The 116354-nt window shown below is 43.1% G+C and overlaps 2 protein-coding genes and 1 long non-coding RNA gene across 4 annotated transcripts; 1 reads left to right on the top strand and 2 right to left on the bottom strand.

The window, feature by feature from the left end:
* Positions 1 to 8345: 8345 nt before the first annotated feature.
* On the bottom strand, positions 8346 to 89918 carry pou6f1 (POU class 6 homeobox 1). 2 transcript variants are annotated; one of them, XM_034173459.1, is made up of 12 exons: positions 89576 to 89918; positions 84225 to 84317; positions 79371 to 79450; positions 77964 to 78153; positions 77688 to 77821; positions 72360 to 72585; positions 71828 to 72087; positions 71609 to 71737; positions 69683 to 69916; positions 59627 to 59762; positions 59380 to 59548; positions 8346 to 8756 (listed from the first exon to the last, which is right to left on the bottom strand). In XM_034173459.1, exons 4-12 carry the CDS (start codon positions 78142 to 78144, stop codon positions 8408 to 8410), a joined length of 1818 nt encoding a protein of 605 aa, XP_034029350.1. In that variant the 5' UTR covers positions 78145 to 78153; positions 79371 to 79450; positions 84225 to 84317; positions 89576 to 89918; the 3' UTR covers positions 8346 to 8407. The 2 variants fall into 2 exon arrangements, with proteins under 2 accessions (XP_034029350.1, XP_034029349.1); XM_034173458.1 differs by lacking the exon at positions 79371 to 79450.
* LOC117513121 lies at positions 10406 to 25765 on the bottom strand. The gene is made up of 3 exons (XR_004561463.1): positions 25633 to 25765; positions 16334 to 16337; positions 10406 to 10416 (listed from the first exon to the last, which is right to left on the bottom strand). It is a non-coding gene; the product is annotated as an uncharacterized LOC117513121 (long non-coding RNA).
* A 4569-nt stretch (positions 89919 to 94487) lies between the features above and the next one.
* dazap2 (DAZ associated protein 2) lies at positions 94488 to 113434 on the top strand. Its single transcript, XM_034173456.1, has 4 exons — positions 94488 to 94645; positions 105260 to 105378; positions 105484 to 105732; positions 111013 to 113434. The coding sequence occupies exons 1-4, from the start codon at positions 94633 to 94635 to the stop codon at positions 111139 to 111141; spliced, it is 510 nt and encodes a 169-aa protein (XP_034029347.1). The 5' UTR covers positions 94488 to 94632; the 3' UTR covers positions 111142 to 113434.
* Positions 113435 to 116354: the final 2920 nt, after the last annotated feature.

Genomic DNA, 116354 nt, shown 5'->3' with positions numbered 1-116354 from the left:
CAGATCCTTTTGAAAGACCACAACACAACCTTCAGTACAGTGGTGAGACACGTGATCTGGAGAAAGGCATCAAAGAACCCAATGCAGACAAGAAAAGGATTTAAAAACATTTTATGTGGCATTGGCATCCAACAGATTAACAATTACAGGAGCCACAAGTACCCAACTACAGCACAATCAACAATACCTCAGTGGTTGAGGATCTAAACTGTTTCTTTGCCTGCTTTCACACAAACGCAATGAATGATGTGTTGGTGCACCACAAAGCTGTGTGTCAAGTCTCCTTTTGTGTTTCCTTTAAAAACAGATATGACTGCATCCCCACACCCCCCTAAAACACAATAATCAAATTAGCAGATGAGACAACAGTGATAGGCCACTAAATACACTGAAAAAGCTTGCAGAGATGATGTCCACAAATTGGCAGAGTGGTGCACAGAGCGCAGTCTATTTCATTTTATTTTATTTTTATTTATCCAGTACCAAATCACACCAAAAGCTGCAGAAAGGTTCTGTTTAGTCTAAACATCAAAGCAGAAGATGAGGAGAGGATTTCCAGCTTCACGTTCTTGGGAATTCACACAGGCAAATAACTCCACTGCTCTAGTCCAACACGTTCAATGGTGGCTACAGAAGAAAACCAACCCGTGCTCTATAGGAAATGAAAGACGTACTGTATCTCAGCATGCTACTCCAACTGCTCAGCAGCACACAGGAGAGTGCTCCAGAGAGCCATTAACCAAGCCCAGAAAATAACTGGTTGCCCCCCAGCCCACAGCAGAAGACGTCTACAGATCCTACCGCTTCCGCAGAGCCAGCAGCATTCTGAAAGACGCAAACCACCCCGGTCATCATCTTTTCACACCATTGCCTTCTGGAAGGTGCTACAGGGCCTTAATGACCACACTTTCAGGCTCATAAATAATTTCTATCCCAGAGTTGTCACAATACTGAACTCTACAAACCACTACTCCTCTATCCCATCATCATAACACTTCACACTGCGGACAATTAGAACAGCATTTCCAGACAACTGAGCTTTAACAATATACAATGTGCAATAGCATGTATATTTCTTTTGCCTATAGCATTCTCATGAGGTGCAATAGTAAATGGACTGCATTTATATCGCGCTTTTCCATCTGCATCAGACACTCAAAGCGCTTTACAATTATGCCTCACATTCACCCTGATGTCAGGGTGCTGCCATACAAGGCGCTCACTACACACTGGGAGCAATAGGGGATTAAAGGCCTTGCCCAAGGGCCCTTAGTGATTTTCCAGTCAGGCGGGGATTTGAACCCATGATCTTCTGGACTCCAGCCCAACACCTTAACCACTAGACCATCACCTCCCCTAATTTTGTGTCCCCTAATAGTATGGGACACAATGCATAAGTTTTTTTAAATGTGTTTCTACTTTCTTTTTATTATTACTATTATTACTATGACTATGACTAAGTGGCAAAAGTGAAGGAAAAGGCATATTGTGAGCTGTACAAGAAGTTGAATAGTAAGGAAGGAGAAAAGGACTTGTACCGACTGGCCAGACAAAGGGACAGTGCTGGAAAGGATGTGCAGCAGGTTAGGGTGGTAAAAGATGCACATGGTAATGTGCTGACGAATGAGGAATGTGTGCTGAGTAGGTGGAGGGAATATTTTGAAGCGCTGATGAATAAAGAAAATGAGCGAGAGAAAAGGCTGGATGATGTGGTGAGAGTAAATCAAGAAGTACAAGAGATTAGTAAGGAAGAAGTGAGGGCTGCTATGAAGAGGATGAAGAGTGGAAAGGCAGTTGGTCCAGATGACATTCCAGTGGAGGCATGGAAATGTCTAGGAGAGATGGCAGTAGAGTTTCTAACCAAGTTGTTTAATAAAATCTTGGAAAGTGAGAGGATGCCTGAGGAGTGGAGACGAAGTGTGCTGGTTCCTATTTTCAAGAACAAGGGTGATGTGCAGAGCTGCAGTAACTACAGAGGCATAAAGTTGATCAGCCACAGCATGAAGTTATGGGAAAGAGTAGTAGAAGCTAGGCTCAGAAAACAGGTGAAGATCTGTGAGCGGAAATATGGTTTCATGCCGAGAAAGAGCACTACAGATGCAATGTTTGCTCTGAGAATACTGTTGAAGTACAGAGAAGGCCAGAAAGAGTTACATTGTGTGTGTGTGTGGACTTAGAAAAGGCTTATGATAGGGTGCCAAGAGAAGAGCTGTGGTATTGTATGAGGAAGTCTGGAGTGGCAGAGAAGTACATTAGGGTAGTGCAGGACATGTACAAGAATAGTGTGACAGTGGTGAGATGTGCAGTCGGAATGACAGACTCATTCAAGGTGGAGGTGGGATTACACCAAGGATCAGCTATGAGCCCTTTCTTGTTTGCAGTGGTGATGGACAGGTTGACGGATAAGATCAGACAGGAGTCCCCATAGACTAGATGTTTGCAGATGACATTGTGATCTGTAGTGAGAGTAGAGAGCAAGTTGAGTCTAGTCTGGAGAGGTGGAGATATGCTTTGGAGAGAAGAGGAATGAAAGTCAGTAGAAGCAAGACTGGGTAGATGTGTGTGAATGAGACGGAGCCCGGTGGAATAGTGCAGTTACAAGGAGTAGAAGTGGTGAAAGTAGATGAGTTTAAATATTTGGGGTCAACTGTTCAAAGTAATGGAGACTGTGGTAGAGAGGTGAAGAAGAGAGTGCAGGCAGGGTAGAGTGGGTGGAGAAAGGTGGCAGGAGTGATTTGTGACCGAAAATTATCAGCAAGAGTGAAGGGGAAAGTTTACAAGACAGTAGTGAGACCAGCTATGTTGTACGGCTTAGAGACGGTGGCACTAACAAAAAGACAGGAGGCAGAGCTGGAGGTGGCAGAGCTGAAGATGTTGAGATTCTTTTTGGGAGTGACAAGAATGGACAAGATTAGGAATGAACATACCAGAGGGACAGCTCAGGTGGGACGGTTTGGAGACAAAGTCAGAGAGGCGAGATTGAGATGGTTGGACATGTGCAGAGGAGGGACCCAGGGTTTATAGGGAGAAGGATGCTGAGGATGGAGCCACCAGGCACGAGGAGAAGAGGGAGGCCAAACAGGAGGTTTATGGATGTGCTGAGGGAGGACATGCAGGTGGTTGGTGTGACAGAGGAAGATACAGAGAACAGGGTGAGATATTCCAATTGAAAATAATGGATTAGCAACCTGAGCTTTTTCTGGCATTTTACATAAAACCAACACAATAATAACATCTATAAACCCAGATATATATCACAAAAGCTTTAGGCACAATATACAAAGAGTTTAATGCTGTTGTCCGTGTGGACCCTGATCAGAGCATCACAAATGCATTTCTTCTGTCGTGAATGTACTGAGGTTACCCATAATGCACTGGGCAGAGCATGTCCACACTAAAACCTTTAAAATTAGAGCATTACTTTAAAACTAAAACATATATCTGATATTCACTCACACTCATTCAACTGCTTTTCCTGGTTCAGGTCACGGGGGCAACAGCTCCAGCAGGGGACCCCAGACTTGTCTTTCCTGGGCCACATTGACTACCTCTGACTGGGGGATCCCGAGACGTTCCCAGGCCAGTGTGGAGATATAATCTCTCCACCTAGTCCTGGGTCTTCTCCGGGGTCTCCTCCCAGATGGACGTGCCTGGAAACCTCCCTTGGGAGGCACCCAGGAGGCATCCTTACCAGATGCCCGAACCACCTCAGCTGGCTCCTTTCAACACAAGGACCAGCGACTCTACTCCGAGCGGACCAAACCTCTCACCCTATCTCTAAGGGAGACACCAGCCATCCTCCTGAGGAAGCCCATTTCGGCCGCTTATACCCACGATCTAGTTCTTTCGGTCATGACCAACACTCATGACCATAGGTGAGAGTAGGAATGAGAACTGACCAGTAGATTGAGAGCTTCGCCTTTTGAGTCAGCTCCCTTTTCATCACAACAGTGCGGTAGAGCGAATGCAATACCGCTCCTGCTGCGTCAATCTCATGCTCCATCATCCCCTCACTCATGAACAAGACCCAGAGGTACTTGAACTCCTTCACTTGGGGCAAGGCCATATTCCCTTCCCAGAGTAGGCAATCCATTGGTTTCCTGCTGAGAACCATGGCCTCAGATTTAGAGGTGCTGATCCTCATCCCAGCCGCTTCACACTCGGCTGCGAACTGATCCAGTGAGTGTTGGAGGTCACTGGCCGATGAAGCCAACAAGACCATCATCTGCAAAAAGCAGTGATGACACCCTGAGCCCACCAAACTGGAAGCCCTCCTCCCCTGACTATGCCTCGATATCCTGTCCATGAATATCACAAACAGGATTGGTGACAAGGCACAGCCCTGGCAGAGACCAACCTCCACCGGAAACAAGTCCAACTTACTGCCGAGCACCCGAACACAGCTCTCGCTTTGCGAGTACAGAGAATGGATGGCCCTGAGAAGGGACCCCCTCACCATACTCCGCAGCACCTCCCACAGTATCTCCAGGGTACCCGATCATACGCTTCTCCAAGTCCACAAAACACATGTAGACTGGGTGGGCATACTCCCAGACTCCTCCAGGATCCTTGTGAGAGTAAAGAGCTGGTTGGTTGTTCCACGGCCAGGATGGAACCCGCATTTTCCTCTTCAATCAGAGGTTCGACTATCGGCCGAACCCTCCTTTCCAGTACCCTGGAGTAGACTAACCAGGGAGGCTGAGTAGTGTAATGCCCCTGTAGTTGGCACACTTTATTTTAAATATAGGGACCACACCCCAGTTTGCCACTCCTTAGGCACTGTCCCAGACCTCAAAGCAATGTTGGAGAGACGTCTCATCCAAGACAGTCCCTCCAAACTCAGAGCCTTCAGCATTTCTGGACAGATCTCATCAACCCCCAGGGCCTTGCCACTGCGGAGTTGTTTGACTACCTCAGTGACTTCCACCAGGGAAATTGATGAAAAGCCTCCATCAGCTTCCAGCTCTGCCCCTAATATAGAGGGCGCTCTGGTCTGATGCAGGAGTCCCTCTAAGTGTTCCTTCCAGTGCCAGATTACATACTCAGTTGAGGTCAACAGAGTCCCATCCTTACTGTAGACAGCTTGAATGGTTCCCCGTTTTCCCCTCCTGAGGTGCCTCACGGTCCGCCAGAAGCACCTTGGTGCCGACCCAAAGTTCTTCTCCATGGTTGCTCCAAACTCGTCCCACACCCGCTGCTTTGTTCCTCCACAGCAGAGGCTGCTGCCCTTCGGGCTGTTGGTACCTTGCAACTGCCTCTGGAGTCCTCTGAGATAACATATCCGGAAGGACTCCTTCTTCAGTCAGACAGCTTCCCTGACCACCGGTGTCCACCACGGTGTTCGAGGGTTGCTGCCCCTTGAGGCACCTAAGACCTTCAGGCCACAGCTCCCTGTTGCAAGTTCAGCAATGGAAGCTTTGAACATTGCTCATTCTGGTTCAATGCCCCCAACCTCCACAGGGATGCTCGAGAAGCTCCGCCAGAGGTGTGAGTTGAAGATCTGTTGGACAGTGGGCTCCTCCAGACGGTCCCAGTTCACCGCACTATCCGTTTGGGCTTACCAGGTCTGTCCAAAGTCCTCCCCCACCCTCTGATCCAACTCACCACCAGATAGTGATCAGTTGACAGCTCTGCTTCTCTCTTCACCCAAGTGTCCAGAACATGCAGCCTCAAATCAGATGATACAATCACAAAATCGATCATCGATTTTCGGCCTAGGGTGCTGTGGTACCATGTACACTTATGAGCATCCATATGTTCGAACATGGTGTTCGTATGGACAGTCTGTGGCTAGCACAGAAGTCCAATAACAAACGGCCATTCGGGTTTAGATCAGGGAGGCTGTTCCTCCCAACCACACCTCTACAGGTGTCTCTGTCATTGCCCACGTGTGCGTTGAAGTCCCCCAGCAGAACAATGGAGTCCCCCACCAGAGCCCCATACAGGCCTCCATTCAGGGACTCCAAGAAGACCAAATACTCCAAAACGCTGTTTGGTGCATATGCACAAACAGTCAGACACCCCCCACCCCACTCCGCCACCCGAAGACGCAGGGAGGCGAAACTATCATCTACTGGAATAAACTCCAATGTATCTGATATTTTCACTTTATAAAACTTCAGACGTGACGTTAATTTAAATAACTTGTCTGAAATTAGTTTGGTTCAAATTTAAACCATAAGTTAAAACTGTATGTCTCTGGATGACTTGCGTGATATTGTCAGCACATCTGTATGGGGTCAAAAGAAATGAGCTTTTCTTTTCTGTGACCAGTTCTCCTCTTTTAGCAGAGGATAGAGCTGTGCATCTACTACAAAATATTTAGCAGGTAGGTGCTCAAATCTTTTATCTTGGACTTCATAAATGTTCATAACTGTTAAGCTCTGTTCACCATGCCTGCAAAAATAGGTTAGCAATCTAAAATTTATCAGACCAAAATTTATCGGAAGATAATTAGTCTGCTGATGGCTTTCAAAGTTATCTGAAAAGCTAATCGATAATGAAAACATTAGCTTCAATAATTATCGGTTAGCGGAATTATGCCCACCACTGGTTGTTTCTTAACTTTTCCTGCTGTCAGTAAAGTGCAAAAAGCTGAAGAAGCTGAGGTAAACGTAACTGTCTTCTCATTGTTTCTCCAGATTACAGGTCAATACTGCATTTGTAAACACAAACATATTATACTACCTAAGCCCCATTCCCTATCAATTATTTCAAAATGTTTAATTTTTATATCTAACCAGGCAATGTGAGATACTACCTTAGCATGAAAAATACAGTAGAAGTAAAGTTAGGCCAACATGAGAACAGTTACAAGAAAACACTGCATCAATCAAGAAGGGTACCATAAAGTCATAAACCAAAGCGTAGAACTCGGACAGAAAGACACACAAATGTCTAAAACGTACAGTTTCATGTTACCAAAAATAATAATAATGGGATGAAATGTAGAGAAATAATCAACTTAAAGCAGTTCTAGAAACAACCAACCAACGAACCGTCAAATAATTATTTAAAATTTTAAAATAGAAATCTTATAATCGGCCCGATGCCCATGCTAATCTCTGTAGCCTAAAGCAGATGAGAGTTTACAACGGCCCCTGGGCAAGACACCAGTCCACCTCACATTATTTCCCCAGTCATGGCCAGTAAACATTTATAGTTAGGTGGACTGAGACAATGCAGATGAAGCATCTTTTTACAGGTAGTGAGATCAAGAAAAAACCCAGGTCTACATACTGATAGCCAGCTCCTTGTCCCACTGAGCTACTCGCTATATAGTATGTCTAACTTAATTTCTGTTTTAGTCATTTAAAATAACATTAGTAAATTTGCAAGTGATGTATGTTTTTGTATTTTTCTTCTATATATTTAAAAATGGCAATATGGCAATAATTAATTTGCACTTCGCAAGTGTTGATGCTTCTAACATGAAGGTTAAAATGGCATTCTGGGACATATGGGGGAAATACGGTGAATAAAGTCTCACCAAATGAAGAGTGCAATTTGTAAACGCATACTGGCGGGGACAAGTGACATCTGGAACAGTTCCAGCTACATTAAGCTTGAAATTTCTATTATTGAATATTCTTCTCACACTGTACTTACACAACATAAAGAAACATAAATAATTTGCATTACTAAAATTTCCAGTAATATCTACAAAAAAAAAACATTGGACTGCTCGCTATAGTAGTAACAACCTATTTTGGTCTTTCAAGCTTGCTTTAATATTACATTCGTTTTTTTCTCCTTTTGGTGAACTTAATAGAATGAAGAGATGGGGGTTTTCAAATATAAAAGTTATACTCTTATTTATTTGCACATACTTCAGGAATTTGGTATTAAATATACAGTAATAGAAAAGGTGTGCTTATTGTACCCCGGTGATTGTCCCAAAACATCTTGTGCACAGTCAGAATAACACCAGATTTTTAACAATCTGTGGACAATTAAGACTCTTCAAAATCACGTTTTCTCCTCTTCAATTAACTATAATGGGAAAATTATATTATTGAGTAAGCAATTTAAAGTCATAAATGTTAAAAAAGGCATGCCTGCACATAATGAGGGGAAGCATATAAAACTACTGATATAAAATTACATCCAATATTTTTTAAATATTTATGCTATATGATAAGAGGACCATGCAGTTTTAGTACAGACTAGAGATCTACTGTACACATAATCCAGTATTAAAACACGGTAAGAGCCCATTTTGAGTCATTTTTCTAATGCATAACTCTAATCAGTCTTGTGGATGTTTTCATTTCCTTCATTATCTCAGAGAGTTTATGAACTTAATGAAGTTTACACTGCATCTAACACAGTGCACATAGTGTCACAGTATTATAGTTTCAGCTTTCAAAAAGCTAAATGATCATGACTAAACCCTCCCAGTAAGACATCACTGCTGAACCTGGAAGACATTGATCTTGCTTGTGTTTTTCAGTGTCTGTCGGCGGTTGCAGAACCATACTCGCACAACTTCCCGGTCATAGTTTAGCTCTCTTGCAATTTCTGTAATCTCTTGGCCTGTGGGCAGGGCATTCTTCTCAAAGTAGGAGTTCAGGACTTCGATTGCCTGCGGCGTGAAACTGGTGCGCCGCTTGCGCTTCTTGGATGGCTCTCCGCCAACAAACTCCATGAGATTCTGCTGGCCTTTCTGATTCCAGTGCTCAGCTTCAGCCAACCACTTTTCCAACACGGGCTTTAGCTTCTGTGCGCTCTTTGGTGTGATGTCCAGCTTTTCAAACCTGTAGAACAAAAATAAACAACCAGTACTTCTTGCAGTGGACTATCCACTACATCATGGGTCATACCCTACAAAAGGGTTATGGCTGATTACACGGACTTGATGTGTGAAGTGAGATTATTTGCATTCTGCATTAAATCTCAATGAACAGACAGATACTCATATGTGTGCAAATGCAATTCTTCACATTCTGTTAAACTCAACTCTTCCATGGAACAATTTTTTTATGACCCATTACAAAGAATGTTCTGATCAGCCACCAGCTGCCACTAGCACCAATTTAAATCAAATCAAATCAATTTTATTTATATAGCGCCAAATCACAACAAACGTTGCCCCAAGGCGCCTTATATTGTAAGGCAAGGCCATGCACTAATTACGGAAAAACCCCAACGGTCAAACGACCCCTGTGAGCAAGCACTTGGCAACAGTGGGAAGGAAAAACTCCCTTTTTAATAGGAAGAAAACCTCCAGCAGAACCAGTGCTCAGGGAGGGGCAGTCTTCTGCTGGGACTGGTTGGGGCTGAGGGAGAGAACCAGGAAAAAAGAATGCTGTGGAGGGGAGCAGAGATCAATCATAATCATTAAATGCAGAGTGGTGCATACAGAGCAAAAAGAGGAAGAAGAAACACTCAGTGCATCATGGGAACCCACCCAAGCACTCTAAGTCTATAGCAGCACTAACTAAGGGATGTTCAGGGGTCACCGATCCAGCCCTAACTATAAGCTTTAGCAAAAAGGAAAGTTTTAAGCCTAATCTTAAAAGTAGAGAGGGTGTCTGTCTCCCTGATCTGAATTGGGAACTGGTTCCACAGGAGAGGAGCCTGAAAGCTGAAGGCTCTGCCTCCCATTCTACTCTTACAAACCCTAGGAACTACAAGTAAGCCTGCAGTCTGAGAGCGAAGCGCTCTATGGGGTGATATGGTACTATGAGGTCCCTAAGATAAGATGGAACCTGATATTCAAAACCTTATAAGTAAGAAGAATTTAAATTCTATTCTAGAATTAACAGGAAGCCAATGAAGAGAGGCCAATATGGGTGAGATATGCTCTCTCCTTCTAGTCCCCGTCAGTACTCTAGCTGCAGCATTTTGAATTAACTGAAGGCTTTTTAGGGAACTTTTAGGACAACCTGATAATAATGAATTACAATAGTCCAGCCTAGAGGAAATAAATGCATGAATTAGTTTTTCAGCATCACTCTGAGACAAGACCTTCTGATTTTAGAGATATTGCGTAAATGCCAAAAAAATGGTGACAAAGGTCAGTTTCAGTTTGTAAATGGGTCAAAAGTTAAAGTTGCTCATCTGTATTTGTGCAGAATTTGATGCTTGTATCCCCATTTGAAGGATTGTTTCAGTTGTCTGCTGCTCTAATAAGCCAACAGAGCATGAACCAGCTGCTGTCTGTTAGCTTAAACGTGTATATAAGACAACCCGAATTAAAGGAGAAATGCTGCTTTTAACAACCTGGACCTCATTTCTGGCATAAAATACGGTTGTTTACTCACCAATATAAGTTAGATAAAGCTGGGTATCATCTGCGTAACAATGAAAATTTAAGCAATACCGTCTAATAATACTGCCTAAGGGAAGCATGTATAAAGTGAATAAAATTGGTCCTAGCACAGAACCTTGTGGAACTCCATAATTAACTTTAGTCTGTGAAGAAGATTCCCCATTTACATGAACAAACTGTAATCTATTAGACAAATATGATTCAAACCACCGCAGCGCAGTGCCTTTAATACCTATGGAATGCTCTAATCTCTGTAATAACATTTTATGGTCAACAGTATCAAAGCAGCACTGAGGTCTAACAGAACAAGCACAGAGATGAGTCCACTGTACCACAGGCTTTTAAGGTGGCAGTAATTAAACCATTACTTAAAAAGCCATCACTTGACCCAGCTATCTTAGCTAATTATAGGCCAATCTCCAACCTTCTTTTCTCTCAAAAATTCTTGAAAGGGTAATTGTAAAACAGCTAACTGATCATCTGCAGAGGATGGTCTATTTGAAGAGTTTCAGTCAGGGTTTAGATTCATCATAGTACAGAAAACAGCATTAGTGAAGGTTACAAATGATCTTCTTATGGCCTCGGACAGTGGACTCATCTCTGTGCTGTTCTGTTAGACCTCAGTGCCTGCTTTTGATACTGTTGACCATAAAATTTTATTACAGAGATTAGAGCATGCCATAGGTATTAAAGGCCACTGCGCTGCGGTGGTTTGAATCATATTTGTCTAATAGATTACAATTTGTTCATGTAAATGGGGAATCTTCTTCACAGACTAAAGTTAATTATGGAGTTCCACAAGGTTCTGTGCTAGGACCAATTTTATTTACTTATACATGCTTCCCTTAGGCAGTATTATTAGACGGTATTGCTTAAATTTTCATTGTTACGCAGATGCTACCCAGCTTTATCTATCCATGAAGCCAGAGGACACACACCAATTAGCTAAACTGCAGGATTGTCTTACAGACATAAAGACATGGATGACCTCTAATTTCCTGCTTTTAAACTCAGATAAAACTGAAGTTATTGTACTTGGCCCCACAAATCTTAGAAACATGGTGTCTAACCAGATCCTTACTCTGGATGGCATTACCCTGACCTCTAGTAATACTGTGAGAAATCTTGGAGTCATTTTTGATCAGGATATGTCATTCAAAGCGCATATTAAACAAATATGTAGGACTGCTTTTTTGCATTTACGCAATATCTCTAAAATCAGAAAGGTCTTGTCTCAGAGTGATGCTGAAAAACTAATTCATGCATTATTTCCTCTAGGCTGGACTATTGTAATTCATTTATCAGGTTGTCCTAAAAGTTCCCTAAAAAGCCTTCAGTTAATTCAAATGCTGCAGCTAGAGTACTGACGGGGACTAGAAGGATGAGAGCATATCTCACCCATATTGGCCTCTCTTCATTGGCTTCCTGTTAATTCTAGAATAGAATTTAAAATTCTTCTTCTTACTTATAAGGTTTTGAATAATCAGGTTCCATCTTATCTTAGGGACCTCGTAGTACCACTATCACCCCAATAGAGCGCTTCGCTCTCAGACTGCAGGCTTACTTGTAGTTCCTAGGGTTTGTAAGAGTAGAATGGGAGGCAGAGCCTTCAGCTTTCAGGCTCCTCTCCTGTGGAACCAGCTCCCAATTCAGATCAGGGAGACAGGACACCCTCTCTACTTTTAAGACTTAGGCTTAAAACTTTCCTTTTTGCTAAAGCTTATAGTTAGGGCTGGACCATCCCTTAGTTATGCTGCTATAGACGTAGACTGCTGGGGGGTTTCCCATGATGCACTGTTTCTTTCTCTTTTTGCTCTGTATGTACCCACTCTGCATTTAATCATTCGTGATCGATCTCTGCTCCCCTCCACAGCATGTCTTTTTCTTGGTTCTCTCCCCTCAGCCCCAACCAGTACCAGCAGACGACTGCCCCTCCCTGAGCCTGGTTCTGCTGGAGGTTTCTTCCTGTTAAAGGAGTTTTTTCCTTCCCACTGTAGCCAAGTGCTTGCTCACAGGGGGTCGTTTGACCGTTGGGGTTTTAATAATTATTGTATGGCCTTGCCTTACAATATAAAGCGCCTTGGGGCAACTGTTTGTTGTGATTTGGCGCTATATAAAAAATTAGAGAGAATTAGAGAGAGAATCTTGGAGGTGAACATGCTGGATGTGGAGGACCTGGGCTGGTGTGGTTACCGTGGTCTGCGGTTGTGAGGCTGGTTGGATGTACTGCCAAATTCTCTGAAACGCCTTTGGAGACGGCTTATGGTAGAGACATGAACATTCCAATACACGAGCAACAGCTCTGGTTGACATTCCTGCTGTCAGCATGCAATTGCACGCTCCCTCAAATCTTGCGACCATCTGTGGCATTGTGCTGTGTGATAAAACTGCACCTTTCAGAGTGGCCTTTTATGTGGACAGTCTAAGGCACACCTGTGCACTAATCATGGTGTCTAATCAGCATCTTGATATGGCACACCTGTGAGGTGGGATGGATTATCTCAGCAAAGGAGAAGTGCTGACTATCACAGATTAGACTGGTTGTTAACAATATTGAGGGAAATGGTGATATTGTGTATGTGGAAAAAGTTTTTAGATCTTTGAGTTCATCTCATACAAATGGGAGCAAAACCAAAAGTGTTGCGTTTATATTTTTGTTGAATGTAGATTGATCATATTTAAGATCGAAGCATTAAATAATGGTAGGGCTTCCTTGCGCAGCCTGGTAGGAATGGGGTCTAATAAACATGTTGATGGTTTGGATGGAGTAACTAATGAAAATAACTCAGACAGAACAATCGGAGAGAAAGAGTCTAACCAAATACCGGCATCACTGAAAGCAGCCAAAGATAACGATACGTCTTTGGGATGGTTATGAGTAATTTTTCTCTAATAGTTAAAATTTTGTTAGCAAAGAAAGTCATGAAGTCATTACTAGTTAAAGTTAATGGAATACTCAGCTCAATAGAGCTCTGACTCTTTGTCAGCCTGGCTACAGTGCTGAAAAGAAACCTGGGGGTTGTTCTTATTTTCTTCAATTAGTGATGAGTAGAAAGATGTCCTAGCTTTACGGAGGGCTTTTTATAGAGCAACAGACTCTTTTTCCAGGCTAAGTGAAGATCTTCTAAATTAGTGAGACGCCATTTCCTCTCCAACTTACGGGTTATCTGCTTTAAGCTACGAGTTTGTGAGTTATACCACGGAGTCAGGCACTTCTGATTTAAAGCTCTCTTTTTTAGAGGAGCTATAGCATTCAAGTTGTCTTCAATGAGGATGTAAAACTATTGACAAGCAAAGATGGGGTGAGGATCACCACTTTGTTAACAACTGTGTGAAAATAGTCCAACAGTTTAAGAACAATGTTTTTCAATGTTCAATGCAAGGAATTTAGGGATTCCATCATCTACAGTCCATAATATAATCAGAAGATTTAGAGAATCTGGAGAACTTTCTACATGTAAGCACCAAGGCCGAAAACCAACACTGAATGCCCGTGACCTTTGATCCCTCAGGCGGCACTGCATTAAAAACCAACATCATTGTGTAAAGGATCTTACCGTGTGGGCTCAGGGACACTTCAGAAAACCATTGTCAGTTAACACAGTTCGTTGCTACATCTACAAGTTTAAAAGTCTACCATGTAAAGTGAAAGCCAAACATCAACATCCAGAAATGCCGTCGCCTTCTCTGGGCCCGAGCTCATTTGAAATGGACAGACGCAAAGTGGAAAAGTGTGCTGTGGTCTGATGAGTCCACATTTCAAATTGTTTTTGGAAATCATGGACGTTGTGTCCTCTGGACAAAAGAGGAAAAAGACCATCCAGATTGTTACCAGCGCAAAGTTCAAAAGCCAGCATCTGTGATGGTATGGGGGTGTGTTAGTGCCCATGGCATGGACAACTTACACATCTGTGATGGCACCATCAACGCTGAAAGGTACATCCAGGTTTTGGAGCAACACATGCTGCCATCCAAGCAATGTCTTTTTGAGGGACATCCCTGCTTATTCCAGCAAGACAATGCCAAGCCACATTCTGCACGTGTTACAACAGCGTGACTTCGTAGTAAAAGAGTGCGGGTACTAGAGAGGCCTGCCTGCAGTCCAGACCTGTCACCCATTGAAAATGTGTGGCGCATTATGAAGCACAAAATACAACAACGGAGACCCCGGGAATGTTGAACAACTGAAGTCCTACATCAAGCAACGAATGGGGAAAGAATTCCACCTACAAAGCTTCAACAATTAGTGTCCTCAGTTCCCCAACGCTTATTGAGTGTTGTTAGAAGGAAAGGTGATGTACACAGTGGGAAACATACCACTGTCCCAGCTTTTTAGAAACATGTTGCAGGCATCCATTTCAAAATGAGCAAATATTGCACAAAAACAATAAAGTTTATCAGTTTGAACATTAAGTATCTTGAAGAGGATTTGAAAATCATTGTATTCTGTTTTTATTTACATTTTACACAACGTCCCCAACTTCATTGGAATTGGGGTTGTATTTTTAAATGGATGCTGCAGTTGTGTTAAATTATGCATATGAAACAAAGTGAGAAGGAACACATATTGATTCAGTGAATTGGGTTTAGTTCAACTGCTTCGACTGGATTGGGACATTTCTACCCATTACTGAAATACAAAGAGGGTGGTGAAAGTGTCGTGACACGGGACCCACAACAGGGGCGTAATGAATGGACAATGGATAAGCCAAAAGTAACAATTTAATGTTGTGAATCGCACAATGACGTACAGACAATAACAATATGGTGGACTGTCAATTATACACAAAGTGACGTGTGGGCAGGCTCGACGATAAAGACGCCTGGCGAGAGAAGAGCCGGATCACACACAACTTCCACCACCAACGGAGCTGAAGAACACGGAGCCGCCAAGCCCTGCGCCCAAGGTGGCCGCTGTCTTCAGCAGTCAGACCCGGTACTGCTGGCAGAGAACAGAGACAGTCCTGATGAGTGTGAGTCGCACACTCAGTAATCCTACAGTCTGTACACAGTTAGGAGGGAGAACCTCCACCTCCAGAAACAATTTCACCCGTGCAGCTCCCTGTTAGTCTCTTCCCTGGATGGAGTGAGAGGCGAAGACCGTCGCACTCCCACTATCCGCCAATCCAGCTTCAGACTGAGTCCACAGGAAAATGGCTGCACACAGACAATGTTTAGATACAACAAAATCACAGCAGAGAAGGTTACCTGAATGGTAGCTGATTTCTCGGCGAGGAGGTGGAGTTGCAGTCCGGCCTTTATGGTGATGGTGATGAGATGAATGAGTGACAGCTGGTGCTGAGGATGAGTGACAGCTGTCAACTCTCCATGGCTCCGGCGCCCGTCTCGTGCTTGAAGCCGCACTCCAAGCAGGGCGCCATCTGGTGGTGGTGGGCCAGCAGTACCTCCTCTTCAGCGGCCCACACAACAGGACCCCCCCCTCAAACGGGCGCCCGACCAGGCTTGTCTGGGTGGCCGGGCGTAGAAATCGGCCAGGAGGGCCAGGTCCAGGATGAAGCTCCTCTTCACCCAGGAGCGTTCTTCGGGTCCATATCCTTCCCAGTCCACCAAATACTGGAACCCCTGGCCCTTTCGACGAACATCCAGGAGTCGGCGCACCGTCCAAGCCGGCTCCCCCGTCGATGATCCGGGCAAGCGGCTGCGCCGGTCCAAGGGCACAGAGGGGAGAGGTGTGGCAGGGTTTGAGTCTGTATACATGGAATACTGGATGTATCCGCAGTGAAGCTGGCAGCTTCACCTTCACTGCGGCTGGACTGAGGACCTTCACGCTGGTGAAGGGTCCTATAAATCTGTCCTTAAGTTTCTGGGATTCCGTTTGTAGAGGTATGTCCTTTGTGGATAACCAAACCCCTGCCCGGGCTGTTATGCAGGGGCCGGGGAACGCCGGCGGTCTGCATGGGCCTTAGCCCTCGTCCGGGCTCTGAGCAGGGGCAGAGCGGTCGATACACACACCCAACGGCACTTCCTCAGATGGGCCTGGACCGAGGGCACCCGACCTCTCCCCCACTAGCGGAAACAATGGGGGCTGGTACCCCAAACACACCTCAAACGGGGAGAGGCCGGTGGCAGATGAAACTTGGCTATTATGAGCATACTCGATCCAGGCCAAATGGTTACTCCAGGCCGTCAGGTGCGCGGAGGTCATGCAGCGGAGGGCCTGCTCCAGTTCCTGGTTCGTCCGCTGCCTGCCGTTCGTGGGGGTGGTACCCAGACGAGAGACTGACGGTGGCCCCCAGTTCCCTGCAGAAACTTCTCCAGACCGGGGAGGAGAATGAGGACCACGTACGAGACAATGTCCGGGAATCCCATGCAGACGCACGACATGGTGGACCAGGAGGTCTGCAGTCTCCTGGGCCGTCGGAAGCTTCGGGAGGGCCACGAAGTGGGCCGCCTTGGAGAACCGGTCCACTATCATGAGGATGGTAATCATGCCCTGGGACGGGGAGGCCCGTGACAAAGTCCAGGACGATGTGAGACCAGGGGCGATGAGGCACAGGCAGAGGCTGGAGGAGGCCTTGGGCCTTGTGGTGGTCGGCTTTGCCCCTGGCACAGGTGGTGCAGGCCTGGACATACTCCCGGACGTCGGCTTCCATAGACGCCCACCAGAAGCGCTGCTGGACCACTGCCACGGTCTTTCGCACCCCTGGATGACAGGAGAGCTTGGAACCGTGACAGAAGTCAAGGACCACAGCCTTGGCCTCTGGTGGGACGTACAATTGTTCTTCGGACCTGTCCCCGGGTCCGGGGCTCCGTGTCAGGGCCTCCCGGACGGTCTTCTCCATGTCCCAGGTAAGGGTGGCCACGACAGTGGACTCGGGGATGATGGTTTCAGGGGGGTCTGACAGCTTGGTCTTGACCTCCTCTTCATGCGCCGGGACAGGGCGTCAGATCGTTGGTTTTTTGTCCCGGGGCGGTAGGTGATCCAGAAGTCAAAACCCGAAGAACAGCGACCAGCGGGCTTGCCTGGGGTTCAGACGCCTGGCGGTCCGAATGTACTCCAGGTTCCGATGGTCCGTGAAAACCGTAAATGGTACCGATGCTCCCTCCAACAGATGTCTCCACTCCTCAAGAGCCTCCTTCACCGCAAGAAGTTCCCGATTGCAGACGTCATAGTTCCTTTCAGCGGGTTCAACCTGTGGGAAAAGTAGGCACATGGATGGAGAACCTTGTCGGACCCCGCTCTGGGATAGCACGGCTCCTATCCCTGAGTCAGAGCGTCCACTTCAACTACGAACTGGCGATTAGGATCGGGCTGCACCAGAACTGGTGCAGTCGAGAACCGGCGTTTCAACTCCCTAAACGCGGCTTCGCACTGATCCGACCAGGTGAAGGGGACTTTTGTGGAGGTCAGGGCTGTCAGGGGGCTAACTACCTGACTGTAGCCCTTGATGAACCTAGTAGATAGAAATTGCAAAACCGAGGAACTGTTGTAGTTTCCTACAGTTTGTTGGTTGGGGCCAATCTCTCACCACCATCAGGGGCGACGGAGTTGGAGGAGATTATGAACCCCAGGAAGGACAAAGAAGTGCGGTGGAACTCGCACTTCTCGCCCTTCACAACAGCCGGTTCTCCAACAACTGCTGTAGGACCTGACGTACATGCTTGACATGGGTCTCCGGATCCGGAGAAAAGATGAGTATATCGTTAGATATACGAAGACAAACCGATGCAGGAAGTCCCGCAAGACATCATTAACCAACGCTTGGAACGTCGCAGGCGCATTGGTGAGGCCGAACGGCATGACCAGGTACTGAAAGTGACCTAACGGGTGTTAAATGCCGTCTTCCACTCGTTCCCTCCCGGATCCGAACCAGGTGATAGCATTCCTAAGATCCAATTTCGTGAATATTTGGGCTCCATGCAGGGGCGTGAACACTGAATCCAACAGGGGTAACGGGTATCGGTTACGAACCGTGATCTCGTTCAGCCCTCTGTAATCAATGCATGGACGGAGTCCGCCGTCCTTCTTGCCCACAAAAAAGAAACCAGCACCATCGGGGAGGTGGAGTTCCGGATCAACCCGGCAGCTAATGAGTCCTGGATGTAGGTCTCCATTGATTCGCGTTCGGACGTGAGAGGTTGTACAGCTGCTGGACGGGTACTCAGCGCCCGGTATCAAATCAATGGACAATCGTACGGATGGTGTGGGGGCAGCGTGAGTGCCAGATCCTTGCTGAAGACGTCAGCAAGGTCATGGTACTCGGCTGGCACCGCCGCCAGATTGGGGGGGACTAAAACCTCCTCCTTAGCTGTCACAACCGGGTGGAACCGAGGATCCTAAACACTCCCAGTGGCAGGTTTCGTTCCACTGAACCACAACCCCAGACAGCCAATCAATCCGGGGATTGTGTTTCAACACCCATGGAAAACCCAAAATCACTCTGGAGGTAAAAGGGTTACATAAAACACAATATCCTCTGTGATTTCCAGACACCACCAATGTCACTGGCTGTGTGGTGTGTGATTAGTGGAAGAAGGGTGCCATCTAGTGCCCGCACCGACATGGTGATGGTAAGGCGACTAGAGGGAGCCCAACCTCCTTTGCCCATCTGCTATCCAGCAGATTCCCTTGACCCCGTGTCCACCAGTGCTGGGGCGTGAAGGGTTAGATCCCCGCTCAGGATCGTGACTGGATTCGTGCAGAACTTCGGGGTTTCCCCGCGTGGGTGTTGTGACCCACCCTTAGCCCAGTCTCTAAGGACGAGTGCTGCTGTTTTGACCATTCGGGGCATTCTCTCTGTGTGTGCTCAGTTGAGCTGCAGAGAAAACACTCTCCACGGATCCTCCTTTGTCTCTGATCTGATCGCTTTTTGGCCCTGCTCGTTTCCAGCAGGGGGAGCTGTTGTCACGTGGAGAGCCCTGGCAGTGGAGCGTGGGGAAGTCGGCTCCCTTTCGGACCCGGGAGGAAGAGGGATGGCTTGTGCCTGACCACGCCCTTCATCTCGCTCCCGTCGGTGTTCTGTTAATCGGTTGTCTAACCGTATAACCAGGTCGATAAGCCCATCTAAATCCCGTGGCTCATCCTTCGTCACCAGGTGCTCCTTAAGGACCAGAGACAGTCCGTTTACAAAGGCGGTGCGGAGCGCAACAGCATTCCAGCCGGCTCGCGCTGCCACGATGCGGAAGTCGACTGCATACTTCGCTGCGCTCCGACGCCCCTGCCGTATCGACAGCAGCACGCTTGAAGGTCTCGCCTCTATAAGGGTGGTCGAACACCTGTCGGAACTCCCTCACAAACTCAGTGTAAACCGTTAGGAGCCGTGAATTCGCTCCCAGAGCGCCGTAGCCCAGGCGCGTGCCTCTCCTCGAAGCAAATTTATAACGTAAGCCACCGGCTAGCGTCTGACGCGTACATGACGGGACGCTGTGAAAAGACGAGCGAGCACTGCATCAAGAAGTCCACGCACGTCTCCACACAGCCTCCGTACGGCTCCGGAGGGCTTATGTATGCTTCAGGGGAAGGTGGGGGGGTTCGTTGAACGACCAGCGGAATGTCTGTCTCTGGCACACGGTCAGCAGGAGGAGGTGCTGCAGTAGCGCCCTGAGCATGCGCGTCCACCTGGGCGGTGAGAGCCTCCATCCTACGATTGAGAATAATGCTCTGCTCGGTAACTAAGTCCAACCGAGCGGTAAAGGCGGTTAAGATGTACTGCAGCTCACCCAACACGCCTCCTGCTGGTGCCTGTGCACCTCGCTCTTCCATTGGCTGTTCAAGCGATGGTTGACACCCCTCGGGATCCATGACGCTGGCCGAAAAATCCTGTTGTGAAAGTGTCGTGACACGGACCCACAACAGGGGGCGTTAATGAACGGACAATGGATAAGCCAAAAGTAACAATTTAATGTTGTGAATCGCACAACGACGTACAGACAATAACAATATGGTGGACTGTCAATTATACACAAAGTGACGTGTAGGCAGGCTCGATGATAGAAGACGCCTGGCGAGAGAAGACCCGGATCCCACACAGCTTCCACCACCAACGGAGCTGAAGAACACCGGAGCCGCCAAGCCCTGCGCCCCAGGTGGCCGCTGTCTTCAGCAGTCAGACCCGGTACTGCTGGCAGAGAACAGAGACAGTCCTGATGAGTGTGAGTTCGCACACTCAGTAATCCCACAGTCTGTACACAGTTAGGAGGGAGAACCTCCACCTCTAGAAACAATTTCACCCGTGCAGCTCCTGTTAGTCTCTTCCCTGGATGGAGTGAGAAGCGAAGACCGTCGCACTCCCACTATCCGCCAATCCAGCTTCAGACTGAGTCCACAGGAAAACGGCTGCACACAGAACAAGTTTAGATACAACAAAATCACAGCAGAGAAGGTTACCTGAATGGTAGCTGATTTCTCGGCGAGGAGGTGGAGTTGCAGTCCGGCCTTTATGGTGATGGTGATGAGATGAATGAGTGACAGCTGGTGCTGAGGATGAGTGACAGCTGTCACTCCCAGTGGCTCCGGCGCCCTCTCGGGCTTGAAGCCCGCACTCCAAGCAGGGCACCATCTGGTGGTGGTGGGCCAGCAGTACCTCCTCTTCAGCGGCCCACACAACAGAGGGTTCCTTTCATGTGCATGTTTAACTGGAGCAGACACAAATTTGGGTCTTTATATGCAATGCCTTGCAAAAGTATTCAGGTCCTTTGTATTTCACACATTTTAATTTATTTATGCCATTTCACATGCAAAAGTAAATCAGGCTTCTCAATAAAACATTTCTAAAAATTACCTTCCTTAAACTCAAAGCAAATTTTGAGATTTTCTTTCACCAAAACATCAAATCCAGGCTTGCAGCTCAGATGTACCTTCTGGCAAACTGTAGCTGAACTTTCAGGTCTTCTTATTAAGAAAATTCTCCTCAATACCACTTCTTCATGAAGCTGTATAATTGGGGATACAAAATGCAAAATATGCACTGTGCACAATTTCTCCAATCACAGCCACAGAAACCTGTAACTTCTTCTGGGATGTCTGGGTGTCTTGGTGGCTTTCCTCACTCTTCTCCTTCTTGCACAGTCACTCAGTTTTTGAGAACTGTCTACTCCACACAGATTTAACATAGAGTGTCATACTGTTTGTAAGTAGAGTCAAAGTGACTTGGAAATGTTCATGTATCCATCCCCTGACTTGTCTGAAGAAAACTGGCAATAAAACTGATAATTTACAGGTATTATACCAGCGAGTTCCATTACTAATCAACCCATCATCTTGGCTTTCATATTTTTAATTAATCGATATCAAGCTGTAGAGATTTGCTTTGAGTTTAAGGAAGATCATTTCAGAAGTTTTATATTGAGAAGTCTGGTTTACTTTTTGTATTTGAAATGGCAGAAATAAATTAAAATGTGTGAAATACTAAGGGGCTGAATGCTTTTGCAAGCCACTGTCATAAAAGCTGCTCTCTTGCCTCTGTGGTTCCTCGTTTTTCACTATTACTGTGGTAGCACATGGGCACAGTGGTTACCACTATTATCTCACAGCAAGAAGGTCTAACAGTCAAAGACCAACTATGCTTGGAGAGCTGTGGTAGTAAGGTTCCATTTTCAGAAAAGAAGCTCAAAGTGCCCAAGGCAATTTCTGGTAAAAGCAGACAACAGACTGATTCCTGCATTTTGAGTTCAAAAATTGCTGTTGGCAAGCTGCATCTTTACCCCTTCACGCTCTAATTTTCATAAAGCAAAATGGCCGGCAATTACATCAAAATATGCACAATTTTGGATGCATATCTTTATACACAAAGGGCTAATTCTGTCTGTCTGTCTGTCTGGGATAAACTCCCAAACTATAATACGTGACCTATAAACTATATATTTCTGAATCCTCATGACTTGGGGAATAAACTGGTACCATTTTTTTTTTAAAGTTGAACGTACCCAAAAAATTAATGATTTAATCAATTCTCTTATCTATTTATCTTTCATGGAATTACTGGGCAACTGGGTCAAGCTGCCCTGGTTGCCCAGGTCTATAGATCTATCGACCTTTAATCATGGAATTACTAGACAAGCAGGGCCATCTATATACATAAAGAGCTAATTCCGTCTGTCTGTCTGTCTGGGATAAACTCCCAAACTATAATATGTAGGTGTAAAAACTATATAGTGTATATTCTGAATCCTCATGACATGGGGAAAAAAACTGATACCATTTTTTTTAAAGATAGACCTATAGATCTATAGACCTTTAATCATGGAATTATTGGGCAACCAGTAATTCCATAACCCCAGTAATTTCATAGCCCTCACCCCCCATCCTGATGATGCCATCAAGAAAGCATGAGTAAATTGGTCAGAATTTTAATTACCCCCCCCCCCCACCCTAGACAAAAATAACTTTCACTTTAATTCTTTATGGTTACTGGACTAATGCTTTAATCTATTCTCTTTGATTCTATTCTCTATGATTCCTACCAGGCTGCTCAAGGAAGCCCTACCATTATTTAATGCTTCGATCTTAAATATGATCAATCTATCTTTGTTAGTTGGCTATGTACCACAGGCTTTTAAGGTGGCAGTAATTAAACCATTACTTAAAAAGCCATCACTTGACCCAGCTATCTTAGCTAATTATAGGCCAATCTCCAACTACCCTTTCTCTCAAAAATTCTTGAAAGGGTAGTTGTAAAACAGCTAACTGATCATCTGCAGAGGAATGGTCTATTTGAAGAGTTTCAGTCAGGTTTTAGAATTCATCATAGTACAGAAACAGCATTAGTGAAGGTTACAAATGATCTTCTTATGGCCTCGGACAGTGGATCATCTCTGTGCTTGTTCTGTTAGACCTCAGTGCTGCTTTTGATACTGTTGACCATAAAATTTTATTACAGAGATTAGAGCATGCCATAGGTATTAAAGGCACTGCGCTGCGGTGGTTTGAATCATATTTGTCTAATAGATTACAATTTGTTCATAAATGGGAATCTTCTTCACAGACTAAAGTAATTATGGAGTTCCACAAGGTTCTGTGCTAGGACCAATTTTATTTACTTTATACATGCTTCCCTTAGGCAGTATTATTAGACGGTATTGCTTAAATTTTCATTGTTACGCAGATGATACCCAGCTTTATCTATCCATGAAGCCAGAGGACACAACCAATTAGCTAAACTGCAGGATTGTCTTACAGACATAAAGACATGGATGACCTCTAATTTCCTGCTTTTAAACTCAGATAAAACTGAAGTTATTGTACTTGGCCCCACAAATCTTAGAAACATGGTGTCTAACCAGATCCTTACTCTGGATGGCATTACCCTGACCTCTAGTAATACTGTGAGAAATCTTGGAGTCATTTTGATCAGGATATGTCATTCAAAGCGCATATTAAACAAATATGTAGGACTGCTTTTTTGCATTTACGCAATATCTCTAAAATCAGAAAGGTCTTGTCTCAGAGTGATGCTGAAAAACTAATTCATGCATTTATTTCCTCTAGGCTGGACTATTGTAATTCATTATTATCAGGTTGTCCTAAAAGTTCCCTAAAAAGCCTTCAGTTAATTCAAAATGCTGCAGCTAGAGTACTGACGGGGACTAGAAGGAGAGAGCATATCTCACCCATATTGGCCTCTCTTCATTGGCTTCCTGTTAATTCTAGAATAGAATTTAAAATTCTTCTTCTTACTTATAAGGTTTTGAATAATCAGGTCCCATCTTATCTTAGGGACCTCGTAGTACCATATCACCCCAATAGAGCGCTTCGCTCTCAGACTGCAGGCTTACTTGTAGTTCCTAGGGTTTGTAAGAGTAGAATGGGAGGCAGAGCCTTCAGCTTTCAGGCTCCTCTCCTGTGGAACCAGCTCCCAATTCAGATCAGGGAGACAGACACCCTCTCTACTTTTAAGATTAGGCTTAAAACTTTCCTTTTTGCTAAAGCTTATAGTTAGGGCTGGATCAGGTGACCCTGAACCATCCCTTAGTTATGCTGCTATAGACGTAGACTGCGGGGGGTTCCCATGATGCACTGTTTCTTTCTCTTTTTGCTCTGTATGCACCACTCTGCATTTAATCATTAGTGATCGATCTCTGCTCCCCTCCACAGCATCTTTTTCTTGGTTCTCTCCCTCAGCCCCAACCAGTCCCAGCAGAAGACTGCCCCTCCCTGAGCCTGGTTCTGCTGGAGGTTTCTTCCTGTTAAAAGGGAGTTTTTCCTTCCCACTGTAGCCAAGTGCTTGCTCACAGGGGGTCGTTTTGACCGTTGGGGTTTTACATAATTATTGTATGGCCTTGCCTTACAATATAAAGCGCCTTGGGGCAGCTGTTTGTTGTGATTTGGCCGTATATAAAAAAAATTGATTGATTGATTGATTGATGATTCATTGATATTTACATTTACTGTTACCTATCTTTTGTGTGTAATTTTGTTATAAATTTGATTGCAAAACAAAGTCTGCACGAAGGACTTCAAGTGTGTTTGTCTTTTAACCAAGTATTTCCACTTAGTTTGGGGAGTCCATCTCTTGTAGTTCTGCTGGACAAACTTTAGCCCATTAAAATTACATTTATAAGACATCAGCAATGACAAAAACAAATGTTGGGCAATTGTTTTGATTAAAATGATTGGCATTTGGCCTATATCTAAAACAGGTTAACCTGGGCAGCGCCGGGTACCCAATGCTAGTGTACTATAAAGGCAAACTAAACATCCTTTTCTCTGTATTTTGACCTGCTGAATTCAAATTATTGTTGCCCAGCTGGATCTTTACCAATTTGCATAAAACAAAATGGCCGCTCATGAAGCTTTTCAAAAGTCTGCTTGTGCTTGCATTTGAAAGGAAAATAAAACTTCTATTTCTATGTATTTTGACCTGTTGAATTTAAATATTGTTGTTGGCAAGCTGTATCTTTAATCCTTCACCCCTAATTTAATATGCACTTGGAATGGCAATTTCAGCATCCTTGCACAGAGTAAAGTATCGTTGCCAAATTTCTTGCAACGCAAAGGTGTAGCCCTTTTTAGCAAAGTTTCAAGCTCTTTTTGAAGCCAGCTAGTGTAATGTCATGCTGTTGTGACGTTCTTTCAGAATTGCGCATGAACACAGAGAAACAAGCTAAGTGGTATTTTTCTTCTGCTGCTATGCGATCACCACAACCAGCAACAGCAATGTGCAGATCATGATCAAAGCCTGCAGTCTTCAGTATCTTTTCATTCATCTTGAAGGTCTCAACATTGGGCAGAGTCTTGTCAGCCTTTCCTCCTAGCAGAATATGCAAAGGGCCCATTTGAATGTACTGGGGGCAATTCTGACTCTTGCAGCTGGGCCAGTGGGGGACCTGCAATGGGTTCCTCGGTGTCTTGAGACATTGACCTTTTCTCTAGTTTCCTAATATTTGTCTTGTTGGTGAACCAACTGTAACAGGATCTATGCCACTTTAGAGATGTCTCATCAGAACTCAATATCCTCTCAGTTGTGAGTTTGTTCTCCATATCTTTGAGCTTGTGACGGACTCTTGCACGATCCTGCAATGTAGCTCTTCCTTTGTTACGACCCTGAACAAGATTTTCTTTAGTGCAGTCCTGACAAATAATGCAGGCATCACTATCCTGAAGTACGCAACAAGAGAAAGTAGTAACAAGAGGAAGTCACTCCACAGTTTAAATGATGAATGCAGCTAAATGTAAATGCTAGAGAACACAGACATTCAATTATATTATCTTACTACCTAACACTTTCAAGAATATATGCAAAGCAATCTAGTGACAAGGGACACTGGCAACCTAACACAGTGTGTATAAAGAGAATGAGCAGACAAGAGACAACACAAATCTAATCTAATGCTACTAAGTAGAATATATTATACTACAAAACCAATACCACAAGACTGGAACTTGTCCACACAAACCAACACACTAGAACATGAATATGCACAGATATAAATGAACAAAGTATCTCAGAGACTCCTTAACGTGAGTTTGAAAGGATGAACTCCACAAATATATCATGGAATAATGCAGTTTGATTGACCATGTCAATGCTGTGGCTGCTGCTGCTGCTGTTGAGTCACGGTGGCACCATGTGCCTGGCCACTGGCCAGTGAGGCCTGCCCTCTGGTATCAAAGCAGTGGCCCTCTGATATTGAAGCTGTATACATTATCTGTGCTGTACTAAGCCAATTATATAGGTTTTCACATAGTATTATCATGATGTTTTTCAGCATTTGTAATGAAAAATACAACGAGTCATTCACATGCCATCAAGGAATGAATATAACGATACTGTGATTATTAAATCCACAGGAGACGTTTTTCAGCAGGCTAGTATAAGTAAGATTGACCAATACATGCAATTGTAGGCCTGACTGTGCAGCAGAGGCATGGGAAAAAAATTGGTTTTATTATCAATTTCTTTTATAGAACAAACTTCTACAAAGTATGAAAACAGTAGGTGGCCATGTTGTTTCATGCATATTAGAGATGAAGGAGAGAAGATACAACTTGCAAATAAGAAACTACAGTATGAACCCAGCAGTTCAAAAAGCAATTCAAAGAGTTTTCATTGCATTTCTTGAGCAAAAACAAGCAAACTTTGGAAAAATATGAAAAACTGGGCGGCCATTTTGTTTTATACAAATTAGGCAGTGAAGGAGAAGAGATACAGCATGCTAACAACAATTTTTGAACTCAGCAGGTCAAAATTCATAAGAATCAGCCTGTTGTCTGCTTTTAACAGAAAATGCTTTGGGTAGTCTACTTTTATGAAAATAGAACCTAACTATGGTGACCTCTACCAAATGGAAGCATCCAAAACCTGTTTTTGACAAGGTGCTACAGTAAAGCTAAAAGAAGCTTGTATCTTGAGAATAATATGATAGGAACAAAAACTGGTACGAGCCACGGAGGTGGCCTTTTATGAAAATATAACTGGTGTACAGCTGTCATCATTAACAAGGTCTGTTCTCCTGATATGGACTTTCTGGCAGCATAGTGCAGATCCTTCTATCTGCCACGAGAATTTTATGTTGTTGTTACAGTGGTGAACATACTAACCTCAAGCTCATCTAAATGCTAACAGCAATAAAGAAATAACAGAATGCACACCGCACAGGGGTCCTTATTGTTACTGGATGTTTTAACCATGATAATTTAGTTCAAGTTTATTATTATAGCCATTTCAACAATAATAAAATACAGTTGATAGGAATGTGCTTTGGTATGCTCACATATCTCACACTACAATGACAACAAAACATATACAAGAGAAGAAGCCAAAAATGCACATAAATAACAGTAATACACATAGTAGAGAAGCTTGAATCTTCGACTGGACTGTGTTGCTTGACGCAAGGATGTTTTGCTTCAAATCGCAGAAGCTTCCTCAGCTAAAATTCTTGTTCTGGTAGTCTGACTTCTGTCTTGACCCTTGTAGAAGAACCAAAGCATCCTTATCCTGCCAGCGGATAGATGCAGATACACGGTGGTCCTGAACACATCGGACTACGAGGCCAAGATCAACAACTTGCTCAGTGACTCCAATACATACAAGCGTTTGAAGAGAGACTGTTGTGGGCTGGGGTGTTTGGCTGGCTTTGTTTTTGTTTTCTGTTTCTCCCTCCAGGTGGTATGCGTTCAGGACTGAGTGGCTGACGTGGGGCTGAGTTTGAGGACCTCACCCTGATCACCTGTGGCTTGTTATCAATGTTGTGAAAGTGTAGGAACACGGACCCACAACAGGGGGCGCAAATGAACGGACAATGGAGTAAGTCAAATAACAAAGCTTTACTGTTGTGAAACTCGCACAACAAACACAACAGATAATTTCGTGAATAAGCCGAATTCCAATGGTGTTGTGTGGGCAGGCTCGAAGGTAGGAGACGTCTGTCCAAGTCGAACCGGAACCACTCGATTTCCACCGCAACCGAACCCCGGGAATACTGGAGCCGCCAAGTCCCGAACTCCCAGGTGACCACTGCCTCCGCTTGTCGGATCTGGTACTGCTGGCGAGAAACAAAAACAGTCAGAGGTGGGTGCGCTGCACCCAGCAACACGGACGGTGGTACACCCCCCCCCTCTCGTCAAGTAAACACTGAAGTGCAGGAGTGTGAGTACTTATCCAATACTGTCTCCTGCTGCTCTTCTCTCTCTGTATAAAGGCAAAAAGTATTCAAAGGTGATACAGTCGGCTGGATACGTTACCTCCTCGGTAGAAACGATATCTCGGCAATGAGGTGGAGATGCCGTTGCTGATATACCCCTCTGATGATTGCTGTCAGCTGTCTCAGGTGATGGGTGACAGCTGTCACCCTGGCTGCTCATGTGAGGCGGCAGCGCCCTCTGGTGCCTGGAGCCCGCACTCCAGGCAGGGCGCCCTCTGGTGGTGGTGGGCCACGAGTACCTCCTCTCAGCGGCCCACACAACAATCAAGTGCAGTTAATCAGGAATCACAGCTGTGGTGCATCTGTCTGATCAGGGCATGTTGCATTTAAACTGGAATACACAGTATGTAGTTGCCAGAGACTCGACTTTGTGACCGACGTGTGAGATCGACGTTTGGGAGAACAATCTCACCACTATGGACGCAGAAGGACCGCTCCAGGTTTGACGCCACGGTCTGTGAAAGAGGATTGGGTGAGGTCTCACGCTCTTCAGCCATACTTCCTGAGGTATTTTGGTTTTTGTGACTTTCATGAGTAAAGTCAGTAAATTGGTGTCCCTCACACCTTGTTATATTGAGTTGTTATGCTATGCTATTGTCTAAATCAGCTTCCTACTGCAGTGGAGTTTTGAACTGAGTTGTTCCGTGCCGCGGGAAGAGAAGCTGATTTTTACATTTAGGCCAGGAAGTGTTTTGTGATTGTGTGCATCTTTGAGCTGTCTCTCTGTGTGGAGACTGTTGGACTCACCTTACGGTTTCTTCTTTTACAGACTCGGTTTGTCGCGGCCACTTGGGGCTGCCAGCGGGGTCCTTGGGTCCAGAATGCTGTGGCTCCGATCCTTTTGCGCTGCTGGGACTGCGCGCCGTTTTTCCACCTCGCCAGACCGTTGACTTTTTGGGTTATCACTTAATACACTCTGTTAATTAAAACTTGTTTTCCTTTGAACCGTGCTCTGCTCTTTTATGCTGGGGTCCTGTCAAACGCTGCATCGGTTCTCAGCCCCGCGTCGACACCTACAGAGACCCCACAAGTGGCTATAAGAAAGAAATCATTAACTACCTCCAAAAACCTGGAGAAAGAGGGACTCATCGACAGGCATGCATACTACAGACTGTACCCTGGGGACGCCACTCCATGCATCTATGGACTGCCCAAAATCCACAACACAGGACGTGCCACTCAGGCCTATTGTATGTAGCACAGATTCCATCACGTACAATTTGGCCAAGCACCTCAAGTGGATTTTGGCTCCTCTAGTGGGTAACTCAGACCAACCATGTGGAGAACACACAAGATTTTGTGAACAAGATCAAGGACCTTCAGCTGGAGGAAGATGAAACTATGGTGTCATCTGATGTGACATCGTTATTCACCTGCATCCCCACGCTGAGGCCGTCTCAGCTGTGAGGCAGAGACTGCTGGAGGATGTGTCTCTATCTGAAAGGACCCTAACTCACACCAGACCACATCTGCCAACTCTTAGATATCTGTCTTAACACCACGTATTTCCTGTTTAGGGGGAACTACTACAGGCAGATCCATGGTAGTGCGATGGGGCCTCCGGTATCCCCCATTGTGGCCAATCTGTACATGGAGCTAGTGGAGAAGACAATCTTGACGTCGTTCATGAGCATCTCTCCCAGTCACCCGTTCAGATATGTCAATGACACATGGGTTAAAATCAAGCAACAGGAAGTTGAGGACTTTACAGAGCACATCAACTCGGTGGACTCCAATATCAAGTTCACACGTGAGGATGCCAGAAACAACCATTTAGCCTTCTTGGACTGTGATGTTACGAATTTGGCTGAGAACAGGCAGCCTCCAGACAGGGGTTTACAGAAACCCACTCCCACTGACCAATATCTGCTCTTTGGCTCAAACCACCCCCTTGAACACAATCTCGGGGTGATCAGGACTCTTCAACACAGAGCCCTACAGGTTGCCCACAACTACAGAGGGAAGGGCTAAAGAACAACAATTTGTCCGGAAGCCCTCACAATATGTGAGTACCCACGATGGTCCCTGGATAAAGTGCAGAAGTCCCAGAGAACAAAGAAACCAGACAGACAGGAGACCGACACAAGAAGAAGAGGAGTGTCTCTCCCTTATTTAGGAGGAGTAGGGGAAAAAATACAGAGGATCTTCAGACAGCACAAAATCCTAGTTTACTTTAACCTGTTAACACCTTGAGACAGAAATTAGTTCACCCTAAGGACAGGATCCCAAGTTACAAACAGAGCAATGTAGTGTATTCTATCAGATGTCAGGAAAACTGTAACGAACACTACATAGGTGAGACTAAGCAGCCGTTACACAAAAGGCTATACCAGCACCACAGAGAGGGTGCCAGTGGACCTCAGTCTGCAGTTCATCTCCACCTTAAATACACTAACCACACGTTTTGAGGACAAGGAAGTTAAAATCTTAGCCAGAGAGAAGAAATAGTTTGAGAGAGGGTGAAGGAGGCATTGTATGTGAAAACAGTTGAAACCCAGCCTTAACTGGGGAGGGGTCTGAGACACGCTTGTCCCCTGTTACAATGGGGTACTCAGGTCAAAGCAGTTTCAGTCTTTTGTTCATGGTAATGAGGTCATTCACGTCATCAGGACACTCGTCAGGAGAGCCGCCAGGAGAGCCATCAGTCCCATCGTTAGAAGGGACAGCTACCCTGTCATTAGGAGGGTGATAAATAGAGCACAATAGGTGCTAATTAAAGCAATTGTTTAGTCACTAGCCAATAGCAGTCTGCCTCTCGGTAGGAGGGGTCTGGTTAGGTTTAAAACTCCAGCTTTTGTGGCTTCTGTTTGTTCTTCTCTACAAGAGTCAAGACAGAAGTCAGACTACCAGAGCAAGAATTTTAGCTGAGGAAGCTTCTGTGATTTGAAGCTAAACGTCCTCGCATCAAGCAACCCAGTCCAGTCGAAGAGTCAAGCTTCTCTACTAAGGAATAAATGGTAAATGGACTGCATTTATATAGAGCTCAGACGCTCAAAGTGCTTTACAATTATGCCTCACATTCACCCCCAATGTCAGGGTGCTGCCATACAAGGTGCTCACTACACACCAGGAGCAATAGGGGATTAAGGACCTTGCCCAAGGGCCCTTAGTGATTTTCCAGTCAGGCAGGGATTTGAACCGAGGATCTTCTGGTCTGAAGCCCAACACCTTAACCACTAGACCCAGAATTCTTGGGAGTGGAGCTTGTAAAACCTTTTAAAAGAGTTTGCGCCCAGGAATTGTTCTCTTTTGCTCTTTTCTTCTTTTCTCTTCTGCATCATTTGCTGTGCGCTTCTTGAGTCTAAAGATGCGGCCTAGCCGTCAAGATTTATGACTTTCTTTGTTTGAAGCCACATGCTGCTTAAAACTTAATTCTTGTTTGGGGCACGCCAACAAGAAATTACTTTGCTTTTCGACGATAACTTTTGCTCAACTTTTGTCAAGTTAAACGCGCAGGCACATTTAACTTCCTTTTTCGATTTTTCAAATTAAGACCTTTTTCTTCTTCAAATCCAAATTCCTCTTTTTTGAACATTCTTCTCCAAAGCCAGCTATTTTTGTACTGAATTTTGTTTCGACCCTGCTTCCAAAAGACGACGACGAAAGACAAATTTTTTGATTTTTGAGAGAGAATAAATACGCTCAAACTCTTAATCTGATGGCCTAGATACAGAGCGCTGCAGAGAAAAACATCCAGGTCAGCTGGGATGTCAACAGCGACTTGAACCACCACTGCAAATTCACAGCATAACAACAGAAAGCATCCCCGGTAACCAACGGAACTGGGCTGGTTGACCTGCAAAGCCTCTTTGTCAAGGTCCCTGAAAAGCTGTGTAACGGACGGACCGTTGACTGAACTGAGACGATTTCAGGACATGGCCAATGGAGACCAGCTGCACTGCGCCAAAGTAAGACCGGATTTTGTCACAATGAAAACAGACTGGCTTTATTAACTCTATTCAAAATCATTAATCTTCTCTCAAGTCAATAAATACCAAAGTAAATTCCCTGCTAAAATAGGACGAATCTTACTCCTAAAACTCCCGCTATGAAATCCAATTATCTGAATGTCATAATCACAGCTCATTGAAGGTTTTTCATTATTAAATTTCTCACTGTGATATGTCCTGTTATTTAACTCCTGCCAGAGTTAAATAAATATCTTAAAAGTGTGAAGTTGTCTGTGATTTTTGTATGGTTTTACAGAGAGTGTAGGATCTGACCTGCGGAGCTTATGCCTGACATTTGAGACTGATTTTAATATTTCTTATCGACTGACCCTAAAGTCAATGATATTATAACCTTGTTATAATAACATTCAGGTAGTGATAGGTGGTGCCCTTTTTTTTGAGGTTAAAATTATCCACAAGTGATAATTTCAAATATTCCAAACACATTATATTCTTCCTGTGTTTCTCCTACACATGATAGAAGTGGGGCATGCCTGCTTGACTGACCCCAAATTTCCTCAGCTGACAGAGGAAATGTAGTCTCTGATGGGCTTTGGAATAATGAGACTGGTGTTCAGATTCCATGATAAAGACTGATGGATGGTGGTGCCTAAGAAACAGAAGGAGGGAACCCACTCTACTTGGCCGTTAATGGAGATGAGAACGTACTGGCCTGGCTTTTTCCTATAGTCAACTATGAGTTCTTTGGTTTTGGCTGCATTAAGGATTAGGTTATTGCTTTCACACCACTGCACTATCTGATCGACCTCAGTCCGATAGGTAGATTCCTCCCCATCGGATATGAGGCCTTTACCAGTGGTGTCATCTGCAAACTTTAGTAGTTACAGACTAGGTGTTCAAAGACTTTCATGACAACAGAAGTAAGTGCAATAGGCCTATAATCATTAAGACAGGTTATGTTACTTTTCTTGGGCACTGTAATTATCATGGCTGATTTAAAACATGCAGGTACAGTTGCTGTATTAAGAGACCAGTTGGAGCAAGCTTGTTTGCACAGTTCTTTAGTGTAGCTGGTGTCACACCATCCGGCCCAGCTGCTTTGTTCGTGTTCTGATGCCGTAGCAGTCTACGGACATCATGCTCCGTGATGGAATGGGGAGCACGCCCCTCACCCAACGGGGGTTAGGGTTAGGTTAGGGTCTGGGGTCCATTGTTCTCGAATCAGCAGAAGAAGTCATTAAGCCGCTCTGGCAAGGACGGGTCACAGTCAAGAATATGCCATTTGGTCTTGTAGTCAGTGATGGCCTGTACGTCCTGCCAGACACCCTTACTGTTATGGTCTTGAAGTTTGCTTTCAAGTTTGACTCCATAGTTTTAGCCATATTGACTGCCTTCTGGAGTTTGTATTTGAGAAGTTTGTATTGCTCTTTGTCCCCACATTTGAAAGCATAATTTTTGTCCTTACACAGACGCTTCCATGTTGAACCAAGGCTTGTTGTTACTATAAATGGTAACATACTTGGTGGGGATACACACAGACTCACAGAAGGAGATGTAGGACATTATGCAGTCAGCAAGAATTAATATTGTTCGACTCAGCCATAAAAACAACCCAGTCAGTGATATCAAAACAGTTCTGTAGCATGTCTATAGACCCAGGAGAGTGCCCCTTAACCGTCTTAGTTGTTGGCTTACATGCCTTAAGTTTCTGTCTTATACTTAGGAACAAGGAGTAAGGTGTTGTGATCTGACTCACCAATTGGAGCTCTGACTACAGCCTGATACGCGTCCGGAATAGAGGAGTAGCACTGGTCCAATGTTTAGTCCAGCCTGGTGGGGATGTGAATCTGAGGCTTGCATCTGGGCAGAGCTTTCTGCATGGAGACGTGGTTGAAGTCACCAAGCACCAGGACGACCGAGTCTGGGTTGGAGTTCTCCATGGTGTGAATGTGATTGGCTAGAACGTGGCTGCGCTCAGAGGGATATACACTAGATTATAAAGAATGTGGCCGTAAAATTCAACTTCAGCCCCTTTCACACCGGGCCCACTTTGCGTTGCGTCGTGCGGCGTCATGACAATGCAGGAATGTCTGTGTCAGGTGCGTGCAGCAGGGGGGCAGAGAGGAGGTGAGAACGCAGAGGAGAACCTGCAGACAGACTCAGCTGCAGCCAGTCTGTGTGTGCTCTGATTCCTCTTCTTGTTTGTATGTCTTGTGTTGAGCTGCAGGTCTGCGCTCTGACTTCTGTCATAGTTAATCTTCTCTGACCGCAAGCTCCATCCGTACGCGTGAACGAACCGTCTGTGAGAAAATGTGGAGATGTCTGGAGTTATGCTGTATTTTGTGGACATGTTCTGTCTCTGGCAATCAGTCTGTGAGCAGGACTTTGGACTATATTCAAAAACAATTGTGAGAGAATTTAAGGCAAGAGCGAGCAGCTACCTGCAGCCAGGCTGAACGTTTTTTTTTTCTGCGCTTTTGAGCGTGTAGTTTTTACTACATCATGTACACGGTATAAAAACATTCCTGCATGATTTATACTTCAGGAACAATGGAACACAGCAGGATTCATAAATTAGCGTCGGGTAACATTGTATTGTGAGGGTGTGGCTTCCAGTCATGTTGAGTACCATTGCTTTGCCCTGACTTGCGCTGAAGCTACTTCCTTTCTGCGTCAATCACAGGACTCAGAAAAAATTAAACATATTTCATTTTTGCGGTCCGATTCACTTCGTCCTTTGTGTCCCTCGCGGTGCTGTGTCGTTGAGCTACATCGTCTCGGCACTAGATTGCATCCACATGGCGTCGTCATGATGCTGCACGACGCAACTCGAAGTGGACCCGGTGTGAAAGGGGCTTTAAGCTGCGCTGACACTTTGCATGACTTTGATGCATGCACGTCGTCGTGACGATCCCACCAGCTGTGTTCACAGCTGGACATCATGCTTTGTTCCACTGCCTGCCACGCGCTCTGCGCTGGACGCTGCGTATATAAAATAATTATTTTGCAGTGGATTAATCATTTTCTGTGCAAGTTGTCTGTTGAAAACGGCTCTAATCGCTTCCTGAATCACAGAGGACTGCTCCAGCAGTGCCATTCACGTGCGCGCTGAATGAGCTGGAGAAAGCATTTGAAGCCGTCTGAAGGTAATTATTTGTCATGTTTACATTTTCATTGCTTGTTAAAACAGTTGCATGTTCTTTCTTTCTTGTGTGCAGCTGTAAAAGTATGTTTATGATAGGTTTTACATCTCGTTAGAATCCTTCAGACGAGCTGCGCTCTGATGCGATCCTCTCTGTTCATTTCTTCTTTACTCAACTTGACGAGCTGCACGCCATGTTGGCGAGCAGATCATACCATGTAGCACGGCATTTAGGCGTGAAGGATTTTTTTGCACATTTCAAAATTCTTTTTGCGCAACTGCACGCAACGGTACCCCCTCACGTTCAGTCTACACTCGTTAAAGACGAGTTTACTCTCCTGCACAACACAGGTCATATAAGTGCATGAATCAAAGTCATGCAAGTGTCAGTGGACCTTAAGAGGCAAAAAAACTTCACTATGCATAGTGTGAGACCATCAAGGGATACAGAGCCTCAAGGTGCCCTGACACGAGCATGTTTTTTTGACCTGTGTCATGACGACCCCACCCGCTGTGTTCACAGCTGGATGCCGTTCTTTGTTCTACTGGCTGCCACGCACTCTGCACTCGACGCTGCATATATAAAATTATTATTTTGTGACAGATTAATCATTTTTTTTACTGCAAATTGGCCATTGAAAATGGTTCTAATCACTTCCTGAATCACAGAGGAGGCTGCAGCCAGAGCAGTTTGCGCGCGCCTAACAAGCTGCAGAAAGCATTTTGAGCCGCCTAAAAAGGTAATTAGTCGTCTTGTTTACATTGTCATGGCTTGATAAAACAATTGTGTGTTTTTTCCTTCTTGTGTGCAGCTGTTGAAGTATTTGTTTTTATGTTTATAACAGATTTAACTTCTTGTTATAATCCTTCAGACGAGCTGCGCTCCGATGCAATCCGGTGACGTCAACACTCGCCCTCTTCACTGCTTGTTTACTCCACTTGATGAGCTGCATGTCGTGTTGGAGATTAGACTGCACCACATAGCACAACATTTGTGCGTGAAATATTTTTTTTAACATTTCAACATTCTCTGTGCGCAACAACACGCACCGGCGCCCCTCTGGCGTCCTGTCTGCACCCGTTAAGGACGAGTTTACTCTCCAGCATGACACAGGGTGTGCTGTTGTGTGAATCAAAAACATGCTTGTGTCAGGGCACCTTTACCTCTCCCACATCTTGGTCAATCTGACCATCAATCACTAATGCTAACAGAGTTTACAGACTCTTTATAAAGAAAGAGAAACCCACTTCAAGAGTTGCTGAAACCTCTCTGCCGGAAGGAGTGTTTCTACAGCTGCAGGACTGTTTGCAACACACTAACTGGGATTTGTTGCTTGATAGAAATGTGGAGGTATGAACCTCCACAATACCCTTCAACATCGGTTTTCCCAAATAGCAAACAATGGACGACTAGGGAGGTCCAGATCCTTTTGAAAGACCACAACACAACCTTCAGTACAGTGGTGAGACACGTGATCTGGAGAAAGGCATCAAAGAACCCAATGCAGACAAGAAAAGGATTTAAAAACATTTTATGTGGCATTGGCATCCAACAGATTAACAATTACAGGAGCCACAAGTACCCAACTACAGCACAATCAACAATACCTCAGTGGTTGAGGATCTAAACTGTTTCTTTGCCTGCTTTCACACAAACGCAATGAATGATGTGTTGGTGCACCACAAAGCTGTGTGTCAAGTCTCCTTTTGTGTTTCCTTTAAAAACAGATATGACTGCATCCCCACACCCCCCCTAAAACACAATAATCAAATTAGCAGATGAGACAACAGTGATAGGCCACTAAATACACTGAAAAAGCTTGCAGAGATGATGTCCACAAATTGGCAGAGTGGTGCACAGAGCGCAGTCTATTTCATTTTATTTTATTTTTATTTATCCAGTACCAAATCACACCAAAAGCTGCAGAAAGGTTCTGTTTAGTCTAAACATCAAAGCAGAAGATGAGGAGAGGATTTCCAGCTTCACGTCTTGGGAATTCACACAGGCAAATAACTCCACTGCTCTAGTCCAACACGTTCAATGGTGGCTACAGAAGAAAACCAACCCGTGCTCTATAGGAAATGAAAGACGTACTGTATCTCAGCATGCTACTCCAACTGCTCAGCAGCACACAGGAGAGTGCTCCAGAGAGCCATTAACCAAGCCCAGAAAATAACTGGTTGCCCCCCAGCCCACAGCAGAAGACGTCTACAGATCCTACCGCTTCCGCAGAGCCAGCAGCATTCTGAAAGACGCAAACCACCCCGGTCATCATCTTTTCACACCATTGCCTTCTGGAAGGTGCTACAGGGCCTTAATGACCCACACTTTCAGGCTCATAAATAATTTCTATCCCAGAGTTGTCACAATACTGAACTCTACAAACCACTACTCCTCTATCCCATCATCATAACACTTCACACTGCGGACAATTAGAACAGCATTTCCAGACAACTGAGCTTTAACAATATACAATGTGCAATAGCATGTATATTTCTTTTGCCTATAGCATTCTCATGAGGTGCAATAGTAAATGGACTGCATTTATATCGCGCTTTTCCATCTGCATCAGACACTCAAAGCGCTTTACAATTATGCCTCACATTCACCCTGATGTCAGGGTGCTGCCATACAAGGCGCTCACTACACACTGGGAGCAATAGGGGATTAAAGGCCTTGCCCAAGGGCCCTTAGTGATTTTCCAGTCAGGCGGGGATTTGAACCCATGATCTTCTGGACTCCAGCCCAACACCTTAACCACTAGACCATCACCTCCCCTAATTTTGTGTCCCCTAATAGTATGGGACACAATGCATAAGTTTTTTTAAATGTGTTTCTACTTTCTTTTTTATTATTACTATTATTACTATGACTATGACTAAGTGGCAAAAGTGAAGGAAAAGGCATATTGTGAGCTGTACAAGAAGTTGAATAGTAAGGAAGGAGAAAAGGACTTGTACCGACTGGCCAGACAAAGGGACAGTGCTGGAAAGGATGTGCAGCAGGTTAGGGTGGTAAAAGATGCACATGGTAATGTGCTGACGAATGAGGAATGTGTGCTGAGTAGGTGGAGGGAATATTTTGAAGCGCTGATGAATAAAGAAAATGAGCGAGAGAAAAGGCTGGATGATGTGGTGAGAGTAAATCAAGAAGTACAAGAGATTAGTAAGGAAGAAGTGAGGGCTGCTATGAAGAGGATGAAGAGTGGAAAGGCAGTTGGTCCAGATGACATTCCAGTGGAGGCATGGAAATGTCTAGGAGAGATGGCAGTAGAGTTTCTAACCAAGTTGTTTAATAAAATCTTGGAAAGTGAGAGGATGCCTGAGGAGTGGAGACGAAGTGTGCTGGTTCCTATTTTCAAGAACAAGGGTGATGTGCAGAGCTGCAGTAACTACAGAGGCATAAAGTTGATCAGCCACAGCATGAAGTTATGGGAAAGAGTAGTAGAAGCTAGGCTCAGAAAACAGGTGAAGATCTGTGAGCGGAAATATGGTTTCATGCCGAGAAAGAGCACTACAGATGCAATGTTTGCTCTGAGAATACTGTTGAAGTACAGAGAAGGCCAGAAAGAGTTACATTGTGTGTGTGTGTGGACTTAGAAAAGGCTTATGATAGGGTGCCAAGAGAAGAGCTGTGGTATTGTATGAGGAAGTCTGGAGTGGCAGAGAAGTACATTAGGGTAGTGCAGGACATGTACAAGAATAGTGTGACAGTGGTGAGATGTGCAGTCGGAATGACAGACTCATTCAAGGTGGAGGTGGGATTACACCAAGGATCAGCTATGAGCCCTTTCTTGTTTGCAGTGGTGATGGACAGGTTGACGGATAAGATCAGACAGGAGTCCCCATAGACTAGATGTTTGCAGATGACATTGTGATCTGTAGTGAGAGTAGAGAGCAAGTTGAGTCTAGTCTGGAGAGGTGGAGATATGCTTTGGAGAGAAGAGGAATGAAAGTCAGTAGAAGCAAGACTGGGTAGATGTGTGTGAATGAGACGGAGCCCGGTGGAATAGTGCAGTTACAAGGAGTAGAAGTGGTGAAAGTAGATGAGTTTAAATATTTGGGGTCAACTGTTCAAAGTAATGGAGACTGTGGTAGAGAGGTGAAGAAGAGAGTGCAGGCAGGGTAGAGTGGGTGGAGAAAGGTGGCAGGAGTGATTTGTGACCGAAAATTATCAGCAAGAGTGAAGGGGAAAGTTTACAAGACAGTAGTGAGACCAGCTATGTTGTACGGCTTAGAGACGGTGGCACTAACAAAAAGACAGGAGGCAGAGCTGGAGGTGGCAGAGCTGAAGATGTTGAGATTCTTTTTGGGAGTGACAAGAATGGACAAGATTAGGAATGAACATACCAGAGGGACAGCTCAGGTGGGACGGTTTGGAGACAAAGTCAGAGAGGCGAGATTGAGATGGTTTGGACATGTGCAGAGGAGGGACCCAGGGTTTATAGGGAGAAGGATGCTGAGGATGGAGCCACCAGGCACGAGGAGAAGAGGGAGGCCAAACAGGAGGTTTATGGATGTGCTGAGGGAGGACATGCAGGTGGTTGGTGTGACAGAGGAAGATACAGAGAACAGGGTGAGATGGAAACGATTGATCTGCTGTGGTGACCCCTAAGGGGACCAGCCGAAGGACAAAGAATAAGAAAAAGATTTATCTGCGTAGGCAGGGGTGTGAGTGTGGCAATGATACATACACCATGTTAAGCTCCTTTCACACCGGGTCCACTTCAAGTTGCGTCATGCAGCGTCATGACGACGCCACGTGGAAGCAACCCAGTGCTGAGACGATGTATCTCAACACCACAACAGCGCAAGGGACACAAAGGAAGAAGTGAATTGGACGCCAAAAATTAAACATCTTTAATTTTTTTTTTGAGCCCTGTGCTCAACGCAGAAATTAAGTGGTTTCAGCGCAAGTCAGAGCAACAGGACGGTACGCAACGTGACTGGAAGCCACACCCTCACATACAATGTTACCCGATGCCAATTTATGATTCCTGTTGCGTTCCATTGTTCCCGAAGTATAAATCATGCAGGATTGTTTTTATACCATGTACACAATGCAGTAAAACTACATGCTCAAAAAGAGCACAGAAATAAAAAATGCTGATTGCAGCCTGACTGCAGTTGCAACTCCTCACTATTAAATTCTCTCAGAATTGTGTTTAAATAAAGTCCATAAAAGTCCTGCTCACAGACTGATTGCCAGAGACAGAACATGTCCACATCCAGTAAAAAGTCCGGACATCTCCTGTCCACTCACGGATGATTCGTTCGCGCACTCACATGTGAACAATTAAAAGAAAAAACTGTCTGGCTGCTGCAGTTCTTCGCTCTCCCCTCAAACTCTCTCATCATTCTGTTAAATAAAGGAAAAAAGGACATAAGTCCTGCTCACACACTGATTGCCAGAGACAGGACATGTCCACATTAAGTACAACTCCAGACATCTCCACATTTACACACAGACGGTTCGTTCACGCATGGGCAGCTTGCGACCAAAGGAAAAAAGATAAACTATAACAGATCTCGGAGCACAGACCTGCAGCTCAGCACAAGAACAAATATAAACTAGAAAATAAATCAGGTAGTCATAATTTGATGTATAATTTCGTTATCATTTTCTTGATATAAGATGTTCATTCTTAATGAAATCTGGCAAAGCTCTCGATTTACCGATCGATCTACGTTCCGATCCTCACCTATGGTCATGAGATTTGGCTCATGACCGAAAGAACGAGCTCGCGAGTACAAGCGGCCGAGATGAGTTTCCTCCGCAGGGTGGCTGGGCACTCCCTTAGAGATAGGGTGAGGAGCTCGGTCACTCGGGAGGAGCTCGGAGTTGAGCCGCTGCTCCTCCACGTCGAAAGGAGTCAGTTGAGGTGGCTCGGGCATCTTTTCCGGATGCCACCTGGACGCCTCGCTGGACAGGTGTTCCGGGCACGTCCCACTGGGAGGAGGCCCCGGGGAAGACCCAGGACACGCTGGAGGGATTACATCTCTCGGCTGGCTTGGGAACGCCTTGGGGTTCCCCCGGAGTAGGTGGGGGAGGTGTGTGTGGATCGGGAGGTCTGGGCGGCTTTGCTTGAGCTGCTGCCCCCGCGACCTGACTCCGGATAAAGCGGACGAAAATGGATGGATGGATGGAAGATGTTCATTCTATCTCCTAATGCTGTTTGAATTTGGAAAGGTCTGACGTTGGTTTCTATATCTTTCAATTTTGACTGATATAGGGGGCAGCATATGCAAGCCAGATATCTCAATTGAGCTGCATAAAAATATTCCCTCAAAGATAGTATATCATGTATAACATATAGTATAATATTCCCTCTACTGGTGGTTGGCTCTCACTGCGGTATTGTATCACTTCCTGTTCCGGAGCACAGCGGTGTTTTGCTGTATCCGTTAGCTGTTTAATCTACGCAGTTAAATTGATCTAGTTAACTAGATAACGATTTGTTTCACAGTGTAATCTTCACTTGCCTTAACTAAAGCACTCCCTCTGCTGAATCACCTCTAAATTATTTACACATTATTCACTTTGTGTGTTTTTAGGAATCCGCTAGCTTAGCGCAGCTACTAGCTCTTAGCTGATTTAGCATGGCGGCTTCTCCTGTCTCTCCTGTACTTTTCTGCTCTGGGTGGGAAATGTTTAGTTATTCCTCGGCCTCCTTTAGCAGTAATGGTACTTGTAATAAGTGTAGCTTATTCGTAGCTTTGGAGGCCAGGCTGGGCGAATTGGAGACTCGGCTCCGCACCTTGGAAAATCCTACAGCTAGCCAGGCCCCTGTAGTCGGTGCGGACCAAGGTAGCTTAGCCGCCGTTAGTTCCCTTCCAGCAGATCCCGAGCAGCCAGGAAAGCAGGCCGACTAGGTGACTGTGAGGAAGAAGCGTAGTTCTAAACAGAAGCCCCGTGTACACCGCCAACCCGTTCACATTTCTAACCGTTTTTCCCCACTTGACGACACACCCGCCGAGGAACAAACTCTGGTTATTGGCGACTCTGTTTTGAGAAATGTGAAGTTAGCAACACCAGCAACCATAGTCAATTGTCTTCCGGGGGCCAGAGCAGGCGACATTGAAGGAAATTTGAAACTGCTGGCTAAGGCTAAGTGTAAATTTGGTAAGATTGTAATTCACGTCGGCAGTAATGACACCCGGTTACGCCAATCGGAGGTCACTAAAATTAACATTGAATCGGTGTGTAACTTTGCAAAAACAATGTCGGACTCTGTAGTTTTCTCTGGGCCCCTCCCCAATCGGACTGGGAGTGACATGTTTAGCCGCATGTTCTCCCTGAATTGCTGGCTGTCTGAGTGGTGTCCAAAAAATGAGGTGGGCTTCACAGATAATTGGCAAAGCTTCTGGGGAAAACCTGGTCTTGTTAGGAGAGATGGCATCCATCCCACTTTGGATGGAGCAGCTCTCATTTCTAGAAATCTGGCCAATTTTCTTAAATCCTCCAAACCATGACTATCCAGGGTTGGGACCAGGAAGCAGAGTTGTAGTCTTACACACCTCTCTGCAGCTTCTCTCCCCCTGCCATCCCCTCATTACCCCATCCCCGTAGAGATGGTGCCTGCTCCCAGACCACCAACAACCAGTAAAAATCTATTTAAGCATAAAAATTCAAAAAGAAAAAATAATATAGCACCTTCAACTGCACCACAGACTAAAACAGTTAAATGTGGTCTATTAAACATTAGGTCTCTCTCTTCTAAGTCCCTGTTAGTAAATGATATAATAATTGATCAACATATTGATTTATTCTGCCTTACAGAAACCTGGTTACAGAAGGATGAATATGTTAGTTTAAATGAGTCAACACCCCCGAGTCACACTAACTGCCAGAATGCTCGTAGCACGGGCCGAGGCGGAGGATTAGCATTCCAGACAGAGCTTTAATTCATTTGAAAGCTTGACTCTTAGTCTTGTCCATCCAAATTGGAAGTCCCAAAAACCAGTTTTATTTGTTATTATCTATCGTCCACCTGGTCGTTACTGTGAGTTTCTCTGTGAATTTTCAGACCTTTTGTCTGACTTAGTGCTTAGCTCAGATAAGATAATTATAGTGGGCGATTTTAACATCCACACAGATGCTGAGAATGACAGCCTCAACACTGCATTTAATCTATTATTAGACTCAATTGGCTTTGCTCAAAATGTAAATGAGTCCACCCACCACTTTAATCATATCTTAGATCTTGTTCTGACTTATGGTATGGAAATTGAAGACTTAACAGTATTCCCTGAAAACTCCCTTCTGTCTGATCATTTCTTAATAACATTTACATTTACTCTGATGGACTACCCAGCAGTGGGGAATAAGTTTCATTACACTAGAAGTCTTTCAGAAAGCGCAGTATCTAGGTTTAAGGATATGATTCCTTCTTTATGTTCTCTAATGCCATATACCAACACAGTGCAGAGTAGCTACCTAAACTCTGTAAGTGAGATAGAGTATCTCGTCAGTAGTTTTACATCCTCATTGAAGACAACTTTGGATGCTGTAGCTCCTCTGAAAAAGAGAGCTTTAAATCAGAAGTGCCTGACTCCGTGGTATAACTCACAAACTCGCAGCTTAAAGCAGATAACCCGTAAGTTGCAGAGGAAATGGCATCTCACTAATTTAGAAGATCTTCACTTAGCCTGGAAAAAGAGTCTGTTGCTCTATTAAAAAGCCCTCCGTAAAGCTAGGACATCTTACTACTCATCACTAATTGAAGAAAATAAGAACAACCCCAGGTTTCTTTTCAGCACTGTAGCCAGGCTGACAAAGAGTCAGAGCTCTATTGAGCCGAGTATTCCTTTAACTTTAACTAGTAATGACTTCATGACTTTCTTTGCTAATAAAATTTTAACTATTAGAGAAAAAATTACTCATAACCATCCCAAAGACATATCGTTATCTTTGGCTGCTTTCAGTGATGCCGGTATTTGGTTAGACTCTTTCTCTCCGATTGTTCTGTCTGAGTTATTTTCATTAGTTACTTCCTCCAAACCATCAACATGTCTATTAGACCCCATTCCTACCAGGCTGCTCAAGGAAGCCCTACCATTACTTAATGCTTCGATCTTAAATATGATCAATCTATCTTTATTAGTTGGCTATGTACCACAGGCTTTTAAAGTGGCAGTAATTAAACCATTACTTAAAAGCCATCACTTGACCCAGCTATCTTAGCTAATTATAGGCCAATCTCCAACCTTCCTTTTCTCTCAAAAATTCTTGAAAGGGTAGTTGTAAAACAGATAACTGATCATCTGCAGAGGAATGGTCTATTTGAAGAGTTTCAGTCAGGTTTTAGAATTCATCATAGTACAGAAACAGCATTAGTGAAGGTTACAAATGATCTTCTTATGGCCTCAGACAGTGGACTCATCTCTGTGCTTGTTCTGTTAGACCTCAGTGCTGCTTTTGATACTGTTGACCATAAAATTTTATTACAGAGATTAGAGCATGCCATAGGTATTAAAGGCACTGCGCTGCGGTGGTTTGAATCATATTTATCTAATAGATTACAATTTGTTCATGTAAATGGGGAATCTTCTTCACAGACTGTTAATTATGGAGTTCCACAAGGTTCTGTGCTAGGACCAATTTTATTCACTTTATACATGTTTCCCTTAGGCAGTATTATTAGATGGCATTGCTTAAATTTTCATTGTTACGCAGATGATACCCAGCTTTATCTATCCATGAAGCCAGAGGACACACACCAATTAGCTAAACTGCAGGATTGTCTTACAGACATAAAGACATGGATGACCTCTAATTTCCTGCTTTTAAACTCAGATAAAACTGAAGTTATTGTACTTGGCCCGACAAATCTTACAAACATGGTGTCTAACCAGATCCTTACTCTGGATGGCATTACCCTGACCTCTAGTAATACTGTGAGAAATCTTGGAGTCATTTTTGATCAGGATATGTCATTCAATGTGCATATTAAACAAATATGTCTGACTGCGTTCAGTAATGTTGGTATTTGGTTAGACTCTTTCTCTCCAATTGTTCTGTCTGAGTTACTTTCATTAGTCACTTCCTCCAAACCATCAACATGTCTATTAGACCCCATTCCTACCAGGCTGGTCAAGGAAGCTCTACCGTTAATGAATGCTTCGATCTAAATTATGATCAATCTATCTTTATTAGTTGGCTATGTACCACAGGCTTTTAAGGTGGTAGTAATTAAACCATTACTTAAAAAGCCATCACTTGACCCAGCTATCTTAGCTAATTATAGGCCAATCTCCAACCTTCCTTTTCTCTCAAAAATTCTTGAAAGGGTAGTTGTAAAACAGCTAACTGATCATCTGCAGAGGAATGGTCTATTTGAAGAGTTTCAGTCAGGTTTCAGAATTCATCATAGTACAGAAACAGCATTAGTGAAGGTTACAAATGATCTTCTTATGGCCTCAGACAGTGGACTCATCTCTGTGCTTGTCCTGTTAGACCTCAGTGCTGCTTTTGATACTGTTGACCATAAAATTTTATTACAGAGATTAGAGCATGCCATAGGTATTAAAGGCACTGCGCTGCGGTGGTTTGAATCATATTTATCTAATAGATTACAATTTGTTCATGTAAATGGGGAATCTTCTTCACAGACTGAGGTTAATTATGGAGTTCCACAAGGTTCTGTGCTAGGACCAATTTTATTCACTTCATACATGTTTCCCTTAGGCAGTATTATTATACGGCATTGCTGTTGTGTGGGTCGCCAGAAGAGGAGGTACTGCTGGCCCACCACCACCAGATGGCGCCCTCCCTGGAGTGCGGGCTTCAGGCACGAGAGGGCGCAGTACCCATGGACACAGCCGGGAGTGACAGCTGTCACTCATTATCTCACAACAGCTGTCACTCATCTGCACTTCATCTTGCCACTCCATAAAGACCGGACTTCATCTCCACCTCGCTGCCGAGATATCGTCTACCTTAGGAGGTAATTTGTTCTCAGCCATTGTTTTGTCTACCACAGACAGTGTTTGCTTGTGCTATTTTTGCAGTAGGTTTTGTGAGTGCTTGCAGCTGGAGGCTGGGTTTGGACTGACGTCTTCACTCCAAACCTTTGATAAGTACACATACTACTGCACGTGCCAGCTTTGTGAATGAGAGGTGGAGGTGGAGTTCCACCATTGTTGTTACTGGGTGTTCATACACCCACATCTGATTGTCTCTGCTCCTCGCCAGCAGTACCAGATCCGACACGCGGAGACGGTGGCCACCTGGGGTTTTCGGGACTTGGCGGCTCCAGTATTCTCCAGGTTCGGTGGCGGAGGAAATCGTGTGGTTCCGGTTCTTCTCAGGACAGACGTCCTCTATCCTCGAGCCTGCCCACACGTCACCTTTGTTAATTGACTATTGTACACATTCTCTAATCTGCTGTGTTTGGTTGTGCATTTCACAACAGTAAAGTGTTCATATTTGACTCTTTCATTGTCCGTTCATTTACGCCCCCTGTTGTGGGTCCGTGTCACTACACTTTCACAACAATTGCTTAAATTTTCATTGTTACGCAGATGATACCCAGCTTTATCTATCCATGAAGCCAGAGGACACACACCAATTAGCTAAACTGCAGGAATGTCTTACAGACATAAAGACATGGATGACCTCTAATTTCCTGCTTTTAAACTCAGATAAAACTGAAGTTATTGTACTTGGCCCCACAAATCTTAGAAACATGGTGTCTAACCAGATCCTTACTCTGGATGGCATTACCCTGACCTCTAGTAATACTGTGAGAAATCTTGGAGTCATTTTTGATCAGGATATGTCATTCAATGCGCATATTAAACAAATATGTAGAACTGCTTTTTTGTATTTGCGCAATATCTCTAAAATTAGAAAGGTCTTGTCTCAGAGTGATGCTGAAAAACTAATTCATGCATTTATTTCCTCTAGGCTGGACTATTGTAATTCATTATTATCAGGTTGTTCTAAAAGTTCCCTGAAAAGCCTTCAGTTAATTCAAAATGCTGCAGCTAGAGTACTGACAGGGACTAGAAGGAGAGAGCATATCTCACCCATATTGGCCTCTCTTCATTCGCTTCCTGTTAATTCTAGAATAGAATTTAAAATTCTTCTTCTTACTTATAAGGTTTTGAATAATCAGGTCCCATCTTATCTTAGGGACCTCATAGTACCATATCACCCCAATAGAGCGCTTCGCTCTCAGACTGCAGGCTTACTTGTAGTTCCTAGGGTTTGTAAGAGTAGAATGGGAGGCAGAGCCTTCAGCTTTCAGGCTCCTCTCCTGTGGAACCAGCTCCCAATTCGGATCAGGGAGACAGACACCCTCTCTACTTTTAAGATTAGGCTTAAAACTTTCCTTTTTGCTAAAGCTTATAGTTAGGGCTGGATCAGGTGACCCTGAACCATCCCTTAGTTATGCTGCTATAGACTTAGACTGCTGGGGGGTTCCCATGATGCACTGAGTGTTTCTTTCTCTTTTTGCTCTGTATGCACCACTCTGCATTTAATCATTAGTGATTGATCTCTGCTCCCCTCCTCAGCCCCAACCAGTCCCAGCAGAAGACTGCCCCTCCCTGAGCCTGGTTCTGCTGGAGGTTTCTTCCTGTTAAAAGGGAGTTTTTCCTTCCCACTGTTGCCAAGTGCTTGTTCACAGGGGGTCGTTTTGACCGTTGGGGTTTTTCCGTAAATATTGTATGGCCTTGCCTTACAATATAAGGCGCCTTGGGGCAACTGTTTGTTGTGATTTGGCGCTATATAAATAAAATTGATTTGATTTGATTTGATAGTCCTCCCTCTTCTTTACTTAACTACAGTGTTTTGTATCTAATTCTTGGTCTTTTGCTGGCCCAGACAAATCTAGAAATCCATTTATCCCAGGACTTATATTGTGTTTCTGGGATCTGGTATGGAATAGCTTGAAAAAGGTATAACGATCTTGGCAGGATATTCATCTTTATCACCTCAATTTGTGTGCCCAAATCCAAGTTAAAAGCAGACCATCAGACCAAAGTCCTTCTGGATTTTATCATTAATGAGGCTGTAGTTAATTTTGAAGACACTGTTGAGTTTTTTTGCTATTACTACCCCAAGATATTTTATTGTTTTAGCATTTTATTTAATTCTATATTTTACAGTAAGTTCTGGTTTAGGAGAATAATTTAGTGACAAAATTTGTGTCTTTGTTAGATTTAATTTATACCCTGAATATTGTCCAAAATCTTCTAAAACTGTCATTAACTGAGGAAAAGTCCTGTCAGGATCCTGAAGATACAGAATAACATCATCTGCAAAAAGCCCAATGATGTGTTCCTGTTGTCCTATATTAATAGCTTTTAAATGTTTGTTCTGTCTAATTGCCTGTGCCAAGGGTTCAATAAAAATCGCAAACAATGTTGGACTAAGAGAGCATCCTTGACGTGTCCCGCGTTTTAAGGTGACCATTGATTTTGATCCTGGCTGTGAGTTCCTGATACAATGTTCTGATACACTGTATTATTTGCTTATTAAACCCTAATCTCTCCAACACCAGAAATAAAAATTCCCAGTTGACCCAATCAAAGGCCTTTTCTGCATCAAGTCTAACCCAAGTCCTGTTTTTGAATCTGATCTATTATATGCAAGGTGCGCCTTATGTTATCGTGGGTCTACCTCCCTTGAATGAACCCTGACTGGTCTTCGTCAATCAGATCAGATATAAACATTCCTAGTCTTTTCGAAATAACTGAGGCGAATATTTTATAGTACACATTTAGAATGGAGATAGGTCTGTATGATTAACAATCCTCTCTATTTCTCCCCTCCTTCGGAACAATTGAAATTATGGCCTCCCTCCATGATGGGGGCAGTTTTCCCTCTGTAAGTATTGAATTAAATGATTTTAGGAGCAGAGGACTTAACTCTTGCCTGTATAGTTTATACCATTCACTGGGGTAAACCATCACTACCTGGCATCTTGTTTGGCTTTAACCTACTGATTGCTTCATCTAGTTCTTTTTTAGTGATGTCCGAGGTCAAAATTTTGTTCTGTGCTTCACCTATTGATGGTAGGTCCAAGTAATCAAGGAATTGTTTCATCATCCAATTTTCTCTTACTGGGGGTTGTGAATATAAAGTTTCATAAAAATTTTTAAACTTTTTTCTATTTTTTCATGTTCATACACTAATTGTTTATTGTACGGGTCTCTAATTTTATGTATTGTGCTGGAGGTGTAACCTCAGCCGTCTTGCCAGATATTTAGTTGATCTGGAGCCTGATTCATAATAGTTCTGTTTTGTAAACCTTAATTATTTCCTCATGTCATCACTAAGAATGTCGTCTATCTGTTGTCTCGTTATTGTCATTTGTTGGAAAATAGCTCTATCCCCTTTAACTTTATGTTGCTGTTCTAGTAACCCTTATTCTTTAACTGAATTATCATAGATTTGCCATTTGATCCTTTTTAGGTATGTAGCTCTTGATATTAATCTGCCCCTCATAACTACTTTAACTGTGTCCCACATTATGGTAGCATCCACGGGGCTGTTTTCAATCTCTTCAATACAACTTTTGATTTATTTTTTAACCTCCTCTTTTACTTTTTGATTGTTTAGCATACCTATATTTAATTTCCATAGTGTGTTTTTTATTGTCCCATTTATATCAAATCAAAATCAAATCAATTTTATTTATATAGCGCCAAATCACAACAAACAGTTGCCCCAAGGCGCTTTACATTGTAAGGCAAAAGCCATACAATAATAACGGAAAAACCCCAACGGTCATAACGATCCCCTGTAAGCAAGCACTTGGCGACAGTGGGAAGGAAAAACTCCCTTTTAACAGGAAGAAACCTCCAGCAGAACCAGGCTCAGGGAGGGGCAGTCTTCTGTTGGGACTGGTTGGGGCTGAGGGAGAGAACCAGGAAAAAGACATGCTGTGGAGGGGAGCAGAGATCAATCACTAATGATTAAATGCAGAGTTGTGCATACAGAGCAAAAAGAGAAAGAAACACTCAGTGCATCATGGGAACCCCGCAGCAGTCTAAGTCTATAGCAGCATAACTAAGGAATGGTTCAGGGTCACCTGATCCAGCCCTAACTATAAGCTTTAGCAAAAAAGGAAAGTTTTAAGCCTAATCTTAAAAGTAGAGAGGGTGTCTGTCTCCCTGATCTGAATTGGGAGCTGGTTCCACAGGAGAGGAGCCTGAAAGCTGAAGGCTCTGCCTCCCATTCTACTCTTACAAACCCTAAGAACTACAAGTAAGCCTGCAGTCTGAGAGCGAAGCACTCTATTTGGGTGATATGGTACTATGAGGTCCCTAAGATAAGATGGGACCTGATTATTCAAAACCTTATAAGTAAGAAGAAGAATTTTAAATTCTATTCTGGAATTAACAGGGAGCCAATGAAGAGAGGCCAATATGGGTGAAATATGCTCTCTCCTTATAGTCCCCGTCAGCACTCTAGCTGCAGCATTTTGAATTAACTGAAGGCTTTTCAGGGACCTTTTAGGACAACCTAATAATAATGAATTACAGTAGTCCAGCCTAGAGGAAATAAATGCATGAATTAGTTTTTCAGCATCACTCTGAGACAAGACCTTTCTAATTTTAGAGATATTGCGCAAATGCAAAAAAGCAGCCCTACATACTTGCTTAATATGCGCATTGAAGGACATATCCTGATCAAAAATGACTCCAAGATTTCTCACAGTATTACTGGAGGTCAGGGTAATGCCATCCAGAGTAAGGATCTGGTTAGACACCATGTTTCTAAGATTTGTGGGGCCAAGTACAATAACTTCAGTTTTATCTGAGTTTAAAAGCAGGAAATTAGAGGTCATCCATGTCTTTATGTCTGTAAGACAATCCTGCAGTTTAACTAATTGGTGTGTGTCCTCTGGCTTCATGGATAGATAAAGCTGGGTATCATCTGTGTAACAATGAAAATTTAAGCAATGCTGTCTAATAATACTGCCTAAGGGAAGCATGTATAAAGTGAATAAAATTGGTCCTAGCACAGAACCTTGTGGAACTCCATAATTAACCTTAGTCTGTGAAGAAGATTCCCCATTTACATGAACAAATTGTAATCTATTAGATAAATATGATTCAAACCACCGCAGCGCAGTGCCTTTAATACCTATGGCATGCTCTAATCTCTGTAATAAAATTTTATGGTCAACAGTATCAAAAGCAGCACTGAGGTCTAACAGAACAAACACAGAGATGAGTCCACTGTCTGAGGCCATAAGAAGATCATTTGTAACCTTCACTAATGCTGTTTCTGTACTATGATGAATTCTAAACCCTGACTGAAACTCTTCAAATAGACCATTCCTCTGCAGATGATCAGTTAGCTGTTTTACAACTACCCTTTCAAGAATTTTTGAGAGAAAAGGAAGGTTGGAGATTGGCCTATAATTAGCTAAGATAGCTGGGTCAAGTGATGGCTTTTTAAGTAATGGTTTAATTACTGCCACCTTAAAAGCCTGTGGTACATAGCCAACTAACAAAGATAGATTGATCATATTTAAGATCGAAGCATTAATTAATGGTAGGGCTTCCTTGAGCAGCCTGGTAGGAATGGGGTCTAATAGACATGTTGATGGTTTGGAGGAAGTAACTAATGAAAATAAGACAGAACAATCAGAGAGAAAGAGTCTAACCAAATACCAGCATTACTGAAAGCAGCCAAAGATAACAATGTGTCTTTGGGATGCTTATGAGTAATTTTTTCTCTAATAGTTAAAATTTTATTAGCAAAGAAAGTCATGAAGTCATTACTAGTTAAAGTTAAAGGAATACTCAGCTCAACAGAGCTCTGACTCTTTGTCAGCCTGGCTACAGCGCTGAAAAGAAACCTGGGGTTGTTCTTATTTTCTTCAATTAGTGATGAGTAGTAAGATGTCCTAGCTTTACGGAGGGCTTTTTATAGAACAACAGACTCTTTTTCCAGGCTAAGTGAAGATCTTCTAAATTAGTGAGACGCCATTTCCTCTCCAACTTACGGGTTATCTGCTTTAAGCTGCGAGTTTGTGAGTTATACGAGGGAGTCAGGCACTTCTGATTTAAGGCTCTCTTTTTCAGAGGAGCTACAGCATCCAAAGTTGTGCTCAATGAGGATGTAAAACTATTGACGAGATAATCTATCTCACTCACAGAGTTTAGGTAGCTACTCTGCACTGTGTTGGTATATGGCATTGGAGAACATAAAGAAGGAATCATATCCTTAAACCTAGTTACAGCGCTTTCCGAAAGACTTCTACTGTAATGAAACTTACTCCCCACTGCTGGGTAGTCCATTAAAGTAAATGTAAATGTTATTAAGAAATTATCAGACAGAAGGGAGTTTTCAGGGAATACTGTTAAGTCTTCAATTTCCATACCATAAGTCAGAACAAGATCTAAAGTATGGTTAAAGTGGTGGGTGGACTCATTTACATTTTGAGCGAAGCCAATTGAGTCTAATAAGATTAAATGCAGTGTTGAGGCTGTCATTCTCAGCATCTATGTGGATGTTAAAATCATCCACTATAATTATCTTATCTGAGCTAAGCACTAAGTCAGACAAAAGGTCTGAAAATTCACAGAGAAACTCACAGTAATGACCAGGAGGACGATAGATAACAACAAATAAAACTGGTTTTTGGGACTTCCAATTTGGATGGACAAGACTAAGAGGCAAGCTTTCAAATGAATTAAAGCTCTGTCTGGGTTTTTGATGAATTAATAAGCTGGAGTGGAAGATTGCTGCTAATCTTCCCCCTCGGCCCGTGCTACGAGCATTCTGACAGTTAGTGTGACTCGGGGGTGTTGACTCATTTAAACTAACATATTCATCCTGCTGTAACCAGGTTTCTGTAAGGCAGAATAAATCAATATGTTGATCAATTATTATATAATTTACTAACAGGGACTTAGAAGAGAGAGACCTAATGTTTAATAAACCACATTTAACTGTTTTAGTCTGTGGTGCAGTTGAAGGTGCAATATTATTATTATTATTATTATTTTTTTTTTTATGCTTAAATAGATTTTTACTGGTTGTTGGTGGTCTGGGAGGAGGCACCGTCTCTACGGGGATGGGGTATTGGGGGATGGCAGGGGGAGAGAAGCTGCAGAGAGGTGTGTAAGACTACAACTCTGCTTCCTGGTCCCAACCCTGGATAGTCACAGTTTGGAGGGTTTAATAAAATTGGCCAGATTTCTAGAAATGAGAGCTGCTCCATCCAAAGTGGGATGGATGCCGTCTCTCCTAACAAGACCAGGTTTTCCCCAGAAGCTTTGCCAATTATCTATGAAGCCCACCTCATTTTTTGGACACCACTCAGACAGCCAGCAATTCAAGGAGAACATGCGTCTAAACATGTCACTCCCGGTCCGATTGGGGAGGGGCCCAGAGAAAACTACAGAGTCCGACATTGTTTTTGCAAAGTTACACACCAATTCAATGTTAATTTTAGTGACCTCCGACTGGCGTAACTGGGTGTCATTACTGCCGACGTGAATTACAATCTTATCAAATTTACGCTTAGCCTTAGCCAGCAGTTTCAAATTTCCTTCAATGTCACCTGCTCTGGCCCCCGGAAGACAACTGACTATGGTTGCTGGTGTCGCTAACTTCACATTTCTCAAAACAGAGTCGCCAATAACCAGAGTTTGTTCCTCGGCGGGTGTGTCGCCGAGTGGGGAAAAATGGTTAGAGATGTGAACGGGTTGGTGGTGTACACGGGGCTTGTGTTTAGGACTACGCTTCCTCCTCACAGTCACCCAGCCGGTCTGCTTTCCCAGCTGCTCGGGATCTGCTGGGGGACAGCTAACGGCGGCTAAGCTACCTTGGTCTGCACCAACTACAGGGGCCTGGCTAGCTGTAGGATTTTCCAAGTTGCGGAGCCGAGTCTCCAATTCGCCCAGCCTGGCCTCCAAAGCTACGAATAAGCTACACTTATTACAAGTACCATTACTGCTAAAGGAGGAGGACAAGGAATAACTAAACATTTCACACCCAGAGCAGAAAAGTGCGGGAGAGACAGGAGAAGCCGCCATGCTAAACCGGCTAAGAGCTAGTAGCTGCGCTAAGCTAGCGGATTCCTAAAAACACACAAAGTGAATAATGTGTAAATAATTTAGAGGTGATTCAGCAGAGGGAGTGCTTTAGTTAAGGCACGTGAAGACTACACTGTGAAACAAATTGTTATCTAGTTATCTAGATCAATCTAACTACGCAGATTAAACAGCTAACAGATACAGCAAAGCATCGCTGTGCTCCGGAACAGGAAGTGATACAATACCGCAGTGAGAGCCAACCACCAGACACTTGTGAGCTGCAGAGTTCAGGGGCTGTAGCTTAGCATGGCGGACAAAGAGCTAATTCAGCCAGCACCATCTTTGCTGAAGGCAAATGTTTGGGTGCATTTTGGATTTTATTATTTGCTGTGTAAGAAGGAGCTTGACATGACTTATGCAGTGTGCAAAATCTGCAAAATGAAAGTCAAGTACTTCGGAAACACTTCAAATCCGCAAGCCCACATGCTACGTCATCACCTGGAGCTAAAAGAGGGGAGCAGCGGTCTCTGCCGACTACTGACCAGCGCGTCGCTAAACTGCCAGCCAACTCCAAAGAAGCAAAGCAGATAAGTAAATTTACATCTAGAATCACTTGATTAACCTTGTAAAGCTGCATTTTCTTAAACAAACATTTTTTAAGTAATATAACTATTTCTCAGAGCTCAGAAAATTGATTCTGAATTGAATCATCACCCCAAGAATCGGAATTGAATTGAATTGTGAGTTGTTGAACGATTCACATCCCTACTGGATAGATGGGTTTTATTCCTCTTTTTGTTTGTGATATCAAGCTTGTCATTTAAAATCATAATAAAGTCCCCTGTGCAAATTAGGACACCCTCATTTTCCAAAGTTAATATTTCAAACAGTGCCTTTAGAAAAACGTTAGCACTATTGGGATGTACATAAACATTTGCTAGGGTAACTGTATTATTCTATTTTACCTTTTACAATTATGTATCGCCCCTCTTTATCCTTAATTTCTTTAATTTATTCAAAATTAACAGAACTTGAGATCAATATGGCCACTCCTCTTTTAGGGCCTTTCTTAAAGCTACTATAAAATGTGTTTTTATAGCCAAGCTTCTTTAGTTTCTCATGCTCTTGCTGAGAAAGATGTTTCTTGTAAGTATATCGCCTCAATGTTTTCTTTTCTCATCTTAGCCAGTATTTTCCCCCTCTTAATTGGGCTGTTTAAACCATTAACATTTAAGGATACAATATTTACCATATTATCTTGTGTCATTAGAATGGACAAAAAATAAAATCAGTAGCCCCACCAACAATGTAAAAACAAAAACAAACAACTGAACAAAAAATACAACTGGACTCCAAAAGGTGGAAGGATCTCCTGTCCTTCCAGCCATTTGATCCCGTTGGAGAACCAAGGGAAAAACCTCTTGTCAAAAGACGGCCCTAACTTGGTACTGACTTCCATGTCAAACATGGGAGTCACCGCAAATGTGTCCAATGTATAAATTTTAAACTAAGTAAGCACACAGGGCCTGAGCAGCCTAGTTTGTGCATATATTGGGTCTTAATGTTAGTAACTATTTACCCTTGAGATGCCTGAATTTTCACACCATTTTATTTACTTTTCTACTTCACCATCATTGGTCCGAGGGTCTTTGGAAGTTTTGTAACTTTTCCTTAGCTCATTGTGATGCCGCTGCATTGTTCCTCCGCGTCGCCTCCGTGCGCTGCCATCCCATCGCTGTGTGGAGTCGCACCTCCGGTGCTGCGTCAGGCGAGGGCAGGATCCTGCGTCTCCCCATGAGACCGCATCTCTTCAGCTCTGCGTTGACCTCACTCACGTTGCTATAGGAATGGACTCCCGTATCCCAGTGAATCCTCATCTTGGTGAACGCTGTCTGGAATCTGATCCCTTTCTCCTTTAAACCTCTTTTAGCAGCGTTGTATTCTTCTCTTTTGGGGTCGTGTAGTCGTGGTCAAATGACATTGTTTTATTTCCCTGTTGTATTTTTTTCTTCCACAACTCTCTCAGGACCCTCTCCTTAGTAACATATTCCAGAAATGTCACAATGATTGGTCTCAGCTAGTGTCCGATGGCGGGTCTCTGTGCCAGCAAGCGGTGTGCATGTTGAATTTGCAGCGCTGTGCCCTCTGGTAAATTAAGCTCGCGTTGAAGAAGGTTTTCCACAAACTTTATGACAGACTCACCCTCTTCCCCTTCACTAACTCCGTAAATACGGATGTTATTCCTCCGTGACCTGGACTCCAAATCCGTGAGCTTGTCTTGTAGGGTTTTTTGCTGTTTCAGTAAAGGAATCAGCAAGTCATTTGCTTCCTGAGCCCAGTTTTCCAGCTTCTCCACCCGTGCTTCCATCTCGCTCACTTTCACACCCTGTAGCTGCTGCTCAGAAGAGAGTGAAGTGAGCCTGTGGTTCATCTCTTCTTTAAAGCTTTCCAACTTTTCATTCATGTCTCTTCTTAGGGCTTCACCAAATGCACTGAAATCCCCCTTCATGTCCGTTTTCAGGCTTCGTATCTCCTCCGTGATGCTCTTCAAACATGTGCTAATGTTCATGTTAGCATGTTCGGTGTTTTCCTCTAGCTCGGAAGCTAACTCACTGTCGGCTTCACCATCAGAATTTTTAGACTGATTATTTCGGCCATCAAGATCTTTTTGTTTTCTCTTCATACTCATAGCAACTTATTTCCAAATCTTCAAAGTTTTCGGGTTTTAGGGGAAGTTCTGCGTTCAGCTTTCAGGAGCTCTGAAGCTTCGCACCCTACCTCACCATGGCGTAACCGGAAGTCCTAAGTAACATTTTCAACACAATCCCATCGTCATGTCTTCCAAAGAGGAAGCAGAGACTGGGGACTCAGAGGTGGACTCATCCATCACCCAGGCCGAAGTCACTGAGGTGGTCAGAAAACTCCTTGGTGGCAAGGCTCCTGGGGTGGATGAAGTCCGTCCTGAGTACGTTAAGTCTCTGGATGTCGGGGAACTGTCTTGGTTGACACACTTCTGCAACATCGTGTGGCGGTCGGGTCAGTGCCTCTGGATTAGCAGACCGGGGTAGTGGTCCCTCTGTTTAAGAAGGGGGACCAGAGGGTGTGTTCCAACTACAGGGGGATCACACTCGTCAGCCTCCCTGGTAAGGTCTATTCCAGAGTACTGGAGAGGAGAATTCGACCGATAGTCGAACCTCGGATTCAGGAGAAGCAGTGTGGTTTTCATCCTAGTCGCGGCACACTGGACCAGCTCTACACCCTCCATCGGGTGCTCGAGGGTTCATGGGAGGTCGCCCAACCAGTCCACATGTGCTTTGTGGATCTGGAGAAGGCGTTTGACCATGTCCCTCGAGGCGCCCTGTGGGGGGTGCTCCGGGAGTACGGGGTCCGGGGTCCTTTGCTAAGGGCTATCTGGTCCCTGTATGACCACAGCAGGAGCTTGGTTTGCATTGCCGGTAGTAAGTCAAACCCGTTTCCAGTGCATGTTGGCCTCCGCCAGGGCTGCCCTTTGTCACCGGTTCTGTTCATTAGCTTTATGGATAGAATTTCTAGGCGCAGTCAGGGTGTAGAGGGGGTCCGGTTTGGGAACCACAGAATCTTGTCTCTGCTGTTTGTGGATGATGTGGTTCTGTTGGCTTCGTCAAATCAGGGCCTTCAGCGTGCACTGGGGAGGTTTGCAGCTGAGTGTGAAGTGTCCGGGATGAAAATCAGCACCTCCAAATCCAAGACCATGGTTCTCAACCGGAAAACGTTGCCTTGCCCTCTTCAGGTCGGTGGAGTGTTTAAGTGGAGTTTAAGTATCTCGGGGTCTTGTTCACGAGTGAGGGACGGATGGAGCGTGAGCTCGACAGACGGATCAGTGCAGCGTCTGCAGTGATGTGGTCGCTGTATCGGACCGTCGTGGTGAAGAGAGAGCTGAGCATGGGTGCAAAGCTCTTGATTTACCGATCGATCTACATTCCAGCCCTCACCTGTGGTCATGAGATTTGGCTCTGACCAAAAGAACAAGATCGCGAGTACAAGCGGCTGAGATGAGTTTCCTCCGCAGGGTGGCTGGGCGCTCCCTTAGAGATAGGGTGAGGAGCTCAGTCACTCGGGAGGAGCTCGGAGTCGAGCCGCTGCTCCTCCACATCGAAAGGAGCCAGCTGAGGTGGCTCGGGCATCTTTTCCGGATGCCCCCTGGACACCTTGCTGGAGAGGTGTTTCGGGCACTTCCCATTGGGAGGAGGCCCTGGAGAAGACCCAGGACACGCTGGAGGGACTACATCTCTTAGCTGGCTTTTGGGGTCCCCCGGAGGTGCTGGGGGAGGTGTGTGTGGATCGGGAGGTCTGGGCGGCTTTGCTTGAGCTGCTGCCCCCACGCCCGACCCGAAGTGTAAGAAAATGGATTGATGGATTTTCAACACAGGACATTTACTTGTAACAGAGTACTTCTTGTGTGTGGTAATAACAGGTGATCTGAGCACTTCTTCCAGAACAAGCAATAAACAGACACATTTTCAACTTATTATCTATCATGGTAAGCCTGAGCCTGGTTCTGCTGGAGGTTTCTTCCTGTTAAAAGGGAGTTTTTCCTTCCCACTGTAGCCAAGTGCTTGCTCACAGGGGGTCGTTTTGACCATTGGGGTTTTACATAATTATTGTATGGCCTTGCCTTACAATATAAAGCGCCTTGGGGCAACTGTTTGTTGTGATTTGGCGCTATATAAAAAAATTGATTGATTGATTGATTGATACATCTAATACTAGGATGGAAAATCTTCCATAAAATGAACTGAATCTACTTTACCAGTCAAAGGTTTGGGCACACTTGTGTGATCCAGATATTATTATTATTATTTTATTTTTTTTATTAAATTAATAAAACACATTTATTATTTATTTTATTCACATAGGTTTCCATATGGTGGGACCCAATTAGGCATCAGATTGTTGTTGCTTACCTGCAAATGGCAGACTGGCTGTATGCTGGGCCTTCAGTTGCAGTCAGAGCCTGCCCTACTTGTGTCTGCGTAAGCCCCAAGGACAGGCGACGGATCTTGAAATTCTTGGCAAATTCTCTAATTTCCTCCAGATTAATGCCGTCCTCATTGCTAACAATTTGCTGAGGTTCTAAGATTGGGAAGAGTCAAGTTAAAATATATACTTTTAAAACAGGATCAGTCCTTGGGCAAGAAAAGGTGTACATACTATTGATAAGCTGGCCAACTTTTGCAATGTCTCCACAGGTGATGGGTACAGTGGTGGAGAGTGTGGTGGAGGTCTTCAGGACAGACGGCTGTGGAGCGATTACAACTGGTGACTGGGTGACAGTCGTTACCGAAGCCTGGCAGGGAACACATCAAAAATCTGAAGTCAATGCATATTTTTGGATTTAAAATGGAGACAATAGGGTGAGATGGAGACAGATGATCTTCTATGAGGACCCCTTACAAGAGCAGCCAAACGAAAAAGATGTACACAAGCTCCGTGGTACACTGAAGTCCTATCCAGGGCATTCCACACCATTTGGCCAATTATCACTGGGGTAGGCTCCAGCACCCCTGTAACCCTCCACCGGACTAAGTAGGTTTAGAATCAGTGGAATTGTTGACATCTGTGTGTGTGAGGCATCACTGTAAAGCACTTAGACTATAAAAGTGCTATGTACTGTGCCATAGAAATTTACATACAATAGACTATTTATCATAGAAAATTAATTGGTGAATTAAGTACAACGTGAAGGTAGGGTTAGGGTTAGGTCCTGTATCAGCTTCCACGCAACATGGTCAATCCAAAGCTTCATGATTTGAAACTGCACGGACAGGTCCTGGAAAACATGGACCACTTTCCATACCTGTGCAGCTATGTGTCATCAAATGCCAACATCAATGACGAGATCCAACACAGACTCAAATGTGCTGGAACTATCTTCAGCCAACTTCGCACTTGTGTTTTCAACAACAGAGACCTTCAACAGGAGGCGAAAATCCTCATTTGCAAAGCTGTTGTCATGTCAACCCTGCTGTACGACCTACTGCCGCCAAGATGCACCAGTGCGTGCCGCTTAGGGATGGGTATCGAGAACCGGTTCCTTTCGAGTATCGTTAAGAAATGATTCAATCCACTGACATCAATAAGCTTTTTGCTTAACGATTCTGTTATCGGTCCTTCAGAGTGGCCACTGTTTTGGGGGGTGTTTGTCAGGAAAATTATCATTTCTGTACATTGACTGACAGTGGGTCCGTAATCAACTTTTCTGCAGCGCGGCTTTGCTTTGAACCTTGAACCAATCGAAGCAGTGGTTCGCAGATTGAAGCAGTGCTTCGATCTATTGCTTCATTTATTCTTTCTTTCGCTTAATTTCCCCCCACTAAAACCCTAAAGAGCATACATCTGTGAGTATTATTTACCTTTTTTATGTTAAACTGACCTGTTATGGTCTTCTGAAACAGTTGATAGATGTATTTTATAACTTAAAAACGGGAGTGATGCTAACATGTTAGCATGTCTATGGCATTTTCGATGTTAAAACTTAGCATTAAGCAGTTGCAGCTGTCATCACGTTCGGGTGCATTTGTTTTCAAATTGTAATATTTTTTAAATTTATTTTTGTTTATATATTAAGAATCTAATGATTATTATATACAATCTATGCTTATTATACACAATTTTAGAGAAAGAGACAAAAAGGACCTAAATAGAAACACAACAGAAAATATAAAAACAACTAACAATGAACATAAATAAATAAACAAATAAATAAGTGTTTCCTGTGAACACCTAGTGACTCTTACACCTCCACTTCATCCCTGTTTTATTTAAGTTTAATAACAGTTTGTTTCGGTCAAACCATATTTTCAATGTGTTAATTTCTTCAGTGATTTCCTCCAGAACTATCTGCCAAACTAGAAAACTGCTGCATCCTAGTAAGAGCAGAATACTACTGGAATGAATTTGAATAAGGTTTTTTTTTCTCACCTAAATTTGATGCTGCACTCACGGCAGTTTATTGTCTGGAATAGTCCCAGATTGCATTTCAGAGCTTCTAGAATTGAAACATTTTCGTGCAGGTGGTGTTGGGGGTTAATTTTGGGTTTCAGCTTTTTTTGTTTTTCACTACTTTCATCCCTGAATATGTCAATTGTGAGTCACTTTTGTGCGGATTAAACTGGGACTCCTGTCTTGTTGCGAGAAAGAAACGAGAATCTCTCTGCCAAGTCAAGTTAGAAGGATAGAGTCCAGTCGGAATTAATAACTTCAAAGCGAATCACCGTTTTGTTTATTTTTATTTATGTCCAGAGATCAGGGATACAGTGACCAATTTCATATTTATTTACTTTAAGACTCAATGAAATACATAGAAAACCTGTAAAGCCTACTTTTAGTATAAAAATCACGAGGTATCGATAAGGGAATCGATAAGGAATCGGATCGATAAGCAGAATCGATAATGGCATCGATATTGATAAAATCTTATCAATACCCATCCCTAGTGCCGCTTGAGTTCATCTATTAAACTATCCAACAAAACCAATCAGTCAACACGCAGATGTAGTGAAAGATTAACTTCATCAGCAGAGGTAACAAATCATGGAAAAGAAACAGGTTGCTTTCAAAAACAGAAAGTTCTGGTGTCGCACACCGAACAGTCACCTTAAAAATTGGTCCGCCCTGCTGCCACTGCGTATGCGTCATTTTGGACCACAGCAGCTCTTCTGAGTGGACTCTCTTCACCTAAAGTGATCAAATGGACCCTTTATAGGGCAAGTGACTATTTTTGGTAATTTCCACACACTTTGTATTTGCCCCCCCATACCTGAGTAAGGCTGAGAAACTAATGGTCCTCATTCAGCCAATCAGAAGGGATCAGCCAATGTCAAAAGTCCCTCCACTGTGAAATTTGACCAGTCAGGTGAGACCTGGGGTGTCTCCAACTTTCTCTTTTTTCTGAAGGCCAAAAAAGGCACCCATGTGGCTCGCCTAACTGTACATTTCTGTACAGACCAACAAAACTAATTATGGTAAGTTGATGAAACTTACATATTTTATTGTTAAGTTGTGCTAAGTTATGACGTGTGTTGTTTGTGGAGTACTTGGTGAAATTACAGCATGAAAAATGTGGACACCATTTTTGATCATATGCCCGGTTCTCTTAAAAATTAGTGTTAATTACCTTTGTCTATTTTTAAACATATGCCCAATACGCTGTAGAATTTATAATTACACAATTTTCATGACAAGAAAGCAATAAATCTAAGGAAATTGAGTTAGGTTTTAGGTTTAAGTTTTGAAAACACTATACAGTGATTCAGAGTTAATTTTGGCCAATTTTTAGAAATGATACAGATGATTTTGGCCAGTTTGTGCCCTGTTATTATATTGTGTGTAATTTTTAGGCAATCTCTGCTAGAATGTTTTATGAGAAAAGGAGGGAGACGGTTGTCATGCCTGCCCACCCTGCCATCAGTGATGATGATGATGATGAGGAGGAAGATGATGAAGTGGCAGACCCTGATTATGTCCCACTCACCCACAACCAGGACTTTCCAGGCCCAAATGACACTGGCCCCTGTGCCAAGAAGAAGTGCATTCAACCTGCAGTGGAAGTTCTCCAGGACAGTGGTAGTGACAGTTTCAGTGAGGACAGTGATGGTGATGATGATGATGATAATGTGCAGCAAGCACCACAAGCCCAGAAGCCAAGCAAATCCAGTAAGTCTGCAGCTAGGCCAACCACTTGGCACAAAGTTGACCTGAACAACACAGCCCTTCCTGAATACCAGCACATCCCCCCTGAATACATTGATATGCCTTTTCAGTACTTTAGAAGATACTTTGATGCCCAGATGATTAGTCATATCACATACCAAACCAACCTATATGCTGCTCAGAAGGATATCAACACCACTTTCACCACCAATGAGAATGAAGTAATGACATTTCTGGCCATCCTAATTTATATGGGTGTAGTTCAGCTCCCATCTATTGAAGATTACTGGGCCATGGAGACCAGGGTTCCTCAAGTTGCCAACCTTATGTCATCAAAGAGGTTCAGACTGCTGAGAAGGGTTATCCACTTCAATGACAACACTCAGATTACTGATACCTGTGACCGTTTCTTCAAAGTCCGGCCACTGTCCAGCTTCCTCACTACTGCCTTCAGACGCGAGCCACAGACCCCCAAACAGTCTGTAGATGAGGTGATGGTTGCCTACAAAGAGAAGACAGCTGGCAGCCTGAGGCAATATATTAAAAATAAGCCAGACACATGGGGATTTAAGTTGTTTGCTAGGGCCTCTGAGGATGGCTTCATCCATGACATTGTGCTATACCAGGGCAAGACCACCTTGGATGCCCATGATGTACTCCTGACGAATGAACAAAAAGTCTTGGGTGCCACCAGCCAGAATGTCGCTGTCCTGGCCAGTACCATGTCGTCCCCCACCACCACAGCCATTTTTGCTGACAACTTTTTCACCAGCCTGGAGCTAGTGTGGTACCTCCGAGTCCACAATTGCAGGTACACAGGGACAGCCAGGGACAACAGAATCAGAAAGCCTCCACTCAAGTCCATCAAAGAGATGGATAAAAAGGATGTCCCTCGTGGTACTTGACTACGTTACCAGTGATGATGGAGTACTGGCCGTCAGGTGGAAGGACAACAAAATGGTCACTCTGCTGTCAACAGACATGGGGGTGGAGCCAATGTCCTCAGTCATCAGGTACTGCAGTGAGACCAAGATGAAAGAGCCTGTGAGCTGTCCAGCTGTCATCAACAGTTATAATGCTAACATGGGGGGCACCAATAAAAGTGACATGCTTGTACACCTCTACTGCACCCCCATGAAGTCCAAGAGGTGGTATTTGTGTCTGTTTGCGTACATCCTTGATATCAGTCTCACAAATGCATGGGCTGTATACAGGTGAATGTTATAGTCTAAAAGTGATGTTCTAATGTTTATTTATTGGATTTTTATTTACCACTTATGGGCAAGGAACCAAATACGGTAACTTCGTTGACCTCAAATTTCTAAAGAATTTTAATTTTTTTTTTCAAATGTAATAACAGAAATAAAGTTTGGTTATGGCCTTCAATAACAGTGTGGTGTTGAATTTTTGAATTTCAAAGTATTTCAATGGGTGCCCTGTAAAGGGTTAACCATCAAATGACAAGGTAAAACCTCTTAAACCATTCTAAAGTCATTTTTAAGCAGAAACAAGGTAATTTTAAGCAGAAATGAGGAGATACTCAGTAGCCACAGTGCTCTGATCACTTTCTCCGTCTTTTATGATGAAATAATGTTGAATTTATGTGGAAATGATTATTGTACAAAATGTCAGATATCTGTCGCTGAGACAAATGATGACTGGAGTGCAGCTTTAAGCAGAAACGAGGTGATAATCTGTGAACCGTGGCTGATGACGCATGCGCAGTAAAAGCAGGGCGGACCAGTTTTTTTTTGGGGGGGGGGGGGGGGGGGGGCGTTTGGTCTGCGACACCGGCTTCACTTGTGCCCGTTCTCCATGTAATGTGGAGTTACACCAGCAAGGGTATCTGATGTAAAAATTGTCAGATCAACATGCAGATCCATCTGCTGAGGTGACCCAGAGCACAGAAAAAAAGAAAGTGAGAAGCTGAAAGAACTTCATTAATGTCAATTCTGTCATTTGTACAAAGTTAAAATATAACATATATCTTTAAATGTTGAATAATGCACTAATTCTGAGGTTCTGTAACAAATACAGATAGATCGCAAAGGATTCTGTGTAAAAGTGCCTCTGCTAAACACTGATTGGTTCAGTCATTCATTATGTAAACCAACACGTTAATGTGATGTGTGTCGTGTGTTGGTGTTTACAGATAAAAGTGCTTTTGTAAAATATTCCATTTTTTATTTGTAAAAACAGGCATTTTTATGGAGCCCTGGAAGTGTCATCGCAAAATGTTTTGCATGTGGAGAGAATGTGCGCTCAATTTATTAGTGCCGTGCGCACGTTTGATGATGTAAAATGTGCACTCAATACTGTCTACATAAATGTTGGCTTTACACTGTGCGAGTTTTGGCCCTTTTTCAGATGATTTTTTCATTCGTGCGAGAATTTTTTGGACCGAGTTTCAGGTTAATCGCACGTCCTGCATCGTATAGTGTACATGGAGTAACAAGCTGCGTTTAATATCTCACGACCACCTCCTGATCGCCAATCACATGGTCGAATGAAAATCAAACCTGTTTGATATTATTCTGGTCGGCCGTCGTGAGGTTATCCTGCTGATGAAAAGTTACAAGCATCCAACCGCTCGCACTGTGCCTGTGCAACACTGCAGAGCTGTCTTGTAATGTTTTTTTTGTTTTTTTTTGCTGTTGTTTTGTTTTGTTTATAAACTTAATTTGTAAAAAAAAAAAAAAAGCCATTTGCAAAGCCAAAAGTTGATTTGACAATCATCTGATATAACCGGGGTAAAAATAAATATAACACTGCCATCTACTGGTGCCCAGACGCTTAGTACTTAGGGCAAATACTGCCATGAACACTACTGGCCAGCAGATGGCAGTAGAGGCCTTGAAAACAAAATTCCAGCTACTTCGTGTCTGCTACATTTAAAATGCGTGGAATTTAACAAACGCAAATACAATAATGTCTATAAACCCAGAGAATATATTCATGAGAGTTTTAGGCACTAGAGTTTAATGCTGTTGTCCGTGGAGCCTGAACAGAGTGTCTGAAATAAATTTGTCCTGTCATGAACGTACTGAGATTACATAATCCTACCCATAATCAATCAATCAATCAATCAATTTTTTTTATATAGCGCCAAATCACAACAAACAGTTGCCCCAAGGCGCTTTATATTGTAAGGCAAGGCCATACAATAATTATGTAAAACCCCAACGGTCAAAACGACCCCCTGTGAGCAAGCACTTGGCTACAGTGGGAAGGAAAAACTCCCTTTTAACAGGAAGAAACCTCCAGCAGAACCAGGCTCAGGGAGGGGCAGTCTTCTGCTGGGACTGGTTGGGGCTGAGGGAGAGAACCAGGAAAAAGACATGCTGTGGAGGGGAGCAGAGATCGATCACTAATGATTAAATGCAGAGTGGTGCATACAGAGCAAAAAGAGAAAGAAACAGTGCATCATGGGAACCCCCCAGCAGTCTACGTCTATAGCAGCATAACTAAGGGATGGTTTAGGGTCACCTGATCCAGCCCTAACTATAAGCTTTAGCAAAAAGGAAAGTTTTAAGCCTAATCTTAAAAGTAGAGAGGGTGTCTGTCTCCCTGATCTGAATTGGGAGCTGGTTCCACAGGAGAGGAGCCTGAAAGCTGAAGGCTCTGCCTCCCATTCTACTCTTACAAACCCTAGGAACTACAAGTAAGCCTGCAGTCTGAGAGCGAAGCGCTCTATTGGGGTGATATGGTACTACGAGGTCCCTAAGATAAGATGGGACCTGATTATTCAAAACCTTATAAGTAAGAAGAAGAATTTTAAATTCTATTCTAGAATTAACAGGAAGCCAATGAAGAGAGGCCAATATGGGTGAGATATGCTCTCTCCTTCTAGTCCCCGTCAGTACTCTAGCTGCAGCATTTTGAATTAACTGAAGGCTTTTTAGGGAACTTTTAGGACAACCTGATAATAATGAATTACAATAGTCCAGCCTAGAGGAAATAAATGCATGAATTAGTTTTTCAGCATCACTCTGAGACAAGACCTTTCTGATTTTAGAGATATTGCGTAAATGCAAAAAAGCAGTCCTACATATTTGTTTAATATGCGCTTTGAATGACATATCCTGATCAAAAATGACTCCAAGATTTCTCACAGTATTACTAGAGGTCAGGGTAATGCCATCCAGAGTAAGGATCTGGTTAGACACCATGTTTCTAAGATTTGTGGGGCCAAGTACAATAACTTCAGATTTATCTGAGTTTAAAAGCAGGAAATTAGAAGTCATCCATGTCTTTATGTCTGTAAGACAATCCTGCAGTTTAGCTAATTGGTGTGTGTCCTCTGGCTTCATGGATAGATAAAGCTGGGTATCATCTGCGTAACAATGAAAATTTAAGCAATGCCGTCTAATAATACTGCCTAAGGGAAGCATGTATAAAGTGAATAAAATTGGTCCTAGCACAGAACCTGGTGGAACTCCATAATTAACTTTAGTCTGTGAAGAAGATTCCCCATTTACATCAACAAATTGTAATCTATTAGACAAATATGATTCAAACCACCGCAGCGCAGTGCCTTTAATACCTATGGCATGCTCTAATCTCTGTAATAAAATTTTATGGTCAACAGTATCAAAAGCAGCACTGAGGTCTAACAGAACAAGCACAGAGATGAGTCCACTGTCCGAGGCCATAAGAAGATCATTTGTAACCTTCACTAATGCTGTTTCTGTACTATGATGAATTCTAAAACCTGACTGAAACTCTTCAAATAGACCATTCCTCTGCAGATGATCAGTTAGCTGTTTTACAACTACCCTTTCAAGAATTTTTGAGAGAAAAGGAAGGTTGGAGATTGGCCTATAATTAGCTAAGATAGCTGGGTCAAGTGATGGCTTTTTAAGTAATGGTTTAATTAGTGCCACCTTAAAAGCCTGTGGTACATAGCCAACTAACAAAGATAGATTGATCATATTTAAGATCGAAGCATTAAATAAGCAGCAAATGAGCAGCCTGGTAGGAATGGGGTCTAATAAACATGTTGATGGTTTGGATGAAGTAACTAATGAAAATAACTCAGACAGAACAATCGGAGAGAAAGAGTCTAACCAAATACCGGCATCACTGAAAGCAGCCAAAGATAACGATACGTCTTTGGGATGGTTATGAGTAATTTTTTCTCTAATAGTTAAAATTTTGTTAGCAAAGAAAGTCATGAAGTCATTACTAGTTAAAGTTAATGGAATACTCAGCTCAATAGAGCTCTGACTCTTTGTCAGCCTGGCTACAGTGCTGAAAAGAGACCTGGGTTAGGGTTAGGGTTAGTAGCTACGCTAAGCTAGCGGATTCCTAAAAACACGCAAAGTGAATAATGTGTAAATAATTTAGAGGTGATTCAGCAGAAGGAGTGCTTTAGTTAAGGCACGTAAAGATTACACTGGGAAACAAATCATAATTTAGATAACTAGATCAATCTAACTATGCAGATTAAACAGCTAACAGATACAGAAAAACACCGCTGTGCTCCGGAACAGGAAGTGATACAATACCGCAGTGAGAGCCAACCACCAGTAGAGGCAAGCCTTTTGAAGAACAAGCAAGGGACCAAGCCAGCTCATGAGCAAGGGACCAAGCCAGCTCATGAGCAATGATCCACACGGAAGTGGAAGTCTTAAAAAAAAAAAAAAAAAAAAAAGAAAAAAAGAAAAAATGCAGATGAATAACACAGAGGAGAAGAGGAAAAAGAGGAAGGAGAGAGAGCAAGATCCTGACTGGCAGAAGTTTCCTGCAGCAACTATGTGCAGCATCAATCAAAACCATTGTGTCCACCATCCTGGTTGCTCCCCTATTCCTCACAGATCATTCAGTCAATTCTCACCAAACTTGATATGCAGATGATGGTCAAGTCCAGAACTGCCTATAAATGGTTTATTTTGGCAAAAATAAAGGTCATTAAGGTCAAAGTTTGATTTTCACTCTGAAGTCCATTATGCTTGGCATATGTATTTAGGTTCTAAGATTGTTCCAGCAAGATCAAAGTTACAAAAGGATAATCACTAGGACCAAGGTTGGTGGGGACAAAGGTCATAAATTAAGATTTTCCCTCCAGCTTGCACCAAAGGTGGCTAAAATATGGTCACATTTGTCAAAGGTGAATTCTGGGCCGAAAGCCATGTCTGTGTGTTTGTTGCCTATTCTCTCAGGACCTTTTCCTGATTTCTCCAAAACCTAATCTGTCAATGAAAGTTGACCCAAATGATATCCTTAAAGAATTTGTTTTGACAAAAGTCAAGATCAAGGAACTTGATATGCAACATGATTTAGACCAAATGTGGGATGCACACTTAGGTGGAGTCCATACCTGCCCTGTCAAGGTCAGCAGAGATCAACCATTTGGGTGAAGGTCAAGATGACTGGGGTCAAATGTCAGATTGCCCTTACTGTATTAATGCCCACAGGAGAAATTACCCAGTATAAATAAGATCCCATGGTAATTACTTCAGTTGTATCTGATGTTAAGTGTGAATGCCAAATGATTTATTCCTTTCTTACATCAAAAGACAAAAAGACAGGTGTTTTTGTTTGCTTGCTTTTTACCTGAGTGATAGGTTTAGAAAGGGTTGGAGGGGCAACGGCTTTGGGTAAAACTGCAGCAGATGTTGCGACTGCATTAGATCCATTCCCCACTGTGGCAATGATCTGGCCCTGGGAGTTAAAAAGCAACTGTGGCGTAACTGTTTGGACCTGGACCCCCTGCAGGGGGAGGGTGGAAGCAGCAGTCCCTCCAGCCAGTGAGGCAGGGTTCACAAACAATGGAAGGGTCCCTATGACCTGTTAACAAATTAAACAGAAAAAAAATTTAAAGCAAAGGAGAAAGCACTCATTACAGTGCATAACTCCACCAAAGAGGTTCAGAGGTCAACAAGCATCATACATTACCCCAAAGGGCTTCACAAGAGTCAGGTCTAAAGCCCCTTTCACACCGGACCTGTTTCGAGTTGCTTCCTGTGGCAGGAATATCTGCGTCAGGTGCGCGCAGCAGGGGGGCAGAGAGGAGGTGAGGACGCAGCCTGCAGGTTCTCTGCACAGAGAAATCAGAGTGCACAGTTTGGCTGCAGCCAGACTGCGCTCTGAGTTCTGTTATAGTTTATCTTTCCTCCTGTGACCGCGAGATGCGAGTGCGCACGAACGAACCATCCATGAGTAAATGTGTAGATGTCTGGAGTTATACTTGATGTGGACATGTCCTGTCTCTGGCAATCAGTCTGTGAGCAGGACTTATGTCCTTTATTTAACACAATGATGACAGAGTTTGAGGGGAGAGCGAGGAGAGCAGCCAGCCTCATTTTTTCTTTCTTTTAACTGTTCACATATGCATGTGTGTACGAATCGTCCGTGAGTGGACTGGAGATGTCCGGACTTTTTACTGGATGTGGACATGTCCTGTCTCTGGCAATCAGTCTGTGAGCAGGACTTATGGATTTTATTTAAACACTTTTGTGAGAGAAGAGCTAGGAGCTGCAATCAGCATTGTTTTTCTGTGCTCTTTTTGTGTAGTTTTTACTGCATTGTGTACACAGTATAAAAACAATCCTGCATGATTTATACTGCGGGAACAATGGAACACAGCAGGAATCATAAATTGGCGTCGGGTAACGTTGTCTTGTGAGTGTGTGGCTTCCAGTCATGCTGAGTACCGCCCTGTTGCTCTGACTTGCACTGAAATCACTTAATTCTGCGTCAAGTAGAGGACGCAAACAAAAATTAAACATGTTTAATTGTTTAATTAATGTTTAATTAATTAAACATGTTTAATTTTTGGCATCTGATTTGCTTCGTCCTTTACCCCCCTCGCGTCAAGCTGCATTGTCTCAGCACTAGGTTGCTTTCACGTGGCGTCATCATGACGACAAACAACGCGACTGGGAGCAGCCCCGGTGTGAAAAGGGCTTAACCTTACCCACCCAGCAGGCACACTGTCAATAGTGGGAAGGAAAAACTCTCTCAAGCATTTTTTGATGACAGGAAGAAACGTCAAGTTGACCAGACACAGTGGGGTTTGGCTGTAATCACAATAATGAGGTTTATAATTTTGCACTGTTTGCGTAATATTTATTGCTTTTAATGTAACGCACTTTGAATTGTATAATTCTGAATCACAAACTGCTGCAAAAATGAAGCAATTATTATAATAATGTTACAGTTTTACCTTTAAAGTCATTATCACTGTTATTCTGTTAACCTAGTAACACTAGCTTAAGTGCTAATATGACAATTTCACAAGAAAGCTCTTTACTTTTCTGACGCTATGGCATGAACATGATCGAATCATCAAACACATTTAGGAGATTATGAGTTAACAGCAGTAGCTACCACAACAGTCAGCTGCCCTCCCAAACCTATAGAAAGGGAAACACTGTCTATAATGCTGTCAAACATATATACCAAGAAGGAATTTTTTTAAATGCCTTGGAATAACACTTTATTTAGCCTGTTATGACATAAACACTTTCTGGTACCTACCTGTCCCTGGGCATTTGTGATAATCTGGCTGGTAATGCCAGCCATACCGGACATGGCACCGGTGATGATGGGAGTGGGAGTGAGGGAACTGAGAAACTGAGGCTGTGCTCCAAGTGATGCGGCACTGATCTGAGTGCACAAACACAAACACCAACATGGGCTATATATAAGCCATTTATAAAAAGTGCAGAGTTGTATGAACAGATTTAACAGCCTTACAATGGCAGGATTGATGGAGAGTCCTGCAGTCTGAAGAGCTGCTAACGGAATGTTAGACTGAGACACAGTGCTGCTGGCTGATGTCATCTGGGCTGCTGCCACCTGACCCGGAGTCACCTGCGCACTGGTCGCCAGCGGTGGCTGAGACATCACCTGCTGCACAGCGGCCTGCACTGGCTGTATGGATGCAGCCTGAGGCTGGAACACAGACTGTGCATTAGTCTGCAGCTGGGGCTGGACAGAGTTCAGGATGGTTGCAGCTGCAAGAAGAGCCAGAACAACAGTGTTGATATTGCAAAAGAAAATGATGTGTCAGAGCAGGCTGGTGTCAAACATGAATGTGAGAAACTACAGTTTAACTGTCAGAAGTTAAAGTGTCACGTAACCCCCAAAGTGAAACAATCTCCATTGTGAGTCCTGGAGGAACATTGTTTCGTTTCACTGTGTATATGGTTGAAATAACAACAAAACTACTTGAACTTGAACATGAACAATGTAAATGGAAACACACATGGATGGTATTATGTCTTACCTTGAAGGCCAGCAAAGGGCAGCTTGAGAAGGTTTCCAGCTGGGTTAGCTGTGGCAAGTCCAGGGAGAGTGGCTACATTAGTTGTAGGGAAGGTGAGAACTGCCAGACCCCCCTGACCACCAATAGATCCTGCCATGCTAAGGGGTATGAGCAGGGGCTGGCCAAGAGACCCCGTCTGAGCTATCATACCAGTCATCAGAGTGGCCAAGTTTTCTTGGGTCAGCAGCTAAGGTGGGACAGTAAAAATCACATTTACATGCCTGGGTGTTTCCTGCACAAACACTGGAATTCCTATAATATTTCAAGATGTTTTCCTTCTCACCAAAGTAACTCCCTGAGTTTAATTTTTTTAATTAATTTTCTTAAACTGAAAAAGTCATTGGTCAATCCAAGTTGTAAGTGGACCTCACAGTCATTTACATTGTCCTAGTTTTACTACTACAATTATACACTAAGTGGAATTCATGAGCCATATAAAAATATATGTTTAATGTTTTAAGAATAAATACATAAATAAATACAAACATTATGAAGCAGCTTGGATTGAAGGCATTTTTTTCTCTTTAATGCTGCAGAACTGTTAAAATGACAAACATAAACAATGGATTGACTTTAATGTGCCTGCATTCTACTCGGTGCAACTGTTATGTGTCGGACGCAGCCCGGAGAACCGACCAGCGTTTGAAGGACCCAGTATAAAATAAGCAGAGCACGGTACAAAGGATAACAGTTTAATAAACATAACAGTGATGTGAAAAAATACAAACAAATAAGTGCGCGGTCTGGCGTGGCGGATTTGCGGTGTGCTCCCAGCAGCACAAAACGGTCCGGAGCCAGAACCAGTTCGGACCCAAGGACCCCGCCGACACCCCCCAGGTGGCCGCGACAAACCAAGTCTGTGAAAGAAGAAATCATCATGTGAGTCCACACTCTACACACAGAGGGACCGCTCAAAGGTGTACAAACAGCAAACACTTCCTGGCTTAATTACTAATCAGCTTCCCACCCTGCAGGCATGGAACACCCTGTTCACAAAACTCCACTGCAGTGGAAGCTGATTAAATGACTACATACAGCTCAATATAATAAGATGTGAGGGACACCACATTTACTGACTGTATAAATGTTAGTCACAAAATCTAACGTACCTCAGGAAGTGTGCTGACGAGCGTGAGACCTCACCCCCTCCTCTTTCACAGACCATGCATCAAACCTGGACGTTCTCTGCATCCACTGATGATGAGATGGCTCTCGAGACGACGATCTCACCCGTCTGGTCACAAGGTCGAGTCTCTGGCAAATACACACTGTGTACTCCAGTCTTAAATGCCACCATGTTCCAATCCATGTAGATGCACCACAGCTGTGAGTCCTGACGAGCCGCAGGTGATCAGGGTGAGGTCCTGATAAACTCAGCTACACAGCCACTCAGTCCCAAATGCGCACCACCTGGAAGGAAAACCAAAAGACAGAAACAAAAGACACACAAAAGCCAGCCAGGCACGCCAGCCACAACAGCACCCCACCCTCACGGGAAGCCTCCCGGCGACCACACAAACCTGGCCCAGGAGAAACACCCCCCTCCAGGGACCATGGCTGGAAACCGTATCTGCATTCGTCTTCCAACAGAATCTTCATTTAACAGAACGGTTGATGTCTTCTCCTCTGGCTGCATCTTTGCCTTTGTTTCTGTCAGTCACTTAGCACAGGTGTGGCCAGGAGTTCTTAAACCTGTGCGGTCAGCCTTTGTCCAACCATGTTCAGTCTGATTAGTCATAAAACAAAAAAGACAAACATAAACAACCAAACCACCCCCCCCCCCCCCTCCCCAGGGGACCGTCCCATCAAACCCCGGGAGGAAGAGAAAAGAAAAACACAACCCAAACTTAAGCTTGCAAATAAAAACGCTAACACCCCCCCAGAGGACCGTTCCATCAAACCCTGGGAAGGGGAGAAAAGAAAAACCCAAACTTATGCTTGCAAATAAAAGTGCTAACACCCCCCCCTCCCTAACGACATGTAGGGACCAACACCCCCCAGAGGACATCCCGCCAGCTCCAGGAGTAATAACCACAGCCAAGGTCCCTCTGGGATCCAACGTCACCCAAGGGGACTCCCAGCGCCTCCCAGAGGACCATTCCATCAACACCAGGAGACGCCTCCCCTCATGACCAACGGACCCAGCCCCGGACGTCTATGGCTAGATGGACCCACAGCCCTTTCCCCCCCAGAGGACACCACAGTCACACCCTGAGGGCGGAAACTGGGGGGGAAAACAAAAGGAAAGAAAAAAAAAACATACAAACAAAACAACCCCAACCCCACCCCCTTGGCGCAGTGGAAACTGGAAGCACGTCCAGCATCACCAACCGTGACTATACCCCAGAAGCCAACCGGGAGGAGTGGAACAGCGGTTATGGCAGACGGCACAAAACAGAGCCACTCCTCCGACTTCCAAACCAGCCACCAGCTGCGGGTATATCCCACTGCCCCAAACCTCAGCCACGCCGATGGCAGACGGCTCAAAGGCGCGCTGAAGCCGGAGGTGGAACAGGGAATCAACAAACAAAAACACACACCCCCCCCCCCCAGGTGCAGAGGTTACCTGGGAAACGCCCAGCATAACCAAACTGCACCACTCCAGCAACGCCGACAACCTACGGCTCACACGGCTGGAGCCAGAGGAGAAGAGAGGGAATAAAAAGAAAATACCCCAAACCCCCCCCTCCCCTCCCGGGTGCAGAGGTTACCTGGGAATCGCCCAGCATAACCAAACTGCACCACTCCAGCAACGCCGACTCTACGGCTCACCCGGCTGGAGTCAGAGGAGAAGAGAGGGCATAACAAAAAACAAAACAAAAAAAAAGAAAAAACAACCCAATTACCCCCCCATCACCCCCCAGGGGACCATCCCATCAAACCCTGGGAGGTGAAACTAAAAAAAATAAAAAGAAAGACTAACAGACTAACATAAAGTTGCTTGGGTCCTTTTTGTGCTCCAAACATACTGCAGGGACACGACCCCAGACACTAATAGTGTAAAAAAAAAAATCCCACACAAAAACCAACTCAAAAAACACCCACACAAAATGAACTAACACAAAATAAGTGATTTATACCGTCAAGCTCAAACAAATGGAACACACCTGTTCCAACTTAAGAGCTTGACGGTAATGTGACTCAGTCACCAACAGAGGGAGCCAGAGTGCTAAAAATGAAAAACCCCCTTTGGTGACAGAGAAAACAAAAGAGCTGCTTTTCTGTGCGCAGCTGTGTGCAACACACAACTAGAAAATGTGATTCAACTAAATAACACCAGAGCTGACACAACAGACGCAGTAGCTATCATTACCCGGGGAAACGGGGCTACGACTGTAACACAGGAAGCACCGCGACCCGTGCCACAGAGCTCCGCTGTGTGCGTTCACCCATTACAGACCCACTCCTGCAGCTCCCGTTTAAACCTCTTATCCGGTCGAAGTGCGACGCGAAGCCGTCGCCAGTCACACTCCCCCACGACCCACGGATAAGGCACAAACACAGGAAACACGGCTGCATGAGCGCTCAAATCAGTATTCAGTAATGGGTTCTCCAACGCGCACCATCCGGGCGGAGAGCACCCGTAACTGATCCGGATAACTTCTGAACGTCTGCTGCCACCTTCCCGGCGCGTTACCGTCTCTGCTACCGCTGGGTCCGTGATGTTTGGCCAGAGACTACTGTTATGTGTCGGACGCAGCCCGGAGAACCGACCAGCGTTTGAAGGACCCAGTATAAAATAAGCAGAGCACGGTACAAAGGATAACAGAGTTTAATAAACATAACAGTGATGTGAAAAAATACAAACAAATAAGTGCGTGGTCTGGCGTGGCGGATTTGCGGTGTGCTCCCAGCAGCACAAAAGGGTCCGGAGCCAGAACCAGTTCGGACCCAAGGACCCCGCCGACACCCCCCAGGTGGCCGCGACAAACCAAGTCTGTGAAAGAAGAAATCATCATGTGAGTCCACACTCTACACACAGAGGGACCGCTCAAAGGTGTACAAACAGCAAACACTTCCTGGCTTAATTACTAATCAGCTTCCCACCCTGCAGGCATGGAATACCCTGTTCACAAAACTCCACTGCAGTGGAAGCTGATTAAACGACTACATACAGCTCAATATAATAAGGTGTGAGGGACACCACATTTACTGACTGTATAAATGTTAGTCACAAAATCTAACGTACCTCAGGAAGTGTGCTGACGAGCGTGAGACCTCACCCCCTCCTCTTTCACAGACCATGCATCAAACCTGGACGTTCTCTGCATCCACTGATGATGAGATGGCTCTCGAGACGTCGATCTCACCCGTCTGGTCACAAGGTCGAGTCTCTGGCAAATACACACTGTGTACTCCAGTCTTAAATGCCACCATGTTCCAATCCATGTAGATGCACCACAGCTGTGAGTCCTGATGAGCCGCAGGTGATCAGGGTGAGGTCCTGATAAACTCAGCTACACAGCCACTCAGTCCCAAATGCGCACCACCTGGAAGGAAAACCAAAAGACAGAAACAAAAGACACACAAAAGCCAGCCAGGCACGCCAGCCACAACAACAACTGTAATATCCAGGAAAATACAAATATTGGATTGGGACTCGTATCAGCAGATATGCAATAGTAAATGACTCTGATCAGGATTGGGGCAACAAAAAAAAGGACATGATCCCTAGTTACTATGCTAACTGACCTACAGTGTTTTGACTTTGGCGTCTTTTTGAAGTTTGACTAAAGAACTTTGAATTCAATTTGTAGTTGCTGTTCTCTGCATTGGGGTCACCAGTCATATCTAGATTCATTACAGCTGTGTAGCGTCCTTTCGGCTAGTAATGCCTGAAACCGGCTTTAATAGTATTCCTTGTTTTAACAGGAGCAATTGTAAAAAATAAATAAATGTAATACTTTTTCTAATAATGCATATGCTCAAACTCACCTACAGCTCACTCATACATGATTGAGTTTATTCTTCTTGCACAACATTTTTCTTAATGGGATGCAGTGTTAACTTTCCCCTGCTTCAGGCTATGTACATGTATTCAGCTGTTTGGGATTAAACTGGTTTGATTTTTCACATTAAGAATGTACTAGAGAAAATTGCCTCAGTCACATACTAAAATGAATCACCATCAGTTGCCTGTGGCTGACAAAAGCAATATTAAATTCTCTGACATGTAAATATTTTACGAGAAATACAGCATGGAATAATATATATTATAAAATTTTAAGGTTTTATTTTTCTTCTTTTTTTAATTTCTGCAGGCAGTTCCTGCACATATGATGACCATACCTGTGGACATCCTTGTACAGTGATGGGCAAAGAGGCATGAGGTTGTGGCAAGGAGACGGTGATGGGAACAGCGGGGGTCAGCGTTTGGACAGCAGGAGCCGGAGCCTCTGCAGACACCTGCTGCTCATCCAGCACTACAGGAGCACATGCAGAGCAGGTCTTCACTGAAATTTTATGTGTTTTTCACAGTCGCCACATTTGGAGTGTCAACTAAAATGTATGTATGAGCACTGTATGACTATTTTCTAAGTACAGGGCTGTCATTTAGGATTTCACCTGATCCTCCAGTACTCTGGGACACAGAAGTGCTTCCCCGCACGCTGCTGGCCTCAGGTTGTTCTGGAGGCAGAGCCGAATCCACCTCAGCTTTGACATCTTCCTTTCTATCAGGTACTGATGATGGCAGAGACACATCGACCTCTACCTCCAACACCCGAATAGTCTCACGGCCGGACATCACAATGACCTGCAAAGTAACTGGGTGTGAAATTTAGATTACAAAAGTGCGAAATAAACAGCTGCTGTTTTGTTATTTGGGGTTCTAGCATATTTTTTTTTTTAAATAGTGAATACATGAGTTGTGAGCTATAAGTGCATTATTGGTCCCTGACAGCCACAAAGCGCAAAAGAGTGGCAGTAAAACACCAAGTGTTTATTGCTACTTTCAACCTGACACCCAACAGTTTTGATGCCCCACGATGTCATAAGTAACAAGCTGAATGGTGCTCATTTTCGCACCCATGAGCGATGAGGTTCAGGATCATGCTGGCGTTATATCCTCTGTGGCCATAAAGCATTTAATGCCCCAAGAACAACCTAGTCTGAAGTCCAGCACCGTGTATTTGTGGTATTTAAGGAGGGTGATAGTAAGAAAGCCTGAGGTTGCAGGTGGGTACAAGCATGTGCACTCTGTTGGTACTCACGGGGATGCACAGCGGTGCATCAACCTCCAACAAAACTGAACTCAAAACAAAAATTAAGAACAAAATAATCTTGAAAACTTGCAGAAAAATACAGGTTTTTAATAACACATACTTTATCACGCTGATCGGATGAATTTATGTTATGCCCACAACACACCCTTGACCAATGAAGAGGATCAATCCAACTCCACTGTGCCTAGTTCCAAACTTTGCATCCAGTTTATGGTCCCTCTAGATAAGAAAGTGGATGTGAAACGCCCCAAATTCATCTGCGCCATGCGTTATACACCCACATCAAGACAGTAGGGCTCTCACGAATGTCATGTTGTGGGCTTCAACTATTCATGAGAGCAAAACAGTGGCAAATAGTGTTCCAATCAAGTTATTAATAACTTACCCAAATACTGTATGTGTGATTTATTCAATGAAATAGGCTGACATGAATGTAGCTGGCCTTTATTGACACTATATTTATTGTGACTTCTGAACGATCAAATATCCAAGCAGTAGTATATTTGGGTGCAGCCCTACAAGACACAGCCCCCAAATTATTGTGGTCTAGTGTGACTTGAAATGCCACTTGAGTGGTTAAAGATTTGCATTTAAATGACCCCTCTTCAATCTTCAAGTGCTTGTATTAAATCCAGTTTTTTTACTTAATAGATTCACGGTATACAACAATGAAAGATGTAAAGCAAAGGCAGCAAGGCAACCTGGGCTGGAGGACAAGGTGGAATGCAGGAAGAGACTGGATGCATACCTGGTTGTCTTTGGCAGGGAATTTCAAAGTGCAGGATTTAAATGGCTGAAAAAAGACTTCTGTTGTCAGACACTGAATGGCTAAGGAGAACAGAGAAGCCGGGCACACATTAGGACACAATGACCCAAAACAAATAGAGACACCAATGAAAGAGCATGAGTACAAAACAATGATAATAGCACCAGCCAGCAAACAGCACAAGCAATGATTTCTTCAAGTTCATTAAGCACAGCAGTTTAAAGTGCAGGAATGCACACCAGCATAAAGCAGCAGGTATTGAAAGATAACAAGAGGATGAGTCCTCCTGAGCTCAATAATGTGGAGTTACATCATACAGTGATGACAGAATGGGTCGGGACATGGGGTGATGAGAACAAACAGCAGCACAGAACTTGAACACAACTGAAGTTATTAAGCCCTGGCTCAACTTAGTGTGGTCGGAAAAGATGCGTCACAATGCTTTGATACATGCTTGATTATTTGCCAATTCATCCAACATAATGAAGCAGATAATATCAATCCATTCACGGGGGCAGCAGCTCAAGCAAAGATGCCCAGACCTCCCAATCCACACACACCTCCCCCAGCTCCTCCGGGGGAACCTCAAGGCGTTCCCAAGCCAGCTGAGAGATGTAGTCCCTCCAGCGTGTCCTGGGTCTTCCCCGGGGCCTCCTCCCATTGGGACTCTCCAGCGAGGTGTCCAGGGGGCATCCGGTAATATCAATTTTATAGCACAATTGCGCAAATGCTGGTACAAGTACCAAATCTGGCATGATCATTCACAAGATAGCATTTAACAAATCTGGTCAAGCGGCCACTTGAAAATCCAACATGGGAACTATTTTCCAGGATGGCCACCAAAATGACCTTCTGAAAAATTACTTTTGGCATTGATATGATCCGAGCACAACGCATCTATTAAAGAGAAAAATCCAAGATGGCACCTAATTTCACAATGGCCACCGAATCAACCCCAAAATCACCCCTCTCCCCACAAAAATGCCATATTACTTATTTGAATTTTTGTGATCTTGGAGTCAAATTGAAGGTTTTCAGGCATACTGGATTAAATTTTTCATGTTCCAACAACAATATGACATTCTTAGTGGTATAAATTGCCACCATTTGTCCATGTTGCCTGCAGATATAAAAAAATTACAATGCAATATATTTAACATGTAGAGCCTCTTAACAGGCCTATACGCAGTAGTTTCAAGAGATTAAACACTTTCAAAACATGTGCTGGGTGGAACCCATTAATATTAAATGTAATAAACGTCTGTGTAATTTGGCACATAAGCAAAATTAAACATAATAAATACCATAAATAGCAAATAAAATTAGATATAACTAAATGGAATTTGATATTAGTATCTTTTTAATTGATCAAATAGGAGCATTTCTATATAAAAATGGATTTTCAATGGGTCATTTTGGCAGCCATCTTGGAAAATGGCCACCATCTTCATCAGTTCCAGACTTTATTATTGTAATGAACTTAACACTGGTATTAACCAGTTGTCTCTTGCACGCCTCCAACTGGTGCAGAATCCTGCTGCTCATCTTTTAATGAATACTTCTAGATGTGAGCATATTACACCTGTACTGTACTCACTCCACTGGCTTCCAGTTTGTTTTAGAAATGATTTTAAGAGTTTAATGTTTGTTTTTAAGAACTCAGCCACATGGGGTGTGCAGCCAGTACATTCTGAGTGCCGGTCCCAAGCCCGGATAAATGAGGGTTGCATCAGGAAGGGCATCCGGCATAAAACAAGCCAACCTAACTATGCAGACTAAGAATCAAATTTCCATACCGGATCGGTCGTGGCCCAGGTTAACAACGTCCGCCACTGGTGCTGTTCCCCAACAGGGTGCCGGTGGAAATTGGGCTACTGCTGGGCGAAGACGAAGAAGAAGAGGAGGAGAACGGTTCCACAAACGGTAGGAGGAGAGGAAAACTAGAAGGGTGGAAATGAGAGTGGGGACTTTGAATGTTGGTAGTAAAGGGAGAGAGCTGGCTGATATGATGGAGAGGAGAAAGGCAGACATATTGTGTGTGCAAGAGACCAAGTGGAAGGGAAGTAAGAGCAGGAGCATCGGTGGTGGGTACAAGTTGCTGTACCATGGTGAGGACGGGAAGAGAAATGGTGTTGGGGTCATTTTAAAGGAAGAGTATGTTAAAAGTGTGTTGGAGGTTAAGCGAGTGTCTGACAGGGTGATGAGTGTGAAGTTGGAAATTGAAGGGGTGATGATGAATATCATCAGTGCATATGCCCCACAGGTAGGTTGTGAGATGGAGAAAGAAGATTTCTGGAGTGTTTTAGATGAGGTGGTGGAGAGTGCATGAAAGAGTGGTGATAGGAGTGGACTTCAATGAGCATGTTGGTGAAGGGAACAGAAGTGATGAGGAAGTAATGGGTAGATATGGTATCAAGGATAGAAATGGGGAAGGACAGATGGTAGTTGATTTTGCAAAAAGGATAGAAATGGCTGCGGTGAATACCTACTTTAAGAAAAGGGAGGAGCACAGGGTAACATATAAGAGTGGAGGAAGGTGCACACAGGTGGACTACATTCTTTATAGGAGATGCAAGCTAAAAGAAATCACAGACTGTAAGGTGGTGGCAGGAGACAGTGTCGTTAGACAGCATGGGATGGTTGTTTGTAGGATGACTTTAGAGGTAAAGAAGAAGAAGAGAGTGAGAGCTCAACAAAGGATCAGATGGTGGAAGCTGAAGGAGGAAGACTGTTGTGTGAAATTTAGCGAGCAGGTGAGAGAAGCACTGGTTGGAGGGGAAGCAATTTTGGACAACTGGAAAGTACTGCAGATGTGGTGAGGGAGACAGCTAGGACAGTACTGGGTATGACATCTGGACAGTGGAAGGAAGACAAAGAGACTTGGTGGTGGAATGAAGAGGTCCAGGAAAGCATAAGGAGAAAGAGGTTGGCGAAAAAGTTTTGGGATAGTCGGAGAGATGAAGAAAGTAGACAGGAGTACAAGGAGATGCGGTGTAAGGCAAAAACAGAAGTGGCAAAAGCGAAGGAAAAGGCATATTGCAAGCTGTACAAGAAGTTGAATAGTAAGGAAGGAGAAAAGGACTTGTACCGATTAGCCAGACAAAGGGACAGGCTGGAAAGAATGTGCAGCAGGTTGGGGTGGTAAAAGATGCACATGGTAATGTGCTGACAAGTGAGGAGTGTGTGCTGAGAAGGTGGAGGGAATATTTTGAAGAGATGATGAATAAAGAAAACGAGTGAGAGAAAAGGCTGGATGATGTGGTGAGAGTAAATCAGGAAGTACAAGAGATCAGTAAGGAAGAAGTGAGGGCTGCTATGAAGAGGATGAAGAGTGGAAAGGCAGTTGGTCCAGAAGACATTCCAGTGGAGGCATGGAAATGTCTAGGAGAGATGGCAGTAGAGTTTCTAACCAGATTGTTTAATGAAATCTTGGAAAGTGTGAGGATGTCTGAGGAGTGGAGATGAAGTGTGCTGGTTCCTATTTTCAAGAACAAGGGTGATGTGCAGAGCTGCAGTAACTACAGAGGCATAAAGTTGATCAGCCACAGCATGAAGTTATGGGAAAGAGTAGTAGGAGCTAGACTTAGAAAACAGGTGAAGATCTGTGAGCAATATGGTTTCATGCTGAGAAAGAGCACTACAGATGCAATGTTTGCTCTGAGAATACTGTTAGAGAAGTACAGAGAAGGCCAGAAAGAGTTACACTGTGTGTTTGTGGACTTAGAAAAAGCTTATGATAGGGTGCCAAGAGAAGAGCTGTGGTATTGTATGAGGAAATCTGGAGTGGCAGAGGAATATGTTAGTGTAGTGCAGGACATGTACAAGAATAGCTATGAGTCATTTCTTGTTTGCAGTGGTGATGGACAGGTTGACGGATAAGATCAGACAGGAGTCCCCATGGACTATGATGTTTGCAGATGACATTGTGATCTGTAGTGAGAGTAGAGAGCAAGTTGAGTCTAGTCTGGAGAGGTGGAGATATGCTTTGGAGAGAAGAGGAATGAAAGTCAGTAGAAGCAAGACTGAGTAGATGTGTGTGAATGAGAGGGAGCCCAGTGGAATAGTGCAGTTACAAGGAGTAGAAGTGGTGAAAGTAGATGAGTTTAAATATTTGGGGTCAACTGTTCAAAGTAATGGAGAGTGTGGTAGAGAGGTGAAGAAGAGAGTGCAGGCAGGGTGGAGTGGGTGGAGAAAGGTGGCAGGAGTGATTGTGACCGAAGAATATCAGCAAGAGTGAAGGAGAAAGTTTACAAGACAGTAGTGAGACCAGCTGTGTTGTACGGCTTAGAGACGGTGGCATTAACAAAAAGACAGGAGGCAGAGCTGGAGGTGGCAGAGCTGAAGATGTTGAGATTCTTTTTGGGAGTGACAAGAATGGACAAGATTAGGAATGAACATATCAGAGGGACAGCTCAGGTGGGACGGTTTGGAGTCAAAGTCAGAGAGGCAAGATTGAGATGGTTTGGACATGTGCAGAGGAGGGACCCAGGGTATATAGGGAGAAGGATGCTGAGGATGGAGCCACCAGGCAGGAGGAGAAGAGGGAGGACAAAGAGGAGGTTTATAGATGTGCTGAGGGAGGACATGCAGGTGGTTGGTGAGAACACGCAAACTTAACACAATGAGGAACAAATCGGACGTGAACCTGAGACCTTCTCACTGTGAGGCAGCAGTGCTAACCACTAACCCACTGTGCTGCCCAGCATGGAAAATCTTCACCATCATTTTCCAAAGTCCAACTTGTATTATCCAGACCCTCAACAGCATTTTTTAAAATGGTTATTTTTCTGATGACATACTGATCAAATAACCATTTGAGCTCTGTTTGAGTGGTACCTGTTCGTTGACAGTAAGTGGGGCATCTTTGGCAGAGTGGTCCTGGGAGTTCATGACTGGCTGCAGCACCACACTCACCGTCTTCCTAGCATTCTGAGCAGACAAACACTGATTAATCAGTTAATCAATGCTGATCTCCTTTATTTCTTCCGGACTTATCATATTTAACTTCATGAATAAATCAGAACATTAACTCGGCTTGCGACTGTTCAGTCTGTAGTTAGTCCTTGGGCCTGCTGGAAATATGGTAACATCTTGGGGAACCAAAACTAGCAATTGCTGTCATTTGTGGATCCCATAAACATGAATACAAGTATGATAGACTTGTAAAACGGTTCACTATAGCCAGGTTGGAGTCCATTAAGGCTTACACAGGTGGTCAAAAGTTAAATGATTAATAGTTTATTAAAATGTTTAATTGAGAAAACGATTAATAAATTAATTTAGGGCCATAAAAATGTCAGAAAATTGTGAAATTGTGAAAACTGTGTATAAATGTCATGTTTTCTCCACAACAGATATTCTGTTTATTATCAGATAGGAGTAACAACCCCAGGTTTCTTTTCAGCACTGTAGCCAGGCTGACAAAGAGTCAGAGCTCTATTGAGCTGAGTATTCCATTAACTTTAACTAGTAATGACTTCATGACTTTCTTTGCTAACAAAATTTTAACTATTAGAGAAAAAATTACTCATAACCATCCCAAAGACGTATCGTTATCTTTGGCTGCTTTCAGTGATGCTGGTATTTGGTTAGACTCTTTCTCTCTGATTGTTCTGTCTGAGTTATTTTCATTAGTTACTTCATCCAAACCATCAACATGTTTATTAGACCCCATTCCTACCAGGCTGCTCAAGGAAGCCCTACCATTATTTAATGCTTCGATCTTAAATATGATCAATCTATCTTTGTTAGTTGGCTATGTACCACAGGCTTTTAAGGTGGCAGTAATTAAACCATTACTTAAAAAGCCATCACTTGACCCAGCTATCTTAGCTAATTATAGGCCAATCTCCAACCTTCCTTTTCTCTCAAAAATTCTTGAAAGGGTAGTTGTAAAACAGCTAACTGATCATCTGCAGAGGAATGGTCTATTTGAAGAGTTTCAGTCAGGTTTTAGAATTCATCATAGTACAGAAACAGCATTAGTGAAGGTTACAAATGATCTTTTTATGGCCTCGGACAGTGGACTCATCTCTGTGCTTGTTCTGTTAGACCTCAGTGCTGCTTTTGATACTGTTGACCATAAAATTTTATTACAGAGATTAGAGCATGCCATAGGTATTAAAGGCACTGCACTGCGGTGGTTTGAATCATATTTGTCTAATAGATTACAATTTGTTGATGTAAATGGGGAATCTTCTTCACAGACTAAAGTTAATTATGGAGTTCCACAAGGTTCTGTGCTAGGACCAATTTTATTCACTTTATACATGCTTCCCTTAGGCAGTATTATTAGACGGTATTGCTTAAATTTTCATTGTTACGCAGATGATACCCAGCTTTATCTATCCATGAAGCCAGAGGACACACACCAATTAGCTAAACTGCAGGATTGTCTTACAGACATAAAGACATGGATGACCTCTAATTTCCTGCTTTTAAACTCAGATAAAACTGAAGTTATTGTACTTGGCCCCACAAATCTTAGAAACATGGTGTCTAACCAGATCCTTACTCTGGATGGCATTACCCTGACCTCTAGTAATACTGTGAGAAATCTTGGAGTCATTTTTGATCAGGATATGTCCTTCAAAGCGCATATTAAACAAATATGTAGGACTGCTTTTTTGCATTTACGCAATATCTCTAAAATCAGAAAGGTCTTGTCTCAGAGTGATGCTGAAAAACTAATTCATGCATTTATTTCCTCTAGGCTGGACTATTGTAATTCATTATTATCAGGTTGTCCTATAAGTTCCCTAAAAAGCCTTCAGTTAATTCAAAATGCTGCAGCTAGAGTACTGACGGGGACTAGAAGGAGAGAGCATATCTCACCCATATTGGCCTCTCTTCATTGGCTTCCTGTTAATTCTAGAATAGAATTTAAAATTCTTCTTCTTACTTATAAGGTTTTGAATAATCAGGTCCCATCTTATCTTAGGGACCTCGTAGTACCATATCACACCAATAGAGCGCTTCGCTCTCAGACTGCAGGCTTACTTGTAGTTCCTAGGGTTTGTAAGAGTAGAATGGGAGGCAGAGCCTTCAGCTTTCAGGCTCCTCTCCTGTGGAACCAGCTCCCAATTCAGATCAGGGAGACAGACACCCTCTCTACTTTTAAGATTAGGCTTAAAACTTTCCTTTTTGCTAAAGCTTATAGTTAGGGCTGGATCAGGTGACCCTGAACCATCCCTTAGTTATGCTGCTATAGACGTAGACTGCTGGGGGGTTCCCATGATGCACTGTTTCTTTCTCTTTTTGCTCTGTATGCACCACTCTGCATTTAATCATTAGTGATCGATCTCTGCTCCCTCCACAGCATGTCTTTTTCCTGGTTCTCTCCCTCAGCCCCAACCAGTCCCAGCAGAAGACTGCCCCTCCCTGAGCCTGGTTCTGCTGGAGGTTTCTTCCTGTTAAAAGGGAGTTTTTCCTTCCCACTGTAGCCAAGTGCTTGCTCACAGGGGGTCGTTTTGACCGTTGGGGTTTTACATAATTATTGTATGGCCTTGCCTTACAATATAAAGCGCCTTGGGGCAACTGTTTGTTGTGATTTGGCGCTATATAAAAAAATTGATTGATTGATTGATTAAAGAAAAAAAAAAAAAGTAAAATAAACCAGAAAGTATTCACATTTAAAAAGATAAAGTCAGAAAATTTGGATTAAAAAAAAACTCAAAATGATTACTCACTTATCAAAATAGCAGTCATTTAACAGTCAACTGATAAGCTGCTACAACTACAGTAAAAATTGATGCAAATCACTGATTTAGTTTTTTAAAGCAAATCATTTATAGCATGTTATGCTTAGTTATCATATTATCTGGCAACAAATGCCATGTCATAGAAGAATCATCAGGGCGTCATGTTTCTCTTCACTGTTGCTGGCTTAAGTTGCTGACAGTGGGCATTGCATCCAGCAGGTGGCATGAAACTTCACCACATTTTAATCAGTTTGACCTCATTATATGTGTTGTTTTAAGATGGAGATGTACAAGATGATAGTATTTATTAGTTAATGAGTTTTTGGTTACACAAGCTGGCTGAGATGGATGAATCCACCAAACCACAGCTTTATAATAATGATAATGATAACAGATAATGCACAATTTCCCTTGGGATTAATAAAGTATTTGTCTGTCTGTCTGTCTGTCTGCTGTGCAAGCCCTGTGCTAATCTGCTTTTAAGATATCTCAATCAATCAATCAACTTTTTTCTTGTATAGCGCCAAATCACAACAAACAGTTGCCCCAAGGCGCTCCACATTGCAAGGCAAGGCCATACAATAATTATGAAACACAGTCTACGTCTAAAGCAACATAACCAAGGGATGGTCCAGGGTCACCCGATCCAGCCCTAACTATAAGCCTTAGCGAAAAGGAAAGTTTTAAGCCTAATCTTAAAAGTAGAGAGGGTTTGTGAGTTATATTAGCTAACTGGAAAGGTGTGTAACATTCATTCATTCACTCACAGGACTTTAATCTTTCAGCTCCAATTCCAGCATTATATGACAAATAACAAATGTGTTTGTGTACAGACAGATCATGCACTGACTAGAGTTTTTAACTATTCATTATCTGGGTCCGGGTCACTGTGGCAGCAGAGCAAGCAGCTCACCCCACACTTCCCTATTCCCGGCCAAGTCCTGTAAGTCTTCCCAGAGGATCCTAAGGTGTTCCCAAGCCAGCTGGGAAGTATAATTTGTATGTCCTGGGTCTTCACATGGGCCTCCTCCCAGTTGGATGTGCCTGGAAGACTTCCTTACGGAGCTGACAGCCTTTAAATATAAAATTCAAAAAGAGTGTGGTCCTAGGTCATGGATTTGAGGGCCTAATCAAATGGAACATTTTGAAACATTTGTTTCAAAGCAGTTGGTGATGTATTTAGGCCTAATTTAGCACGACATGTGATGTGTCCTTTAGGCATGTTTCTCCCAGTGGATGAAGTGCAGCAATAACCACATGATGAGTCCACTGTTCTGCAGGCCTACAAATTATGTGATTTCAACCACAACTGACTACAGTTTTTGATATCTATCATCCACTAAAGCAGGTAGCTCAGTGTATAGTGAAGCTGGCCTATACCAACATGTAACCCTGCCTTGGCTGAAGAAGTAGCCTGCATCGGACAGACTGACATCTGCTTCGTGTTATGGAATCTAGAAATAATCACAGTCATTCAGGCCTGTGCAGGACTTACTTCTTCCTCCAGTTATCACTCGGTAGACACACCTGGATATTACATAAGCACAACAAAGTTGCTCTTTCAATTGATGCAGTGCATCAAAACTCCCCAGACACAACAGGCTTTATCCCGTTTATCCTTTTATCCTCTTAATTTCATGAGTTAGAAGATGATGGCATTCATTGTTTTTGAGTTATTCTCGACACAAACTGGCAGGGATGGACTCACTCACTCACCCACTCGTACATTTTTGCTGTTCAAGTCTTACACTTAGAAATGCATTTTTTTGGGGGGGGCGCTCGTGAATATTTTTGGATACTTTTTTCCTATATTGTGGAGATATTTACCGTAAAATAAATAAATAAATAAAAAAGTTTGAAACATTTTAGATGTATGCAATGAGTGTAGAATACGTTTTTTTTTTTTTTTTTTTTTGCACTTTCTGAAATAACAAGACAAAAATTGTTTAACTTTTTCCACGACATTGTAATAATATCTTATTTCCTTTTTTTTTAGATGCACTTGACGGTCACACAGCAGGACCAGACTATTTGAAGGGGCCTTTAAACAGGCCGCCTGTGTCAGCACTTTAGCCGCAGAAAGACGCTGGCCGTGGACATGAAGTGCTTACAAATTGATCCGGGGTGAAAGCCAGACGCGATGGTGGTGTTTTTCCTGCTGCACAACGGAGGATGTGTGTGAAAACTTGCAGCGGGTGTGTGTAGGTCAGATGTGGGCTCCCCACCCCCATCCTGCCCGATAAAAGTGTCGCCGCCTCGGTCACTTTTCTACAAAAGCTCTCACCACCAACTACAGCCACACAAAATCACCTCGACCCGAGCCAGGCCAGCCAACATTATGTATTTCCCTCTCCTTATCATAAATATATAAATTATGCTAATTACGAGCATTGCATATTAACCCAAACTCATTTCCTTTCGCCATTTCGCAGCTAACGCGTGAAGAAGAAGCTACAGCTCACAGCCCGCTTATTCTGGACAACTTACCGCCGAAATGCAGCTTATTTGTTGGACTCCCCCGCTTTTATGAAGGTCCTTGTCACAGTTTGTTTCGCTCACACATAATTAAAAATTCACCTCAGCTCCCAGACAGGCGCTGTGACTGCACACAAAAGAGCTATTTGCATTGATAAGAAGGCTTGCAATGTTAGGATCTCCTCTCTCTCTTAATATTTAATGACGAAGCCCCTTCTGAAACACTTCAGGCATTCCAAAATCCTTGAGGCGTCTCACAAAATCCTACTGGAGCGGCAAAGTCGGAAAAAATTAGCTCAAAATATGCCTTTTGCACTACGTCATGAACATAATTTATGCAAGGAAAAATCTTGCATTGAAAAATGTCTGCCTCGACTTGAGTGGAGCAATGGTCTCTTAAAGGGACAGTAACCTCCAAATGAAGCACGAGCGCCGAAGAAGACAAGAACAGACTGCAGAGCGAGTTACAACAACGTTAGTATCTGTACGTGTGTCTCTAATGTGAACACATTGAACATTACTGCTATATTACTACTCATTGCAGCTGCTTAAAGTCCAGTGTGAAGTGTTGGTTCATTGGTTGATTGATTGAGTTTATTTTATAAAATCAATATAAACATACAGAGGTGTATATCCCCATTGGTGTCAAACTGATTCCAGAAAGGGCCAAGAGGGTGCAGGTTTTCTTTGTAACCACCAACTCCAGCAGGTGATTTCACTGACAAACATCACTTTGAGCAGATGGGAAAAGTTCATCAGTGAAATCACCTGCTGGAGTTGGTGGTTACAAAGAAAACCTGCACCCTCTTGGCCCTTTCTGGAATCAGTTTGACACCTATGCATACACAGATAATCAATCAATCAATCAATTTTTTTTATATAGCGCCAAATCACAACAAACAGTTGCCCCAAGGCGCTTTATATTGTAAGGCAAGGCCATACAATAATTATGTAAAACCCCAACGGTCAAAACGACCCCCTGTGAGCAAGCACTTGGCTACAGTGGGAAGGAAAAACTCCCTTTTAACAGGAAGAAACCTCCAGCAGAACCAGGCTCAGGGAGGGGCAGTCTTCTGCTGGGACTGGTTGGGGCTGAGGGAGAGAACCCGGAAAAAGACATGCTGTGGAGGGGAGCAGAGATCGATCACTAATGATTAAATGCAGAGTGGTGCATACAGAGCAAAAAGAGAAAGAAACAGTGCATCATGGGAACCCCCCAGCAGTCTACGTCTATAGCAGCATAACTAAGGGATGGTTCAGGGTCACCTGATCCAGCCCTAACTATAAGCTTTAGCAAAAAGGAAAGTTTTAAGCCTAATCTTAAAAGTAGAGAGGGTGTCTGTCTCCCTGATCCGAATTGGGAGCTGGTTCCACAGGAGAGGAGCCTGAAAGCTGAAGGCTCTGCCTCCCATTCTACTCTTACAAACCGTAGGAACTACAAGTAAGCCTGCAGTCTGAGAGCGAAGCGCTCTATTGGGGTGATATGGTACTACGAGGTCCCTAAGATAAGATGGGACCTGATTATTCAAAACCTTATAAGTAAGAAGAAGAATTTTAAATTCTATTCTAGAATTTAGATAACACAATAAAGCATAAAGGCTTATTTTCAATTTGGTCCTTGGTTGAAATGTCTTGTTTTGTCCAATCCAAAACTCAAATGCCTGTTAATGAAGTATAGGTGTCAAAATCCAACCCCTCATCTGCAGTGTGACACCTGGGTGATGGATCAAGTAGGGGATTGCCTGTTACTTTGTGTTCTGGCGTGACCATTACAGTAGCCATGAAGGCCCAACAGGAAGCCTGAACACAAAATAGCTCTGGTGAAACAAGAAGTCCTCAACAGCGGATCAGGTGGAGGAGGTGAAAGCTTGCAACCCAATGGCTGCAAAGGCAGATGAAGGCTGCTTTGACTCTGTTCGTCTAAGATTTCCCAGACATCGTACTAGGCTAAGGATCTGTCAAGGACTGTGTGTTTGTCAGCATGCGATGACAATGCCACGTTAAAGAAACCAACACACAGGCATCTCTGGATCTACCCAGGATGTAGAATTCCACATCTCATCCAGGAATCAATCAAGAGACAGTCTTCCTCGCTGCCAAGGGATTGCCACGATGACAGCTACCCATTGCAGCTGGCTACAGGCCAGTGTGAAGTGCTAAAATGTTTTGTTTTGTCCAATCCAAAACTCAAATGCATTTTAGCAATTATGTACTGTACAAGTTCAAGTTTATAAAACAAAACAAAATAAAACAAAACTGATTTCTCAGCCAGTCAACCCGAAAGGCTGTAGGTAGAAGCAAAGCTTATATACACTGACCCCTTTTACCTCAGCAACTTTTACTTATCACAGCAAAACCAAAACAAAACAAAGTGAGCAGAACAGCAAACACAGCCATCTCAAATAATCAATAAACTCAAATTCCTCATCATATCCACACCAATAATAGCACACATCGCACAATCAAGAAAATAATAATACAAAATGAATAACTTAATTGCCCATACTTTAACCAACAGCTATATAGTCTTTCAACCATGAATTGAATTTTCAGAGAATTTAGACAATTTTCACATATTCAGAAAACATCAGTTCCTTATACTGGCATTTAAACTGATTGACATTTGGACATCGCTTGAGTTCCTTTGCCAGATTATTCCATATTTTAGGGCCACAAGTAGAAACACAAAAGCCTTTCCTGGTCGTCTGAGCACTTTCTCTCCCTCTCCTTAAAAAAATTCTTGAATTCTGAGGGGCAGTTGCTCATTTTTAACTTTATACATTAATTGCACAGTTTTAAATGTAATCATACCATGACGTTTTAATATTTTAGATTTAATAAACAATTAATTGGTGTGATCTCAATAACCTACATTGTGAATTGTTCTTAATGCTCTTTTTTGAAGAATGAATAATGACTGCAGTGTAGTTTTATAATTATTTCCCCATACTTCAGCACAGTAAGCCAAGTAGGGAGCAACCAATGCACAATACAGAGTATGAAGTGCTTTGCAATCAAGAACATGCCTTACCTTATTTAGTACTGCAATACCTTTTGACACTTTCTTTTGAATATGTTGAATATGAGCTTTACAATTAATTCTTTCATCAATAATAACACCTAAGAAGTATGATTACCCCTTGTATATTTAACTGAATTTGTTGGGAAAGTGTAGTGACACGGACCCACAACAGGGGGCGCAAATGAACGGTCAATAGATGAGCCAAAATATAACAATTTAATGTTGTGAATGTGCACAACGAACATACAGACAATCTCAGAATATGATTACAGTCAATACACAAAGGTGACGTGTGGGCAGGCTCGAGGATAGAAGACGTCTGTCCCAAGAAGAGCCGGAACCACACGATTTCCGCCGCCCCAGAACCTGGTGAATACTGGAGCCGCCAAGTCCCGAATTCCCAGGTGATCACCGTCCCGACTGTCGGATCTGGTACTGCTGGCGAAGAACAAAGACAGTCAAGTGTGGGTGTGTGTACACCCAGTAACAATAACGGTGGGAATGCCACCTCCACCTCTCACTCAATAACTTGCAGAGTACTGTGGATTCCTCAGGGGAAAAGAGTACCTTCAGTGCTCTCACAGTGCACCTTCAGTCACTTTTTGGACCTGACCATTAGAAGTGTATCTGTGTGCTGGGAAAGTGTTGAGAGATTCACATGTCTCACCAGTGATGTTTATGTCTCTGGGTCCTTTGGCTTTGAAGTTGAGAGACACCTAGGGAGTAAGGTCCCTATACAGCAGTGTCTCACAATACAAATACCTTTGCAACAGACCAGTGGTCCAAATCTTTGGGGTCCTGGTGCTTCCTGTCTTACTGTATGGTTGTGAAAAGTGGACACTATTCAGTGACCTTAGGTGATGGTTGATAGCTTCAGTACTTGGTCTCTTTGGAGAATCCCAGGTACACTGGAATGCCTTACAGTTACTTTGCCAGATTCAGGTGTGACGTTTCTCTTGTCTAATGAGGGAACATCACTTGGGGCATATTGGCCAGGTGATTTGTTTCTGTAAGCATGATCGTGCACACACATGTCTCAGTGTTGAGGACCCCAGCAACAGGAAAAGGCCAAGGGGGCACCTACGCTCCACGTGCCTGTAGCCGATGGCTACTTTTGAGAAGTAAGGATGAACCAGTTGTCTGGCAAGATGGTTGCTATGTTTTGTTTCTGATAGTCATAGGTGAGGACCTCCCATTTCTGTCCATTTATGTTGACATCTTTTATCATAATAATTTGCAGTTTTCTTTTATATATTTAGTTTAAATAAGAAGGCTGACGCAGTGGGACAAGTCTGTGTTTTGTTTGCATGCAATTCATGAAAATGGGTGGTAAGGTGTCATTCTAGATACATGAATTCCAGTTTGACAGATTTTATATATATATATATATATATATATATATATTTTTTTTTTTTTAAGAGTTACACACATTCTAGTTCATTTTATTAATTAATTTATTATAAAATATCGACCAACAATATATGAAGGGCTCAGATGCAAAACCCATTATCTGCAAAATCATGAATTTTTAGCTGAGGCCAATATGCACTTGGCTGCCTAGATAACTATCAGTGTGATATTAAAGAATTTGAACAAACAGTTTTCATTTTATTTATGGTGCATTTTCTAACGTGTTACTTTACGTCCCCATTTAAAACGGCCTTATTCTCCACTTAAAAAAAACCCGATGGAGATAGATGAGGGTTTATGCATGTAAACCCTTCACATAATTAGACACATTTGAGAAAATCTTTGAATAGATTTGTTGAAATATAAAAGATATTGATTATTTTGTGTAACTCTGATGACATTTTATTGAATAGTGTCTTGTTGTGTATAGTGGACATGGTTGAATCGGGCTACATCCAGGAGATGGCAGTAACGCAACTTTAATGCCAGTGCGTAAAAAAAATACGGAAGAAGAAGAAGAAGGAACACTTCCACAACAACAAGCTGAAAAACAAGGAAGTGGATGATTGTAAACTGTTTTTAGGCCGAGAACTCCGATTAATCACATAGACGCCAGACTCCGCATCATTTAAGAACAATGAACAACAAAGGTATTTATCCAGATCTTGTTTTTGCAACGAGTCAGCTGCTAGCTGTGCGGGGCTGACGTTATCGTTTTGGCCATTAGAAGTGGCCTCACGTTAGCTTCCTACACGACATTAAACTGACGATTTCTACACGACACGTAGATCCTGGAAAAGATTACAGCTTTGATTTGCTGTTGAATATTACAAATTGTAATAGTGCATGTCTGGAGTTACTGTTAGCTTCTATTAGTGCCTGGTAGCTCATTTTTTTGAAGCAGCTAACATTAGCACAGCCAGGTTATACAAGTTAATTTGATTTTTATATTTTTTTTTTCTCGTCAAAAAACATGCGAATCTCATAAAGGTTCAGTAATTTGTCTATCTTGTCAATTGCCGGATATAATGTTACTAATTAATTAATTCTGTGTTTTTTAGTGTCTGAATGTAGCTGTAATCTGGTGACAAAAACCTTTTATAGATTTCCATAAATTCATTTAGCAAACAAAACATTACACATTAGGTGACTGCTATTAATACACAGTACTGAAGGCAGAACCTAGGGAGGTATTCCAGGCACATCCAACTGGGAGGAGGGAAGACCCAGGACATGGTGGAGGGATTATATTTCCAAGATGGTTTAGGAATGCCTCGGGATCCCCCGTGAAGAGTTACAACACTTGGCCGAGGATAAGGAAGTATGGACTGAAGTGCTTGGTCTGCTGCTGCCGTGACCCAAGCCCAGTTAAGCGGCAGAAAATGATGAGAGCAAACTGCTATTAGTCTGGCACCTGCTGTTATTTAAACTACCCAATTTCACAGTTCATGCACAACCGTAACAATGAGTTTTGTTGATGTAATTTGTCATCTGACTCCTGTACATCTTAGACAGACAGACCAAATACTTTATTAATCCCAAGGGAAATTGTGCATTATCTGTGCTCCAAGGATAAATAGAATTAAAAGATACAATAAAATGGAAGGAACAAAGCCCACCACAGAAATAAATAAATAATAACTAAAAACTACCTGCTAAAACACATTCTCCTTCCTACCCCTACCAGCAGAGGCCTCATTAAGCAGCCTGATGGCACGCGGAACAAATGAGTTTCTCAGTCTCTCTGTAGAACATCTCAATGACCAAAATCTCGAGCTTACTGAACTTCTCTGGATGGAGAAGACAGAGTTCAGTGGGTGACTCTCATTAGACAGGATGGCATGGGTCTTTGTGAGTGTTCTCTGCTCCACCACTGTCTCCACAGAGTCCAAGCCCAGACCCACTACAGAACCGGCCCTCTTAATGAGCCGGTTTAGTCAATGAATGTCCTTCTTAAAAGCACTGCCCCCCCCCCCAACACACCGCGGCATAAAAAAGAACACTGGACACAATAGCCAGATAAAACAGGTGCACTAACTTAGGGCAGACTCTGAACGAGGCCAGCCTTCTGAGAAAATACATTCTGCTCTGGCCCTTCTTATAAACAGCGTCCATGTTGGCTGTCCAGTTCAGCTTATTGTCCAGATGTAGTCCCAGGTACTTATACGTGGAGACCACCTCCACCTCCGCTCCACCTATGTTAATGGGCTGCAGAGAGGGTGGCGCCCGACGAAAGTCCAACACCATCTCCTTTCTTTTAGTGGTGTTTAGCTGGAGCTTATTCAGCCGGCACCACTGCACAAAGTCCTTCACCAGGCCTCTGTACTCCCTCTTGTCCCCCTCCCGAATACATGCCACAATTGCAGTGTCATCTGAGAACTTCTGCATGTGACATGTATTGGAGTTGTAACGAAAGTCCATGGTGTAGAGGGTGAAGAGGAGAGGAGAGAGCATTGTGCCCTGAGGTGCTCCAGTACTGCAAGTCAGAGTTGAAGACCTGCAGTCCCCCACCCGGACAAACTGCGGCCTATTGGTAAGATAGTCTGAGATCCAGCTCACTAAATCAATCAATCAATCAATCAGTTTTATTTATATAGCGCCAAATCACAACAAACAGTTGCCCCAAGGCGCTTTATATTGTAAGGCAAGGCCATACAATAATTACGGAAAAACCCCAATGGTCAAAACGACCCCCTGTGAGCAAGCACTTGGCGACAGTCAATCAATCAATCAACTTTTTTCTTATATAGCGCCAAATCACAACAAACAGTTGCCCCAAGGCGCTCCATATTGTAAGGCAAGGCCATACAATAATTATGAAAAACCCCAACGGTCAAAACGACCCCCTATGAGCAAGCACTTGGCAACAGTGGGAAGGAAAAACTCCCTTTTAACAGGAAGAAACCTCCAGCAGAACCAGGCTCAGGGAGGGGCAGTCTTCTGCTGAGACTGGTTGGGGCTGAGGGAAAAAAACCAGGAAAAGACATGCCGTGAAGGGGGGCAGAGATCGATCACTAATGATTAAATGCAGAGTGATGCATACGGAGCAAAAAGAGAAAGAAACAGTGCATCATGGGAACCCCCCCACAATCTACGTCTAAAGCAGCATAACCAAGGGATGGTCCAGGGTCACCCGATCCAGCCCTAACTATAAGCCTTAGCGAAAAGGAAAGTTTTAAGCCTAATCTTAAAAGTAGAGAGGGTATCTGTCTCCCTGATCTGAATTGGGAGCTGGTTCCACAGGAGAGGAGCCTGAAAGCTGAAGGCTCTGCCTCCCATTCTACTCTTACAAACCCTAGGAACTACAAGTAAACCCGCAGTCTGAGAGCGAAGTGCTCTAATGGGGTAATAAGGTACTACGAGGTCCCTAAGATAAGATGGGACCTGATTATTCAAAACCTTATAAGTAAGAAGAAGAATTTTAAATTCTATTCTAGAATTAACAGGAAGCCGATGAAGAGAGGCCAATATGGGTGAGATATGCTCTCTCCTTGTAGTCCCCGTCAGTACTCTAGCTGCAGCATTTTGAATTAACTGAAGGCTTTTCAGGGAACTTTTAGGACAACCTGATAATAATGAATTACAATAGTCCAGCCTAGAGGAAATAAATGCATGAATTAGTTTTTCAGCATCACTCTGAGACAAGACCTTTCTAATTTTAGAGATATTGCGTAAATGCAAAAAAGCAGTCTTACATATTTGTTTAATATGCGCTTTGAATGACATATCCTGATCAAAAATGACTCCAAGATTTCTCACAGTATTACTAGAGGTCAGGGTAATGCCATCCAGAGTAAGGATCTGGTTAGACACCATGTTTCTAAGATTTGTGGGGCCAAGTACAATAACTTCAGTTTTATCTGAGTTTAAAAGCAGGAAATTAGAGGTCATCCATGTCCTTATGTCTGTAAGACAATCCTGCAGTTTAGCTAATTGGTGTGTGTCCTCTGGCTTCATGGATAGATAAAGCTGGGTATCATCTGCGTAACAATGAAAATTTAAGCAATGCCGTCTAATAATACTGCCTAAGGGAAGCATGTATAAAGTGAATAAAATTGGTCCTAGCACAGAACCTTGTGGAACTCCATAATTAACCTTAGTCTGTGAAGAAGATTCCCCATTTACATGAACAAATTGTAATCTATTACATAAATATGATTCAAACCACCGCAGCCCAGTGCCTTTAATACCTATGGCATGCTCTAATCTCTGTAATAAAATTTTATGGTCAACAGTATCAAAAGCAGCACTGAGGTCTGACAGAACAAGCACAGAGATGAGTCCACTGTCTGAGGCCATAAGAAGATCATTTGTAACCTTCACTAATGCTGTTTCTGTACTATGATGAATTCTAAAACCTGACTGAAACTCTTCAAATAGACCATTCCTCTGCAGATGATCAGTTAGCTGTTTTACAACTACCCTTTCAAGAATTTTTGAGAGAAAAGGAAGGTTGGAGATTGGCCTATAATTAGCTAAGATAGCTGGGTCAAGTGATGGCTTTTTAAGTAATGGTTTAATTACTGCCACCTTAAAAGCCTGTGGTACATAGCCAACTAATAAAGATAGATTGATCATATTAAGATCGAAGCATTAAATAATGGTAGGGCTTCCTTGAGCAGCCTGGTAGGAATGGGGTCTAATAGACATGTTGATGGTTTGGATGAAGTAACTAATGAAAATAACTCAGACAGAACAATCGGAGAGAAAGAGTCTAACCAAATACCGGCATCACTGAAAGCAGCCAAAGATAACGATACGTCTTTGGGATGGTTATGAGTAATTTTTTCTCTAATAGTTAAAATTTTATTAGCAAAGAAAGTCATGAAGTCATTACTAGTTAAAGTTAAAGGAATACTCGGCTCAATAGAGCTCTGACTCTTTGTCAGCCTGGCTACAGTGCTGAAAAGAAACCTGGGGTTGTTCTTATTTTCGTCAATTAGTGATGAGTAGTAAGATGTCCTAGCTTTACGGAGGGCTTTTTTTTATAGAGCAACAGACTTTTTTCCAGGCTAAGTGACGATCTTCTAAATTAGTGAGACGCCATTTCCTCTCCAACTTACGGGTTATCTGCTTTAAGCTGCGAGTTTGTGAGTTATACCACGGAGTCAGGCACTTCTGATTTAAAGCTCTCTTTTTCAGAGGAGCTACAGCATCCAAAGTTGTCTTCAATGAGGATGTAAAACTATTGACGAGATACTCTATCTCACTTACAGAGTTTAGGTAGCTACTCTGCACTGTGTTGGTATATGGCATTAGGGAACATAAAGAAGGAAACATATCCTTAATCCTAGTTACAGCGTTTTCTGAAAGACTTCTAGTGTAATGAAACTTATTCCCCACTGCTGGGTAGTCCATCAGAGTAACTGTAAATGTTATTAAGAAATGATCAGACAGAAGAGAGTTTTCAGGGAATACTGTTAAGTCTTCTATTTCCATACCATAAGTCAGAACAAGATCTAAGATATGATTAAAGTGGTGGGTGGACTCATTTACATTTTGAGCAAAGCCAATTGAGTCGAATAATAGATTAAATGGGGGTCCACAGCCATGATGTTGAGTTTATCCTGGAGAAGGCTGGGGTAGATGGTATTAAAAGCACTGGAGAAGTCAAAAAATAGCATTCTCACAGTGCATCCCCCCCCCCCCCCCCAATCCAGGTACTTAAGAACACGGTGTAGGAGATAGAGGACCGCATCCTCAACACCCACCCTCTCCCGGTAGGCAAACTGGAGAGGATCCCTCACTGCCTGCACCTGGGGCTGCATGAACTGCAGAACCAGTCGCTCCAATGTTTTCATCACGTGTGACGTGAGGGCGACTGGCCTGTAGTCATTGAGCTCGCGAGGGCAACTGATCTTAGGAACTGGCACAATACAGGATGTTTTCCATAGTAAGGGAACCTTGCCCAGCTGCAGACTCAAGTTGAAGACCCGTTGCAGCGGTTCTCCCAGCTCCACAGCACAGGCCTTCAAGAGCCTTGCACAAACCGAGTCAGGTCCCGCAGCCTTCCTAGGGTGGAGATGTCACAGTGCTGTAGTCACCTGGTTTGTGGTAATGGAGAGGTGAGTTGAGTTGGGTGAGTTGGGGGCTAGTGAGGGAGAGAAAGAGGCACATGGGGAGAGGCAGGACGGGGGTGGTCTGGGGAGCTGACAATAGGCTGTGGGGGATTGGTTGGGGGTGAGCTGAACCGATTAAAAAAGGTGTTCAGCTCCTCAGCTCTCTGAATGTCCATGCAACCCAGATTGCCCTTACTACCACAGCCAGTGATGGTTTTCATTCCTCTCCAGACCTCCCGCATGTTTTTATTAGACAGCGTCCTCTCCATCTTTTTACCATACTCCTCTTTAGCCTGCTTTAAACAAAGTTTGAGCTCCCCCTGCACTGCCCTCACCCCCTCCCAATCCCTGCTCCTAAACACCCACTTCTTCCTGTTCAGGAGCCCCTTCTTCACTTCAGCTGTGATCCACGGCTTGTTATTGTCAAAACATTTAACAGTTCTGACTGGTACCACCTGGTCCATACAAAAGTTCAGATAATCCGACAGACATCCCACCGCCCCCTCGAGGTACTCTCCATGAGCATCAACCAAAACACTCCAATCTGTGGTGGCAAAACAGTCCCTGAGAGCTTCCTCTGCTTCAGGTGACCATTTTCGAACAGACCTGGTTATCACTGTTTGCCTTTTAACCAGAGGAGTGTAAGTGGGTTGTAAGTGGACCAGATTATGGTCAGATTTGCCTAGTGGAGGTAGGGGGGAAGCTGAATATGCATTGATGGTGTTTGCATACAACAGGTCAATGGTCTTAGTTTTTCTTGTGGGACAGGTGACATATTGGTGGAAGGAGGGCAGAGTAGTGTCCAATAGGACATGATTAAAATCCCCAGAAATAATGAAGAAAGCATTCGAATGTTGTGACTGAAGCGCTGTAGTGACGTTGTAGATGGACTCTAGCGCTGTCTCCGCATAAATGTGTCTTAAACATAATGTCACTCTAAATCTCATGATAATCTGGTTTGTTACCTTTGTTATTGGATGTAGTAGATAGTACCAGAATACAGAACCATATTAATAGCTATTCCATACGGGGAGGTGATGGTCTAGTGGTTAAGTGTTGGGCTTGAGACCAGAGCATCCTCTATTCAAATCCCAGCATGACCGGAAAATCACTAAGGGCCCTTGGGCAACGTTCCTAGTTGCTCCCAGTGTGTAGTGACTACCCTGTATGGTAGCATCCTCAATTGGGGGGGGGGGGGTTATGTGAGGCATTGTTGTAAAACACTTTGAACGTCTGATGCAGATGGAAAAGCGCTATATAAATGCAGTCCATTTACCATACAAATGATCAGATTCCTACTTTTCAGTTGTCAATTTTTTTAATATGACATAAAAACAGCCTAAACATTGTTTAGATCATGTAGGCTGTTGCCCCAGACACAAATGTATCACATACTGGTACAAAGGACCATTCTTTCCCCCTAATTTATCCCCTGATGTCACTGCTTTCTTCATTCGGAAGCATATTTTTCCTCATTTGTGATTTGTTTGTTTTTACTGCATTTGATCATCAGATTGAGCTTGCGAAAAATCAGTCTACCTTGGCTGTTGATTAATCGTTTTGTCCATACGATCAATGCAAAGAAGCATTTGGTGGAATGACTGGATAGGAGGAATGATTAGTCTGGCACTTTCTTTTGCTGGTCACATTACACACTACATTTACATCATCAGGAAAAAATCCCTGGTTTGGAGCCACTTGTACTGTACTCTATTTTCCTTGACTGGAGTTGCATCAGGAAGGACAGCTGATGCAAAAATTTGCACCAGATCAACATGGGGATTCATAGCGGATCTGCATGCTCTTCCACTGTGGCAACCCAAGAGCAACAACAGGAGAAGACGGAAGAAATCTGTATGCGCCAGTGTTGCAAAAATCATGTCTGGCTTTGGCTCATTGTGTGTTCCTTTCAAGGGGACACATATGACACTGACACCAACAATGATTAACTGAGCTCACAGTGTCCATGTATAAGCTGCTTGTAGAGAAATCGTAAAAGGACTCCATTTAAATAGCGCTTTTCCAGCTGCGCTTTACAACCCCAATTCCAGTGAAGTTGGGATGTTGTGTAAAATGTAAATAAAAACAGAATACAATGATATACAAATCCTCTTCAATCTATATTCAATTGAATACACCACAAAGACAAGATATTTAATGTTCAAACTGATAAACTTTATTGTTGTTGTGCAGATATTTGCTCATTCTGAAATAGATGCCTGCAGCACATTTCAAAAAAGCTGGGACAGTGGTATGTTTCCCACTGTGTTACATCACCTTTCCTTCTGACAACACTCAATAAGTGTTTGGGAACTGAGGACACTAATTGTTGAAGCTTTATAGGTGGAATTCTTTCCCATTCTTACTTGATGTATGACTTCAGTTGTTCAACAGTCCGGGGTCTCCGTTGTCGTATTTTGCGCTTCATAATGCGCCACACATTTTCATTGGGCGACAGGTCTGGACTGCAGGCAAGCCAGTCTAGTACCCGCACTCTTTTACTACGAAGCCACACTGTTGTAACACGTGCAGAATGTGGCTTGGCATTGTCTTGCTGAAATAAGCAGGGACGTCCCTGAAAAAGACGTTGCTTGGATGGCAGCATGTGTTGCTCCAAAACCTGGATGTACCTTTCAGCATTGATGGTGCCATCACAGATGTGTAAGTTGTCCGTGCCATGGGCACTAACACACCCCCATACCATCACAGATGCTGGCTTTTGAACTTTGCAGTGGTAACAATCTGGATGGTCTTTCCTCTTTTGTCCAGAGGACACAACATCCATGATTTCTAAAAACAATTTGAAATGTGGACTCATCAGACCACAGCACACTTTTCCACTTCGTGTCTGTCCATTTCAAATGAGCTCGGGGCCAGAGAAGGCTGTTTGGCTTTCATTTTGCATGGTAGAGTTTTAACTAGCTACGAACTGTGTTAACTGACAATGGTTTTCTGAAGTGTTCCTGAGCCCACGCAGTAAGATCCTTTAAACAATGATGTCGGTTTTTAATGCAGTGCTGCCTGAGGGATCAAAGGACACAGGCATTCAGTGTTGGTTTTTGGCCTTGCCGCTTACGTGTAGAAAGTTCTCCAAATTCTTTAAATCTTCTGATTATATTGCGGACTGTAGATGATGGAATCCCCAAATTCCTTGCAATTGAATGTTGAGAAACGTTGTTCTTAAACTCTTGGACTATTTTTTCACGCAGTTGTTCACAAAGTGGTGATCCTCACCCCATCTTTGCTTCTGAACAGCTGAGCCTTTTGGGGATGCTTCTTTTATACCCAATCATGACACTCACCTGTTTTCAATTTGGTGGTCTTTGAGCATTCATCAACTTTCCCAGTCTTTTGTTGCCCCGTCCCAAGTTTTTTGAAATGTGTTGCAGGCATCCATTTCAAAATGAGCAAATATTTGCACAAAAACAAAGTTTATCAGTTTGAACATTAAATATCTTGTCTTTGTGGTGTATTCAATTGAATATAGGTTGAAGAGGATTTGCAAATCATTGTATTCTGTTTTTATTTACATTTTACACAACGTCCCAACTTCATTGGAATTGGGGTTGTACAATTATGCCTCGCATTCACACAAACACACTCACACACCGATGGTGGGATGCTGCCACACAAGGCGCTCACTCCACACCGGGAGCAATCGGAGATCTGGCCTACCCCATCCTTTATCTTCAGCCTTAGTCTATATCAGCACTAGATATAAATACACAGATAAGTGTTTACTTGTGTGAATGGACACTGCACATGGAAACCTGAAATGGTACATATCAGTAGCTTTGTGGATTTTAAGCTGTATATACTTAGTTAAAGGCAGTTGCATTTTGAATTGGACAAAACAAGGCATGCCAACATTTCATTTTGGGCTGTAACAACCTACAATGGGTACATTGTAGGTTGCTTTTCACAAAAGCTTAGGCGTGTACCCAGCTAAATGCAGTCACTGAATGATTGAGTATATCCCCTTCCAGATTGGTAACAGGATAATTCCCAAACAATAAATGTTATCTTGTAAGTCTCCAAATTAATATCTCATATGACGACAGAAGACTGAAGTTTTAGTTAAGCTGTAATTTCCTGTCAAAACTTTGTCAGTGGATTCTGAACATTTAACTGAACTGAAAGTCAAAGCACCTGAGACTTGCTTCCAACCATGAGAACGGTTAAAACCTTTTTAGCAAGTGAAATCCAGTTGTGTTGAATGTATTATTTCTTGGAAACCAGTTACCTGGATGACTAAGACTCTCACATAAACGTAACATCTTTTTGCCAAGAGTTTCACAAGTAAGCTGAGTAATTTTGCTTCTGCTTTCAAAAAACTGAAAGTACACCTCTCAACCCCTGACCTGACCCTTTTAAATCTATTAAATACAGTCGTGTTCAGAATAATAGTAGTGCTATGTAACTAAAAAGATTAATCCAGGTTTTGAGTATATTTCTTATTGTTACATGGGAAACAAGGTACCAGTAGATTCTCACAAATCCAACAAGACCAAGCATTCATGATATGCACACTCTTATGCTGAAGAGGACATGCCCTTGAAATGGGTGTTTCAACAAGACAATGACCCCAAGCACACTAGTAAACAAGCAAAATCTTGGTTCCAAACCAACAAAATTAATGCCTCGCAGATGTGAAGAAATCATGAAAAACTGTGGTTATACAACTAAATACTAGTTTAGTGATTCACAGGATTGTTAAAAAAGCAGTTTGAACATAATATTTTTGAGTTTGTAGCATCAACAGCAGATGCTGCTATTATTGTGAACACCCCCTTTTCTACTTTTTTTTTTTTTTTTTACTAATAGCCCAATTTCATAGTCTTAAGAGTGTGCATATCATGAATGCTTGGTCTTGTTGGATTTGTGAGAATCTACTGAATCTACTGGTACCTTGTTTCCCATGTAACAATAAGAAATATACTCAAAACCTGGATTAATCTTTTTAGTCACATAGCACTACTATTATTCTGAACACTACTGTACTTCACATCCTCATATTTGAGAAGCTGGAACCAGTCAAAGTTCATCGCTTTTCACTGAGAATGGATGTAAATGTCTAATTGTTAAAATTGTTAACTATCTAAGGACTCACTTTAAAAATATTTGTTTCAATGCCATCGATTTGAACCGTGAGATGTAACTGATAGTTGTTATGGGATAACAGTCTCATAAGATTTTGTGTGTCAGGTTCCTATCCACAGCAGGCTGTGTACCCTCAACAGAGCACTGCATCTGTATACCCTCCTGCTATGCAAATGTCTCCTCAGGCACCACCTTACACAGATGCACCACCTGCATATTCTGAGGTAAAAATGAGAAGCTGTCTGCCACAAATCATATCCATGCTTCTTAACCATCATAGTAGCAGTTCCAAGAATCTGAAATCCTTCTTTTCTTGTCTGTCTCTGCAGATATACCAGCCCAGGTATATGCTTCCACCTCAGGTACCTGGTCAGGTGCCTCAGATGTCTTCTCCCTACCCTGGTGCTCAGGTGTTTATGCCCATGCAGGCACCAATGCCTGTGGGGCCGGTGGGGCAGAACGTCCCCATGGCTTACTATCCTATGGGTGCCATGTACCACCCAGGCTCCACAGTTATGGTGGAAGGCGGTTTTGATGCTGGTGCACGATTCACAGGAGGTAGCACTGTGTCCATCCCTGTGAGTATCTGCCTACAATAAAGTTAATTTGAAAGCACAGCTGAACAACAAATTAAGGTTATGTTCTATGTTCAGCTACAGCTGGTTGTCACACTGCTTCACTTCAATTTATTTTATTTATATTGCCAAATCACAGCATAAGTTGCCCCAAGGCACTTCACAAGGGCGAGGTCTGACCTTACCAACCTTACATGTTGTGGAAATGACATGACATTTTGAGAAGGTGGCCTTTGTGAGTTTCTTTGTGAGTCTTACAAACTGCAGCTAGCCATTTGTTAGCATGGTTACAATGGTCTATTGAATTGGTTAAAAATGAAGACATCAATAATTTATCTCTCAGAAAAAGGCAAAAATAAATAAATAAATAAATAAAAATTACAGCAGGTCAAGTCTGAGAGCATGACCTGGTGCTGCACTTTGTTGCATCCCCCACTTTATGGAACCACCTTGGGTCCTGATTGGTACCCAGTGATGCAGACCACTAGTCCATGCCCAGCTCCGGAAAGCCGTCTGCCTGCCACAGCCAGGTGATTCATAGTTGTCCCCTTGGCCTTTGGTAGATGCTGTTGTCCTCAGAAATGCAGCACCTGCATGCTGGTTCATGCTCATGAAAATGTACCACATGGGCTTGGTGTTGTAGATGAGATTCCATCACAATGCAAGTAGTTTGCCTCATCTGAGTCTCCTTCGGTAATCTCTGATTTGACATAATCAGTCCAACAGCATCCAAGGTTTCTTAACCAGAAATCTTAGATACTTAGGTTACTGGTTAAGAGAGCAAGTCTTTCAACCACACAGTAAGGTGGGAAGTACCAGGACCTTGAAGACTTGGTCCTGCAAAGATACAGTAGTGTTCAGAATAATAGTAGTGCTATGTGACTAAAAAGATTAATCCAGTTTTTGAGTATATTTCTTATTGTTACATGGGAAACAAGGTACCAGTAGATTCAGTAGATTCTCACAAATCCAACAAGACCAAGCATTCATGATATGCACACTCTTAAGGCTATGAAATTGGGCTACTAGTAAAAAAAAAAAGTAGAAAAGGGGGTGTTCACAATGATAGTAGTGTGGCATTCAGTCAGTGAGTTCGTCAATTTTGTGGAACAAACAGGTGTGAATCAGGTGTCTCCTATTTAAGGATGAAGCCAGCACCTGTTGAACATGCTTTTCTCTTTGAAAGCCTGAGGAAAATGGGACGTTCAAGACGTTGTTCAGAAGAACAGCGTAGTTTGATTAAAAAGTTGATTGGAGAGGGGAAAACTTATACGCAGGTGCAAAAAATTATAGGCTGTTCATCTACAACAGGGGTGGCCAAGTTCGGTCCTCGAGAGCCACATTCCTGACACTTAGTTGTCTCCCTGCTCCAACACACCTGAATCCAATGAAAGACACGTTAGCAGACTTTTAATGAGCCTTTCATTGGATTCAGGTGTGTTATAGCAGGGAGACAACTAAGAGTGTCAGGAATGTGGCTCTCGAGGACCGAACTTGGCCACCCCTGATCTACAATGATCTCCAATGCTTTAAAATGAACAAAAAAACTAGAGATGCGTGGAAGAAAACGGAAAACAACCATCAAAATGGATAGAAGAATAACCAGAATGGCAAAGGCTCACCCATTGATCAGCTCCAGGATGATCAAAGACAGTCTGGAGTTACCTGTAAGTGCTGTGACAGTTAGAAGACGCCTGTGTGAAGCTAATTTATTTGCAAGAATCCCCCACAAAGTCCCTCTGTTAAATGAAAGACGTGTAGAAGAGGTTACAATTTGCCAAAGAACACATCAACTGGCCTAAAGAGAAATGGAGGAATATTTTGTGGACTGATGAGAGTAAAATTGTTCTTTTTGGGTCCAAGGGCCGCAGACAGTTTGCGAGACGACCCCCAAACTCTGAATTCAAGCCACAGTTCACAGTGAAGACAGTGAAGCATGGTGGTGCAAGCATCATGATATGGGCATGTTTCTCCTACTATGGTGTTGGGCCTATATATCACATACCAGGTATCATGGATCAGTTTGGATATGTCAGAATACTTGAAGGTCATGTTGCCTTATGCTGAAGAGGACATGCCCTTGAAATGGGTGTTTCAACAAGACAATGACCCCAAGCACACTAGTAAACCAGCAAAATCTTGGTTCCAAACTAACAAAATTAATGCCTCGCAGATGTGAAGAAATCATGAAAAACTGTGGTTATACAACTAAATACTAGTTTAGTGATTCACAGGATTGCTAAAAAAGCAGTTTGAACATAATAGTTTTGAGTTTGTAGCGTCAACAGCAGATGCTACTACAACCCCTGGCAAAAAGTATGGAATCACCGGCCTCGGAGGATGTTCATTCAGTTGTTTAATTTTGTAGAAAAAAAGCAGATCACAGACATGACACAAAACTAAAGTCATTTCAAATGGCTGGCTTTAAGAAACACTATAAGAAATCAAGAAAAAAATATTATGGCAGTCAGTAATGGTTACTTTTTTAGACCAAGCAGAGGAAAAAAATATGGAATCACTCAATTCTGAGGAAAAAATTATGGAATCACCCTGTAAATTTTCATCCTCAAAACTAACACCTGCATCAAATCACATCTGCTCGTTGACATTGACCCTGTGCCATGACATTGACCCTATGTGTCTTCTTGCAAGGAATGTTTTCGCAGTTTTTGCTCTATGGCAAGATGCATTATCATCTTGAAAAATGATTTCATCATCCCCAAACATCCTTTCAATTGTCCAAAATATCAACGTAAACTTGTGCATTTATTGATGATGTAATGACAGCCATCTCCCCAGTGCCTTTACCTGACATGCAGCCCCATATCATCAATGACTATGGAAATTTACATGTTCTCTTCAGGCAGTCATCTTTATAAATCTCATTGGAAAGGCACCAAACAAAAGTTCCAGCATCATCACCTTGCCCAATGCAGATTCCAGATTCATCACTGAATATGACTTTCATCCAGTCATCCACAGTCCACAATTGCTTTTCCTTAGCCCATTGTAACCTTTTTTTCTTTCTGTTTAGGTGTTAATGATGGCTTTTGTTTAGCTTTTCTGTATGTAAATCCCATTTCCATTAGGCGGTTTCTTACAGTTCGGTCACAGACGTTGACTCCAGTTTCCTCCCATTCGTTCCTCATTTGTTTTGTTGTGCATTTTTCGATTTTTGAGACATATTGCTTTAAGTTTTCTGTCTTGACGCTTTGATGTCTTCCTTGGTCTACCAGTATGTTTGCCTTTAACAACCTTCTCATGTTGTTTGTATTTGGTCCAGAGTTTAGACACAGCTGACTGTGAACAACCAACATCTTTTGCAGCATTGCATGATGATTTACTCTCTTTTAAGAGTTTGATAATCCTCTTCTTTGTTTCAATTGACATATCTCGTGTTGGAGCCATGATTCATGTCAGTCCAATTGGTGCAACAGCTCTCCAAGGTGTGTTCACTCCTTTTTAGATGCAGACTAACGAGCAGATCTGATATGATGCAGGTGTTAGTTTTGGGGATGAAAATTTACAGGGTGATTCCATAATTTTTTCCTCAGAATTGAGTGATTCCATATTTTTTTCCTCTGCTTAGTCTAAAAAAGTAACCATTACTGACTGCCACAATCTTTTTTCTTGATTTCTTATAGTGTTTCTTAAAGCCAGAAAGTTGCCATTTGAAATGACTTTAGTTTTGTGTCATGTCTGTGATCTGCTTTTTTTCTACAAAATTAAACAACTGAATGAACATCCTCCGAGGCCGGTGATTCCATAAGTTTTGCCAGGGGTTGTATTATTGTGAACACCCCCTTTTCTACTTTTTTTTTTTTTTACTAATAGCCCAATTTCATAGTCTTAAGAGTGTGCATATCATGAATGCTTGGTCTTGTTGGATTTGTGAGAATCTACTGAATCTACTGGTACCTTGTTTCCCATGTAACAATAAGAAATATACTCAAAACCTGGATTAATCTTTTTAGTCACATAGCACTACTATTATTTTGAACACTACTGTATCTTTATCACTAAATACTTCTGCTCAGCAATGCCAAGACTCCATATATTGCTGTTGACTGAGTCTAGAAAGTCATTGAAAGTCTTGAACCATGACCGTTGCCAGTGGTGGGCACAGTTCAGCTAATCCGATAACCGATAATTATTGAAGCTAATGTTTTTGTTAGAGGATTAGCTTTTCAGATAAGTTTTAAAACCATCATCGGACCAATTACCCTCCGATTTAGTTTCGATAACTTTCAGCCCGCTAGCTTTTTTTTTTGTTTTTTGCTGGTAAAGTGAGCAAAGTTAAACAGTCAAAAACGTTTGTAAACCCTAAAATCAAACATTTTAATCCCTGTTGTGTGTAGATCAGTGGTTTATGGCAGACTGGCTGTCGCTTGCTGATGATGTAATCATTAAGTGGCCGGTCAATGCAGGGAGCATTGTGGGTAGTGTAGTTCAGGTTCACTTTGGACGTTACAGTGTTATCGTCCACTCGACACAAAATCAAAACAGACTAATTTTAACGTTATTTTATTTTATTGCTTTGTGGCATGGGATAATTTAATCGCCAAGACTTTGTGGGAGAGAGGAAATCTCACGGCGCAGCTGTGAGGGACTTTTCTTGACCGTTTTCACACCGTTTTGGATAATCAGGATGCTTTATGTGGAATATTTTCTTCAGAATTTAATGAATCCCACTGAAATTAACAGTTTCTGTTTCAGTTTCTTCTGTCTTGACACTTATAGTCTACAAGAGCCAAGACAGAAGTCAGACTACCAGAGCAAAAATTTTAGCTGATGAAGCTTCTGCGATTAGAAGCGAAACGTCCTCACATCAAGCAACCCAGTCCAGTCGAAGAGTCAAGCTTCTCTACTATCTGACGCAGAGTTGAACCAAAAATGTGGTCACAAGTCTGCCTCACTAACGTCAAGGCCGTCCCGTCCCTAAGTTCACAACGTCACAGTAGTGTCCTAAAAGTTATGGTTAGTGGACATAGTTGCCAAAGTCCTCAAGAAATGACAGCATTCTTCATTCATATGCCGAGGCAGGGGCGCTAGCATGGGATTTTAAAAATAGAAACCCTTTCAGGTGCCGGTTATTGTCTTAAACAAGAGGCCAGTCATGATTTTACATTGGCACAGCAGATTTATACGTTGTAACAACAAATAGAATGTAACATTGATTATTAGTTGGAATGTTTTAAGGACAGAATATATCACATGGAAGTTGATTAGCTGACTTTTTGTTGTTCTTTTTCTCATTTCTCTCCTTCACTGATGCTCTTGTAGCCTCCACCTCCCGGACATCCTCCCAATGCAGCTCAGCTAGCTGCCATGCAGGGTGCCAACGTCGTAATGACACAGCGTAAGGCTAACTTCTTCATGGGTGGATCCAGTGGCGGTTATACCATCTGGTAACAGCCAGTCCTCAATTTCCTCTTCATGTCTTCACCATTCCCTGTCCCAAATGATGCCGCAGTCCTTCTCCCCTCCTTACGCCTCTCTCTGGCTGCTTGGCCATGCCACAATACTGATATCACCTAACAGAATGTAATATTTTAGAGCCCCGGTGAAAGGTACAGTACTCCACTTCTGACCTCGAGATAAAGTATCACAATCAGTTGTTGAATTCCGCTGCCTAGAGAGGACAAACGGGGGAAAAGTAAATAAAAAAAAAATCCTTTTAACGTCAAAGTTCATTCACGGTTCCTCATGAGGACTAACCTCTTTGCTTATTCCATATTGCACTCTTTTCAGGCTTGAACATCAATAGTGTACAAGACCTTTGATCTAACGATCACAAATTACTTTGAAACATTCTTGTATACTCGTAAGCTAAGTAAACAATGAAATATCTGATCCACATTATGTAGTTTAGCTGCTTTATGGTGAAAGTGAAATGCAGTTAAAGCGAGAAATCACCTTTTTTTGAAAAGTTGTAGTGTAGTTAAATTAATGTCTGTAATACTATAATGTAAATACCAGTATGGTGATCATGATAAATTACAATGTAACGATACAAGGAAGAAAAAAAAAAAAAACATCTTGTAAGCTTAATGCTAGCGCTTAATTTTTTTTCTTTTTTGCCTTTGCACAGCGTCATGACAAATTTGTTGCACAGTGAACTGTCCGATTGTAGGCAGATTCTATTAATTGAAATCATTTGTAAATGAATCCCAGTATGTGATTCAGTAAAAGAAGCCACGCAATACCCAAAGTGGTTTACTGTACCTTGTTGGGCAACTTGTAGATAAAACATAGTCAAGTGCCAAAGAGCACTGGGAATAGCCCTAATTTAAAGAAAATTAACTTCAGTAAACTTAAAGGAAAGAAACTTAAAGCAAATCCAAATAGTAAGTTGAATGGGAAGCAGTGGTTGGTGTAACATTTTAGCATTTTTCTATTTCTGTTTCACAGTCGGATACCCAGAGTTTATACACTAAATGCTTTATTGTACAGATTTTAAGAACTGTCTTTGTCTTTCCATACATAATTTGGTATTACACAACCAAGGTTATGAAGTATTTATTCACTGTAGAACAATGGCATCTTTTGTTATCGTGTATTAATTATCTTTAAAAATTTCAAGACTTGATTGTTTTGGGGTTTATTTTCCTTCTTTTCTTATCCACATTGAAGTGATTTACATGAGTAGTTAGGCTAACAAATTTTGTTAGTATAACCAATGAGCTTGTTGTACCAAAGATTTGGTCTACAATGCACTTGTTTGGTTGTTACTTTTCAGTGTCACAATTTAAAAGTAAACATATCATTGACTTAGCAGTAAGGAAATTGTCAGGATTCACACATACAGTTTGTCAGGAGTAGAGTTGTTAGTCACTTTTTTAATTTTTTGCACCTGTGCCGTTGCTGTGTACACATTTCAGTTGTCTGAGATGCACTGCTAAACAAATATGAAATGTTACAGTTAATGGGCTTCTCTTTTTTTTTCAGTGTCAGTTTGAAATAAAGCTGTGAGATTTTTTAACACTTAAAAACACACAAGTTACTTAAGTCTAGTTCATTTTAAGATGTGACATTTTAAGGAGCCTAATATGTATGAAAACACCTGCAATGAGGATAAGTCGCTGGCCGCATACATACAAGTTAATCAAGGAAATGTTTTTGTGCTGCTAATTAAACTGCTTTTGAACCTTTATGTAATGTTATGTTGCAAACTTAATTGAGGGTATCTTAAGTGATGTAAGCCGTACGGATACCGTCAACTGATTTGTAGATATTTTTCTCTTTGGTGTCGAGTAAGGTCAATGTGTCACTGGGTATCCGACGTTCTCTATCAAGTTTTAACAGCTGTGGCCAGCAGAAAACATTTGATTAATCTGGTAGATAAAAATTCATCCACTGATCTGGAAACCGGCTAATGTGCATCCTATTAAACTAATTACTCTTTTCTCAACAAACACACAGTTAAACGAGACTCACTGTGCATTTAGTCTCTCATAAACCGCATTGAGAACAAGGCCACAGCTATCATAACTTTTTTTTGGTGGGGGGGGGGGTTGTTTTTTTTTAAAAAATCTCAGCTTTGTTTGCAAGTCAGCATTACAGTGGCTTGGTCCCAGCAATATGAAGTACTGTAAACTACAGCTGACCAGTAGATGCTATACCAACCACAGCCAGCAAACGGATTTCTCTTTTAGAATTGTGGACATTTATAGTTCAGGGAATATCTTTACAATGTTTTGTAAAATAGATGTATGTACCAAAGTGGTATGACAGACTTTGGTACACATTCTATCTTTTAAGATTACTAAAGGAGAGGAGTGTCACTCAAGTTTGCTGAGACATGTCAAAGATGGAATACATTGGTGGTGGTGGGGGGGGGGAGGCACAACTTAGGTGCACTTAACTTTTTTATACTAAACTTAAAATTTAAAATGTAAGTTTAGAATAAAGGTTATTTTGGAAATTTCAAATGCTTTGTGTTTAATTTGATTCACAAGTAGAATGTGTTAAAACTGCAACTATTAGATGTGATTTCTTTCTTTTTATTCCGTGAGAGATTCTTTTTCCAATCAGTCAATTATTGATGCATTTTTTTGCAACTTGACCAATAAAAATGTTTCCTTAGCCCCCCCCCCCCCCCCCCACACACACACACACACACACAGTTTGCCCACCCCGGTTTCAACACATGCATGGTATGGATCAGGGGTGGGCAACTTGTTCCAGAAAGGGCCAAGAGGGTGCCGGTTTTCTTTGCAGCTGCTGACTCCACCAGGTGATTTCACTGATTTTAAATATCACTTTAAGCAGATGGAACCAGTTAATCGATGGAATCACCTGGTGGAGTCAGCAGCTGCAAAGAAAACCTGCATCCTCTTGGCCCTTTCTGGAACAAGTTGCCCACCCCTGGGATGAAGCCTCACCTCCAAACACCATGGTAGGGCTGAAATAAAGAAATGCTAAATTTTATGGTTAAAAAAAATAAAAAATTATAAACATGATTTACAACATATGATTGTACTGAATGTAACTTGGTTAGATCTGAGATGGACCATGCATCAGTGCAGGGGGACTCGAGCTCCTCACACCAGATGCTGCCCAGCGGGTCATGGCAATAATGCTGCCAGATCACTAGGTGGCATTGTTTATGGTCAGAACTACAATGGTATCTGATATTCTTCAAACTTCTGACTTTCATTCTTGATTAATGAAAACATTCTTGGCAAGTGGTTTCGCTTTAGTCTGTCTTGCAGCAGTTGGTAAAGAAGACACAGCAAAGACTCCACTTTCTGAGAGTCCTCGTGTCTTTTTAGCGCTTTACCATCCTTGCATACTGCCTCTGTACGTGGTTTACCAGCTGCATGGTGGTAAACAGGAAAGAGTTCCAGAGCATTGCCAAAATGAGACAAGATGACTGGGTGTCCTCTACCTACACTGGAGGACTTTTCATGGCTCTTGCAGTGACAGGAGAGCCAACACCATCCTAAAGGACTCATCCCACCCTGGCCACTCTGTGTTTGAGTTACTGCCATCAGGCAGATGGTACAGGGCCATTAAAGCAAGTACAAATAGATTTAAAAACAGTTTCTACCCAACTGCTGTTAGAGCTTTGAATGCCAGTGGAAACAAATAGTGAGGTCACATGCCACACTTGAAATGAGTGCAATGTTTATGTGCAATATCCACTGCTACTGAAATCTCCAGTTTTGTAGTTTTCTCCTTTTTTTTATAATCTGTTTTGCTACTACATTCTTGTAATTTTTATTTTTTTTATTTGAACTCTGGACATACTGCTTTCATTCAGTTAAATTTTGTTTTTTTTTCTCAAGACCTTTCATGTCCGTGTGGTTTACTCAGGTTTATATTGCCACTGAAAGGCTGCACCTTACCTTTAGTTGTACACGTTACAATGATTATAAATCTGTATCCAAGAATTTCACCTCTAGCAGCACAATACGAATGCCCCTGGTCATCCCTCTTAATCATGGCCCCAGTTCAGAAAAGTAAACCCACAAAAGAGAACCAGAGTCCTATTCCATTATTCCTAGGGTGTATTCGGGTGACTGGGTCTGATTTGAACACTCAATTTTTTTTCCAAAGTAACTGCTTCGGACTCCGTGGGACACGGCGAAGAGCATCGAGGGGGCGCTGAGAGGCAGGGGCTGGGACAGGTGGCAGCTCACCTCACAGCGGCCTTCAGCTTGATCCTGAGGTCCAACTACAAGCTTCTTAACTGTAGCAACTTTACGATATGCTACTGGAGCTGGAATTATCGCAGCTGCTGGCACCAGACAGACACAAAATACTGAAACAGAAATTGCTTAGATTTAAATGGCCGCTCACACGCCATGGCTGTGTTTAGTACAAATCACCCGAGACTCCGACATGGCTTAACTGAAGACTCTGACTTGACTTTCCAGATGCGCTGTAACTCAACAAATTCAGCACCTCATCACACACAGATGCACTTCTGTTGGCCGAGTCCATGAAATTGTGAAGTCATTCAGTTTCAAGCGCTGCCATCAGGGTGTCCATTGAGTCCTCAGCGATCACAGCATTGTTCATGGAATCAATCAAAAAAAACAGCTAAGTCACTGCTCTCAACCCGTCTATGTAAGCAAGCACTGAACAGATTTGAAGCCAAAACATGTGACAAACAGTATTTAGTGAAAGTCAGAGGCATCCCTGCACAGCTCTCAGTGACAGTTGATATCGCGGCTATCATGTCCAGCAACGTGTTAGTGATCCTGCAAATTCTTCAAATGCCACAAGAGATCAGCCCGGTCAACTGAGTCAAACACTTTACAAGAATAATATTGGCTGTAACTAAGTACTCATATTTGCACTTGCATTCAGTGAGTACTCAAAGCTAGGATGTGCACCATTGTTGACTTCTTGGGTGTGTGAAAACTCAATGCTCCAGTTGCTGTCCGCAACCAGAATAATGAAGTCCTATATAGCTTTTTGAGTCTGTAGTCCAAAGAGGATGAGACACCAATGCAGGTAACATCCCCAATCAAGGCTGGTGCCCAATTTACAGCTGGGTGGACTGGGACAACACAGTGTCTTGTCTTTAAAAAAAAAAAAAAAACGTTATTTCAGGACAGGGAACTGAACCCAGGTCTGCATATTGGCAGCCCATTTTGTTATCACACTGATCGACC

The sequence above is a fragment of the Thalassophryne amazonica genome, chromosome 6, assembly GCF_902500255.1.
Source record: "Thalassophryne amazonica chromosome 6, fThaAma1.1, whole genome shotgun sequence".
Classification (NCBI taxonomy): Eukaryota; Metazoa; Chordata; class Actinopteri; order Batrachoidiformes; family Batrachoididae; genus Thalassophryne; species Thalassophryne amazonica.
This window is presented reverse-complemented; position numbering and strand designations above follow the sequence as displayed.

Excerpts from the sequence above, each read along its gene's own strand:
- pou6f1 (XM_034173458.1), bottom strand. The coding sequence starts at position 84,278 with ATGAACTCCCAGGACCACTCTGCCAAAGATGCCCCACTTACTGTCAAC. Across the intron at positions 71,738-71,827 it reads TCTCCATCAATCCTGCCATT|ATCAGTGCCGCATCACTTGG; the intron begins GTAAGGCTGTTA and ends TTGTGCACTCAG. Across the intron at positions 59,549-59,626 it reads AGTTGGCCAGCTTATCAATA|AACCTCAGCAAATTGTTAGC; the intron begins GTATGTACACCT and ends TCCCAATCTTAG.
- dazap2 (XM_034173456.1), top strand. Across the intron at positions 105,379-105,483 it reads CACCACCTGCATATTCTGAG|ATATACCAGCCCAGGTATAT; the intron begins GTAAAAATGAGA and ends CTGTCTCTGCAG. Across the intron at positions 105,733-111,012 it reads GTAGCACTGTGTCCATCCCT|CCTCCACCTCCCGGACATCC; the intron begins GTGAGTATCTGC and ends ATGCTCTTGTAG.